Raw genomic sequence first — 144,179 nt, 5'->3', positions numbered from 1 at the left:
CTCCTCCATTGTGCTGGACAAGCCATGCGGTCAAACAGGAAGTTAATTCTTATTTGTGTTGATTGGTCAAGGGAATGTGCGGGTGGAGCTTAATATGGGAGGAGTTATATGCCTATATAAGGAGCCTGCACTATTGTCCGGGGCTCAGACTTTGCTGTATTTTGGTGACGCTAGTCCCTCTGAGTCCCGATCGGTGATCCAATAAAGAATCTCTTCCTTCCTGAAGAAACCTGTGTCCATCTCTCTGTGCTTGGCTTCCGTCAGTTTCTCCGGTATCATTTGGTGCATTGGCCGGGAAGCTCATCGTTCAACGGTAGCTGAGAGGCAGAGGCGTGAGACGGTCTATCTTTGCCCACGTTCTCTACGGCTGCACCCCTGAACTTCTGCGTGGACCTCCCTTCGTCTCGGCGCCACTGGTCTGTTGTCCAGGAGATCATCGGCCTCTACGTGAGAAGTGCTGGGGTGTCCCCGTCGATGAGTGTGAACTCAGGTTCAGGAACGAGGAGGTAAGACAACTGCTGTTTTAGACGGCAGGACCCGCTAGGGGTATACCGATTGTGCGGTAGGCCCAAAGGGGTTTTTGAATCTGTATCTGCCCCCTCTGTCGGAGGGAAGGAGCGAAGGCGCACCGCTCGATCGAACGCTCTTTAGTCAGACCGTTTGATTTGGTTAGTCAGGCGGGGCGCTCTGGTGTAAAATAGCCCTAGCCGGACACCGGTGTCTTGTCTAGACTAGCGTTCTAGGGTGTATATTTTGTTCGCTAGGTCGGAGGGACCGGGAGACTAAGCGGCGTCTGTGTAAATCCGGTTCGCTAGTTCTCATCCTATCTGGGCTAAGTGGGAAGGCGTGTAAATTTGGAACCCACTAGACTTTTGATAGTACGACTAAGAGGCGTCTGTGTAAATTCGGTCCTCTAGCTCGTTGTATAGTGCGACTAAGAGGCGTCTGTGTAAATTCGGTTCTCTAGCTCGCTATATATGTGGTGATTGGGCAGTGTGGCTAACCAAAACGTATGTAGATTGTTTTTAGGTAGTCCATTCAAGGTACTGGCCAATAGTTTAGTTGGGAATTGTAAATGTGTTAGCGATTGTTAGTAAAGTGTATATCTTGTTAGATAGCGCGAGCTCAGCCGTCTAGCGAGAGTGTTGATAGTGTGTTGCTGTATTATAGTGCACGGTACCATAACCCTGTATATTTACTGACATTGTATAATAAGTACTAATCATTGTCGTCCATTGCATGTTTAACACCATAACCACTAATAATTGTATTGTGACCTTAACTTGTGCTTTGACCTATGCTAACCGTACTGTAACCGCTATTTGTAAAAGACGATGTTACTGGGGTGTGTTATAGACGGGTAATTCATATATAGAGAATTATAGCGTGGGTGACTGTACAGTTACGCCAAAGGGCATAATATTGATTATATAGTGACTGGTGTAACAGCTGTGTGTGTATGGGAATTCCCTGAGTGTTTATTGTTATTGTGTACGTTTCACTTGGTAACCGTACCACGTGGTGCTGTTGCCAGAGGAAACGGGTGTGACTGTTGAATAGTACGCGTGTATAGTGATCGTTGTCGACGACGTTCCATTGTTTAATATGGGTGCGTCGCAGTCAACGATTCCGGATCCCTTAGGATGTATGGTTAAGAATTTTAAAAAGGGATTCAAAGTTTGTGATTTTGGGGTAAAGATGTCTCCTGTACGTTTGGTCACTTTGTGCACTAGGGAGTGGCCTACTTTGGTTGCGGCATGGCCGCCACGTGGCAGTTTGGATCCAACTCTGGTACAGCGCTTACACGTGGCTGTATCAGGTAGGCCTGAACTTTACGGCCAGTTTCCTTATATTGACTGTTGGAGACAGGCCGTAAATGACTCGCCAAAATGGCTCCAGACATGCCACGAGGAGCAATGTCGCCTCATGGTAGCTAGGACTTGTTCGTCCACTAGGACTGGTGTTAGGCCCATTTTGGACACGCCCCCTGAGTCCGAGATCCCTTTGCCGCCCCCTTACTTTCCGTTAAGAAGAAGTGACGCAAACGCAGGAAGTCCTGCACCCCTCCCCTCATTACCCTCATCCACTTCCGCTTCCTCCTCCAGTACAGGATCCACCCCCCCTCGTACTAAATCTCCCCTTCCGGAACCAGAACCCACCCCCATTAGAAACGAATATCCTGATTTGGCGCCACTTCAGACTTCCGGTCAAGCTTCATCTAGCTCGGCCCGAAGTGTTTTATTTACGACCTTTTCCCAAAACCAACCTCCCACATCCCCATACCCTATATCTCCCCGACCGGAACCCATGACTGACGCCTCTCTACGTAGCCCCATCCAAACCCGACAGTTGACTGGTGCCCAACAATTAAAGCACTATCAGATGCCTCTTCGCCTAAATCCCGGGTCAGCTTATATCGATGCCGCAGGTCAAATGGCACACGCTGACCCAGTCTTCGTATATGTCCCATTTACCACTACCGACCTTTTAAACTGGAAGACCCATAATTCCTCGTATACTGAGAAACCACAAGCCATGACTGATCTGTTCACCTCAATAGTACAGACGCATAATCCGACATGGGCTGATTGCCAGCAGTTACTAATGACTTTATTTAACAATGAGGAAAGGACAAGAATAAATCAAGCAGCCATTAAAGCATTAGAAGATAGAGCCCGTGCTTTGAACCAAGCTAATCCAGCAGCATGGGCCGCAACACATTATCCCAACACTGATCCCGATTGGAACGTAAATGGTGCTGATATGGTTCAACTCAGAGCCTATAGAGACGCTATAATTGCTGGCATGAAAGCCGGAGGAAAGAAAGCCATTAACATGTCGAAGACAGTTGAGGTGATTCAGAAAAGCGATGAAGCGCCCAGTGTCTTTTATGACCGATTATTGGAGGCGTACCGCTTGTACACCCCTTTTAATCCGGAAGACGCAGACAATTCCCGAATGGTTAACTCCGCCTTTGTCAGCCAAGCATACGGAGATATTAAGCGCAAGCTACAAAAGTTAGAAGGGTTTGCAGGTATGTCCATCACCCAACTAATGGAGGTAGCAAATAAGGTTTACATGAACAGGGATACAGAAAGCAAGAAAGAGGAAGAGCGCAAGATGCGTAAAAAGGCTGATATGCTAGCGGTAGCGATCGCAGGCGTAGATAGACGGGGCCCAGATAGAGGCGATAGTAGATGGAATGAGGAACCTCTAGGTAAAAATCAGTGCGCTTACTGTAGGGAAGAAGGGCATTGGAGAAATGAGTGTCCGCGAAGAGAACAGTCTGAGAGAGACAGACCTAGGTCAGGTTACGGAAACTTTAGAGGCAGAGCGAGAGGTAGAGGAGGCCCCGGAGGGAGTAATGGTTATAGAGGGAGTAATGGGAACAGAGGAAGTGTTAGGGAAGATAGGTATATTCCAGCAGCGCAAAGGTCCCGCGATAGAGAAGGTAGGGACTTCGTAGGATTGGCTGACACGGTCATGGAGGACTATTGATACCGACCGGGCTCCATCCCCCTTGGTCGAGCGGAGCCTATGGTCGATGTATCAATAGGGGGGAAAAGGAGTGCGTTCATGATCGACACTGGTGCTGAACATTCAGTGGTGACTAATCTAGTTGCTCCTCCATCTGGAAGGACTATTACTGTGATAGGAGCAACTGGAAGAAGTGCTGAAAGACCGGTTCTTAAAAGTCGACTCTGTACATTGGGAGGCCACGTAGTAAAACACCAATTCCTTTATATGCCTGAATGTCCAGTCCAATTGCTGGGACGTGATATGCTATCAAAATTACAAGCGCAGATTACGTTCCTACCAAATGGAACAACATCCTTAAAGTTTAATGGACCTTCAGGTATTATGACTTTATCCGTACCAAAGGAAGAAGAGTGGCGACTTTATACAGTGTTGACTAGCCAAAACCCTAGGAGTGATGAGACATTGTTTAACATACCAGGAGTTTGGGCAGAGAACAACCCACCAGGACTGGCCCGCAATATTCCACCAATAAAAATTGAACTGAAACATGGGGTTTATCCAGTGAGCCTAAGACAATATCACATTCCGCAGAAGGCTAAGAAGAACATCCAATCCTATCTGGATAAGTTCATACGGTATGGTATCCTAAAATTCTGTACTTCCCCCTGGAACACCCCATTGCTGCCTGTTCAAAAGCCCGGTACAGATGAGTATCGACCTGTGCAGGACTTAAGAGCAGTCAATGATGCGGTTGTTAGCATACATCCAGTTGTACCCAATCCATATAACCTGCTTGCTTTAATTCCGGGCGGGGCTACTTACTTCACAGTCTTAGATCTCAAAGATGCCTTCTTTTGCCTCCGAATTGCCGCAGAAAGTCAATGTATTTTCGCTTTCCAATGGGAGAACGCTGTAACGGGCTCAAAACGCCAAATGACTTGGACAAGACTGCCCCAAGGGTTTAAAAATTCACCTACCCTATTTGGTTCAGCCCTAAGTCAAGATTTACTGGATTTCGAGTCCATCCCAGGAGAGTGTGTATTGTTACAGTATGTAGATGACTTGTTGATAGCAGCAGTTACAAAAGAAATCTGTCAGCAAGCAACGCACGATCTACTACACATTCTCTGGAAGGCAGGATACAAGGTGTCTAGAAAGAAGGCTCAGTTGTGTTTGCCAACTGTCAAGTATCTGGGATTCCATATCTCTGAAGGTCAAAGGATTATGGGGCCAGAGAGAAAAGAAGCTGTCTGCCAAATACCAATACCCAAGAATAGAAGACAAGTGCGAGAATTCTTGGGGGCAGCAGGCTTCTGTAGGATATGGATTCCCAGCTATGCGATACTGGCAAAACCTCTGTACGCAGCTATCAAAGGTACAGAGCACGACCCCTTCTTATGGACCCAAGAACAGCAAACGACATTTGAAGATGTGAAGAAGGCTTTGATGAGTGCCCCAGCATTAGGTCTACCTGATCACACACGACCATTCTACTTATATGTACACGAGCAAAGAAGAATGGCTGTGGGAGTATTGACACAGTACTTGGGATCATGGCAAAGACCTGTTGCCTACATGTCTAAGCAACTGGATGCAGTGGCCAGCGGACTTCCACCTTGTCTAAGAGCCGTAGCTGCAGCCGCCCTGCTAGTAGCTGAAGCCGATAAACTCACTCTGGGTCAAGAACTTTATGTACGAGTCCCACATGCAGTACAGACGTTGTTGGATTACAAAGGAAATCATTGGTTTAGTAACAGCCGTATGACCAAGTATCAAGCAATGTTGTGTGAAAACCCAAGAGTGCATTTAGAGACTGTAAACACCTTAAATCCAGCTACCCTTTTGCCACAACCTACTGAAAGTCAACATGATTGTTTGGAAGTAATGGATGAAGTATTTTCAAGTAGACCAGATCTTCGTGATTTTCCCATCCAGAACCCCGATGTTCAATATTACACCGACGGCAGTAGTTATGTGAAAGAAGGGATCCGCTATGCAGGATATGCAGTAACAACAATAGACAAGGTGATAGAAGCTCGGCCACTGGCGAAAGGAACATCAGCACAAAAGGCAGAATTAATAGCACTAACACGAGCGTTACAATTGGCTGAAGGTTTAAGAGTGAATATCTATACGGACTCTAAGTATGCGTTTTTAACCACTCATGCCCACGGAGCTTTGTATAAAGAAAGAGGACTACTGAATTCAGAAGGCAAAGAAATCAAATACGCAGCTGAAATCCTACAACTATTGGAAGCAGTGTGGGAGCCGAAAGAAGTCGGTATTATTCATTGTCGAGCGCATCTAAGAGGAGATGGTGATGTAACCAAGGGAAATCGGATGGCAGATAGTGCAGCTAAGCGTGCTGCTGAATCAGGAAGACAGGAGTATGTGGGGCATATAGCTGCTCTTATACCAACTCCACTGTCCCAATGGACTCCAGTTTATACAGCTCAAGAAGAGGAGTGGTTAAAGACTGAACCGGGAAAGTATCTGGAGAACAAGTGGTATCAGCTAGAAGATGGAAGAATAGTCATACCAGCATCACTAGCAGTAGAAATTGTCCAAAATTATCATAACGGGACACATTCTGGGAGAGACAGTACTGAAGAATCTCTTAGGAAACATTTCTACATACCAAGATTGTCCAACTTGACTCAGGCCATTGTACGAAGATGTGTAACGTGTGCTAAAAATTATGCAAGACAAGGACCAGTAAAGCCACCAGGAGTCCAGTTTATGGGGGGACTCCCCATGTCCGATCTACAAATAGACTTTACAGTGATGCCTAAATCGGGTGGACATCGTTACCTGTTGGTAATTGTGTGCACCTATTCAGGCTGGGTAGAAGCATGTCCTACTCGTACAGAGAAAGCAGGAGAAGTTGTAAGATTCCTGCTACGAGAAATAATACCCCGATATGGACTACCCTGTTCTATAGGATCGGACAATGGTCCAGCTTTTGTTCACCAGTGCCTACAACAACTGACTCATATGCTTGGTATAAAGTGGAGGCTTCATACTGCATATAGACCCCAGAGTTCTGGTAAGGTAGAGAGAATGAATAGGACTATAAAGAACCAGTTGGCTAAAATGTGTCAGGAAACCCAACTTAAGTGGAACGTTCTCTTACCCATAGCTCTATTGCGAATCCGCAGTACCCCTACCAGAAGGATGGGCCTCTCTCCTTTTGAAATCATGTATGGGCGACCACCTCCCGTACTTGGTAACTTAAGGGGGGACTTGAGTCAGTTGGGAGAAGGAATTACCCGGCAGCAGGTTGTAGAGTTGGGTAAGACTATGGAGGAGGTACAGAAATGGGTACAAGATAGATTACCTGTGAATATTTATCCCCCTGTTCATAGTTATCATCCAGGAGATCAAGTGTGGATTAAAGAGTGGAATAATGTACCGTTAGGGCCCAAGTGGAGAGGTCCTTATGTTGTTCTTTTGTCTACCCCTACAGCGATAAAAGTAGCAGAAGTGACTCCGTGGATACATCACTCCAGGGTTAAACCAGCAGCAGTCGATTCTTGGCAAGTTACAGCAGATCCAGAGAATCCCTGCAAGATCCGGTTAAAACGCACTACTCAGTCGGAGTAACGAGGAATTATTGTGGATTACAAATTTTATTGTTACAGGTGTGAGTGAGAAGGCCATAATAAAGCCTGTCCGCTTACCATCACATAGTGTATAAGCCAGGAAAGTCTCGAAGGGACACCTGTGAAGACGAGCAGAACTCCATTCCCTGCAGCCCTCACATCCTGGAAGCTGAGGTTCCATCGCACGGACGAAGACTGAGGATGACGGCGAAAGATGTGCTTTTGATTGTGTTTATTTATATGTGTTTTTATATTCAGGAAGGTAGAGGTACCGACACCCCTAGCTGTGAGGTATGCATTAAGACTACGAGAACAGGTAACCATATTTCCCAAACCCTAATTTGGCATTCACAATACGAGTGTAAAGGAGAGGTATCAAGATGTAGATACCTAAATATAGATTATAGTGTGTGCCATTTAGGAGTAGGAGAACCTAAGTGCTTCAGTCCGGAGTATCAGCCTCGTACAATTTGGTTGACTCTCAGGAATGGAGATCCTCAGGGGACCCTAATTAATAAGACGGTGTTAGAATCCGTACATTCTTCGGGTGTCCTACTATTTGATGCGTGTAAAGCGATATCGAGTGGTAGAAAGCCGTGGAATGTATGTGGGGATCTTAGATGGGAGAGGACGTATGGGTCTAATGATAAATATATTTGTCCCAGTAGTAAAAATAAATATGTGAGTCCTAGATGCCCAAATAAAGACTATAACTTTTGTCCATATTGGTCTTGTGTGGGGTGGGCGACTTGGGGACAGACAGTAGATAAAGACATGATAGTGACTAAGTTGCCGACTAGCCCTTATTGTAAGTCTATGGAATGTAACCCAGTCCATATACTTATTAATAACCCCGACAAGTTCTTAGATAAGTATGGAAATTTATTTGGGTTTCAGATATACGGGACGGGTTTAGATCCTGGGACATTATTGTTTATAGGAATAGAGACTGATACGGTCCCAGACTCATCAAGTATACCATTCCTTTTATGAAGAGATGAGTATAGATAATAAGATCCCCCATAACGCTAAAAACCTGTTCATTGATCTAGCTGAAAGTATTGCCGGTAGTCTTAATGTTACCAACTGCTATGTGTGTGGAGGTACTAACATGGGAGACCAATGGCCTTGGGAAGCAAAGGAGGTAATGTCCGGTTCTGAGGCAGTTGACCAACTAATATCTACACAAGCCGATTATCATATGAGTGTTAGAGGTAAATCTGAGTGGAGATTAAAGACCTCCATCATAGGTTATGTTTGCATAGCAAGGAAAGGAATAATGTATAACACTTCTGTAGGAGAGTTAACTTGTCTAGTGCAAAAAGCTTATGATGATGATACAAAGAATACAACTTGGTGGTCGGCTTCAAATGTCTCAGTACCATCAAACCCGTTTGCTAGATACGCCAATTTAAAGGACGTGTGGTTTGATCTATCCATCACATCTACCTGGAGAGCCCCAGCAAATTTGTACTGGATCTGTGGTAAGAAAGCCTATTCGGAGCTGCCACAGGACTGGGAAGGGGCATGTGTGTTGGGTATGCTCAAACCATCCTTCTTCTTGTTACCGATTGAAACAGGTGAGACTTTAGGTGTTAAAGTGTATGATGTGAATCATAGGAAGAAAAGGGGACCCATAGAGATAGGCACCTGGGAAGATAATGAATGGCCTCCCCAGCGTATCATAGACTATTATGGGCCAGCCACGTGGGCTGAGGATGGTACCTTTGGTTATAGAACCCCTATTTATATGCTCAACCGCATTATAAGATTGCAGGCGGTGGTTGAGATTATCACAAATGAAACATCACAGGCGCTCAATCTTCTAGCGAAGCATAACACCAGGATGAGGACAGCAGTATACCAAAATAGATTAGCCTTGGATTACCTTTTGGCAGTAGAGGGAGGTGTATGTGGGAAGTTTAACCTAAGCAATTGCTGTCTTCAAATAGACGACGAAGGGCAAGCAATAGCTGAGCTTACTAGCCATATGGTTAAACTAGCGCATGTGCCTACTCAGGTATGGAAAGGGTATAATCCAAGTAGTTGGTTTGGTAGCTGGTATGAGTGGTTCGGAGGGCTTAAGGCAGTGGTAGGTGGAGTCCTACTGATTTTACTGTTGTGTCTACTCCTACCGTGTCTTATACCCTTAGTAGTTAGGTCTGTGCAAAGCCTGATAGGAAGTATAGCAGAGAGGAAGGCTGCTGCACAAATAATGGCGATATATAAATATAAGGCTCTAGACCAAGGAGAACCAATGCAGGAAGATGAGTGTTAAAAGATTCACATCATAAGATAAGTCTGGTCTGGTTCAAGGTAACTTGCGGTGTAAGCAAACCAAGGTTATGTGATGCCTCAAGTAATTGTAAAATATCAAGAGGCATCAAAGGGGGGAATGTGGTGGAATCTCGGTAAAAATAAATTTAGTAGGCCGAGATTACCACGTGGCATGTGTACGTGCATATGCTGACGTATCGATCAGTTGGTTGCACGAGGCAAGATACGATCAGTAGTGTACGGAGCATGTGCAAGAATACAGGATATAGTATTCCCCTCCTCCATTGTGCTGGACAAGCCATGCGGTCAAACAGGAAGTTAATTCTTATTTGTGTTGATTGGTCAAGGGAATGTGCGGGTGGAGCTTAATATGGGAGGAGTTATATGCCTATATAAGGAGCCTGCACTATTGTCCGGGGCTCAGACTTTGCTGTATTTTGGTGACGCTAGTCCCTCTGAGTCCCGATCGGTGATCCAATAAAGAATCTCTTCCTTCCTGAAGAAACCTGTGTCCATCTCTCTGTGCTTGGCTTCCGTCAGTTTCTCCGGTATCATTCTTACTATGATGTCAGATCCCCCCAAACATCTCTGCTAGATGTAGGTTATGTAAAAGAGTAATAGAATATAATAAAGTGTTGCTTTACTAAAAAAAAAAAAAAAAATCACTATTAATCAGTATAAATATGAATAAATAAAATTATAAAAAGTGACAAATCTCAAAGTCATCATTCAGTCCATGGGGTTGCATTGTATCCAAATTAAAGATCCATTTCATCTCTGTTTGTCCTATGGTCTTAATTAGATCGCCCCCTCTCCAGTTTGTGGAAACCCTTTGAATACCCATGAATTCCATATGACCGTGGTCACAATTGTGTCTCTCTTTAAAGTGCATAGAGACACTATGTTTTTCAAAACAGTTCTTTATGTTTCGTATATGTTCTTGAATTCGTGTATTTAATGTTCTAATGGTCCTTCCTACATAGGTTAGCTTGCATGGGCAAGTGATTTTGTATATAACCCTTGTGGAATGACAGGTGATAAGTTGTTTAATTTTAAACTTTTTTCTGGTGTCCCTGGGATGAGTAAATTCCCTTATTACCCGTCTTGAGCTTCTGGTATCACAGAGCTCCACGGCAATAAAACTCACAGCAGTCAGGCAATATATGGAGTATATATGAGTGTATCACAGAGCTCCACAGCAATAAAACTCACAGCAATGAGGCAATATATGGGGTATATATGAGTGTATCACAGAGCTCCGCGGCAATAAAACTCACAGCAATGAGGCAATATATGGAGCATATATGAGTGTATCACAGAGCTCCGCGGCAATAAAACTCACAGCAATGAGGCAATATATGGAGCATATATGAGTGTATCACAGAGCTCCACCGCAATAAAACTTACAGCAATGAGGCAATGAGTATTTGAGTTAAAGGAACACTGTAGGCACTGTAACAATGTAATCTCATTTAAGTTGTTAGAGTGCCTTAAATATGTTCATCCTCATATTTTTCAAATCATTTTTTTTATTTTTTATGAAGGCCACGCCCCCAAACCAACCAATTCTGAGATCCATGAATGTAACTTCCCTGCTCTCATACCCAATCATACTCTGACGTCAGCATGCATAACTGACGTTAGGTATCGTTTTGCTGCCTAATGCGCGCTCCCGCGAAATAAGAAATTCGTCTATTCATTAATTTGTCAGAAAGACGAATGAATGAATAGAAATTTTACACAAATAAAGAAAAAACGAATGTCAGTGTTCGTTCATTAATTACAAGGAGACTATTGTTCCACCACAGCCCATGGGCGACGGGTGTGGGCTACGTGAAAACCCCCCGCCCCCTACAAGGAGACTAGGGGTCCCCAGGCCCATTGTCACCCCCCCTTTAAATAAATTACTACTTACCCCCCTCACCCAAAAAATAGTGAGGAGGGAAGTTATAAATCTAAATACCTGGTGTATAATCACAGAGCTCCATAATAAAAAAAAAACTCACAATAATATGTGGTGTATAATCACAGAGCTCCATAATAATAAACCTTACAATAACATGTGGTATATAATCACAGAGCTCCATAATGGAAAAAAACTCACAATATTATGTGGTGTATAATCACAGAGCTCCATAATAATAAACCTTACAATAACATGTGGTATATAATCACAGAGCTCCATAATAAAAAAAACTCACAATAATTTGTGGTGTATAATCACAAAGCTCCATAATCATAAAACTCACAATAACATGTGGTATATAATCACAGAGCGCCAGAATAATAGAACTCAGTAATATGTACAGGGAGTGCAGAATTATTAGGCAAGTTGTATTTTTGAGGATTAATTTTATTATTGAACAACAACCATGTTCTCAATGAACCCAAAAAACTCATTAATATCAAAGCTGAATATTTTTGGAAGTAGTTTTTAGTTTGTTTTTAGTTATAGCTATTTTAGGGGGATATCTGTGTGTGCAGGTGACTATTACTGTGCATAATTATTAGGCAACTTAACAAATAGGGAACATTTATTCATACTTACCGTAATTTTCTTTTCCTGGCTATTCTTCATGGCAGCATTTAACATATGGGTTAGCTCCTCCCTCCAGCCAATAGGACAGGAAAAACAATTAAGAATTCAATTATCCCTGAGGTATAAGAGATCCCAGAAGACTAGGTTCCTCAGTCTAGTAGCAAGCAGATCCGACAAAATAAAATGGGTGGGTAACCCAAATGCTGCCATGAAGAATAGCCAGGAAAAGAAAATTACGGTAAGTATGAATACATTTTCCCTATTCCTGGCTAATCATGGCAGCATTTAACATATGGGGAATACCCAAGCAGTAAATACCACAGGGAGGGAATAGATGCTCAGAAATATTTATTTGCTTTGAGAAGCACATGAGTTTAGGACCGAAAGTCCAAATTGCAGGCTAGAATCCGAAGAAACATCCAGTTTATAATGACTAACAAACGTTCCTATAGAAGACCAATTAGCAGCTTTGCAAATGCTCTCTGGTGACACTCCAGACTCTGCAGCCCATGAAGTGGCAATCGACCTGGTAGAGTGTGCCTTTATATTCTGTGGAACAGGAACACCTCGTACCTTATAAGCCCTTGAAATAGTGGAGACAGTCCAGGAATGGAGAGTAGAGACAGAGGCCGCTTCGCCCTTACGTGAGCCCCCAGGGAGAATGAAGAGTTGAGGAGATTTTCTCCATGCCTTAGTCCGTTGAATGTAAATCAAGAGACACCTCTTAAGGTCCAGCATGTGACACTTTTCTTCCATCTCGTTCGACGGATTCTGAAAGTAAACTGGATGAACGATCTCCAGGTTCAGGTGGAAAGGAGAGACTACCTTAGGTAGAAAATCTGGTCTGGGACGGAGAATGACTTTGTCATGATAGAAAGTGGTATAAGGTTCTTCAACCGACAAACCACTTATGTCCGCCATTCTTCTAGCTGAAACCAATGCCAGTAGAAGCAGGGTCTTCTGAGTCAGGGACAACATATGAACTTCCTCCAACGGTTCGAAAGGTTGTTCCATCAAGGCCTGTAGGACCAAAGGTAAATCCCAAGGACATTTGAATGCCCGGATCGGTGGTTTGATTCTAAGAACTGCTTTCATGAAGCGCATTACCATGGGGTTCATAGCCCATCTGACACCTGACATGGCAGAGATAGCGGAACAATGAGCCTTGAGAGTGTTCAGACTTAAACCTCTATCCAACCCAGCTTGTAAGAATCCTAAAACCTGGGTAATAGAAGGTGACTCTAAATCCTTCACGTCAACATGAAGCCAGTCCGCGAATGCCCCCCATATTTTATAGTACGTGGAAGAGGTAGAAATCTTCCTGGAACGTAACAAGGTGGAAACAACATCTTCAGTAAACCCTTGATCGCTTAAGGATTTCCTTTTAAGAGCCATGCATGAAGACGCAGCTTGTGTGGCTCCGGGTGTACTAGAGGTCCTTGAGACAGAAGATTCCAGAAGACCGGAATTTCCCATGGATCGTCTATCAACAGACTCTTCAAGAGTGGAAACCATGGACGACGAGGCCAGAACGGGATGATAGCTATTATCCTGCATCGTTCTTTGGAGACTTTCTTCAGGAGGGCGGGAATGAGCTGGATCGGAGGGAATACATATGCCAGCTGAAACGGCCATGTTGATGAAAGGGCGTCTTGAGCATATGCCAGAGGGTGAAATCTCCTTGTCATGAAGCATGGAAGATGAGCATTCTGAGCGGTAGCCATTAAATCCACCTGTGGGAGTCCCCACTTCCTTATCAGTTGCTGGAAGACGGAGTCGGATAGCTTCCATTCTGTCTCCTTCACTTGATGTCTGCTCAGGAAGTCCGCAATCGTATTCTCCTTCCCAGGGAGGTATAGGGCAGAGAGCCCGGCTAGAGTTTTCTGTGCCCAATTCATGATTGGCGTGATCTCCTTCATCAGTGCATAACTTCTGGTACCTCCCTGATGGTTGATGTATGCAACAGCAGCCCTGTTGTCTATCCTCAGTTTCACCCATCGATTCTGAATGAGAGGCTTGAAGTGTAGAAGAGCCAGGAAGGTTGCTCTCAATTCCCTTATATTGGAAGGAAGATGACGGGTGTGCAGGGGCCATAGAGCCTGGACAAAATGGTCTTTCAGATGTGCACCCCAACCATCCTGACTGGCATCCGTGGTGATTATCATCCAGTCTACCTCCATCAGAGGAAAACCCTTGGATAGGTTTTCCCAAGAAAGCCACCAGTTGAGGGACAATTTTATGCGATCTGGAACGGATATCTTCGTTTCCCATTCCTGTGAGGCTGAATTGAACTCCTGAAGGAAGTATTCTTGTAGAGGGCGGAGGTTCCACTGAGCCCATCTCACTAGGCCAATCGTGGAGGAAAGGGAGCCTATGATTCTCATACAAGTTCTTGCCGTGGTCATTCTTTCGATTTGAAATTCTCGAATGCGAGACAGTATATTCAGCTTTCTGTCGTGGGCCAGAGATACTACTGCTGACATGGTGTCGAATTCTGCTCCTAAAAACACCAGCCTTCTGGCTGGCTGCAGTTGACTCTTCTGGTAGTTGATTAACCAGCCAAAGTGTTCTAGTGTCTGGAGTACCTTCAGACGATGTTGTAGCAAAACCATGCATGTCGGAGCGACTATCAGGATCAGGGGCGTATTAGCCGCGAGGCAAACAAGGCATTTGCCTTGGGCGGCATTTTCCAGGGGGCGGCAAAAAAAGCCACCCCCAAATGCCCAAGGCAAATGTCTTGTTAGCCTTGCGGCTAACAGACATGCTGGGCGGTCGATCTGCTGGGCGGCGCTGGCGGGCGGCAGGCTGGCGAGGGAGCACTTCCTCTGAGCTGTCTGCTCAGCTCCCTCGCGCGCCGCACAGTGAGGCTGGGAGCCGGAATATGACGTCATATTCCGGCTCCGCCTCCCAGCCTCACTGTGCGGCGCGCGAGGGAGCTGAGCAGACAGCTCAGAGGAAGTGCTCCCTCGCCAGCCTGCCGCCCGCCAGCAGCCACTGGACCACCAGGGAGAAAGATGACCGCCCCCCCCCCAGCATTCCCAAAGGTAAGGAGGCTGGGGGGGGGGGGGGGTAAAGTAAAAAAAAAATTTGTTAATGTGAGTGAGTGTGAGTGTCTGTTAGTGTGAGTGTGTCTGTTAGTGTGAGTGTGTCTGTTAGTGTGTGTGTCTGTTAGTGTGTGTGTGAGTGTGTCTGTTAGTGTGAGTGTGTCTGTTAGTGTGAGTGTGTGTGTCTGTTAGTGTGAGTGTGTGTTAGTGTGAGTGTGTGTGTCTGTTAGTGAGTGAGTGTGTCTGTTAGTGAGTGTGTGTGTGTGTGTCTGTTAGTGAGTGTGTGTGTGTCTGTTAGTGAGTGTGAGTGTGTGTCTGTTAGTGAGTGTGTGTGTGTCTGTTAGTGAGTGTGTGTGTGTGTGTGTGTGTCTGTTAGTGAGTGTGTGTGTGTGTCTGTTAGTGAGTGTGTGTGTGTCTGTTAGTGAGTGTGTGTCTGTTAGTGAGTGTGTGTATGTGTGTCTGTTAGTGTGTGTGTGTGTCTGTTAGTGTGTGTGTGTGTGTGTGTGTCTGACTGTGTGTGTCTGTTAGTGTGTGAGTGTGTGTCTGTTAGTGAGTGTGTTTGTCTGTTACTGAGTGTGAGTGTGTCTGTTAGTGTGTGTGTGTTTCTGTAAGGGAGTGTGTGTTTCTGTTAGCTAGTGTATGCGTATCTGTCAGTGAATGTGTGTGTGTGTGTATTTAGAATGCGGGGCGGGGTAAAGGTTGGGTGGGGGTGGCGCGCGCGGGGGAGAGGGAGGGGGGGCGCCTGAGTTTTGTCCTGCCTAGGGCAGCACAAAACCAGGATACACCACTGATCAGGATATCGTCGAGGTAATGGAATACCTTTAATCCCTGCTTTCTGAGTAATGCGATAACCGTCACCAGGATCTTTGAAAAGGTCCTTGGGGCTGTGCTGATTCCAAACGGTAGAGCCCGGAACTGGAAATGAAGATTGTTCACGCAGAATCTGAGGAACCTCTGGTGATGAAGAATTATTGGCACATGGAAGTAAGCGTCTTTCAGATCTACTGAAATTAGCCAATCTCCTTGACTTACCATTGGAATGATAGAGCGAAGAGACTCCATCCTGAATTTTCTCACCCTCAAGTGAATATTTAGTTGATGCAAGTCCAGAATGGGTCTCCACTTTCCTCCAGGTTTCTTCACTAGGAAGAGAGGGGAATAGAAGCCCTGAAACATTTATTTGACCGGAACAGGAACAATCACCTTTTGATGTAGAAGGTCTCAAGTGTACTGAATTAATGCTTCTCTTTTGTGCGAATTCAGGGGCAAACTGGTTCTTATGAATCTTGTTCGGGGAATGTCCATAAACTCTAGAGAATAGCCTTCTGTAATTATGGACTTCACCCATATGTCTGGGATCTCTGCCCAAGCCCTTTGGAAATGCATGAGTCTTCCTCCTACCAAAGGTGCTTGGGCGTAGTAACCTTCAGAATTGCTTGGAAGGACGAAAGGAAGAGGAGTTAGGCTTTCCTCTGGTAGACTTGTTGGTTTGACCACTTCTCCAGGAGTTTGGTCTATAGTATTCACGACCTGGCCTATAAGCCTTGCTGTCTCTATAGGAAGGGTGTTCTCTATATGAACGATGTTCAAGTGGAGGTCTTCTTGGACGCCTATCCTGCGGAAGCAGAACCTGCTTGACATCGAGTGCTCTCTTGATGGCTTCTTCAAGGGGTTTTCCAAACAAAACCTCACCCGAAAAGGGAAGGGAACATAAGTTATGTTTTGAGGCCATATCTGCCCCCCATGATCTGAGCCACAGTGCACGTCTGGCTGCAACTGAAAATGCCATAACCTTCTACATGACTTTAATTATGTCCGTAGAGGCTTCTAAGAGCCATTCACTGGCTAGTCTAATCTCTCTTAAGGAATCTGCAATGTGTTGCCTTCTGACCCCCTTGTCCAAATCTTCTTCAATGTCCAGGATCCATACTCTCATAGCTCTGGACATAGCAGAAATAGAAACCGCAGGGTGACATCCAGTACCTGCTGCTAAAAAACATTTTGAAATGTCAGCGTCTATTCTTTTTTCCATAGGGTCTCTCAGTGAAGCGTTGGAATCTATTGGGAGAATAGAACGTTTAGCCACCTTAATAACTGAGGCATCAACCTTTGGGTTAGAGGTCCAAAGCCTGGAATCCTCCTCACGTATGGGGTATAATTTTGGCAGACGGTTTTGCAGAGAAAATCTCTTTTCAGGAGTCTTCCATTCATTACTGATAAGATCCTTAATGGACCTGTGTACCGGAAATGAAGGTTTCCTTTTACTGAGATCCCCGAAGTGTTTGTCTGCTGCTGAGGTTTCTAGTACCTCGTCAGGTAGTTCCAGTGTTCTTCTCACGAGAGAGATCAAACGCTCTACTGCCTTGGAGTCTAGGGGGCAGGAGTATTCCTCATCACTGGAAGACATCTGATCAAAGTTCAGGGAACCTGTATCCTGCATGAAATCTTCCTCTGAAGAATCTTTGAAGTGATCTTCCTGGGGATGTTCATATCTAGGACGTTTGCCTTTGTGTGAATCAGCAATGCCCTCTGCCACCGCTTGTTTTATCCATGAGGCTATATCCTGGGCAGAGGTGGATGCTTGTGGAGGCTGCTGGAATTCAGATTCTCCTGCAACACGAGCTAAACATCTTTTGCATAGCCTTTTATCCCTTCTCCTGGAATGAGATCTAGGGCCTGTCCGGTCTTGAGGGCTGAAATTACAGAAGTCAAGAGACTGTACCCTCTGTTGCACTCTTTTTATAATGGAAAAAATGAGAAAAATAAAATAAAAAATTAATGCTCACCTATGACCTAGAATCGCTGATTTGGCAGAAGTAGGAGAATGATCCATAATGAGCACACAAATTCAGGCTGAGTAAAAAAAAAAAAAATATATAATGTTCAAAGGATATATAACAGAAAAAAAAAAAAAAAACCTTTGAACCAAAGGTATCTTAAAAATGAAAAAAAGGTTAAATTTAAATACCTGCAGAGAGAGCTAGCTTGGTTCCTTGGTTCCCAACTAAACCACATATTTCCCCTTTAAATAGAAAAGGCGCGCTGTGCCTTTAATTGCGCATGCGCGATATGCCGCGAGCGCCCGGAGCCGCCATTTTTGATACTGGCGAACAAAGGGCTACTCGCGTCCAATTACCATTGCGCATGTGCGGGCGTCCTGATCCGCCGAACCGGAAATCTGCCGCCAGAGTATGAAGATTCACCTGTAGGAACAGGCATTTAGCAGCTCTCAGGAGGATGCCAGAGGAAATACTAACTCCTCTGGCTACCAGGGGTCCCCAGCTACCAAGAGGTGGGTTGCATGTGCCTGGTCTTCCTATAGAGGGAGGCTGACCTCTTAGGGAGTAAGGCTGAAAGACATAGCCAGGTGAGCATAAAAAAAAAATATATCCTTGTAATAAATACAAGCTGTCCTGTCTGGCTAGGAGGACAGGAAAAAAAGACTGAGGAACCTAGTCTTCTGGGATCTCTTATACCTCAGGGATAATTGAATTCTTAATTGTTTTTCCTGTCCTATTGGCTGGAGGGAGGAGTTAACTCATATGTTAAATGCTGCCATGATTAGCCAGGAAAAACAAATATATACCCATTTCAATTATTTATTTTTACCAGTGAAACCAATATAACATCTCAACATTCACAAATATACATTTCTGACATTCAAAAACAAAACAAAAACAAATCAGTGACCAATATAGCCACCTTTCTTTGCAAGGACACTCAAAAGCCTGCCATCCATGGATTCTGTCAGTGTTTTGATCTGTTCACCATCAACATTGCGTGCAGAAGCAACCACAGCCTCCCAGACACTGTTCAGAGAGGTGTACTGTTTTCCCTCCTTGTAAATCTCACATTTGATGATGGACCACAGGTTCTCAATGGGGTTCAGATCAGGTGAACAAGGAGGCCATGTCATTAGATTTTCTTCTTTTATACCCTTTCTTGCCAGCCACGCTGTGGAGTACTTGGACGCGTGTGATGGAGCATTGTCCTGCATGAAAATCATGTTTTTCTTGAAGGATGCAGACTTCTTCCTGTACCACTGCTTGAAGAAGGTGTCTTCCAGAAACTGGCAGTAGGACTGGGAGTTGAGCTTGACTCCATCCTCAACCCGAAAAGGCCCCACAAGCTCATCTTTGATGATAGCAGCCCAAACCAGTACTCCACCTCCACTTGCTGGCGTCTGAGTCGGACTGGAGCTCTCTGCCCTTTACCAATCCAGCCACGGGCCCATCCATCTGGCCCATCAAGACTCACTCTCATTTCATCAGTCCATAAAACCTTAGAAAAATCAGTCTTGAGATATTTCTTGACCCAGTCTTGACGTTTCAGCTTGTGTGTCTTGTTCAGTGGTGGTCGTCTTTCAGCCTTTCTTACCTTGGCCATGTCTCTGAGTATTGCACACCTTGTACTTTTGGGCACTCCAGTGATGTTGCAGCCAGGGCCGGCCTTAGGCCCTAAGGCGCCCTGTGCAAAAAATCTTCACAGCGCCCCCCCCCCCCCCATCATACCCCTTTATCCATGTACTGTGTGTGTCAATAGGTGTGTAGGGTAGTGGTAGCTGGGGGAGCAGGGGCAGTGTAGTGGTAGGTAGGGGATCAGGGGGCACAGTGGTGTTAGGTGGGGGATCAGGGGGCACAATGGTGGTAGGTGGGGGAGCAGAGGTAAAGTAGTGGTGGGTGGGGGAACATGGGGCACAGTGGGGGAGAAGGGGTAGTGTAGTGATAGGTAGGAGAGCAGGGGCACAGTGGGTAACTGGGGAGCAGGGGTAGTGTAGTTGTAGGTTGGAGAGCAGGGTCACAGTGGGTAACTGGGGGAGCAGAGGCACAGTGGGAAGGTGGAGGAGCAGGGGCACAGAGGGTAGCTGGGGGAGAGGGGGCACAGTGGTAGTAGCTGGGGGAGAAAGGGCACAGTGGTAGTAGCTGGGGGAGAGGGGGCACAGTGGTGGTAGCTGGGGGAGCAAGGGGAACTGTAGGTAGCTGGGGGAGCAGGGGCACTGATAGGCTAGGTGGGGGGGCAGGGGGCACAGTTAGGCTAGGTGGGGAGCAGGGGCACTGTGGGTAGCTGGGGAGCAGGGGCACAGTTAGGCTAGGTGGGGAAGCAGGGGCACAGTGGGTAGCTGGGGGAGCAGGGGCACAGTGGGTAGCTGGGGGAGCAGGGGCACAGTTAAGCTAGCTGGAGGTGAGAAGGCACAGCGGTGGCAGCTGGGAGAGTGGGGGCACAGTGGTGGTAGCTGGAGCACAGTGGTGGTAGCTGAGGAGCAAGGGGCACAGCGGGTAGGTGGGGGAGCAAGGGGCACAGTGAGTAGGTGGGCGAGTAAGGGGCACAGTGGGTAGGTGGGGCATAGTGGGTAGGTGGGGAGCATGGGGGCACAGTTAGGCTAGGTGGGCAGCAGGGGCACAGTGGGTAGCTGGGGGAGCAGGAGCACAGTTAGGCTAGGTGGGGAAGCAGGGGGGCACAGTGGGTAGCTGGGGCGCAGTGCACAGATAAGCTTGCTGGGGGCGAGGGGGCACAGCGGTGATAGCTGGGGTAGAGGGGGCACAGTGGTGGTAGCTGGGGGAGAGAGGGCACAATGGTGGTAGCTGGGTAGGTGGGGAAGCAAGGGGCACAGTGGGTAGGTGGGAGAGCAAGGGGCACAGTTATGGTAGCTAGGGCACAGTGGATAGGTGGGGGAGCAATGGGCACAGTTAGGGTAGGTGGGGAAGCAGGGGGCACAGTTAGGGTAGGTGGGGAGCAGGAGGCACAGTTAGGGTAGGTGGTGGGCAGGAGGCACAGTTAGGGTAGGTGGGGAGCAGGACGCACAGTTAGGGTAGGTGGTGGGCAGGGGGCACAGTTAGGGTAGGTGGGGAACCAGGGGGCACAGTTAGGGTAGGGGGGAGCAGGGAGCACAGTTAGGGTAGGGGGGAGCAGGGAGCACAGTTATGGTAGGGGGAGCAGGGGGCACAGTTAGAGTAGGTGGGGAATGGGGATCAGGGGGCACAGTTAGGGTAGGGGGGAGCAGGGAGCACAGTTAGGGTAGGGGGGAGCAGGGGGCACAGTTAGAGTAGGTGGGGAGCAGGGGGCACAGTTAGGGTAGGGGGGAGCAGGGGGCACGGTTAGGGTGGATGGGGGAGCAGTGTGGTGGTAGATGGGGGAACAGGAACTCCTTCCTGCTTCCCCTAACTTACCAGAGGGTTCGCCTGCCTGTAGCTCCGCCCCGCTTCCCATGTAGCTCCGCCTCTGATCGGCATTTAACCCCGCCCCCTTTCTCTCACTGAGATCCGAGTGGGGAGTCTGGGGACTATCAGTGAGGGCAGCATTAAGAGGCAGGGGGGCGGAGCGCGGCCACGCTACACAGCGCAGCCTGTATTAGGGGAGAGCTCTGAGCTCTCCTTCACAGGCTGTCACTAGGAGAAAGTGCGAGCTGTGTCAGCCACAGGGCGCCCCCTGGTCCATGGCGCCCTGTGCGGCCGCACAGCTCGCACACCCCTAAAGCCGGCCCTGGTTGCAGCTCTGAAATATGGCCAAACTGGTGGCAAGTGGCATCTTGGCAGCTGCACGCTTGACTTTTCTCAGTTCATGGGCAGTTATTTTGTGCCTTGGTGTTTCCACACGCTTCTTGCGACCCTGTTGACTATTTTGAATGAAACGCTTGATTGTTCGATGATCACGCTTCAGAAGCTTTGCAATTTTAAGAGTGCTGCATCCCTCTGCAAGATATCTCACTATTTTTGACTTTTCTGAGCCTGTCAAGTCCTTCTTTTGACCCATTTTGCCAAAGGAAAGGAAGTTGCCTAATAATTATGCACACCTGATATAGGGTGTTGATGTCATTAGACCACACCCCTTCTCATTACAGAGATGCACATCACCTAATATGCTTAATTGGTAGTAGGCTTTCGAGCCTATACAGCTTGGAGTAAGACAACATGCATAAAGAGGATGATGTGGTCAAAATACTCATTTGCCTAATAATTCTGCACTCCCTGTATACATAAAAATGTATTACAGAGATTCACCTTGATTAAAGAACTGTCACTTCCCAGGTTTGGTTTGTTTTCGAATTAATTTTTTTGGGTAGCGGTTTTACATTAATATAACACAGAGGCTTATTAAGCATGCTTATTCTCCTACTGCCCAACTAACCTGGTTCCCCCTTCCATTCGCTTTTTTTTTTTTTTTTAATTCTTTATTTTCTGTTGTGCAAGATATAACAATAGGCTTACTCAGCCACGATAGCAGTCGTAAGCGGTAATATACAATAATCAAAAACATGGCATATGAATAGACGGCACAATTTTTAGGTTTTGTTGAGAAAAAACGTAGACAGTAGATTTACATATCAATTTACATGTGAGTTTTACGTCTGACATGTACAATGTTAAGGGGTTATTATAACAAGAGTTAACCGTTGCTAGGGTTACGTTAAGTAGGTACTAGCTAGGGAGGTTACACATGTTGAGCTTTGACATAATATCCAGTAGTATGGTTTGCAGTAGCTTAAAAACCAACAAATAAAATAAAAAAAACACTATGTATGCTGGTTAGTGAGACTAGCAGCAAGTTTACAGAATATAGAGACTTAGTGAGGTGTCATTAATGCTTAGAGCGTAAACATGCAAACAAAATAAAATAAAATTAAATTGTGTTAATCTGCTAAGGTATGCGTGACTAAACGGAACATGCTAATGGCCAAGACAGAAAAGATTGAGTTAACGCTGGTCTGTTTCTGCTGCTATTTATATAAACGGCATAAAAGAGTTTGCTAGGACTATTAAGTTGTTCTACACAGTGGTGTACAGTAACTAACATGTGAATCTTGACATTTAAAGAACAATATTGTTTTGAGCCTGCCGTTATATATAGACATATTAACAAATATTATAGTTGAAACTGAGAACATAAATGCATCAAATACCACAATTAGGGTAGGTAAGGCATTAATTAAAGCATTTCTAGTTTCTAGTTCGTCTTCGAGTTTTCACCCCTGGACCCCTCACCGCTCCACGTGTCCCTGTTTAGCCTATGCCTTCCGTCGGCATAGCGTGTTCCCGCAGCTGTCCGGTCTGTTGGGAGTGCGGTGGTTCCTGCGGGGCTGATTGGGGGTTGCTGCATGACAGCCCAAGATTGGTGTGCGGCTTCTGGCTTGATGGACCGGAGCTCTGGTGGATCTGGAGAGTAGGGTGGCGCCCGTGTAAGTCAGGCGGTCTGTGCCGTTTGGCTTGCGCTGGTCTCCTGTATCTCCCTTTCTCCCGCCTTTTCGGGATCTGCCTCCGAGGTAGGTATTGTGTGGTAGCTTTGTAGTGCCTGTTTAGGACTGGCTGTCGTGGGTGCCTGGTCAGCCTATGCCTTCTCTCCGCGCTGGTTGTTATGACTGCGGGGATATATTTCCCGACCTCTCCGACTTTAGCGCTGGCGCACATGGCCTGCGCCATCTTGAGTGAAGTGCCTGGGTTGCGGATCGGGATGGAGGCATATTTGGGCCGGGTATGGAGTGTTGTGGCTGGGGCCCCAGGGTGAGGACCGGGATCACCCCCACCGGTCCAGAGGGGGGGAACAGGGCCAGTTCCTCTTGGTTCCGAGCACCGTTAGGCAGGATAGTGGAGCAGCGGCCGTCTGCTCCACTCACCGCCGGAGTAGGCCTCACCTGTAGTGGTGTAGATTTCTCCCCCAGGGGACTAAAGCTTATGGAGCCAGCCTCGCCCCGGATCCGGTGCCCTCCGCCCGTTGAGGGCCACCTTTGCTGGTTAGTGTGTGCTTGGGAAAGCATTGCTTGAGGGCTGAAAAGTTTGTTTTTTGCAGGAGCAGATCTTTTGTGCTGCCGTCCAGCTCGGCGGTCCGGCCCCGCCCCCCTCCATTCGCTTTTTTGTAAAGGTGTCCCCTTTTATGCCCCCCAAACCCAGACCACCCCCTGGCTCATTATCTTCAAAAGAAGTTATTAACTCCAGTGATCTTTCTGGGTGGCCGCCATTCTAATGACTGAACACTTGCCTTATGGGATGGCGGCCATTTTGGCTGCCGAACACAGACAGCCGTACTTTGTTGTTGAAGATTGTAAACTGATTTCGACTACTCTAACTCACGAACACTGGTGAACTTGTACCGCCGCCTTTTCCTCTCACAGAGAAGCCATAAGAGTGCTCTTCGGGATAAAGATTTCTTTCCACCAAACGGATCTGAAAACTATATGGACAACTTGGGCGCTAAGATCCGAGCTATACGGGGATATACTACTTGTGGAGCTCCTATGAAAGTTGAATGTGATTTTGGGTATTTTTCTATATTTTAGCTATGGTTCTCTGTTATGGAGAAAAAAATTGAGTTACCTTTGATTCAATTATTTCCCAGACACGGGGACACCTTGGAGGGATTTGTGTTCTTTTCTATGGCGACTCCATGCTGGGGTCTGGGTATCAATTCTGTGGACCCATACTGAATAAACTAGATATACTCCCAGCATTAAGTCTCGACTAATGTATGGGGGAAAAAGCTGTACCACTATTTACTGCTATAATCACTTTAGCCGGTGCTGACAAAGATACTGGAAAGGGGAAAGGACGTATTTGTAGGCGGGACTCGAGTCCCTAACTGAGTGGTTGCCACATGCAGTAATCAAAAAAAATTATTTAACCCCTTAAGGACACATGACATGTGTGGCATGTCATGATTCCCTTTTATTCCAGAAGTTTGGTCCTTAAGGGGTTAAAGAAATAAAGTGTTCTCATAAGCGTAAAGAGAAAATACTATATTGGAAGGTACATTCTACTGAATGTCAGGAAAGCAAGAGTAGTCATCAAGAGCAAAAGTCAGAAAGCAAGAGTAGTCAAAAAATAGAGTCTCATAACGTAAAGTTAAAGGGGGTCAAACTGTTAGCTCTAAGCGTGCCACTTTATTGATACATACTGCAGAACAGAATGATAATTGTATCCAGGAAACCATTGAAGATCTGATATTCCTAGGCAAATTGAGATTACAGAAGTGGCAGTCCACTGGTCTAGGGTATAGTGTTGTTTAGGCAAAGGAAATGTTTTATGCTTGGTTTATATACATAGCACAAAGACATAACAATAACACACGGACTGTAATATACTTTTTGTTAGCTGGCTATTGAGTGATGATAAACTAATAAACATAAAGTGGTATGAATAAAACCTGTTTGGCAACAAAAGAAAAAAACATTTAGCGATTATGTTTGCAATGCTATTACATGGCAAAATAAACCTGTCACTGCCATCAAGTTAACATTCCAAGAAATTGTACAATGGTATCACGCCTATCGGCAATCAATATTTATTTTAGATTTATAATGTCATAAATTGGTAAAAGTAAAACTGTCACGTCCCAGGGCTTTTAATATCATGTTATCAAATAACGTCTATTTATTCTCATTTTTATTGCGTGCCTGTCGCAATTAATGGTAGTAATAGTGAAATATTTCGCAATAATTGGAGGAGACAAATGTTTAGGCAGTAAATGATATGACTTTACCTTTGTCACTCTTGGCATAGATTTGGATACTTGAACCCATACACAATGGCGTTAACTTCATAATAATAACAGAACAATAATGGCAAGTATTCACAATATATTCACGGGCCTGAAAACAGAGTCCGTAATAATATGGCAATGTTTGATTGGATGACTAACAGCATGTCCGTGACTTGTGAGATGAGGTATGACAATGGAGTTGGAACAAGGCACTGGGATAATCCAAGAGAGCGGTCCTGTAGTGTAGTGTTTCGCTGGAAGGAAAAGGAGCACCAGGCATGAAGGGGTGATCCGCGAGATCAGTTAGGAACAAGAGCCGATGTCAGGAGCCAACAATGCAGGACGTGGACAATCCGAGAAAGAAGTCAGTAACATTAACCGAGGTCTAAAGTCAATGATGAAGAGAGCTACTTTGGGACCACAGGGACTGAGGCTGCAAGGCAACAAGGTTACATAAAGGAAAGCCAGGGTGACCCCATAATCGAGCAATGAGGCAAGCCAGGGGCACAGGTTATATAAACCATAGTTAATCAGAAGAGTCAATTAAGCATGGGATCATGACACCACTGAGCAAAGACTGTGTTAACCCTTCCTATCAGCATTCTGAAAGTGCCCAAACTGTGCCTCATGCGAACTGTGCCTTATAGCTTACCTATAAAGCTCTAACCAACTCTACCCTCTTACATTTCTTCACTGATTCCTAGGTATGCCCCCTTCCGGTCTCTCCGATCTACTGGCGACCTTCTCCTGTCTGCTGCTCGCATACTTACTGCAAATTCACGCCTGCAGGACTTCTCATGGGCGGCTCCTTTGCTTTGGAACAGCCTGCCTATCCCTGTCAGACTCTCCCCTAGTCTTCAATCCTTTAAGAAGTCCCTCAAAACCCATCTCTTCAGGAATGCTTATGGCCTCCAGGAGTAACTTCTATCTCTCAAACCTTCCTCTTGCTCTCTCCTGGAGGGCCACACTCCACTCTCAGCACCAGTTCTGCTACTTTCCCACCACGTCTACTTGCTGTCTCTCTCAATACTCTTCCTACTGTGTTTTTATACCCTACCTCCTCTAGACTGTAAGCTCGTTTGAGCAGGGTCCTCAACTACCTTTTGTTCCTGTTACATTTTGTGATTGTTTCATTTGGTAAATTCCCCTCTTATTGTAAAGCGCTGCGGAATAAGCTGGCGCTATATAAATTCTAATAATATTAATAATAATAACTGGAATGCTATGTTATTTGCTAAAGATTGACAGCTCGATTCATTAGTGTAAAAAAAGCAAGACTTTTTTTTTTTTATGTGTATTTCCTTTAGAAAAAAAAAAAATCATTATGCTACTAAGCACCTAACATTCATGAGCCCTTCACACATTGCCAATATGCGATAAATTGGTCTAGGAATTGTGAGGGAACTATATCAGATTCACAATTGAGAGCTGTGCTAAACACTCTAAAAGGGGTTATGCGCTGCGCTTCATACTTGGAGCTACACAAAAAATTTATACTGCGCTGGCACATGCTTCCAGTTCGACTGGCTAGTTTCTGCCCAGGTTGCTCACCCCTATGCTGCAGATGTGGAGAACAGAGAGATACTATGATCCTGGAAATGTGGAGAACAGAGAGATACCATGCCTTGTAACCTCTTTTTAATGATGTGGACTGAGGTCCATGCTTTCATTAGTAAGATAGTGAGAACCAAACTTAACAAACACCCCGTTTATATGTTGCTACTATCCACTCCAGATCACGCATCTTGGGAAAATTAAGTGGTGGTGTCCCACGTCCTCTTGTCCACTTGCATACTAGGGCTACATTGTTCTCTCAGGAGAGAGGGGGGTGTATAGGTTGGTGGAGGACTTTTATGCTAGAAGGGCTTTCCCTTGCTGTTTCCTTCATCTTCTCTTTCCTACATTCCCCCTTCTTGGTCTGTCCTTTCTCTGATCCTTTTCTTCTTTAAATTTTGTTCAGCTAAATGTTATATAACGCATGACATGCGCACAGTCGATTATTCGGCAGGTGCGCTGTTTACCCCAAACCCCCCAATAACTTACAGACACCGTATTTCTGTTGGAATAAAAAAGTCCACAGCTTTATTTATTATTATAAACAAGATAACAAATTGGGGTCATTGCCACAAAAGTAAATATACCTCCACCCCCCACCGTACATAAATTACCCCCGGCAATGACCCCGCCAATAACAATAAATAACATTATAAATAACCAATTAACACATAACATATGGCCTACCAAAGAGGCCCCATATCCATAACTTTTTAAACTGTAGGGGTGTACCGAGACCCCCCTACACCACCTGGTTCGGAGCCACCGATGAGCTCGAACCCACAAACCATTTCACACTCCAGTTTAATCCAGCCTAACCAATTTATACTCCTCCTACCTTCCAATTACCCAAGCCCTATCCCGCCGCTGTGACCAAACGGGAACTCCAAATAAATAGGGAGGGTGGGAGGGACAATTACCAGGTAAGTGTCAGTTTAGTTAAAATGTCCCTTGGACATAAAATGGCCGCTTAATATACTCCTATAGTCCAACCCCCATTTACCAATAACCACACCCCTTTAACTGGTTACTCCCCTGCCTACTCCTGGCTCTGTCAAGGCCCACTCCCCTGACTGCGCTGTTCCATGGGCTACATACACGTCAACAATCATATTACATAACAGGGTGTAGACACTCCGTAATCAGAAGCACAGTCAAGGTTCTGATTATACCTTTTGACATTCTGTGTCCCTAACAAGGAAATTATTGTGTTCACATTATCTGATTTAACCTGATGATCGCAATTCTGTGAATGACATGTCCTCTTGCCGTAATTTTTTAAAAAAATGTCAAATTAAAAAAATATCCATAAGATTTACTAGTCTGACTTGTGGTATTGGAAAGTAGCTTAAATTAACAGCTACAGCGTAAAAACTTTGTTGAAGTCTTAAAAGTAGTGATGATATTAGATATCTCAGACCAGGCCTAATATTTATCAAATGGAAACTGACTATGCAATGTTCCTCTTTCACAAACAGTGAAATTGCACACACATGATCATGGAGTTGTTTTGGAAGCATAGCCAGTGGTGTATTTTGGATCTGTGCTGCCCTAGGCATGACGGAACTCAGGCACCCCCTAATTTACATTTGCCCCACCCCTCCCTGTCAATGCCACACCTCTTCCTGCTAAAGACTAACACACACTTTGACTGACAGACAAACACTCTCAGATACACTAGCATACACACACACACACTGATTTGACACAATCTGACAGACACACATAATCACTGACTCACTCACAGACACACACTGACAGACACACGACACACACACACATTCACTGACAGACACACTCACTCACAGACACATGCAATCACTCAGACGCACACACTCACAGACACACTTACAGACAGACACACATAACACACACAGACACACAGGCTTCCTCACAGACACACACTGACAGACATACTCACTCGCAGACAAAAACAGTCACTCACAGACACACACAATCACTCAGACACTCACACACTGACAGATATACAGACACACTGAAAGACATACACACACACTGACAGCCACACACACACACACACATACTGCCAGCCAGCCTGACACAAACACACACACACTGACAGCCAGACACAGACACAGACACACAGACACACACACACACACACATTTCTATACTTATTCTGAGGGGATCAGAGGGGACCCCCCCATCCTTACAGGTGTGCTGCCTATACATTATAACACTATATTCCTTGTTTATATATCAGTGCTGAGCCTTCTTTGTGATTTTTTCTGTTTCTAAAGATAGCTTTCAAAAGCTGAAGCTGTCTTATTTGTAAACATCACCTTCTTCCCCAGCCCTAACATTCTGTTGCTGTCCAATTACAGACTTCCCAATTCAGCTCACTGAGAAGTCTTTGCAAGGCAGGTGCTCTGGGCAATTGCTGCCTCATGAGTTTATCTCCACTGAGCTAAACAACCAGGCAGCAACAGAACCGGTCAGTGAGTGTGTGTTTGTCAGTGAGTGAGTGAGTGAGTGTGTGTGTGTGTCAGTAAGTGTATCTGTCAGTGTGTGTCAAATCAGTGTGTGTCTGTCAGTGAGTGTGTGTTTATCAGTGAGTGTGTGTGTGTGTCAGTAAGTGTATCTGTCAGTGTGTGTCAAATCAGTGTGTGTCTGTCAGTGAGTGTGTGTTTGTCATTATTTACTACCTTTAATCAGGCTTGTTCTTTAATACTGGATTAACTTAAATGTCAGGGTGTTCATGTCGTATTTGGAATTTAAATCAATCGAAATGACTTTCTTGAGGCTGAGGTACTCAGGGTTTTGTTTTTAGACCTGCGGGGGTACTTCTCCTTGAAGGATGAGAAACACTGCTTTAGGTGTTTGGACAGTTTGGAATGTTCCTTTAAGGATCAATTCTCTGAAGAAATTAAAAAGGTAGAGAGGAATCAAACGCAAAACTCCTAACTTTACATTTCTATTAAATAAATAATTTAGCAGATATTGTTTGCATAGCTCGTATTTCATAGATAAAGTCTTTTATTTAAATGACGTAAGTTGTTTTGCTTTTATTTATATTCCACATTGACGAATTCAAAGTTCAGCTAATATTTGAGAAACAGGGTTTTGGCTGATTAAACTATCTACTTCTCTAGCGTACTATAGCCCAGTACGTGCAAACAATCCCTGGCCTAAAAAAATAACCCCTTCAATACCAGGGTTCAACAAATCGTTTGTGATTATTGATTGTGTGAAGTGTGTATTGTCAGGAATTTAACGTGAATCTCAAATTTTAGACCAAAAATAGCTAAAATGGAAACATTCTCGAAGTGTGCTATTTTGTTCGTTTTGGTAATTGCTCCTAAAATTTCGAACTCACTTCTTTGCAATTCACACTGTAGTGAATAACAGTTTATAAGTTCGATCTTGATATGTTACTAGTCTGGAATTGAATATGATTTTACAATAAACAGCATATTTGTGTAAAGTGAAAGAGAAACTGTTGTAGGTCTTCAATTATCTTATAAATGCTGGCTATTTCATATAAATGACAGCCAAATGATTCCAAGCCTATACTGTAGTGCCATATCAGTGAAAATAAAAATAAAAATGTATGGGGGTGGGACTTGATCGCCATACCGATCAGCCATGGCAGACTTGAGCTCAGGGCAATCTCTGAATTATTAGTGTCCTGAAACTAGCACCAACGCCTGGTACACTCTGGACCTACTTAATGCCGGTTATGCATACCACTCTTGTGGTATTCAGAGCCTCGTACCAACCCCCCTCTGGACCGGTGGGGGTTATCCCGGGCCCCACCACGTTTGACTCTACCTTGCCATCACTCGTGGGTGCACACAGTGAAGGTGGCTTACACGCGGTCCCTCCAAAATGGCTGCAGGCGAACCTGCTGCTAAACTGGAAACTCAGGCATCAGCCCGAAGCTGGGAGATGGAATTGCAGAGGGTATTTGATTCTATTTGTCAGCGGTTTTGGAGAAAACTAATGGACTGGAGGAGGCAACCTACTCTGCCTACTACCTTGCCTGCTCCTATGACACAGTTTCCAGGCAAAGTTTCAGCCAGGAGAATCCCTACAAGGTGAAGAAACAAAACAGTGCATGCAGCCAAAGGCAACGCGCGCACCATGATATAACACCAACGCCCAGGATCCCGGTGCCTTTACCTGATGGTATAATGGGTGGCCAGCGAACACTTGGCTCAGATTCCTGCAGGCACTCTAGGCTGGAGAGATGCCTCTGAGGGCGGCTTCCTGAGAGACATGAACACCCCAAAACCTCTATTTGGACTCTGCCTTACAGCTAGTGGGATAGGTTGAGTGAGTTCAGATAGTCAGGGTACCTTGGATGCCGTCATTACTTTAGATTTAATAATGATGCTGCCATCTCACTGGTGCTTGCTATCCTCCTTCTGTTTTATTACCTTGTCTTCTTATTTTCTTATTTAAGTCTATGCATCAACACCTACTAAAATGCCTGACAATATTGCCATTTGGTATCAAGCTACTCAGCTACCTGGTGGTTTGATTATATCATGTTACTTATCGTGCAGTCAGCCAATTTTCCTTGACTGATATTAAGATCGAATATGCCTATCTCTGATCTGACTCATGCTACCCTGAAAATGTTATATTCCTGACAATCAGTCCAGCACTTATGCTTAGAATACTACACCTATTCTCAGGACACATATAAGAACTTTGTATATATTACTTGTCTTTATATATATATATTGAGAAAATTTGCATCTCATCATGACGTGTCATGTTTATCTCTTGATACTCTATATTGTCTCTAACTACATTCCATGTCACTGCTACTCTGTGTTTTTACCCATGCACTTCAAAAATAAAGAATTATAAAAACATTTTTTTAAATTATGTTTTCGATCATATGTGTAGAAGGTATTTTACATAAATTTGTCGTACTGATAATGAACGGTTAATTATGATTACTGTTGACTGCTTGTACCAATCTGACTTACAGAACTGTAACTCACAAGATGTTTTTTGTTTTCTCTAAATACTCCGTAAACGTGACAGAATGAGACTGCTGTATGTAAAATCCCAGGAGTTCATCAGTTTCTGAAACAGTCCAACCACCATGTGTGGCCCCAGCAATCTTCCACAGTCAAAGATTATTTCCATTTCTGATACTTGGTGTCAACAAGTAAACCCTTTGACATGTCTGCGTGCTTTTATCCATTGAGTTGCTCCTAAATAATTGACTAGATATTTGCATTAACAAGTAGGTGTACCTAATAAAGGGATTATTTCAGATGTGTACCAAATTCAGGGGTGGGGGAAGAGAGGGGTGCACTTGTCCACAGCTCTGTGATACACTCATATATACTCCATATATTGCCTCATTGCTGTGAGTTTTATTGCTGCGGAGCTCTGTGATACACTCATATGCTCCATATATTGCCTTATTCCTGTGAGTTTTATTGCCGTGGAGCTCTGTGATACACTCATATATGCTCCATATATTGCCTCATTCCTGTGAGTTTTATTGCCGTGGAGCTCTGTGATACACTCATATATGCTCCATATATTGCCTCATTGCTGTGAGTTTTATTGCCGTGGAGCTCTGTGATACACTCATATATGCTCCATATATTGCCTCATTGTTGTGAGTTTTATTGCCGTGGAGCTCTGTGAAACACTCATATATGCTCCATATATTGCCTCATTGCTGTGAGTTTTATTGCGGTGGAGCTCTGTGATACACTCATATATGCTCCATATATTGCCTCTTACTGTGAGTTTTATTGCCGTGGAGCTCTGTGATACACCCATATATGCTCCATATATTGCCTCATTGCTGTGAGTTTTATTGCCGTGGAGCTCTGTGATACACTCATATATGCTCCATATATTGCCTCATTGCTGTGAGTTTTATTGCCGCGGAGCTCTGTGATACACCCATATATGCTCCATATATTGCCTCATTGCTGTGAGTTTTATTGCCGTGGAGCTCTGTGATACACTCATATATGCTCCATACATTGCCTCATTGCTGTGAGTTTTATTGCCGTGGAGCTCTGTGATACACTCATATATGCTCCATATATTGCCTCATGGCTGTGAGTTTTATTGCCGCGGAGCTCTGTGATACACCCATATATGCTCCATATATTGTCTCATTGCTGTAAAGCTATATGATAGACCCAAACACACTGCACATTATTATATGTTTGTTGTTAGCAAGGAATGGTCTCTTTAACCTGGATTAGAGAGTTACTGTGTGGAATACCGAGCACTCTCTCATTACACAATGCGATATCATCCTCTCAAACAGGACTGCTGAAACATGTGCGCCCAGTGTAAGAGGCGGTGATACACTCATATATGCTCCATATATTGCCTCATTGCTGTGAGTTTTATGGCTGTGGAGCTCTGTGATACACTCATATGCTCCATATATTGCCTCATTGCTGTGAGTTTTATTGCCGCGGAGCTCTGTGATACACTCATATATGCTCCATATATTGCCTCATTGCTGTGAGTTTTATTGCCGCGGAGCTCTGTGATACACTCATATATGCTCCATATATTGTCTCATTGCTGTGAGTTTTATTGCCGTGGAGCTCTGTGATACACTCATATATGCTCCATATATTGCCTCATTGCTGTGAGTTTTATTGCCGCGGAGCTCTGTGATACACCCATATATGCTCCATATATTGTCTCATTGCTGTAAAGCTATATGATAGACCCAAACACACTGCACATTATTATATGTTTGTTGTTAGCAAGGAATGGTCTCTTTAACCTGGATTAGAGAGTTACTGTGTGGAATACCGAGCACTCTCATTACACAATGCGATATCATCCTCTCAAACAGGACTGCTGAAACATGTGCGCCCAGTGTAAGAGGCGGGGGTGTGATTCCAGGATATTGAGGAGTTGGTTTCTGTATGAAGGACAACTGCTGGGTGTGGAAGGGGAGGGAGGATCAGAGTCCTCAGTTGTGTCTGTTCCCTGGCAGCAACATAGCAGCAGAGAGTGAACCCAGAGCCCAGCAGTCTCCAAACTCATTGGCACAGGTCAGCAGCCGTGCGGCACACAGACAGCGATACCCCACAGACAGTGATCGTGAGACAGACAGAGCACAGACACACAGATCCGGGTCATTACAATCACTCAGAGACCTTTAACCTCCCTACACGGCTGTGAGAGGACCTTTCCAATGACCATGAGAGGCTCCAGTCTGAGGGATGCAGGTTAGGGAGCTGCCATCGAACATCCAGGATCAGATTCATCTTCTGGACACAAACCTCTCTTTATCGGAAGATCACCAACCTCATCATTGGCCACACCGTGTCCTCCTCTCCATAGCCAGCATTCTGTGTCTGATATTTCTGGACTCACATGCTTCCCATAGCTTCATATCCCTTTTCTTCTTTCACTTTTTTTTTTGTTATTGGTTTCATCCTGTCATTTGTTACACCTGTTTCATACCTTCCCTGTTAGTCACTGATTTATCTCATCAAGCAGCAAGTGCAAGCTGGGTTTGTTGTCAGGACACCATTAAGATACTTGACAATCGGTGAGCACGACACACAGCAATGGCACAATATATAATGCATGCAGTTATCCTGACACTTCTCCTAAATACTGGAACCTGCACCTTGGAGAGATTCCACAGCAGTGATGATCATGTCAGTTGCACTGGGGTATGTTTGTATACTTTCATTTTTATCACTATGTATTTTATTAACTAACAACACTAGATTCAATTAACAGTGATCTCTGAACTACCTTAGCAAATTTAGAGGTTTATTCACTAAACACCAAGTTTTAGTAAAGTGTAAACCGAATTAGGAAATGCAGTCTGAAATTGGCTATTTATGTTGAAATGGCTAATCTTTCCGAATCTGTTATTTTGCCTACATTTCTGATTCACTTTTTAGATTCACTGCAATTCTGTTTTTAGTAAATAAACCCCAATGATTCCAAGTCTGCCAGGATTATACACTAAAGTGTTAATTTCTTAAATGCGTTCAAAGCTAACTTACATCTAAAATGTAAAATTAAATCTACAAATCGGTTATGTTTTCAGTTTGGTTTATTCTGAGCTAAAATTTTACATTTTACGTTGGATTCACTTTTTATATTAATAGTCTCATATGCCATTCCACTCTATGAAATCATACATCATCTAATTTAATATTTAATTCCATGATAGCAGCCTCCTGAAATGTTGTGTGCATTGAGTGTGTGTCTATGAATGATTATGTGTCTGTTTAGGAATGAGTGTGTAGCTGGGAATGTTTACCTGCGTTTGTGTGTCTATGAGTGACACAGAGAGTGTATCTGTGTGTGTACAGTATGTCTTTTTTTTAATTTATTTTATTTTTATTTATTTTTTTCAAATTAAACATTACATGTCGTTAACAGATGTTGAGTAATAATACAAACATTATAATATTCATTCGTCATATATATGTTTACGCTTACGTTAGGTTATTGACTCAGTTCAGTAAGACGATGAGAGTGAAAATCTACACCGAGAAAATGTACCATCATATATCACAAACAATTTGGTATTTATTTGAAAACACTGGGTGTTTATGGTTCATTGTGTGTTTGTGATTTTGTCCTGTTCTTTCCTAATTCTATGTGTGAGTGTGAATGCTCGAGCAGACATAGTCCCCATATTCTCAAGTCTTAGTTTGAGTTCGTAAGAAAAGATTTCCATGGGTCCCACAACGATTTAGAGATGTGATTTGCCCAATGTGGACAATCTCAATTCTTCCATTCTATTAAATTCCCCAATTTTCATGTACCATTCCCTCCTTGAGGGTCTTCTATTCGTTTTCCATAGCCCAGCTATTACAGATTTAGCTGCCGTAAGGAGGTATAGGACTAGGTATACTAGGAGGTATAGGACCCCCCCCCCCCCCAATCTACTACATGACCACCAGATGTGTTGGTAAGTGCCCTGCTCTTTCATGCATCTCCAACAAAAAGGTGAGTTATTTAAGTCAAAATTGTTGGCGTCTATAGGGGTAACATACCATTGGAAAATAAATTTAAAGTTAATTTCTTGTAGCGTTGTGCTGGAGTGTGATTTCAGCATTTTATTGAAAATCACTGGCCATTGCTTCTCATCTACTGGGGTACAGTATGTCTAGGTATGTGTATGTGTGTCTGTGTACATATCTGGGAGTGTGTTCCAAGAGGGCCCGCACAATGTTATTTTGAAGGGGTCTCACAAATTATTTTCTAAAATGTAATGCCCATGGTTTTAAAAAACGACAATTCGATCATTATTGTATAACGCTGTGTGCATCACACTTATCTAAATCGTGGAGATTCACTATTAGAGCAACAAGTCATAATGATGACTGTAAAATGTTGGGCGATGATACGATTGTATTTGATAAAAACCCAGCAGCTATTATTATGAGGTTATGAGGTGCATTATCACCTATTCTCATTATAGCAAGAAAAAAATGAAGTAATGCGCAACTGGTATTTAAAGTGCACACCATATTTATTGGAAGGACAAAACATAAGTTGCAAACGTTTTGGGCGATTGAACTTTATCAATGCTAATGTCCTTATTATAAGGAGAACAGTGTAATTGGCTCCTAACTCCACATATTAGAGTACGGAGGTACACTATTGTGTACTCCCTAACCAAGGTCTCTAGTCCTGTACAGAGGAGATATTTAGGTATTTCACAGCCATCATTATTATCCAAGTGAATTATAGGTGTTAACGGTAACCAGAATTTTAAGTCCTGGTTTTCCCCATAAACAGTGTGGATAGTCCTTTTAGCCTATGCTAGGGTTTAGTGGAAGTTCCATCCATATGCATCTTTATTTGTAAAAGTGTCACTCAAAGTATTCTCTTGTGATGGCATTGTAATGACACGGTTAAGAATGTAGCTGTATTACAACAGCACTATTTTGACACTTGTCGTTATATAAAGATGCCTATATAGTGGAATTCCAATATTTATTATCTAGTATAATATAAGATATACGATAACAGAAATTCAGAGGATTTACAAAGTGTATGATCTAGTAGTCAAATAGAACATTTTAAGCTGTTATCTGCATTGAGGACATATTGTATAAACCAAGTAAGTAAATCTGATTGAAGAGTTACTAAACTGTTGCAGCATATTATTCAATATTGGATAATCTTCTCTAGTTATAATAAGGAGATTACTGAAATCCTAAATTATGGCTCTTACTGCTCTTTTGATCGATACTCCAACCTCATCGACTAGAATAAAAGACCTGGCCTTTTTTTTTTCTTTTTTTTTACGCAATTTATTTATTTGTACAAATTTGCAACAATTCACTGAAAGGGTAATGTGCCCAGATAGGTTAATTATTCTGCCACCATCATATGAAGATATTTATAGGAGCCTTTTGGAGGTACGTGCTAAATGTAGAAACAGTTTGATGCAACAAAAATAAAAAAATCCAGATTATACTTTGTACTTTAATTTGTAAAACATTAAAGAAAGTTTAGGGTGTTATTTATTATTTCTGGGCAACATTCCACCCTCCCACGTAAAAACATTCCTACCTGGGCTGGTTTAGTGATTTATTTTATTTTAGTCCACAGTAGCTTGCACCTGCTATGTGATAAAACACCCCTCAAAGCAGAGTGAATTCAACAAACAAATCAAACGCAACACCTGTCTAGAAAACTTTACACTATAATATCAAATAAAGTGGAGTCAGTTGTGTTAGACTTTATTAACACTTTAATGGTAGATACAATATGAAAACTTAGAGCAACAGAAAATTGAAAAAGGGGTAAGAGGTATTAGTGGCCCATAGAGCATGCCAAAACCAATTGGGATTAATGTGATATATATAAAGAGCAGCTATGAACTGGCCAACCCTAATGTAGATCTTCCTTGCTTGAAGTAATATAATCCCGTGGGTTCTGAAAACATCTATAAACCAGTTGACCTTTGGTTTTATGGTTTATGATATCTGTAGAACCGCTCAATGACATAAATGGAAAGCACATATTAACAGTTATATATCCTCTGTATGCCAAGAACTAAAAGTGGAAGGGTCTTCCTTTGCCTTTGGAACATCTCCCGTCCTTCTTGGGAAGAATGCTGCCATATATGTTGTCCACTGTATGTAGGGGTATTCTAATTATCCTGAAGAAGATACGCTTTCTGTTCTATGAAAGAGGTGGAAAACCTTCACCGTACTTCGATTTTCAGAAAATGTCGATATAGATATCTGGCTACTAGGGGGTTCATTGTGTCATGGAAGGTGTTTGATACTATGCTGGTGTTCATGAACGTTTTCTTGTTTGGAGGTATTATCATTGTCACAAACACTACCATTCTAAGGCAGGCACGTGACTCGCTTCATTGGATGAAAGGGTTAAAAAAAATCACTATTTCTCTGCGCGAGATACAAAATAATAAGATATGACTTTTAATACCACCCACATTTATTTCCAGTATAAAAAGCTCCAACCAAGACAACTAAATAAAAATAAGTGTCTTGGTCTACCAAAACCAAATTAAATCATACACCACAAAAACAGAGTTTTGCAAAATATCTTTGAAATCACAGTACTATATTTAAAAAAACAACAACATTTTTTTTTGTTGTGCACAGAAATACAAAAAAGGCCTGCTATGCCCCAACGGCAAATGCAAGTGTCGCACAATACACAACACATTTTTGGAAAATATCACAGTCCGCACAGTTCTATTTTATGTCTCTTCGGTAACGTGATTTTTTGTTACCAGCCAACGGCAACACCTAATAAAGGAACATTTATTTTCAACAAAAAAGAGTCACAAACAAAGTGTGCCCTCCCTTAAAGAGGGCATGTCATTCTAGCACACATGAATGCCAGGATGACAGACGGTCCATAAACTGAGCACTGCACAGGAATCATTTCCAAAACATTATTACTTCTATGGTACGAAGAACATCCTTCGACAAATATTCACATGAGTATGTGCCAAAAATTGAATTGTACCAAATTAAAATCCTAACTGCAAAATGTATGCTAAAATAGTCAAGTTGCTGTCAATGCAGCCAAGGAAGGGGTGGTCACTGGATGCTGGAGATAGCCAAGTTTTTTTTTTTTATAAAGGTAATAAGTTGCTGATCACTTTTTTTCTCAACCTGTAAATGCAATGCCTTTACTGGAGTGAGGTGTGCAGCACTTACCTCTGTACATATTCAGTTTGATTTGATTAACTTTCATAAGAGCAGACAGATCCAATGTGTATTTATTACACTATGGGCACTAAGTCAACTTTCGCTTAATGAAGCAGTTTTGGTGTGTAGAACATGCCCCTGCATTCTCAATGCTAAATTCTCTGCCATTTATGAGTTAAATCCCTTTGTTTATGTGGCTCTAGCCACACCTCCCTGCATGTGACTTGCACATCCTTCCTAAACACTTCCTGTAATGCAAGATTTAATGTTTACACTTCCTTTATTGCACATTCTGTTTAATTTAGAATTTCTACTCCTGCTCTTTTAATTGCCTTCTAAACCCCACACGATCCTCCTTTGTGGCTAGGGACAGAATTAAACGTGATTTCATTTTTAAATGGTGGAAATTGAGCATTGAGACTACAGTGGCATGACCAATACACCAAAACTACTTCATTAAGATAAAGTTTAAAGGGGAACTATAATCTAGTTCAGACAAGGCAAAGACAGGACAAACTCTGGAAAGGAGAAATAGAAACATTGTTTCATATCTCCTCTTCTTCGTATGTTTTTAAGGCTGACTGCCAGGTACAGAGGACAGTGCTTATAACAATGACTAAGCTAAAATGGAGGCAGCCAGGTGCAAGATTAACACTTGTGGATTTGTACATTTTATTTTTCACACATTAGATACTTGATACATAATAATAAGTAAATATAATATAAAGAAATCCTGGGAAGTGACAATACGCCTTTAAACTAAACTATCGGCCTGGTTCGTTGATGTTGCTTTCATAATGCCATGAAATGCACAAAAAAATGTATCCGGGGCGGAGCCAACTGCCGATCAAGCCAGACGCACACTGTGGGAGCTCCGGACTTTGGGCAGTTAGGAGCCCAGGAACCCGAGATATCGGCATGTTCCTGCAGCAGCCGACCAGGCCCGCACCAGCAAAGATGGCAGCCTCCACCTCCGACTCATCTGATGCAGAGAGCTTACCGGAGGAACTATCCACCTTCCCAGAGGTACTTACTACCACCCACCAGCCCCCAAAAGAGGGAGATACTGACCCCTCGACTAAAGCAGACATCAAAGCCCTTTTGCATGAGATAAGGGCCATGTTCCAAGCAGATGTGGCTGGGGTGAGGGAAGAAGTGGCCACCCTCACTGACAGGATTATCAGATTGGAGGATGACATGGACACGACGAAAGTGGCCCAAACAGCCACAGATGGTGCCCTAGGCTCACTGCGGAAGAGCAATGAGGACGTGCTCAACCGCCTGGCCAATATGGAGGACAGGATGAAAGCAAGAAACGTGAGAATTAGGGGAGTCCCTGAAACCATAACTGCTGGTGAACTGCCACATTTCATACGGAGACTCCTTGCTACATTGCTCCCCCCAAAGCATGCGAAACAAGTTGTTATGGATCACTGCTTCTGCCTACCTAAGGCCCCCAGAGCCCCTCCAGAGTCATCACGAGATATTCTTGTAAAGCTGGTCCGGGACTCAGACAGAGGTGCTATTCTAACAGCAACCAATAATACCCCCAGAACTACCTTTGAGGGGCACCAACTGACATTTTATAGGGACATATCCCGCCATACCATCACATGGCGACGGTCACTACGCCAACTCACTCGGCACCTCCAGGAAAACAAAGTACCATATAAATAGGGAATACACAAGCTGACGGTAGAAAGAGGGGGCAAGACACACTCACCCACCCACCTATCTGAATCCCACCGCTTCCTACGGGACTGCCCGTGAGCACCTTTCCCTTGCCGCAACAACCCTCCGGGTCAGTAGACCACATTACTCCGTTTGTCCCAAGAGAGGCCGCAGGGGGATCCCGCGACCCACCACCATGAAGAGGACTAACGCAACAGCTCGTCCATCTCACCACACAAGCTCCTTGCGAGCTCACCTTCTCTCCAGGTGTTAGCATGGACACTGAATATTGTTTGTTGGTTTTATGGTTCTATGGTTGTTACATTTTTATTTTTTATCTATGCTTTTAAGATCTTAATCTAAATTGGCTCAGTTAGTAGTAGCTACATGAGTTCTGCAGAGTTGTATAACCCCCCCCCACTAACCTACCCACCATGCCTAATACGACCAGCAGCTCCCACCAACAGGCAGACGCTGCGTGACACAGGCCGACAGCAACCACTTTTCATATTAGTTCTGATTTTGATTTTAAAACTAGTACAATTCATTACCAATGACGGCAGACTGAGGACGAGAATACAGTTATGACCACGGCAGTATATCATAGGTACCCCAAGCAATCCCCCTCCCCTATTAACCCAGAAGTCTGTAGGTTTTAACACCCTTTGAATACGGCTGTCTACCCTTTCTGTACTGTACAAGTGAGATACACATTATAAAACGTACTGTATAACTGATATGTTCTGATACAATGCAATGACCAATGTTACACTGTTGATGACATGTCTTATGGCAAGTTGTGCACCTTACAAAGCACAACAAAAATAAAGAATTGCAAATAAAAAATACAAAAATGTATCAGGCATAGTTTTCCAGTGAATAACTGGAATAAACAAAAAAAACTCAAAATATATATATATATATATATATATATATATATATATATATATATATATATTTTTTATAACCATAAACGACGACTAATTCTTAGTTATCAATTTTCCCTCTGAAGTGACTTCTCATTTAATAACATAATAAAAAGAGCTGCAGATTGACGAGGGCCATATTTTGCTTTGCAATTTTAAATGCACTTATTGAGAAACACTGCTGCAGAATTAGCAACAAAATAAAAAGAAAATTAAAAAATGTGGTTTAAGAGAATATGTACAGGAAATCTAGAATCATGCAATTTTCTAAATAAATACATAGATAGCAAGAGAGGAATCAGTTTTGCAGCCTATGTGCCTCTTTCATGCTCGGTGAGACGGAGCGTTGGGTACAGTGTGAGGGAAATTGAGAGGCGGGATGAGGACACAGTGTTATGCTGTGTTTCTACCTTCAGAACTCACTGTATCTCAATCGCCTCCATAGCATTGTTTAACCCCTTAAGGACCAAACTTCTGGAATAAAAGGGAATCATGACATGTCACACATGTCATATGTCCTTAAGGGGTTAAAGTAGGCACAGCTAGAACTGCCAGTACAAAGCTTGGTTACTCTACAATTTTGGGAAGACAACCTGGAGAGCCAGAAAAAGCAAAAAATGTGGAAGATACAAGCACACAAGGAGGGGAGGATATAAGAAGCCACATAAAGTGGTGGGATGGGGGAGGGAGGGAGGGGTTGAAAGAAGCCCAACAAAATGGGGACATATAAGGAGCTCTACAAAGTTGAGTGGAAGGAACAACACACAAAGGATTACATTGAAAGGGGATCAAATGTGGTGGGGAGGGCTGAAAGAGACACATAAGATGAAATAGACTGACAGAAGCACACATGGGGGAAGAGAATGATTGGCAAACAAGAAATGGGGTGGTAGAAAAGAGATACATGGATAAAGTGGGAATAGCCAATAGATGAGATTAAGAAACCCAAGGTGTGTATGTGCCTGGGGGAGATAAACACCTATATACAACATGGAAATTCACTCATGAATCAGAAATTTCACATTGTTGGCAAAGGCAAAAAGTACAGTTAAAACAAACACATGTACCATACAACACTATCACAGCCTGCAAATAATACCTGTAACATACTCAATATTGTCAGAACCCTCCAGAGACGCACTGAGAGAAAATGGAGCATGAACACAAACATTACTCAATGCACACATAGAGTTGGGATGGAAAGAGTTAACTCATTCATGCTTGCGCACTCCAACTTTCTGGTATCTATTGCTAATTTGTGTCACTGTGTCAATTTCTGCTGCTATTCTACGTGGTTTATCACACCATATAAAACTAGAGAATAAACGTTGAAAGCGTTTAAGGATCCCCCGATCAATTCTATATGGGATCATTCTAAAAAGATATAGGAGTTTTGGCATCAGATACGATTTTATAATATTAACTCTCCCTATCCAAGATGGTTCTAGCCTCTTCAGATGATGTATTTGAGATTGTAGATCTTTATATAGGTTATCGAAATTCATTGATATTATCCCAGCAATATCAAATGATATATTTATACCTAGATAATCAATTTTATCTTTTATACATTCCATATAGAAATGAGAGGATAAATGGTAACACTTGAGATTTGTTAATATTGATCTTGTATTTGGAAAATTTACTATATATAGAAATGTCTTCTAGTAACGGTGGGATTGACAATAAAGGTTCAGCAAGAGTAAGTAAGACATCGTCAGCAAATAAAGATATCTTAATATATTCCTCTTGAAATTGTATCCCTTTAATCTTGTTATTCTGTCTGATCATTGTAGCCAGAGGTTCGATTGTAAGAATGTATAGAAGCGGGGCTAACGGACAACCCTGTCTAGTTCCATTCTTAATATCGAAGGGATCAGAATCGAAATAAGGGCTGCTGATTTTTGCCGAGGAGTTTTTATATAAGGATAAGGTTTTATTTCTAAATGCTCCTTCCAGTCCGAAATGTCCCATGACAGAGTCCAGGAATCTCCAACTGACTCTGTCAAAGGCCTTCTCGGCATCTAGAGCAATAATAACAGATTCCTTATGTTGTCCGTTTACTCTATTTATTATATTAAAAATCCTCTGTGTATTATCAGAGGTACTTCTTCCTTTCACAAATCCTGACTGATCCCAATTAATCAAATCTCCCATCACTTCTTTTAAACGATTAGCCAAGATGCCCGAAAATATTTTAATATCAATATTAATTAGTGATATTGGTCTATAGTTAGCAATTATTGTATTATCTTTGTCTGGTTTAGGGATCAGTATAATTGTTGCTAACATCATCTCTTTTGGAAATGGGACATCCCCAGATATTAACAAATACATCTCTAGGAGAATAGGAATAATAATTTTCATAAATGTTTTATAGAAAACAGCAGAGAATCCATCAGGGCCTAGTGCCTTATTTGATTTTAGTTTCTCTATCGCTTCTTCAATTTCCAATTCTCTAAAAGGAGCATTTAGATATTCTAATTTCTCTTGACCCAACCTAGGAAGTTTAAGTTTCTTAAGAAATCCATCAATTTCACCATTGCTTACCTTGACCGCTCCTAGATTATATAGCGAGCTATAAAACTCTGCAAAAGCCTCTGCTATATCATTAGGCGAGTTTACAACCCTTCCTCCCTTTGTCATCAGTTTTTTTTATAGATTTATCTTGGTTCTTAATTCTATTGGAGAGGTCCCTATTAATTTTATTATTATTGTGATACCATCTTTGTCTAAGGAAGATTAGATTTTTATTAATCTCCTCATATATTTTTTCCTTGATAGTTAACTTTGTTATTCATTTCTTCTGTTAATTCCCTATTTATTAATATTTTATTTAACCGTTCTTTTTTCGCCAGTTTAATCCTCAGGACTTGTAGATTCACCTTTCTTCCGTTTATATTCAGAACCGTATTTAATTAATAGTCCTCTTATGAAACTTTTTAGGGTACACCATACAATTGGTGTTGCAACTTCTCCATTATAATTAATTGTTAAAAAATTCTCTATTTCTAATTCTATTTTGTCCCTGATGCAATCAACTTTCAAAAGGCTTTCATTAAAGGGAAACTCCAGTGCCAGAAAAACGATCCGTTTTTCTGGCACTGGAGGGTCCCTCTCCCTCCCACCCACCAATCCCCGGTTACTGAAGGGGTGAAAACCCCTTCAGTCACTTACCTGGGACAGCGGCGATGTCCCTCGCCGCTGTCTCCGCCTCCGCAACGCTCCTCCTTGTGATTACGCCGGCCGGTGGGCGAGACTAATCTCGCTCACCGGCCGAGGAGACCTAATGCGCATGCGCGGAAATTCCGCACATGCGCATTACGTCTCCCCATTGGAAAGCATTGAAAAATCATTTCAATGCTTTCCTATGGGGTTTTGAGTGACGCTGGAGGTCCTCACACAGCGTGAGGACGTCCAGCGACGCTCTAGCACAGGAAACCTGTGCTAGAAACAAGGAAGTGACCTCTAGTGGCTGTCTAATAGACAGCCACTAGAGGTGGAGTTAACCCTGCAATGTAAATATTGCAGTTTATGAAAAACTGCAATAATTACACTTGCAGGGCTAAGGGTAGTGGGAGTTGGCACCCAGACCACTCCAATGAGCAGAAGTGGTCTGGGTGCCTGGAGTGTCCCTTTAAGCCTCCATTTAGTCCTTGGGCTATTACCTTCCTTTACCCTAATTCTTAAGAAAACTGGGGCATGATCCGATATTTCTATAAAACCAATTGTAGATTTTATGATATTTTTTAGAAGGCCCTCTTTCACAAAAAACATATCAATACGAGAATAGGTTTGATGTACATGCGACAAAAATGTATAATCTCTTTCCTGAGGATTCATAGTACGCCAGCAATCATACAGGGAATGTTTAGCTAAAAAATCAGATAGACCAGATGTTCCTATATTATATGGGTTACCATTCTCAGAATATTTATAGCTTCTATCTTTAGTTAAGTCAACAACGCTATTGAGATCGCCTCCTATTATAATGCTACCACAGGCAACTTCATCTACAATATCCATAATTTGGTCTAGCAAATCTGATGGATTATAGTTCGGAGCATATATATTTACAAAAGTATAAGTGAAACCGTTAATTTTTATAATTAGAACCTGATATCTACCATTTTTATCAATTACTGAATGAATAATTTCAACATTAAGTCGATTAGAAATAATAATAGCCGTTCCCCTTTTTTTCTTCTTACCCTCTAAGTTTGCTGCATAAACTATAGGGATTTTTTTACATTTCCATAATCTATCAGGAGATTCAATCCAATGAGTCTCTTGAATAAATGCTACATCAATTGAATTTTCGATTAAAAATTTATATACTGCTCCCCTTTTTTTGGGGTGAATTCATGCCCTGGACATTCCAAGTAATTATTTTTAGTGACATCACTATTCCAAAAATCCCTGTCCCGTCCCAGACCGAGTCTCATACATTTAGAAAACAAAATGATAAAAAATAAAATTTTAAAAATTATTGGATTGTGAACCGTGAACCACAACAGGGAGTAAACCCCCCTTCCCCCCTTAATGATCCAAGAGGAGCTCATTCCCATATCCCTCTTGAACTAGCCTGCCCAGATATGCAGGAAGATAAGGCTCCATTTGGGAATAGAAGAAACGCCTTAGTAATACAAGTTTTAGCCATAGGCCAACATTTTATCCACTTCTACAGCCGCTATCGTATTTTTATCCATTAACATCAATTGTATTTACAAATAATGAAGAATGAGATTATTTTATCTCTAAATGTTCTTTATATATATATGTATCTATACAAGATGTTCAAACTTTAGATAATATTAAATTAGGTTATTCATCTTATACATTCCCCATATCATAGAGTGTAAACATTAGTATAAATATATCAATCTAAAACTTATAACATAAAGTTTATATCCTTAATAACATTATAACAAAAAATAAATAAATAATATATAATAATAATAAGAATAAATAACAATTTCCTTCACATTTTCCCCTCCTTTCTTCCCTTCTTTCATCATTTTTAACCATCTAGTTGTGTCCCTTTATAGGGCCTTATATTACTTTTTATCTCATTGGTTATTATTAATAAATTCTTAACATATTATACTGATACAGCGTTAAGTAACTTATTCCAACTACCACCCCATTATTACTAATGGGGGGGGGGGGGGGGGGGGGAGGAGAGAAAATAAATAAATAACCTTCAATACACAATAGGTAAGTTTAACCTTAATTCATCCAGAGTTTTGTAATTAGTGAAAAGTGAATTGTATCATTTTTAAATGCCTTCTTCCATATTAATATTAGTGAATTGGTTTAGAACGGATTTATTCCTTATACATTGTATATTACAGAGTGCTAATAAGACAACCTGATATTTTGTAAAGATCATTATGTGAAACCCCATCAAGTGAAATTAATAAATTAAATTAAATTGTACAAACCATTTGGCTCCTTATATTTAGTGTGTTATAAAGTGTTGATATACATCCTAATATTTTAAGTTTGTAATGTATATCACATTATCTACACCAACTTATTAACCCCTTAACGCCGTTACGGCGTGCTATGCCGTCACGGGTTAAGTGGGCTTTAACGCCGTTATGACGGCATAGCACGCCGTAACGGCTTGCAGCCCCAGGAGGTAAGTTATACCGCTTCGGGAGGACTGCATCACAGCCCAGGCAGCCCTCCCACGGCAAATCAGGCCCCCGGGGGCCATGTGATCGCTCTCAAAGAGCGATCACATGGCCCCCTATAGCTGGCTGTGGATCTGCCAGCAGGGGGACTGTTTGAAATATCAGACAGTCCCCCTGCTGGTGGGAAGTATAAAAAATAAATAAAAGACAAGTGTAAAAATAAATTAAATATATTTTTATATATATATAATATGTATATATATTATATATATAATATATATACATATTATATATATGTAACGTCATACAAAGTGTATTTTAATATTAATATAAGTATATATATTAATATTAAAATACACTTAGAATGACGTTACATATATATAATATGTATATATATTATATATATAATAGATGTACATATATATAAATACGTATAATTAAAATAATAAATAAATAAAATAATAAAATAAATAAATAAAATATTGAAACAAAATTGAATATAAATTATATATGCATATGTAATTTCATTCTAACTGTATTTTGTTATTAATATATATATATATATATATCGGTAACAAAATACACTTAGAATGACATTCTATATATATCTATCTATATATAAAATACAAATAACCGCAAATATATATATATATAGATAAATACATATAATTACATAAAAGATTACATTAGTATACACGTAGAATTTAAATACCTATAAATGCATATATATTAAAATTCTACATGTATATTTAAATAATCTTTTAACGTAATTATGTGATTTGATTAATTAAAATTTGATTGACATGCCTGACAACACAGGGAGAAAGTGCAGAGAATTTAATTCGCAAGCACTATATTTGACCCTGTAACTCTCCAAGACACCATAAAACCTGTACATAGGGGGTACTGTTTTACTCGGGAGACTTCGCTGAACTCAAATATTCGTGTTTCAAACTGGTAAATTGTATTACAACGATGATATTTTAAGTAAAAGTGAAGTTTTTTGCATTTTTTACAAACGAACGGCACTTTTATGGACTATATTATTGTTGTAATATGTTTTACTGTTTTAAAACACTAATATTTGTGTTTAGTGAACTCTCCCGAGAATAACAGTACCCCACATGTACAGGTTTTATGGTGTTTTGGAAAGTTAGAGAGTCACATATAAGGCTTGCATTTCATTTTTTTCACATTGAAATTTGCCAGATTGGTTATGTTGCCTTTGAGAGCGTATGGTAGCCCAGGAATGAGAATTACCCCCATGATGGCATACCATTTGCAAAAGTAGACAACCCGAGGTATTGCAAGTGGGGTATGTCCAGTCTTTCTTAGTAGCCACTTAGTCACAAACACTGGCCAAATATTCGTTTTTTGCTTTTTTCACACAAAAACAAATATGAACGCTAACTTTGGCCAGTGTTTGTGACTAAGTGGCTACTAAAAAAGACTAAAGATACCCCACTTTCAATACCTTGGCTTGTCTACTTTTTCAAATGGTATGCCATTATGGGGGTAATTCTCATTCCTGGCTACCACACCGTCTCAAAGGTAACATTACTAATCTGGCAAATTTCAATTTGAAAATGTAATGTTCTATATTTGACCCTGTAACTTTCCAAAACAACATAAAACCTGTTAATGGGGGGTACTGTTGTACTCGTGAGACATCGCTGATTACAAATATGAGCATTTTTTTGCAGTAAAACCTAACAGTATTATGACATTCACAGTTAAAATGTCAGATGGAAATGCAAATTAAAAAAAAAATCTTATTTTCTCAAATTTTTTGTACTTTTATTCATAATAAATTATGTTCCATATATGAATAGTTAATGATAGATTAAAGCCCTGTTTCTCCTGAACAAAATGATATATAATAAGTGTGGGTGCATATAATTTGAAAGAGGGGAACTACGGGTGAACAGACATATAGCGCAAATTCCAGTTTTTGTTTACGTTTTGTTTTGATCAGAACGTGCACTATTGACTCCGTCCTGAAGGGGTTAATATGTGTTTACTATAAAATATATTTACATAATAAATATTACTCCCTTTTAATATAGGTGTAGCCCTTTAGTGGGGCATTTTCCTTTCTTTTCTCTCTCAATCCCCTCCTCATTTACCAGATAAACCTCTACTAACAGAATAGAGGAGGAGAGAAAAAAAAAAAAAAAAAAGTTCCGCAATTAATATTGTTGATCTATGTTAACTTCCTTGTACATCTTCTAAATTTTTTAGAAAAAATTGTTGATCTTGATAATAAACTTGAGGGCCGTTGGAAAGTTCCATTTGTACTTGATCCCCTGAGATCTTAGGATGGCAGTCTGAGTGGCGAATTGTTTCCTTGTTTGACGAGTCATCATGGATAAATCAGAAAATCATTTTATATCTTTAAATTGAGGGTCATCAAGTCCTTTATTTTGCATAGCTTGCATAATCCGATTCTTCACCTGATTGTTGGAGAAACATACTATTGTATATCTAGGCTCATTAGATTACAAATGCTTTGGTTTAATTAATCTATGAAATCTTTCGAATGGTAAATCTCCTAGAGGCCATTCAGGAGTAAGTCTTTGAAAGAGGGTTTTTAAGAACTGTTCCAATTGGTCAAATTTAATATTTTCAGGAATCCCTCTCACTTTGATGTTATTCCTCCGTGAACGATCCTCTAAGTCGCCCATTTTTGTTTCCAAGGTTTGTATTTTTCCTTCCAGATAGCTGCATTTTCTCATCAGTTCTTCATTATTGATTTGTATTTGCCTGATACTATCCGCTTGAGCTTGCAGATTTATAGATAAATTTGAAATCTCCTCTTTTAATATTTTGGAGTTATCTTCTACATCTTGTTTCAATTTGACATATAGGTTCTCCAAGGCATCATTCAGTATTTGCAATGTTACCTCCTGAGTAGATATCTGAGTTTGTTCTTGGGCTGAGGAAATAGATTTTCTTCGTTCACCATGGGATAATCTACTCGTAATGGTCCTTTCTTGGAGTTTAGGTGAATAAAAAATATTAATTCCCTTAGTTTTATCCGTTGCTGTATTGCTGTTTTTCTCCTTTTCCTTTTCTTTTTTAGGAGGCATTATCTTTTAGAGTAGAGTAGTCAATTCCTTCTGCTAAATATAAATAAATGTAGCTGTTTCTTTAAATATTTTCTATTTGATAAGACCAATGTAGCTGTTTAACTGAGTTTTGCTTATTTCAATTTAAGCTTTAAGCTTAAGCCTATAGTCATAATGTGGGGGTAGAATATAATATTCCAAATAGGATCACAGTCACACTGTTTTAATTGCTGGATCTGTTCAGATGACAAAATTATAAGCAGGTTTGTTATCAAATTTGCTTATGAAAGCATCTCAATGGTATATCAATATCTATTATTTCCCCTTTTCTTCCCCCATAGGCTTCAAGATGTTAAAGATATTTATTTTATGTATTTTAATTCCTGCAGTAATCCACCAAACAGTCTCCAAAATCCATATGAATACACAGGATAGCTGATTGTTAATTTTTTTTTCGCGGCACCAACCTTCCAGCATAAGCTTTATATCCTCGGCCTTAGCAGTCAGCTGTTAGTATCAACAATTTAGTTGAGGCATAGGTTCCGCCGTTGTCTAAGAAGCGGCCGCTGTAGATATATCGGTTATCTGGAAGCGGTCGCAGTTACAATCGCTGTACGTTCGCTGTAACGGCTCTAGCTGCTGCGTCCATGCGGGCGTTTCCTCATTCCTCCCTGAAGCCTCGTGGAGCGCGTACGTGCATGCGTGAATATCACGTCATCACGTCATCCCAAAGCACTGCATATATTCTTAAGCGCTTTGACTCCATCTGGTTTTTAACTCATTCATGCTGACACAGAAACACAGAGAGTCTGTGATGGAACTCCGGCTGTAACATTGCATAGGGGGCAGCTACCGTTTACTCGCCAAACAGGGTGCTCATACTGTTCATTTCGGTGAGCACAATGGGACTGCAAGCACCATAACCACTTCAATGAGATGAAGTTGTTATGGTTCCTAAAGTGTTTCCTTAATATATAACAACAATTATGCCAATGTGTCCTAGGCAGCGTGCCTACAGTCTGCTGTGGGATGGCTCCATTATTATAATTCTTACAATAACATTTATTCTACAGAAGAAGGCTAATTAATTTAATGGAGTAATTATATTTATTATCCAGACTCCAAAAGTAAATTCAGGAGCACCCTTTATATTAAAATACACATGTGGGTGATTGGAGGCACATGTTTATAAGCATGCCAGACATCTGTCTATCTTATTGTTATTATTATTTAAAGGGTAAACCAAATACTTTTATTTCCTTGTGGCTTGCGACAGTAATAAGACATTAAATGACTCATAAAATGGTCCTTGACTCTTGTCCCGTGTGACACACAGAGGGGGTACTCTATTGCCTCAGGTACCATTATAGTAAATAAAATGGCCAATTATTCCTGGTAATTTAATAGTAAGATATATGCAAAGTAGAATTGAGAAAAATATTATTTCGGATTAATATTTATGTATTTGCATCATCCTGGATATTTATGAGGTTAATTTAACAAATAATGCACTACAATTTTTTTTTATTCTGCTTAGTGTATTTTCTAATCCTCGTTCCATGATTTGATACATTTTTTTTTTTTTAATTTTTAACTTAAATTTAAATTTGTTCACTCTGCAGGTAATACAACAAGTGGGCTACCGCCCGATCATTGAAGCAGACAGTTAGTACAGTATTCACATTGGCTTCGGTAAGAAAAAATGCAGAGTGAGGATTTTTGTTTTAGTAACAGTACATTACAACTGATGAAGTACAACAATAACATCCCTCTGGGGCACATCTGTTAAACTCAATACTGGGGTATTCTTATGCTGTTGGGCTGATTGTGCCCCAAGGGGCGCCACCCCCTCCAGGGTTAAACTCTTAGTGTTAATTCTATTGTGGATGCAAGGGGGGAGGGGGGAGGGTAATTGAGCCAGTTTAAGGTGGGACATTCCGGGCGTGTGACCGCATGTTTTTTGTCTCTAGCGCATGTAACATATTAAATTATGGAGAACTATAAGTGGGGGTGTATATCCACCCACTCTGACATAGGTAGGTTCGTCTAGTACAAAAGATATAATAAAATTAACAGAGAAACATAAATTGGTTAAACAAAATAACACTAGAAACGTGTTTGTTTATGCATTAGTTGTGGTGGTGGAAAGTGTGGCAGTCCTCTGGAATGACAGGCGTCTGTTCCAGCTTAGGTCAGTCCTGCAGCCTTATCCAGTAGTTGTTGTCGTCGTTGTGGCCTCGGGATGAACTCTGCTACTGTGGAAGGATCCAGGTGAGACAGGTTGGTCGAGGTCGCTTCCTGTGTGGCTGAGAGGCCCAGCTGGCCCAAAAGAGAGTTTAGTTCTTGCGAGCTCCTTGCCCGGTGTGTAGTCCCTTGATAAGTTATTGTGAGTAGCCTAGATCCCCCCAGCGATAGGGGATATTCTTGGTGCGCAAATGTTGGGGTTGGAGTGATTTGCGCCATGAGAGAGTGTTCTTCGTTAAATCAGGGAACAAGGAGATTTGGGAGTCCTCAAATATTAACGGGGATCTCCCCCGGGCCGCTGCCAGCAGAGTAGCCTTGTCCTGAAGAGACTGGAACTGGACTATAAGGTCCGCGGTGGCCGTGGGTGGTGCTGCTGCGGGTTTCGGCAAACTGAAAAGTCCATCCAGTTTTATATTTTTGGCTGCATTGTAGCAATCAAGCTAAGTATTTGTATATATATTTCACTACAATTACTGTCTATAGTAGTGTTTATATTGCATTGTACCGTTATATTTTTGGCCTGCTTAGGCTGTAGCAGCGTAGCCAGTAGGCGCCTAATGTAGTGTGGGAGGTCAGGTAGTCCGACGGTTTCAGGCACCCCTCTAATCTTAAGATTATGTTTCCTTCTGTAATCCTCCAAGGCTTCCACTTTTTCAGCTGTGCTGATTTGCTGCTTTTGGAGGTCAGAGACCTTTTGTTCCAAAGTGCTTAGTCGGGTGTGTAATTGCTGTGGTCTCGAGAAGGTCAAGCCTCGTGGTTGCGCCCGCAATGGCGTCCTTAAAGCAGGCTGTCCTTAGCTAAGTTCTGCCTAAGTTCGGCGAACATACTCTTTAGGAGGTCTGCAGTGACTGGATCACCCGGCAGAGGCAGTTTGGTCGTTTGCCCCACAGGTCTGTTCAGGGAAGATCCCTCTCCCGTGTCGGTATAACCGTCGTCAGATGAATCCGAGAATCCTTCTTCCCCCAGCGCCATTTTCTCCCATGCGGCTTTCTGAGAGTTCCGCAGGAGTTCGCAATGTCATGGCTTGCAGGAGCTTTGTCCGCCCTGGGTTTTTTGTTTTTCCTGCCCATCTTGATGTCTGCGATGTGCAGTGTAAGTTGTGGGTAGGTAAGTGCCCAATTTCCACCAAAAAGTCAGTTATTTTGCCCGTTATGGCACAGAGCGTTCTGAGGTGCGTCTGCTCTGTTCGGTAGCTGGCTCCGCCCCCCTCAATTTGATACATTTTAGCTATATTCTAATTTGTGGAGCAAAGGGCCAGTGAGAGTGCTTTTTCAGTACACTGTGTGTTTGTTTTTTTGTTTTGTTTTTTGTTATGTGTATATACATGTACCTTTCTGTACTAATTATCCCCTTAACATCCTATTTTAGAACTTTTCTATTCTTGTCACCCTCTTTTTTACAACTCTATATTTTCCTATAAATGTCTAGAGGGCGTTAGTTTGTGTATTTTGTCTGTTTGTTGTATGTTTGGCTTGTTGGAACAGTTTTTTTTTTTTTAATCTAAATTAATTTTATGAGGTGACTTGTAATGTCATCTCATAAAGTTTGCTGTTTATTTCACGCTGTATAAAAAATGGCTGTTCTCTACAAAGTTTTTTTTCAGCATAATTTTACTGTTAATGAGTATTATGTCTCCATGTAACTACACATTTTGACAGCAAAGAGGCTCTGCACCTTTTGGATTGATTAGTATTGAAGGATAAAGTTATCATTCAAATTACAATTCCCCCTTAAAAAAAATTGCACTATAATCATCACCAGTCATTGTGTAACAGTGAATACCTAATTATGCAACAAAAAGATAAGGATTTGTCTTTCAGTTAGACAATATTACTTGCTGAATCAACCATTGTTCCATACTAAAACTAAATGGATGCCCTCTTGAGCAATTAAAAAAGAATACATTAACAGGGTCAGGCTCCGCCCACGCTCTTCCCCCGCTGACGTTCGCTGGCAGGGGAGACCAAATGCGCATGCATGGTAATGGCCGTGCTCGCATTAGGATCTCCCAATAGGAAAGCATTATTCAGTGCTTTCCTATGGGGATTCCGGAGACGCTGGAGGTCCTCATGCATAGCGTGAGGACGTCCAGCGTCAAATAGACGACCAAAAAGCCACTAGAGGAGGACTTAACCCTGCAAGGTGCAAAACTGCAATAATTACACTTGCAGAGTGAAGGGTGATGGGAGTTGGCACCCAGACCACTTCAATGAGCTGAAGTGGTCTGGGTGCCTAGAATGTCCCTTTAAGCAACAGTGTGGTAATGTCAATGCACTCTTATGATCACAGTTACATTGCTTCATCACTAAAAGCTACAATGATATTTAAAACTTGCCATTTCAAATGCAACATTGTACTGACTGACAAGATTTGTAAATAAATTTAAATAATCACATGCAGTTTGCAGTAATGTACAACTGTTATGACTATTACAGTACTCTTTAAGACAGTGTACTCAAGGACAAGGTCACTGCAGTCTGAGAAAAGGAGATGCATCTAATTCACAGAGTCTTAAAGTCACTGTGACCCATATCATCAAGGACAATGATTTAGTAGCAATACAATCATTAATAAACACTGCACAAATATACAATCTAAGTTGGATTTCAACCATCTCCGCTATAATACATTAGTACATTATGGAGATAAGGTTTTAAATAGTAAACAAATAATCAATAAATATAAAAATGTCCCTTCTGAGTATGCATTGTATTCTTAAAGGGACACAATAGTCACCAAAACAACGTTATCTTAATGAAGCAGTTTTGTCTCAGTTCTCTGCCATTTATGAGTTGAATTTAGTGATGTCGCGAACATAAAATTTTCCGTTCGCGAACTTCCGCAAATGTTCGCGAACGGGCGAACCGCCATAGACTTCAATGGGCAGGTGAATTTTAAAACCCACAGGGACTCTTTCTGGCCACAATAGTGATGGAAAAGTTGTTTCAAGAGGACTAACACCTGGACTGTGGCATGCCGGAGCGGGATCCATGGCAAAACTCCCATGGAAAATTACACAGTTGATGCAGAGTCTGGTTTTAATCCATAAAGGGCATAAATCACCTAAATTGTTTGGAATAACGTGCTTTAAAACATCTGGTATGATGTTGTATCGATCAGGTAGTGTAAGGGTTACGCCCGCTTCACAGTGACAGACCAAACTCCCCGTTTAACGCACCGCAAACAACCGCAAACAGTCCATTTGCACAACCGCAAACTCCCCATTTGCACAAGGTTGGATACCAAGCTAGCCATGTCTCGTTCCTTGTCCTCACTGATGTCATTGAAGGTCTCTTCCTCCACCCAGCCACGTACAACACCAAGGGTCTCCGAAAGGTGACAACAAGCCCCTTGGGACGCCTGCTGTGTTTGGTCTTCCACCTCCTCAAAGCCACCTTCCTCCTCTGACTCCTCTTCTTCAGACTCCTCTCTCTGCGTTGCCTCTCTCTGCGTTGCCTCTCTCTGCATTATTATAAGGTGTGTTAAGTAGTACTATTCCTATCAGTTTAATCCCTGTTACGTCCCCTATCAGGGGACGTGTATATGGCATCGATTTTAGGAACCGGGAGATGGAAAAAGATGCTTGGTTGGTCCCCCTACTTCAAATTTGGGGCACTGTGAGTGTAATCTAATGTGCCACCAGATAGGAGTAGTGTGTTAAGTAGTCCCCCTCATCAGGCCTTTTTTAGTCGAATGTATTGCCCACTATCAGTCCCTTCGGGATCCATCCCTCATTCATCTTAATATAGGTGAGGTAATCTAGACTTTTTTTAACCTAGGCGACTTCTCTTCTCAGTGACAACACCTCCTGCTGCACTGAAGGTCCTTTCTGACAGGACACTTGAAGCGGGGCAGGCCAGAAGTTCTATCGCAAATTGGGATAGCTCAGGCTACAGGTCAAGCCTGCACACCCAGTAGTCAAGGGGTTCATCGCTCCTCAGTGTCGATATCTGCAGTTAAGGCGAGGTAGTCTGCTATCTGTCGGTCGAGTCGTTCTCTGAGGGTGGACCCCGAAGGGCTGTGGCGATGCGTAGGACTTAAAAAGCTCCGCATGTCCTCCATCAACAACACATCTGTAAAGCGTCCTGTCCTTGCCGGCGTGGTCATGGGAGGAGGAGGATTACTTTCCCCTTTTCCCCTGTTAGATTCCCGTTGTGCTGTGACATCACCCTTATACGCTGTGTAAAGCATACTTTTTAATTTATTTTGGAACTGCTGCATCCTTTCCGACTTGCGGTAATTCGGTAACATTTCAGGCACTTTCCGCTTATACCGGGGGTCTAGTAGCGTGGACACCCAGTACAGGTCGTTCTCCTTTAGACTTTTTATACGAGGGTCCCTCAACAGGCAGGACAGCATGAAAGACCCCATTTGCACAAGGTTGGATGCCGAGCTACTCATGTCCCGTTCCTCATCCTCAGTGATCTCTCTGAAGGTATGTTCTTCCCCCCCAGCCACGTACAACACGTACTCACAATCCTCTTCCAGCGTTGCCGCAGGTCCAGCAAGCGATGCTGATAAGGCTGTTTCTGGTGGTGATGGTGACCACAACTCTTCCTCTTCACGCTCATCTACGTCCTGATCCAGCACTCTTAGCAGGGCACGCTCCAGGAAGAAAACAAATGGTATGATGTCACTGATGGTGCCTTCGGTGCGACTGACTAGGTTTGTCACCTCCTCAAAAGGACGCATGAGCCTACAGGCATTGCGCATGAGCGTCCAGTAACGTGGCAAAAAAATTCCCAGCTCCGCAGAGGCTATCCTAGCACCCCGGTCATACAAATATTCATTAACGGCTTTTTCTTGTTGGAGCAGGCGGTCGAACATTAGGAGTGTTGAATTCCAACGTGTCGGGCTGTCGCAAATCAAGCGCCTCACTGGCATCTTTTTTCCCCACTGGATATCTGAAAAGTGCGCCATGGCCGTGTAGGAACGCCTGAAATGGGCACACACCTTCCTGGCCTGCTTCAGGACGTCCTGTAAGCCTGGGTACTTATGCACAAAGCATTGTACGATCAGATTACACACATGTGCCGTGCACAGCACATGTGTCAACTTGCCCACAAACCACTTGGCCGATCTCCAGTTGGTGCGGAGTCAGCCACTGATCCACCTGTGCGTTCAGGGCGGACAGGAGTGCTGGTCCGGTGTGACTCTCTGCTTTCAGGCAAGTCAACCCCAAGACGGCGTGACACTGCCGTATCTGGGATGTTGAATAGTACCTGGGGAGCTCGGGGGGTGCCGTTGATGTGGAGCAAGACGCAGCAGCACAAGAGGACTCCGCCGAAGAGGTTATGGAAGAGGATGGAGTAGGAGGAGTAGAGGAGGTGGCAGCAGGCCTGCCTGCAAGTCGTGGCGGTGTCACCAACTCCTCTGCAGAGCCACGCATTCCATGCTTGGCAGCCGTCAGCAGGTTTACCCAATGCGCAGTGTAGGTGATATACTTGCCCTGACCATACTTTGCAGAACAGGTATCAGTGGTCAGATGGACCCTTGCCCCAACACTGTGTGCCAGACATGCCATTACTTTCTTTTGCACAATCGAGTACAGGTTGGGGATTGCCTTTTGTGCAAAGAAATTTCGGCCGGGTACCTTCCACTGCGGTGTCCCAATAGCTACAAATTTTTTTGAACGCCTCAGACTCCACCAGCTTGTATGGTAAAAGCTGGCGGGCTAAGAGTTCAGACAAGCCAGCTGTCAGACGCTGGGCAAGGGGGTGACTTTGTGACATTGGCTTCTTACGCTCAAACATGTCCTTGACAGACACCTGACTGTGGGCAGATGAGCAGGAACTGCTCAAGGCGAGAGACGGAGGGGCGGATGGTTCAGAGGGGGCAAGGAGGACAGCAGTGGTTGACGTGGCTGAAGATGCTGTACCAGGAGGAAGATGGCGGCTTTGAGTTTGTGTGCTGCTTGTACTCATGTGTTGATCCCATAGGCGTTTGTGATGTGCGATCATGTGCCTTCGCAAAGCAGTTGTACCTAGGTGGGTGTTGGACTTCCCACGACTCCGTTTCTTTTGGCACAGGTTGCAAATGGCATCGCTGTTGTCAGAGGCAGACACACAAAAAAAATGCCACACATGGCGACTGCGTGGGCCCCATAGCGAAGAGTGCATACCACCAGCAGTTTGTATGAGCTAAGTCCATGTGAGTAGGTCAGTGTTAGAATGCACGTGTAAATATGCCATTCAGCTTTCCAGGCCGCTGGGTACGGGGTGTTCTGATGCCGAGTCCGGCAGTGAGTCATGGAGTAGTCCATGATCTAAGGGATACTGGACTAACTGTGTCTACTCTGCGAGGTGGAGTACCCGACCTAACAGGGGTGTTGGGTAGAGACAGTTCCTCAGTAACATCGAGAACTCAAGGCATACAACTATATAAAGTACCGTAACTATTAGTATGATCCATGTAACGCACTGGCAGGCTTGCTAATGCCAAGTGGCTAAGAATGAAATTAATGAGGGAGACAGGTGAGGCCCTGCTAGTTGCCATGCGGCATGAGAGGCTCTATCTATGCGTTGACATAGAGGATTTCGTGGTCACCGAACATTGTGGCGGGGTGTTGTCCTCTCGGTGACTATTAAAGCATAAGAATGAGAGTAACAGGTGAGGTCCTCTCTATACAACCATGCGAGATGTATAACTATGCGTTGGACCTATGCCCGTTGTACCTCCTAGTATGAAGGTACTTCCAAGTATGAGGTTACCTCCGAGTGGGAGGATGGGTGTTGGCCTCGTGGGACCACTAGACTATGTGTGACAGTGAGAGGCAGTAAGGGGGAGAGACTAGCCTGGGAGTGACAGTGAGAGACAGTTCCTGAATGTGAGTGGGAGATTGACTAGGCTGACTGTGACGGTGAGAGACAGTTCCTAAATGTGAAAGAGGGAGAGGCTAGGCCTGAGTGTGACAGTGAGAGACAGTTAGTCAGTGACACCCCTAAAATTAAAGTATCCCTCTTTGTCCATTTGAAATGTTGGGGGTATGATCATATAGGTACTTTGCCAATTTATTCTCAGAGCATTTTGATATTCCCTAAATCATAATTAAGAAATTAATATTTAAATAAATATGTTGAAAGATTTAAGATAATTTGAGCTTGCACGTAGGAGACTAATGCTAGATTTATGTTGCCAAAAGGAAGTTTAAATATAGGTTGAGAAGAAATGTGTAGTTGATACAGTAAACACATAAAATTCTGTGAAACCTTGCAGAATTTGCTACATAATGCATATCCAACGATACATGATAGAACATCACATGTGGCCCACAAACCAGATGCCAATCCTGCTGGTCTTTCATTGGCTGAAAGCATTGGTTGAGTGCACTTACCAATGAATGAGTGTCTGTGCAAGGAATATGCACATACTTTGCATTTGCCAGGCCATCAATCTAATTAGGCATTGGTTATTTACACAGCCAGATGTGAAGTTTAACCTACACAAATATATAAATGGAAATCTATTCACAAACAGGACTATACATAGGACACGAGGTCACACATTTAGACTGGAAGAAATGAGATTTAGTCTAAGGCAAATGAAAAGGTTTTTTTTACAGTAAGAACAATAAGGATGTGGAAGTCTCAACCTAAAGAGGTGGTTTTATCAGAATCTATACAGATGTTGAAACAGTAATTGAATAACTACTTGCAAAAACGTAATATTAAAGAATATCATTTTTAAATTGTGGGGTAATAGGTTCTTAATCCAAAGATACATCTGACTGTCCCTCTGGGGTCAAGAAGTAATTTCCCCCCCAATTTGTTGCAGAATTGGAAGTGCTTCATCTGGATTTTTTGCCTTCTTTTGGATCAACAGCAAAAAACAGATGTGAGGAAGGCTGAACTTGATGGACACATGTCTATTTTCAGCATCTTTAGCTATGTAACCTATGGCAGCAACATTAAATATGTATATACAGTGTTTTAGTAGTATTTACTGAATTAAGCCATGATGATGTGGTACGGATCATTTTTAAGACTAGAGGGGCTGCAGAAGGAATTCCCTCTAATCCTATTGTGCATAAATATCAGGACACTTGACTTTCCATCAAGCATGCCTGCTTCGTAGCATGAGAGATTGCAGATGAGGCATTTCAAGCATAAATGAATAGCGTATAAAATGAGTATGCATCATATGGTTTTTAAGCTTGGAGATTCCTTTTAATTATAAACTGATACCACTGTTTGTTCTCCTCTCCTGCCTGAAATAAAAGTAATACTTTGTATGGATTTTGTTTGCATTATATGATAGCTGATCCCAGAGAGTCAAAACCATAAAACACGTCTTTTCTTGGAAACTAAGCAGTTTTGTTATCAGGTTACTGTGAACCATAAATAGTAATAACAGCCTGGGCGCAGCACTGACGCTGATAATCTCCTAAAACCGTGAAATAGCTCGTAATTAATTTCCATTTATCTGTCTCTGCAACTGACCAAATTTGACAAATGGACATTGTGTGCTTAACATATATGAAGAAAATAAACTTTTATTACATTGATAAGGTTCATCACTCATAGCTCTACTTAGTAAGGGTGCAAAACAACATCATATAGTGATGGCATGTTATCTGTGTTTTTACTGGCCTGTCCACCAATCTGTTCTGCTGATCTCCTTTATCTTGGTTGCGCTGCCCTCTGCCCAACATCTGCATGTAACACTGTTATTATCTCATCCAGCCATTTTTCATTTTATGGGGAAAGAAGCTGACAGGAGACCCAACGTGTCTTCCTTTAAAATGGTTAGTCCCTGTGTTTTTGGCCAAGTCGCCCTGGCCCTCTTTTTCTACCCTAACGTCTACCCCTGGTCCTTGACGTTCGATATTCAGTTGTGTTTGAGTGTAAAACAGCTGTGCAACAATAAAACTCAAAATAATCTATCTTTAAAGGACCACTATAGTGCCAGGAAAACATACTCGTTTTCCTGGCACTATAGTGCCCTGAGGGTGCCCCCACTCTCAGGGACCCCCTCCCGCCGGGCTCTGGGGGGAGGAAGGGGTTAAACTTACCTCTTTCTTCAGCGTCGGGCGGGGAGCTCTCCTCCTCCTCTCCTCCCTCTTCTTCCATCACTGGCTGAATGCGCATGCGCGGAAAGAGCCGCGTGCATTCAGCCAGTCCAAAGGAAAGCATTCTCAATGCTTTCCTATGGACACTGGCGTCGGTGAGAAGCGCGGAAGCCCTCTAGCGGCTGTCAATGAGACCGCCACTAGAGGCTGGATTAACCCATAGGTAAACATAGCAGTTTCTCTGAAATTGCTATGTTTATAAAAAAAAGGGTTAAACCTTGCTGGACCAGGCACCCAGACTACTTCATTAAGCTGAAGTGGTCTGTGTGCCTATAGTGGTCCTTTAAACTACAAAAAAAAGATTAGAAATGCATCTGTTTAAATAAGATACCTCAATCTTGTAGTAAAGATATCTGCAGTTACATAAATGGTTATAACCACTGGCCAAATCTACAACCACAACCCCAAGAAAGCTCCCCTCACTGTCCTGTTGCAAGATAACAGACATGTCTATAGATTAAGTGGATTGCATTACAGTACACGTGTGGCTGAGCAGTATTGGTAACAATTTATGTATATATTCCCTGAAAAGTGGGAACCTCAAAGCACCATAATTCCTGCAGCAGAGAGACCCAGACTAGTTGCCAACTCAGCTTAAATGGAGGGCTCCAGTGTCCTCCTGGAACCATAAACACTACAGTGGGCTGCCGTAACTATGGTGCTAGGAGTGTACCTTTAATATGGGTCTGTCGCTTGCCCTTTTCCACTCTCCTGGTATCTGGCTTTGAACCACTGTTTGATTTCAGATGTTTTCTGATATGTGCTTATCTAAGATGTAACTAGAAATTGTGAAGATAATGCAACTTTAAGGTCATTTAGGTCATGCAGTTTCCCTGTCAATGCTCTAAAATTCCTGGTTTATTAAATAACCCTGTTAATATGTATGAGGAATAAAGTTTATTGTGGTGGAATCTTTATTAGTATCATTCCATGTTAGAATGACGTTTAGCATTGGAGGTGCTCTGCACACCCACAATATTATAAGACTGCCAGGAAAATGGTAGCATACTAGTCCTCAATTAAATCCATTGTTTTGAAGCAAAGGAAAATATACCTTAAATTAATTGCTTAAATATATATTAAACTGGATTAATTAGAGAGACTAATGTGCCCATGGATACTATGTGCCATTTTAATGTTACATTAGGTTTATAATGGTTGTATTTGCCTGTGTACATTCTTTTCTGTAGACGTGCCCACCATTTTCAGTTGTATTGTGTGCCGTTCAACGTTCAATTATGTGGTTAGGCCGGTTTTTCAAGCTGACTTGTGCCTGTGACTGTGTGGGTTGTTTATCTTGATTATAGAGATACGTAACGTGCATGGGTCATCTCAAAAGGAAACTGATCTGAGTTTTGGTAATGCTTGCAAATATGAACCAAAGGTATCTATGGCTTGGTTTCGGCATATCGAGTTATACAGGATTTTTTGTTTTAAGTCCTAACCTATAGAATATGAACTTATTCACAGCCTCTCAGGAAACCCTTTATGGAGTCCTGGGATATGTCCAAGCTTTTTAGTGATTATAAAGCTAATTATAAAGCTTTATAATTATAAATATAGCGATTAAGCTTTATAGCTAAATATAATATTCATAATTATTAATAGGCAGTGAGGTAGTCATATTAAATGTGTTCCACTAAATTCCATGCTATCCTGAACTCTGTAGTGACTATTTAATGTCTCTCGATTGATAAGCAGTAATGTAGGGTTTCATAGTTTACTATTTAAAGGGACACACTGAGCACCATAACAACTAAAGATTATTATACTAGTTATGATGGAGTTATGGAGTCTTTCAGTGCAGTCCCTCTGGTACACACAAAGCCTGGACCCTCTGTTGCTGCCAATATAATTATTCATTTAATAAGCATTTGGGGGAAAAGGATGTCTGATGTGCGATGCCCAACTTTGAAAATTAAGGTGTATAAGCATGCCCAACACATTTCATTTGATTACATATACGCAAGGGATTTTATTATTTTCTAAAAAGGTGATCGTTTGATATTCCTTCTTCCTTCATTTGATATTCCTTCATTTGATATTCCTTCATTTGATATCCTGTCTGTGGTCTTCTGTGTCTTTGTGTCTCCCCTTCTCCGATCCTTCTTATTGAACTTGCATCCAACAAATGGCTCATACCGATTTCTTCTACCCTATAAGATGTGTGTAAGGGGGGATATATAGCTTCAGAGGGTGCTGTGTAATATACAGCCAGAGGATGCCCACTTCCTCTGACCCTGATACCAGTACTTAAGAGAGCCAGAGGATACCCAGCGCCCTGGCTCATTAATCTATTGCTAATTGGGCCAGAGGATACCCAGTCCCTCTAACTTTAGCTATTAAAGAGGGTTCAGTCAAGTGGCGCCAATATATATAGGACTACTTAACTGCTAATGCACTAGTCCATAAAGGGACACTAAAGGCATCAAAACAACTTTAGCTTAATTAAGCAGTTTGGGTGTATAGATCATGCCCCTGCAGTCTCACTGCTCAATTCACTGCCATTCAGAAATTACATCACTTTTGTTTCTGTTTATGCAGCCCTAGTCTAACCCCCCCCCCCCCCCTCGCTGTGACTGACACTGCCTGCATGAAAACCAATGGTTTCATTTTCATTTAGATGTTAACTGACTTCAGAAGTTTTTATCTCCTGCTCTGTAAATTTAACTTTAATCACACATAGGAGTCACCTGCAGTGCCTAGTAGGCTATTAACAGAACAGAAGATAAGACATTCTAACTTAAAAAGAATGTGCAATAAAATAAGTTTAAACATTAGATGACTGTTTACAGGAAGAGTGACATGTAGGAGCATGATATATACATCAAAACGGCTTCATTAAGCTAAATTTGTTTTGGTGATGATGGTGTCTCTTTAATGTGTTATCCCAGTGTTCCTAGGGTTCACAAAGCCCCGTACTACCTCCTATATCACACCACCATTGCAGATTTGAATAGACTAGTCTTTTTTTTAATGAAAATAATTCAGAAAGGTTTGTATTTGAATCCACAACCAAGCAGCAGACAGAGACACAACAGCCAGCCAGGTTTGTATTTGCCTTCATGTCCTTTTCTTCTAATGTGGGCTACTTTGCTTACAGCAGTTCAACTCACTCTCATACAGAGAATATTGCAGACATGCATGTTAATGTAATTATGGTGGCAATGATGGAAGGGGATATGACTGTATGCCAAGCTGACCAGCAGCCACACTGACCAGCCTCCCTCTTGAAGCATTCTTGCCTAGGTTCAGTGTCCTGAATTTACTTTTTTGTTACACAAACACATTTGCTGATGGCTGCACTCCGGATGTGACCATTTCTGGGACTGTTGTGAGATGTGCATATAAGCAATGTGATGTATTGTATACATATATGTATGTAATAATTTAATGCCAGCAGATTCCTCTTTGTTGGCCAGTAATGGCCGGTTATGCCAAGCTATTCATTCAATTATTCACAAACCCACTTAATAATACACCTGTACAGTGCCATCCGATGACCTCATCTAGGCCGAAATCGTCAAACGTGAACTATAGCTGACTTGGAGAGAATGCTTCCGGTTTGACTATATGAACCTAAAATGTTTAATTCTCGACAGTCCACATTTCAGTAAATAGGCCTTTAAGTGTCACAAAAGGTATGGCACGCTGTGGTGGGAAGACTATAATTAAATAGTTGTTTTGGCCAGGTTACCACACTCCTAGTAGAACACTCTACTTGGGGTATATTTTTCATACAGATGAATGTGACTGCTTTGGTACTCTTTACTCTTATTCCAGTACTGCTTGCTAAGTGATCCTTATTTAGTAACAACTATATTGCACGTTTGCGGTTTTATTGGTGGGAGAATGTTCTAAATTTGGAGATTTGTGAGGAACAAAATGGTTGATGCAATGTTGATTAAATAAAATGATGATTATATGAAATGATGATTATATGAAATGCTTATTTGTATATATGTATTTTTTCTTTCAGAACCTGTCATGCACAGTCATTAGTAAGTAGTGCATTACATTTTACTTTGTTTCTAAAGCTTGTTTTACTGCCTTTTCTTCATTTTTGAAACGCTATGATTAATACCCGTTTTAAATTCCATTCCGTCTGTCTCATCATTTCAGACACAAAGGCAAAGAATGTTAGTTTAGAAATCATGTTAATCTGTCAACAAATCTGTCAACAAATGTCCCAATATTAATCATCCTATGAGCCCTAAGGGTAATTTTCAGAAGGTATTCTAGATCAAATTGTAACATATGTTTATTTCTTTAAAAATGTTTTTTAAAAAATTAGCTATGTTTTTGTATCTTTAAGGTTTATTGAAAATTTAAATGTTACTTTTTAAAAAAAAAAAAAAAGATTATCTTCAAGATTTCTATTGTGCTTTATTGAAGCACAAGTAAATGATATGTAAATATAGTTATATGGAGGTTATAAATGCTTTGTGATACATCTTCAACAGAGTCACTATAGCAATTTGGTTTTATGGTTATGCAAATCTATTAAAAAAGGTTATAGCTTATACAGACTCTAACGACTTACATTGTAGAAGGTCAGTCACCAAGCAGCACTGGCGTTTATTTCTGCTAAAGTTAATGAGTTATGTCAAAAGGCTATTTGCTAGTTGACGTCAAAAGCCTATATACTAGCTGACGTCAAAAGGCTATATACCAGCTGACATCAAAAGGCTATTTAGTAGCTGTTGTATTTATGCAGTTTCACCAGAAAAATGTGGGTGGTGGAGCAAAAACACTAATTAAGAAGCATGGACTTCCACACTGAGTGGACGTGTTCCGGGCGAGCCCCCGAGCTCAGCACGAGTTTTGGAGCAATAAATTCAGTCAGCCATCTAATCTTACCGCAGGAGAATACTCCCCTAACAGAGGGCAATACAACATTTCCCACTTTTCTTGCCCGGATTAACCGTATCAAGATTCTTACAGGCGGTGCTGGTGCGGGAGAGGCGGCTGCTACCCTGATGCCATACCAACTGATCAAACATAGTGTAGTTGCTCCCCCCGCCCCTTTGGAGGTCGTTATCCATGTCACAGGAATCCAATAAACACCTCAAGATGCTTACTGATCCGACAGGCCCACATGACTCCCACTATGTCGGAGGCAGAAACCAGAGACCTGTGAGCGATGTCTATTACAACAATATTGTCCAGGCATGGCCACATCTTTGCGGAATTCCTGCCTCGTATAGTAGCTAGGAAGCGAGGAGCACAGTCTGTCCCCCAGTCTACCTGTGAAGCAGAGAAGAAACCTACCTATGTGATAGGTGATGACACTATGATGTAGACTGTTGCAAAACCAACTAATTAGCTGAAATATCTCCAAAAGGTGGAGATGCAGGCGAACTTCACTTTAATACACATTTCAGTTTTGAATCTGTGTCAGGCTGAGCCTTTGGGGGTTTGGAGTTGGGCCCGGAGACGCCTTTTACTTTGTTTCTCAAGCTTGTGGCTGGTACTTTTGGGAGATGTCGTGGAATCTAGATGCAGTGCCGGAACAGGCCACATCAAGCTATGAATTAGCGTGGGACTACCTGGCAATCGGGTGAGACAGTATCCCGTGCTAGCACCATGTGCAGTATGGATCTTTTGTTTCATTTTGATATATTTTTCCAAAGTGAACTGCATTCTATCTTCTTTGTTTATTCACTTGCATTGCTACCCGACTCAGTATTCAATCTGTCACATTAGAAACATTTTCCGTTTTTGCTAAATGCATATTATGACCTTTATGTTGCACATTTGAATGTGATGCATTACTGTTTTCTTTATGTTTATTTAAAAAATATCTCACAATTGCAATTCTCATGCATGCATATTTGTCCCCTATAATGTCACTGAAAAAGTGTTGCGTTATATGTCTTAACACCATTGTGATGTGAGAAATATTTTTTTTTTCAAAAATGAAGCATGGAAACTGCAATGCCATTAGCAATTCACTAGTTGGCATAAATTGGGGTACATGTTATTCCTACTGAAAATAGCATTAATCAAAAAGGGCCTGATGAGTGCCCCCACCTTTGCCTCAGCCCCAGAAAGCAGTGAGGTCCCAAAGCCTGATAGCCGGTAAAATACCCAACTTAACCATTCATGTCTAGAAAATGCCATTCCTGTGGTCAAAAATACTCCACTAAATGAGCTTCCTTTTGCTTAGGCAGACGAATGAACCCTTTATGGTGCCCTTCACCCCGTGATGCCCCCATGTTGCTCTACCTTTTGCAGGACTGCAATGCCCTGCCATCTACTGGCATACTATGGCACTCTCCCTTAACCTCAGTGATGCCCCCAACAGCTAACATCATGACTGCCATAGTCAAACTGCCAAGCAAAATATACTTACTTTTAATATACAGTTAGAAAAAAAAAAGGAATTAAAATATAAATAAGAAAATATACTTGGAAGCAAGGTTTGTAGGACAAAAAGTTTATCCTATAACCTCTGGCTGACTTCTCTTTTGCACCTCCTTTGCTGCGCCAGAGCCAGGGATGTAGCCTTACAGCTGCAGCACGTTTTACAAATTACTGCAATTCTAAGACAGTTTCAGCAGGGAGAGGGGGTACAGTGCACTCTCTGCATTTTAACCTTTGTACTATAACCTCATACTTCCTTTGCAACGACATAGAGTTGTTTCGGTGCCTAGAGCCTCTTAATGCATATCAGCCCGGAGTATGTGTTCTTGGGGAGTCTGTACCTCTGGGTTATTGAGACTTGAAGCCTGGAGGAGAATACTTCTGAAGCAGTTGTGTGAGTGACTCTCAAAAATATTGCCAAACATGGGGGAAAATAGACCCTCATGAAGTCCGTTTTCACAACAAAGATATAAATTGAGGATAAAGGAAAGCCTCTAGGAATCAGGTGAGTTTTAAATGTTGTGATCCTCTGAAATGTTTGCGATATGTTTCTGACACCTTGAGGTCCTAAAACCCTTTCTTTGTTTTCCATTGTGACTGCCTAGAGAAAAAAGAAGGACCATGCTTTCAATATATTCTTCTGGCCAAAATGTTTTGTTTTTGTACAATCACGCATGACTCCAGGAATTAAAGTCCACAACTCCCTTATACGACCATTGAGATATCTGTTATAATTGTATCATCACATTATGGGTCTGTGAATAAAAAAATACGAAATAAAGTGCATGAGTGTTTGGTAGATGATTTTCACCTTTTTGTGTCCCTTATAGATGTTTTGTTCATGCCTGGAGACAAGGAAAAAGCAAATCAACCAGTAATGATAATCGGCAATATGTCATCGCAGACCGTGCTGCGCTGCATTTACGATAGATGCATGCCATGTGTTAAAGTAGAGATAGACATATACGTTGACTTTTCAGCAGGTATTGTAAATTGACTGATATTGTGTGATGATAGTCTGTTGACTGCTCTACGATTGAAATAGTTGTGGGGAATATTGAGATATAGAAAGAAGGTAGAAGGGTCATTGAGCTGCCCAATATGGTTTAAGGGACTTACCATAAAGAGATAAGCACGTTGTTGCAATGTGATGTCAATTAAATCATGATTATGGCTGAATACACCAAGGGGCTTATCGAACTTGTAAAATAAATAATTTTGCTGTATACCCGATAATTCACAACCTTCCAACTTGGGTTTGACTTCACCAGCTTTCAAAATGAATCCATGCAGTTTGAGACACAAACTTTTTTCCAGTTTATACAGGGGTAAGAGTGAATTTGAAAAGTTTTCATGTGTCACATAAGATTTAGGGACAGATTAACATAGAGGCTATTGGAGCTGAAGCTCCAGGCCTATCTTTCAAACTTTGACCTGAAGCATCAAAAAAAGAGGCAAAGCTTTTAACAGTGATTAAAATGGAAACAAGATGGCGGCAATCAGTTCCAGGGCATACAGTGTGAATTTCTACATTTCAGTTTAATTTGCAGACTTCACAAACACATATTTTTTTAAATGTAGGCTGCAAGTAAATATAATATTAAAAACCCTCAGGGAGTGACAGTTCTTCTTTAATGTAGAGCTATACGATTAAGGTGGCCAAAATATAAGAAATTGCCAAAAAAAGGGTCTGGTTATGGGTAATATTTGCTGCCATTTTTAGATTATTATATCACATTATGTTTAAGAACTTAATCTCAAATAGGAAATATGGGACATGTAAGATTATTTATATGAAAATGTCTATTCTTTTCCATTAGCAGCCTTGCCATTAAAGTGAAAATGCATTCATAAAAAAAAAATATATATGAAAAAGCTTACTATAAAAGACAAACAAACAGCACAAACAACAGATATGTTTGTTTGCTGAACAGATTAGAATTAGAGAGTTTAAATCACCGTTTCGTATGAGTTGGATTCTGTTGGCTTTTGTTTGTCATCAGATCAGTTGAAATGGCAGCAATGCTTAAATAGTGAACCGCAGTGATTACTTCGTCTTCTTGTAAAATGTTATATTATGGTTTTACAGTATGGTTTGTATATATAATTGTAGGAAATGTGATAGAGGATTGCGATGATTACGAGTGTTATGATGATATTGATGGTTCCTCAACTTGTAATTATCTGGACGAAATCTCTGAGGAGGACAGCAACAATAAGTCTAATGAAGTCTCGGATGAAACACCAGGTAAAATAGTGTCAGATGGCAAGTATATCTTTTTAACCAAAGGAATTATAACATTATATGTATTTGTAAATGCGTGTGTTCTACTTGGTTTTTACATTTGAAAAAATTCATGTCAAATGGATTGTTTAATATAATTCTCTAGGATGATGTCATTCTTGTGAATAAAGAGAAAAACAGAGCAAATTTGAGAATGTATATTTAGCCAGGGATATTATTCAATCAGGAGTTGTGCATCGACGTTGACCACAAGCATGTTGTGTCTTTTCGACCCTTTGTCGTCTTATCATTTAGACCACATAGAAAATATTTATTTCAAATTTAAAAGAAAAATAACTCTGGTTGTAAATCTAATTCAGTTGTTTGTATATTTATTTACAGAACTTTCCCTCTGTGCCCACGTGAATATAGATTCTATACAACATTTTGTTTGGGTGAAGGTCTCTATACCCTTCTCTTCAATACCTTTCAAACCGGAAGAGAACATCGTGAAACTGGTATGTAACCAATTCCTTCTAGCGCAGTGATGGCCATTATGATCTGAAGAAAATATGTGCTTATCAAACTATTTCACTTGGTATTATATTCTATAATGTATACATTTGATAATATTATTATTATGCAACTACGGAGGGAACCCCCCACCCCTTTAATATTTTTATTTTTACCCTCACCCTTTCCTGTTTTCCATTTTCTTTTTTATTGGTTTTACCTATATTCTTACGTGTCATATTGTTATGTTTCTATTTTGTATTGTTTGAAATATATTTTTGACAAATTGTTCAATGAAAACCATTAGAAAAAAAAAAGTCTGCAGGGCATTAAAGATAATATCCATCTAATTTTACATTTCAATTGACCTTTTTTTGACATTTTTGTGTAGTACAAAGTAAAGACATGGACCTCGATTTAATACGCTTTCCAAATGACTCCATGATAATGTTAGAAAAAGTTTCCAAATGGTTTATCAACAGACTTTACCATTATAGTATATGGGAATTTTTGGAGATAAATTATTGGAACATTTTTATAACCGTATCGAATCATTTGCAATGCCTAGGCCTTAATTTAATATTGTAGTAAAAGCTTTCCAAATGATTTAATATTTTTGGATACACTTTTAAAATCCATTAATATAATGAAAAAAATTGTTTAATTTTGTAATAATTCGATTTTTAATATTTATATCAAGATATTTATTTTATATATGATATATTTTTGATATTTTTAATATGTTGAACATTTAAAAAAAAAAAAACTTTATCCAACAGTGCAAAATCATTTAGAAAGCTTATCCAATAATATTAAATCAATATATACTCAAGTCAAAAATCTTCCTTACATTCTCCACAGATATCAAATATTAAAGCACCACAACCATTTTAGCTTGAGCAGACTGCCAACTGCGACTGCTACTCTGCAGACAGCTGCCCATTTTCTAGTTTGCTGAACACTGAACTAAGTTATGGGAAAACTGGATGGCTGATATCAGGTTACATAGTTACATAGGTTGAAAGGAGACACATGTCCATCAAGTTCAGCCTTCCTCACATTTTTTTTTTTTTTGCTGTTGATCCCAAAGAAGGCAAAAGAAAAACCCCAAACTAGGAAACAAATTCCTTCTTGACCCCAGAATGGCAGTCAGATTTATCCTTGGATCAAGCGGTTATTACCCTACATTGAAAGATTATATCCTTGAATATTCTGTTTTTGCAAGTATGCATCTAGTTGCTGTTTAAACATCTAATCAAACGCTGATAAAACCACTTCTTCAGGCAGAGAATTCAACATCCTTATTATTCTTACAGTAACAAAAACCTTTCCTTTGCATTAGACTAAATCTTTTTTCTTCCAGTCTAAACGAATGACCTCATGTCCTATGTATAGTAAAATGTTAAAGAGCAGTTCCACTAATCTTAAGTGATAATTTCCCTTTCTGCAGATAAAATACTTATCTCAAAAGCCTCTGTTGTGCAGATGTATTTGGGATCGCAGTCTTTGCTGAGGAAGGGGGTCTTACTTCAACTGAAGGCTAGCCCATTAAATAGTGCATCAGGGTAATTTTAAAGGTAATAATGCATTAAACAAAAATGGGGATCAATTATACCTCATTGTTTCCCTTTAAGAACAAGCTTATAAGGGCATTGGAGGGAGTTTGAAGGAAGCCTGTCCCGTGCAAGACATGTAAATAAATAGATTGTAATTCCTCTTAGACATATTACAAAAGATAGGGTGTGTTGATGCAAATATTTAGTGTTTTTTCTAAGAGATTCTTCTTTAACCGGGTTGGTATGTTAAGCATCAAGGAAGTTAAATGTAGGTATAGTGTAATAATAACACGATTAAAGGTCTAGAGCTCTGATTAACTGTTTTTTTTTTTTTTTTTTAAATCACATTAATGTTATGCATTTGAAGAGGAATATTACTGCATTGGGTGCAGAATACATTATTCACTGGCTTAGAATAGATTCCATTATGACCAAGTTCCAGCAAGGATCCAGCTTTAAGAAATCTGAGCAAGCTGTCAATCAAATCTTTTTGGATTCTACTATGCAAAAAAATAGCCTGCAAGTCCCAGTTCAGGGAATAACCATGTTAGTTTTTGTGATAAATCCTCCTCATATGTGCATGAAATACATGGAAGAAATTGAAGTTGCAATTTTGATGGATTTTGCAAGACAGAAAAAGTTGGCTATACCTTTTTTAAATGAGGCTGATGATCTTTTATATGCTAGTTGTCCTTTATTTTATCTGAATGAATATATGGAATACCATTGGAAGGTATGTCACACAGCTTGTAGTGACGTAAAAGTCTCCATTTTATGATGGCAAATACAGTAGGCAAGTATCAATACTAGTCAATATAGTGAACACGTAAAAAAAATAACAAATATATATTTGTGAAAAGAAATTAATTTCTTTTCTGCAGGGAACTCTTCTGTTCAGATGCTTCAATGCATCTCCTGAAAGTGATGTGAACCTTACAGCTTACACTTTGCCAAGATATCAGGATCCGTTAATAAGCATGCATCCCGTGACAGGTAAGTGTGGGTTTAATGATGGTGTCTTCTTCTTCTTTGCTAACCTTTGTCTTCCGTATGTCACAACTCCCAGAAGATTCAAAAACTAACAAAATCTATGCATTTAGGACTCGAAGGGTTTTGTTTTTGATACAGCCTTACCAAATACAAGAGGAGATGACAGGTACACTCCTCCAGCTTTCACCTGCCTCTCTTTCATACTATTTTGATATTTGGGAAAAGGTGATCAGTAACTGGAGTCTATACTCCAAGTATGGTCTCAGAAGACACATATCTGTGCTAGTGGAAGTGGAGCAAACCCAAGTGTCCTGATTTAGGAGGTAAAGTCCCTATTTTAGAGCTAAATCCCTCATTCCCCCTCTTCCTCTTTTCTAGAAGCTCCATACTGTTGGTGCATCTGATTGTAAAACAGCTCCACAGCAATAATACTCCCAATAATGTGTTTTTAAACTATAAAGAAAGTCGTTCGAGATCAGTCTGCGTAAATAAGATACATTGTTTTGCTCTAAATTACATATTAGCTGTATAATTTGTTATTAGTAAGTCTCCTAGAATTTCTCAGAACAGCCATGCCCCTGGCCACACACCCCAAAATTAATGTCCCTTTGTGAATTGGTCATGTTGGGAGGTATGCTTAAAATGCTCTTTCACCTGTACACTAATATGTACCAACACCTCGATTTAATTGACACAAAGAATAAAGGAGCATGCTTATGACAATTAAAGAGTTTGGGTCCTCAAGCAACCTTGGGTCCCGAGTATTAACTGTTTAGTGAATAAGCCTTCAGTTGTTATGAAGTAGATATTGGAGAATTGTCAAGGCATTGAACATTTTAGGCCTGAAATAGCTAAACTGGAAAATAGTAGTGCAGAGTTGTAGACTACTCCATTTAATATTTGTTATATATATGGCTCCCTAGCCAGCCCATGACAGTACTGCTATGCTTGATTGTCATGAGTCCATGGCCAAAGTGCCGAGGGCCTAGTCCGCCCCTGGCTGGTGATTTCCTTTGTCCTTCTGTGGATTCACTTCAATTAAAGTGTAGATTTGTGTACATTTTGTTGAAACTTAACACACTTTTATTTTTAAACCTCTTGGATTTTTAAGTAACACATACATACAGAACACACAGTATTGTATGACAATATTTTACGATGCAGGTTATTTATTTATTGCACCTTTGATATTATTATTATTATTTTATTATTTATATAGCGCTATCAGATTCCGTAGTGCTGTACAATGGGTATTGATATTGATATTGTGTATATTATCCCAACAGGGTGCAAGGAGCTGCGTTTTATAGAGGAAGTGAAGGAATGTGGAGGTAATATTAGCAATATACAAGACATTATGGAATGTGACATTTAATGTTAACTAGAAAACTGATGTACGTGAAACCATAATTACAGTAGTGCATCTTGGAATCAGACATCTAAATTCTCTCTTCCTTCATCTTTTTTTGTTGTTGTTGCAGTGCCTAGTATGTATGTTTCCACCGATGGGAATTTCTCAGTAGGCATAATGAATGGATCAAGCAGCCGTTCCTATGAATTAATGGTTTCTCACAATACTACAACTATAAGAAAAAGATTGGTGAGGTTTTTTTTCTTTTTTTCCAGCTCTAACGAATGAGGCTTTTGTACCATTACACGTAATTACAAATAAATATATACATAATACATGCATAAAACACTGATTTTTTTTCCCCCCAGTTCAGTTTCAAATGGATCTTTCCAGTGATTAGTCATATTACATAGAGGAGTAATCAACAGACAGCTCATTTGTAGAATAACTAGTTGTTATCCCAGATTGAATATCTGTAGTCTGTCATCCAGTTTATCCCGGATTGAATATCTGCAGTCTGTCACCCAGTTTATCCCATATTGAATATCTGTAGTCTGTCACCCAGTTTATCCCAGATTGAATATCTGTCATCCAGTTTATCCCAGATTGAATATCTGTAGTCTGTCATCCAGTTTATCCCAGATTGAATATCTGTAGTCTGTCACCCAGTTTATCCCAGATTGAATATCTGTAGTATGTCACCCAGTTTATCCCGGATTGATTATCTGTAGTCTGTCATCCAGTTTATCCCAGATTGAATATCTGTAATCCAGTTTATCCCAGATTGATTATCTGTAGTCTGTCATCCAGTTTATCCCAGATTGAATATCTGTCATCCAGTTTATCCCAGATTGAATATCTGTCATCCAGTTTATCCCAGATTGAATATCTGTAGTCTGTCATCCAGTTTATCCCAGATTGAATATCTGTCATCCAGTTTATCCCAGATTGAATATCTGTCATCCAGTTTATCCCAGATTGAATATCTGTCATCCAGTTTATCCCAGATTGAATATCTGTAGTCTGTCATCCAGTTTATCCCAGATTGAATATCTGTAGTCTGTCACCCAGTTTATCCCAGATTGAATATCTGTAGTCTGTCACCCAGTTTATCCCAGATTGAATATCTGTAGTCTGTCATCCAGTTTATCCCAGATTGAATATCTGTAGTCTGTCACCCAGTTTATGCCAGATTGAATATCTGTAGTCTGTCACCCAGTTTATCCCAGATTGAATATCATTGAGAAAACAAATATGGAAAACTTGTTCTCCTATATTTTATGTCCAGTTTCTAAACAGTACCAAAGAGGCAGACACAGTGTGTCTTCAATGGCAGATACCTGTACTGCTGTACATCTCCTTTGTACTTAGCAGTTTCTAATAAATAAGGCATCTTTTACAAACTTATCAGTACAAAGCTGCCATAAGCTGTTGCCATAACAACGGCGGCAAGCTCGGACAAATTACCACCATGTTTACAACCTTATTGCTAAACTTTATAGCCTATTGTTAATAACAGCTGTTGCTACAGACAGTAATCACTTGCATATTAACGGCTTGCCGGTAAAGCACAGAAACACACACCTGTGCATGGAGACTTCATACTGTTGCTAGTAGCCACAGAGTTATAACAAGACTTTTTGTTTCAATAGTATATCTAGGGATTTAACTGTTGTTAACCTCTTCACAGTAGGCCAGAGGTTGGTCGCTAAAATTGGTGACAGGAATGATAACGAATAGTGACTGGTTTCCCGGGATTAACTCTGTGGCACGCAGGACTTTAACCCCTTAAGGACCAAACTTCTGGAATAAAAGGGAATCATGACATTTCACACATCTTATGTCCTTAAGGGGTTAAAGGTTTTTTTTTTTTTTTACTTTAATTCTCAAAGAATGAGAACCAGGCAAGCAATGGTTATTATATTTAAGGTTGGTTCAAGTGACAGAACGCAAACATATCTCATTACGGAAACCAGCCAATATTACTTGTTGTCATAGGATGTTGACATTAGAAATAAACTCTGAGGTTACTGATTGCACAAATCGATTTTAGGAGATAGTTTCAAAGTTGTTATTAATAATGCTTTAACAATATAAAAAAAATTGCAAGTACAAGAAAAAAAGAGTAGAAAGGTAAAAATAGAATTAAGTGACAATCGAATGAACTAGAAGGCTATTTTATGAATAATGATCAAAATTAAGTTCTTCACGTCTTAATTGTACCAATTCTCATTCTTACTCTTAGAAAGGAGATGAGCGCTACATTATACCTAAAGAGCATTTGGTACCGTGCCTGTGTATTGTGGTAAGTCCTAGTAAGATTTGTATTTACGTATTTATTTTTAAATGTTTTATTTTTTTTTGCAGTGCATATTAGGATAACATACAGCCATGTGGTACCCCAAAGGCATTCCACTTGCGTAGTTCAAAACATAGGTAACAATGGGGTATATAGGAACAGTACACAATTTTTTATTTTTAAATACAAGAGGATCAAGTTTGGAGCATGCTAGGTAGGTATGTATAGAAGTCACGAGTTTATATATAGTGAACATGCTAGTCAAACTAAGAACAACTGGCTATGCTATAAAGCGATGTGGAACAGTGGGGAGGCAGTGTCAGCACCGCTTAAAATGGAAAATAAATGGATGATGGTTGCTTATTACAGGCTGAGTCTTAGGTTGTATTATGCGATGTACTGGCTCTATGTGTTGTGAGTAACGGTTTCCCTGCAGGTTATGGGTAGAAATTAGAGATATCCGCGTAAAACATGGGCTTAAGCTTAACGCAAAAATGATAATTACGGACATCTAGGTGTAGCAGAGCATGCTGGCCTCAATCTGCAGTGCAGGCTATATTAGATTATTCAGGCAGTTTATGTCAATTGGAAAAAATAAAAATAACTAGGTAGGCTTGTCTTAATTCACAAGAACATTACATTTCTAACCAAGGTAAATACTAATACTTAGTCAAGCAGGCTAAAGCATGTCTTAATGCGTTGTTTGTGTTGCGTGATCATAATAAGCTTAGCAGTAGGTCATTAAGGACAACAATTGAAAGTATAACGTGTCATGGATTAAAAATTAAGAAATAAAAGAAAACGAGAGGAGCAAGTTAAGGAGAGCTGCGTGTCTGCTTTCAGTCCCTTTCAGCCCATGCCGGTTCGTGGCAATTTGTCTTCAGGGGTGGGAAGGCAGAAGGTTTCGGTGCAGCAATTGGGGGGCGAGGACCCCCTCCAGCCCCAGGCTCTTGCGGAGGGTGGCATCTTCAGACCACTGACTCAAGGGCTCTGAGAGTTCGAGGCATTCCCATGTCGGGTGCAGGTGGAGCCGGTGTTCCTTCGCCGCCTGCGGCGGGCAGTCCCCCTGCAGGGTGGTTGATGCTGCGGAGGCAATTTCCTCACGGCCCTCGGCCTGGGCGGGCTGTGTGTTGATGTGGCTAGCTTGGGGACAATTGCTTTGCCCAGAATGGGGCACCTCTTCCCCCCCGTTCCCAGCTCCTTTCTTGTTGTTCCGTCTGCTCTTGCTGTGGTACCTTTCTCTTTTCCCCGTGGGTACAGTTCAGCTTGCTCGTACCTGTCGGGGTGTGCGAGTTTGCCTGCGGTGCTTGCAGCCAGTTGTTTAGTCTGTGCCAGAATCGGGCAAAAGCTGCTTCTAGACGCAGCTGTACATCGCTGTGGATCTCTGTCTCAGGTATGCAGTTTGGCTCGCATGTCGTGCTTGTCGCCGCCATTTTGGGTACGCCATGTGTTCGGCTGCCCTTGTGCTGCGGTTTGTCGAGTTGTGGGTGCAGCTTGTGACCGCCCCTCCTGTCGCTTGGTGTGGACCGTGATGACCCCAATCGGTCCGGAGGGGGGGGGTAGATGGTGGTAACCCTGAGGGATCTGTGCCCAGGTCAGTCAGCGCTGGGAGCGGCCGTCTCCCCGCTGCTCGATCTCCGGTAGGCCTCAGGGTATGTTGTCGGGTCCCCGGGGGGTTACAGGCTTGTTTTCGGTATCGGGAAATTCCCCCGGGTGTCCCAGTCATGGTAGCTTCACTCCAGTGCGCGGCTGTGCCGATTTTTAGGCGATTTTCCCCTGGAAAGTGCATAATAGAGCGGGAGCTGAAGTTCAGCACAACCGTTCAGCCTGGATGCTAGGCTCCGCCCCATTTTAAAATTTTTAGAACCATAAAAAGGCATGTAAAAAAAACTAAAATATTTTGTTAGCACTCTTGTTATGTTAAGATGATGTAAGGAATATATAAGTTGTGTCTGCTTTTGCATGATTTTTGTGCTAGCGAAAAAAGGCATTAAAAAAACCCAGGGGGGCGGGGCCTGACAGGGGGGCGGGGCCTGACTGCCATGCTGGGCAGACGTTTCACATGAGCTCCAGGCTACCTTGTCCAAAATGAGGATTTCTGCCCAAAAACGCGATGACAAACCATACCAAGTCGTCAGACTACCCTCTGTGGCGGTACCAGAGCCTGATACAAGAGACAATAGCGACCTGCAAATGGTCACAAAACCGGAGAGCAGGATGACCGACCTGCGGTCTGGCGAACCCTGGAGAAACAGCTGATCTCATATTCGGGAGCGCCTGGAACGCGGAGGTAGTCACCACACAGAGCCCCATGACCCCCCCCCCCTTGGACCGGTCCGGGAGGCAACCTTGCGAAGACAAGCGCAACCACTTTGCAGCCTCCCAAAGCGGGAAACACAGCGTCATATCCAATATGGCGGACGCCATGTGCACAGCACAACCAAGACCCCAGAACTCGCTCGACATAATCTTTGAGGAATTCTGGGCAAAACTACACCGAGCATTGCAAGAGCCCTCCTTGTCAACGCCGGGCTCTAACGCACCACATGAAAGGCCTCTGAGCACTCAGCCCACTCCAACGGCTAGGGCTCCAAGCCGGCGACACCTCCATAAACAACCCCATACCGGGAAACATAAGACAGAGCCGGCGAGACCACCAACATTCAAGCGGAGGGGAGGGCAGACAAAGACACAGGGCCATCGACTACCTCCAGCCCAAGCACATGCTAACACAACCACGAGGCGAGCAGCTACCCGACACCGACCTGAGGCACGGGCCACTGCAACGAGACTCCCCCAGCACGCGGAGGCCACGGTCCTACAGGAAAATCCAAGGAGACCGGTCTCAAAACTCCTGCAGAGGAATGGAAGCGGCAATACAACGCCCACAAGCTGACCCACAGCACGAAAGCACTCCGCAGACGCTGCACTTACACCTCTGGCAGATACCCCAGACCTCCAGCCCAAGACAGGTAAACCCAGCCCGGCACACAGATCGGGAGGCACTATACTCACCAGTCAACACCCCCCCACATGGCTCAGGGGCTCTAAGCTTCCTCGCACCGGGGAGACTGCACAAGCTGAAACTACCATCACTGGGGGCATCCATCTAGCCACAACAAGGCAAATGCCCATTCAATGTTTCAATGTTTGACTTTGTTTTCTGGACTGCTCGCACGGGGGATCACAGGGGGTATTATCAGTAGTCCATCGATTGAATGCTGAGTATACCTATGCTTAGACTAGCCCAGTTTTAAGCGAATATTATACTTTTATGTTATTTTCTTTATTTTAGTGCAATCTTACTAATATGCTGTTTAGCAGTTAGGTTCCACGAGTTATGTTTAATCTTTGCCCCACAAACACTGATAGAGGCATAGAGCACCTGCTATATTAATGCCATGCACTTTGAAACCCTTATTTTCTCTCACGCCTGACCATGTTTAATATGTATCTAAATATAAAACTGTGCACATATACACATAGCGCACCCAGTAACCACAGTGCATTGGAGTCTCCCCTGCTGTCAGCTAGGCGGGTAACTCGGGAGTCTGGCTAATCTCTAAAATGTTGTCTTTGTTTAACCTTAAAAATGTGCAATGCAGCCTGTTTATAATTTTTACGTTTATATTGCCTTCATCGTTGTTGTGGTCGTGACTTAAATATGAATATTAATCTCTTAATACATAATAATTAAGCAATATGGAACAACATTAATATTTTTATAGTTCATGGTATTATGGTCGAATATGTGGATAGAAAATACACAAAACGTTGTAATATTAAATGTATATTTAATATAACTATAATAAATAAACAGATGCTAGCAGAATGTCAATTTACCACAATAATTATACAATACAAATATAACTATAATAAATAAACAGATGCTAGCAGAATGTCAATTTACCACAATAATTATACAATACAAAACTACATAAAAAGGTTACTAAATGTTTTACAAAAGGCTATTACAATTGCTAAATGTTACAATGGATTTATATTACTTACAAGGCCCCAGCCCTTTGGCTGGGGTAAGTCAGAGCTGGTACTACATCTTAGGTCCAGTCAGGTACAGGTAAAAAGAGACAGAGTTTCTCCTACATCTGGTTTTTATTCAGTCTAAGTAGGCTGGCCTGTGATGTCACTGCCAGAAGCACATGTCTTCCTACACACTGCCCCTAGTGGTGCCTCCAAAGCATTACACTAAATATGCTTTATTTATGATGTAAAGTCATTAATTAATCGATACCATTACAAACCACCCTTTGACTTATGTCATAAAACAAGCATTTATAAAACCAGTACATTTTGAATCTTCCCCATTTTAACACTACCTGCCCTACAACAAAACCCACCTTTTGAAGAACGATACCCATTTACCCATTAATTATTACCCATTCACATTGTATTTCTTATATAAATGTTCACCATTGAGCACATGCATTACCAGTTGAGAAACCTTGGCCTAAAGTAGGCACATACCCACCCTTATAATAATGAACAACTCAAACCATGTTTTATTAGATTAACCAATGATATTGTGTTCATGTGAGGATGTGTTTTGGAGCTTAATATAGTATTAGACACCACAAACTCATAACACCTATGAATCATGGCACCGACCGACTCGATTTCTGTAGCCTCTGGCTGGTCTGTGTGCCTGGAATTTTCACAAACATTAGTCCTGGAAACTGGATACTCTATTCTTCGACAGTCTCATAGAACATACGCATAGAGACAGGGATGAATGAAATAATTTGAGCAAACAAGGACGTAGGATTTTTGTATTTACAGTTCATGTGTGCAGGGACTTCTGTGTGTTTGTGGTCAATTGTCACAGTATCCTGCTCTGGCTGTATTATTTTTCCTACTCCCATCACTCGCAGCTTCAGTATTTCTTCTAATAACAGTTCATGTGATCAAGGACTTTTGTGTGTTTGTGGTCACATTGTTTTGTTTTTTCTTTCTTTAACCACCTTGACGTAACAGTTTCCTGCTCCTGATGCATTTTGTTCCGACTCTCACCACTCTTAGCTGCAAATTTTTTTTATCTCCTTACAGCAACAGTTGAGCACAGTGTCCAGTGCTTCTTCTTAAAATATCCTTGCTTGAAAGTTCTTGAATGAAAACACAGGCAATGACGAACACAAACATAAATGGCAAATAACTGTGCCAATCATCACAAGTACCATTTGATTGTGGTGTCTTAACCATATTTTTCCCTATGGCGTTTGGATAAATACCTACACACCTCTCTTCACATCCAGCACACTCCTGATTCAGAGATAAACACAATATCACTGCTGTATCTACCAATTTAACCCAAACACTCGTTATTACTGCTGCATTTACCAATTTAATCTAAACACTCGTTATCACTGCTGTATTTACCAATTTAATCTAAACACTCGTTATCACTGCTGTATTTAACCAATTTATTCTAAACATTAACCAAAACAATTACATTCCTATTTACCACCCTTCTATTTAAACATGTATAGATAACCCAAAATGCCTACTTTCTCTTATCCCTCTTATCACTCTTCCGTTTTTTGTTTGTTTGTTTTTTTAACTGCAACCACTCATGCACTTTACACAGACACAAATCAAGCACCTACTGGACAATGGGGTTCCCTCGTTAGAGCCCTCCCACCCCAGTTTGGTTTACACAAAAATACCCCCTGGTCCCTATGGGTCAATTCCCCCCTTTCCCAGGCAAGCATACATACATACAACAATAATACATAAGGGTTTCAATTGCAATACAATCACTAGAAATAAGAGAATAGTATGCACAAAATCATAGCATAGACATGTTAAATAGACAATAAAATAAAACATTCAATAGCTCATCAAAGGTCAACATTTAGACACTGGTCTCCATCTGATATTCTATCTGTGTTCCAATGTCCACCTCTGGTTTCTGCTACATCTGAAAAGGTTAGAAAACAGATCAGGATTACTTTCCTAGTCACTTATAGCGTATACTGCAAATATTTTACTTAGAATATGTATATATATATACACACACAGACATGTAAACACATTCCTTCAGCTTTTCATTTTAAAGACAATTTTTTCAACAAGATTACTTTCTTAATTTTTTTTTTTTTTTTTTTTACAAGGCTCTTAAAAAACAATAAGCTAATAGCTGCTTTCTGCATCTTCTCTGCAATTCAGGAAACACATTTCTAGCCAACCTAAACATGTTTAATAACTCTCCACCCTTTGGTTAAATTATAGAGGAGTGAACCACAACACCTCTTCCGCCTCTGAAAGGATATAGGTCAATATGTCTCAAAGTTCAACACTTCTGACAGCTATGAGTGACTCCCTATTAATTTCTAGCCTTTCCACGGACATGCTTGCACCTCGCGGCTAAGGGCCTGCACAACTAACCATCCTGTGATGGCAGTGGCTTTCCGCATGGGGGTGACCGCCCCCGCAAAATTATAGAGGAGCAAACATACAGCAGCCTCTTTTCCGGCTCGATTAAAGGTTCTGGGCCAATATGTCTGCAATTTAACCAGTACACTCACGTATCACTTATTGTATATTTCCTGGTCTCTCAGGAATTTCTATTAAATAGCGTATCCCCTTCCCAGGGCAATATACAACAAAAACTAGTCACCAAGGGTCTCTATGGTCATGATAGGCCACCCTACCACTAGTGTAATACGCCCTTTTTAAAATATATTTCCTGGTCTCTCAGAGATTTTGCCTATCCCTTTCCCAGAGCAATATATATAAACAATTACAAATAAGTTACAAAACGCTACTTATAAGTAATACAGGGTTTCAAATAATATAATAATACAGGATAGAACTGCACAACAACTATTGGGTATGCTCCCCCTTATCCGGACACGTTTAAATACCCCCTAGCTCAGGTTCCCCACCCGCTACTGTAACTAAAATCACAGCCCACGTTATGGAGGTTCACCCGCTAGGCAGATACACCCTAATTCAAAGCATGGAAATATTAAAATCAGTTATAGATGGCTTCTAAAATAATATAAATCTTAATCTGAGCCCATACACTTACTTTGTTAAAAATGCTAACTTGTTAAAATATTCAGACTAAATAGGACAAAGGAATTATTTTACCATTTTTTCAGTTCATTTGTTACCAGTTCCTGAAATTCCATCATATGTCCAGTAATTCCTTAGTCCTGGATAATAAAGCTGAAAAACACTCCACAAATTGATTAGTTTAGGGAATTACATTTACAAAATAATGCATCCTTTACTATGCAGTTTATTTTCTCATACAGGTAAGACCACCCGCCCCCAACAAGGACAAATTCTCCCCCAGCTGTAACTGAAAAGGATGGTCTCTTACCTCACCAACCATCCCCCAAACATGTGCTTCACTGTTTTGACTAGGATATACACTACATGTTCACACAACTGTTAAATTAAAAAGGTGGTCTTTCCTTCATGAGTCATAATCATATATATATATATATATATATATATATATATATATCCATACTAATATTCTATGTATACGCTCACATAAATCTAATATTCGCTCAATCTGCTTTACTAAACTTATCTTTTCTTAACTACTAATTTAATTAGTTTAGTCCAAATATCTTTTCAACTAAACAAATCCTTGAATGCCAAACAAATGTAAATGTGTACACAAACAAACAGGGTCCAGTAACCAGCAATAAAAACCTGATGAACAGGTTTAGTGAAAAGTATTTTTCTATGCAAATGGTATTCACACCATGTGGTCAATGGTGGATTGAAACCCACATGGTCAGACAAAAAGTAAAATAGTTTTATTTGTATTTATTTTTTCTATATAAAAATGACCAAAGATTGGTAAAACGTAACAAGCAACACAATAATTCATCACTATGTTCTACAACAAGAGATACCTTAAAAACAAATATCTAATCCCTATCTACTATCTGCATTCATTCAATTAAAACCAAATCATCATTCATTCATCATTACGTATACAGACAGACAATTTACTGTATGATTTAAGCAAAATGCATAACATTTATATTTTCCCCAATATTCAAGCATAATCCTGTTCACAGCGCCATATGTTGTGGTCGTGACTTAAATATGAATATTAATCTCTTAATACATAATAATTAAGCAATATGGAACAACATTAATATTTTTATAGTTCATGGTATTATGGTCGAATATGTGGATAGAAAATACACAAAACGTTGTAATATTAAATGTATATTTAATATAACTATAATAAATAAACAGATGCTAGCAGAATGTCAATTTACCACAATAATTATACAATACAAATATAACTATAATAAATAAACAGATGCTAGCAGAATGTCAATTTACCACAATAATTATACAATACAAAACTACATAAAAAGGTTACTAAATGTTTTACAAAAGGCTATTACAATTGCTAAATGTTACAATGGATTTATATTACTTACAAGGCCCCAGCCCTTTGGCTGGGGTAAGTCAGAGCTGGTACTACATCTTAGGTCCAGTCAGGTACAGGTAAAAAGAGACAGAGTTTCTCCTACATCTGGTTTTTATTCAGTCTAAGTAGGCTGGCCTGTGATGTCACTGCCAGAAGCACATGTCTTCCTACACACTGCCCCTAGTGGTGCCTCCAAAGCATTACACTAAATATGCTTTATTTATGATGTAAAGTCATTAATTAATCGATACCATTACAATCGTTAACAAAATGGTCCGATGCCTAAATATCATGCCGACAGATTACTGACATGATGGACGCCGTATCTACTTAAGCTGCAGTGACGTTAACAATTGTCTTAAACCAGTTAGGCAGTGTTTAATAACCTTTAATCACTAGGATACACGTTAGAACCATGGTATGTGTACTGTAATTCGCTTAAAGACCCCATCGTGACTCCACACAGTAGACATGCTAAGCTAGCCTGCACTAAGCTTATTCAACGTTTGATGAACGACTTGTTGCAACATGTGGCAGAAAAAAACACAATACAATAAAAGTAATTAATGTTAGCCCATGCTAATGCTATGGAATCTCAGTAAGATTGCTTCTCATACTTCTCTCACCACCAGTGTATTTTAGATAAAGGGGGGTTATTTTTTTATTCCTGTTTCTGCCCTATTAGGCTTGTGAGAATTTTGGTAAACTATTATTGTTTATGATCTATGCTTTGTGCCTGTTTTTGTGTCACTTTATGTATTACTGTTATTTTTTGCTTGAACCTAGTATTGGTTTATTAAACCAGGTTAGTTATTACTTGTGATTTCTGGTGTACATTCTCTTTCTTATTTTTTTGATAATAAACATTTATTGAATCTTATATGAAGTCTAAAAATATATTTAAAATACGACAAAAAAAAAGGGAGCAGACTCTTGTCCACAAAATAACCCTTGGGGCTAGACGAACTATTGCCACAGCTTGGCTCTCTCCTGCAGGGCCGGAGATTTCGGGAGTGATATCTAGGATTCGAGACTGCCGACTGATGGATGATCTGACAGCACGAGTGAAGGGGACGACGGAGAAATTCATAAAACTTTGGGAGCCCTGGGATAATAGTTTAGCAGGATCTACGTAGACGGACCATATACATCAGTATGATGGGGTTTGGGGGGCCCTGGGGTTTTTTCCGTCCCGCGCTGGCCCAGGCTGGTCGTCCCGCTCTTGCCGCGTCCCGGTTCCGCCGCCTCGCCCCTTTTCTCTCTTCTCTCTATCTGGACTTTTTCCTTTTCTCCTTCTTCTTCGACCACCCTTATTTCTCGGTTCTCGAGCGATGGGGGTGGGTCTCTCTTTATAACATAGGTCTAATTCTATCTTATTCCTTATTTTGCCTGCCTTACCAACATCTCCTCAGGTGCGATCGGTGTGATAAGGGAAGGTGGAGACCTGGTATTATCCGGTTCCCTTTCCTACTAAGCCCCTTAGGGGACGACTTAGAATTGCCTGAGACTTATAAACAACCTTCATTGAGAGCCAGTTGACTTAGATGACCTAAACGGGGAAGCCAGGGGTGGTTTTGCATTTGCTATCAGTTCGCTTCTCGAATCACCACCGTTAGCTACTACCCACTTGACACGTAGCTTTATGTGCTTGTGCCTCCTGTCGAATCGAACACCGGGGACTTAAACCAAAACATATTAGAATGATACCGAATCCCCGATGGGAGGCGGGTGGAATGGAATTTAGGGATAGGCGTGTCTTGTAGACAGATATCGATTAAGATGGCTTCTGGTTAAGAATGCTCTTTTACGCTCAGGCTTCTGCGCAGGCCACACGGTCATATTGTTCCTGTTTTGACAATTACGGGCAAGAGTAGGGAATTTAAATACTGATGCCATATAAAAAACACAAAATCCTCGATGGGGGGCAAGTTGTATAGCATTTACAAGGGGGCTTGTAATATGGGCCTATTTTCATTATTACGTTCACAAAACTGTTCTTTTGTACTTTGGCTTCTGCGCAAGCCTTCGAATTGTCTAATTCTTGCCTTACCTATCGTGTGCAAAAATAAAGAATTAAAAAAAATAAAAAATACGACAAAAAAAAACTTGTACAATAATACAATTGCATACTACTAAGTAATATAGCAAAAAAAGAGACTGTGTCAATTAATGAAATATAAGGTAAAATAGAAATATACCAAAGAAATAGAATTAAAAAGCTGAAAAAAAAAAAAAAAAAAACGAGAGTGGAATGGCAGAAAAAAACAGAGTACTGAAAAAAAAAAAAAAAAAAAGGTTCCCCCTATTCCACTCTAATTTTTATTTTTCCAGATTTTTTTATTCTATTTTTATAGTATATTTCTATTTTACCTTATATTTCATCAGTCTCTTTTTTTGCTATATTACTTAGTAGTGTGCACACTCAGTATAGCAATAATTATTATTGTACAAGGTTTTTTTTGTAATTGTATTTTACATATATTTTTAGACTTCATATAAGATTCAATAAATGTTTATATGTTTATTATCAACATGTGATTAGACTGTATTTTTTGCGCTACCTTAACCATTTTCAGTGTTACCTTGTCTTGTACTAGAAAGTGTAGGGATACTTTCTTCTAAAGGAGCAGCATTAAAAGGCACCTCTTTCACATTGTTCACAGACACACCCTATATTAAGTGTATACATATATTTTTTTCCTATGCAATTCTATTTCTTTGGATCATTCATTACAACATTGGGAGTATACTTGCTTTGAACAGTTTACACGTAGACCAGAGAAGTTCACACTCTCTTGGTTCTTATCATATTTTTAAAAAAGCTCTGCCTATTGCTGGTGGTTGGGGCCGTGAAGGGGAAGTGGGCGGGTGGGGGGGGGAGGGAACACAATATGTTCCCCTGTTTATTTTAAAATGGCCAAAAGCAGTTGATAATTATCGTGCTTAATGTTATTTAATATACAAATTTTTTAATAAAAAATGTAAAACCAGCAGAGCCGTACGCAGTTATGCTAAAAATCATATAAATAATTTTAACGCTCTACTAACGAATGCAATTTTTTTTTTTTTTGTGTTACCTTTACGTCATGCTTTTTACCAGTCTACCTTGTGTAACCAAAGAGATTAACAGGCAGTTCTTCTTAATGAATGACTAATAATTATGTGTTTTTTATATGGGCACGGTAATTATTAATTGGTAAAATAAGCTTGCCTTTGTTTTAAACTGATGAGCAATTAGTTTATCATTTTTAAATAAATATCTAGCTCAACTTGCTCAATATTAACTTTATTATCATGTAATAAAAAAGTGTGTACAGATCTATGATAAGGAAAAATAGGTCTGCTTATTGCAACACATATCTGTATCTGTATGACAATAAAGACAATTAATGTGCTAAACAAAGTGTTTATTTTTTGCTGAACACAAAAAAGATAAAGTTACATAATCCTTATACACACATTGATGCACAGCTACAGGAGAAGTATTACTTCTAAGGCAGCATAGGGGGCTCCTTAGGGCCTCAGTACAGACAGGGGCCTGGCGTTCGGGCATAAGACTAAATAATACAAATTGCATCCATAACCCTGAAATCAAGATTACATAGCAGCATAGGACTAGTTAAATAGGAACGCCCTGCACTTATGATTCTTACAGGTTTATTTTCTGAAGTGAGAATTGCTTGGATATTTAAATTTAATTCAATGTGAATTTTAAAATGTAGGCCAAAATAGCCAAATGTCCTTAAATTTGAAATTCACATTCAAATTCTCACTTTTGTGAATAGCCCTGTAAAACTCCCATAATCCTCTGCACGCTGTAGGTAACCTCTTCACTACCAAGCGGTTTGAGAAATAACCACCACCGGAATCAAAGTATTTTGGTTGTCATGGAAAGTAATTTTTTATTTCAATAGGTACATATAGCAAATTAATTCATAGAAACATAAATGGAGTATAATAAATATACTGATAAGAGTGATCTAGGTAATATATAGATACAGCCCCATGTCTATTGTATATGTTGCCACATTACAATGACATTGCCCATAACATTACATCTATGTTGCCTCTGGACGCACACAAATACACACGCATACACACACATACAGTCACTTATGCATCTATGCATATATACTGATACTCACACACATATACACACTCTGATACATATACACAAACACACTGATGCCCAGAGATGCACAGACACACACATATTGACAGACACACACACCTGTGGGTATGTCTTGCGTTGTGTACCTGTGTATGTGCCTAAGAGTGTGTGTCTGATAGTGAGTATCCTTTTGTGTCTGTGATTGTAAATATATGGGAAGGCACTGTAACTGTGTTTGGAATGCATATCTGGTGTCTATGTGTGTTTGTATATCAATGTGTCTGTGAGCAGTGCATTTCAGTGTCCGCGAATATATGTGCAGGGCTGCTTGCTATGTGTTGTGTATATGAGGGGGCTGCCATGTGTCTGTTGTGCTTATGGTGAGGTTCTGGTGTATGTTTCTAAAGGATTAATTGTGTGTAGGAGGTTTACTGTGGCAGGGGGACTGTGTGTGTGCTGAGTGTCAGAGGGGTGAGTGTGGCAGGGTAACTGTGTGGGAGTTATTGTAGGCGGGGTGAATAAGACAGGATGACATTGTGGGTGTGTGTGAATGAGACACGGTTACTGTGTGGGGTCATTGTGGGAGGAAGTAAATGAGACAGGGTGAATGTGTGTAGGGTAGATGTTTCTCTGTCCAGCCTCCCCAAACAGTGCAGTATTTTTTTTCTAATGTTACTGTGGCCCTTGTCCTGCTTACTTTTTGAACCTAGGTTTTTAGATTGCCCAGTGGTTTCCCTGGTGGGCTGTCAGGCTGATCTGTACCTCCGGCTCGGTGCAGACCCCTGTGAATGCACCTTCCCAGTTTTTGACCAGGAACAGGGCCGGATTAACATAGGGGCTGATGGAGCTGCAGCTCCAGGCCCAGGCCCATGGAATAGGCCCATTTAAAAAAAAAAAAAAAAATTTTTTTTTTTTTTTTACACACTACTCTTAGGTTTGCCACCTGACTGGTGATAAATGGAGATTACTCTGCAATACCAGCACCGGCCAGTAGGGTTCACTGTGTGTGGAGAAAGGCAGGGATAGGAAGTAACAGCATATCCCTCTCTGCCTATCTCTACTCACTGATCCGTGGGGGAGCAGCTACACAGCACAGAGAGTCCAGACAGCAGCTCCCAGCCTGCAGACACAGACTACAGCTCAGGGAAGTGAGGGAGGATTGGAAAGGCAGAAGGGAGACATGGGGACACTGAGACACTAGAGGACACATGGGGACACTGAGACACTAGGGGACACATGTGGACCCTGAGACACTAGGGGACACTGAGACACTAGGGGACATATAGGGGGACACTGAGGCACTAGGGGACACAGACACTAGGGGACACTGAGACACTAGGACACATGGGCAGAGTAAGTGATGAGAACCGCACTCAGTCCCAACGGCCAAGGGTGCTCCAGAGCAGGACCAGCAATCCCAGTACAATAATCCAAGAAGAAAAAACTCACAGGCACTCCAACTTCAAGCCGCAGGCAGATTTATTATGACAGAATGCAACGCAACGTTTCGACTGGAAAGGTCTTTTTCAAGCTGGCTTGAAAAAGACCTTTCCGGTCGAAACGTTGCGTTGCATTCTGTCATAATAAATCTTCCTGCGGCTTGAAGTTGGAGTGCCTGTGAGTTTTTTCTACTAGGACACATGGGGACACAGACACTCAGAGACCGGGAAACACTGAGACACTTGGGGACACTGGAAAACATGGGGACACTGAGACACTAGGGGACACTGGGACACATTTGGATGCTGAGACACATGGGGACGCTGTGAGACATGGGGACATTGGGAGACACCGAGACATTGGGACATGGAGACACTATGTCCCAATTTCTCCCAGTATCCCCATGTCCCTCATCCAGTGTCGCTAGTGTCTCAGTGTCCCCAAGTCTCCCAGTGTCTGTGTCCACTGTCTCTCAGTGTGCCTAGTGTCCCCATGTGTCCCAGTGTCCCTATATGTCCCAGTGTCCCCATGTCTATGTCCACAACTGACCCCATGTCTCCCAGTGTCCCCAAGTGTCTGTCTCCCAGCCAGTGTCCCCTAGTCTCCCAGTTTCCCCTAGTCTCCCAGTGTCCCCTAGTCTCCCAGTCTCTGTGTCCCTAGTGTCTTAGTGTCCCCAAATGTTTCAGTGTCCCCATGTCTCCCAGTGTCTGTGTTCCTAGTGTCACAGTGTGCCTAGTGTCCCCATGTCTCCCAGTGTCCCTATATGTCCCAGTGTCCCCATGTCTATGTCCACAACTGTTCCCATGTCTCCCAGTGTCCCCAAGTGTCTGTCTCCCAGCCAGTGTCCCCTAGTCTCCCAGTGTCCCCTAGTCTCCCAGTGTCTGTGTTCCCATGTCTCTGTGTCCCTAGTGTCTTAGTGTCCCCAAATGTTTCAGTGTGCCCATTTCTCCCAGTTTCCCTAAATGTCTCAGTGTCCCCATGTCTCCCAGTGTCCCCATGTCTCTCAGTATCCCCATGTCTCTCAGTGTCCCCGGGTCTCTCAGTGTCCCCATGTCTCACTGTGTCCCCAGTATCCTAGTGACATGGGGACACACTGAGACATTGGAACACTGGGAGAAATGGGGACACTGAGACACTGGGAGACTAGGGGACTGGGCAACATGGGGACACTGACACTGTGATACATAGGGACACTGAGACACTGGGTGACTTGCGAGACTGAGACACTGTGAGCAATCCATCTATACAGCAGAATCAAACTGTGAGTAGTTTGTTGGTGATTTTACAGAATTTTCTCTGATGTCACTCCTTGTGATTATACAAATGATTAAGGCTGGTATTTTTTTTCCAAGAAAGGTGGCAACCCTAACTACTCTTCACATACTCTTGCTTAAAGGAGCACTATTGGGTCAGGAACACAATCATGTATTTCTGACCCTATTATGTTAAAACCACCACCCTGGCCCCTTCTTGCCTCCCTAAGTATAGTAAATATAACTTGTATTCAAGTCTGCAGCTGCTGGCTCTGCCTCTGAACTGACTGTCTGCTGACATCATCAGAAGTGGTGGTCTGAGCAAATTACAATACTTCCCCATAGGATTGGCTGATACTGTCAACTAGGCAGATCAGGGGCAGAGCCAGCACAAGTGCAACATAGCCCTGGCCAATCAGCATCTCCTCATAAAGATATATTGAATCAATGCATCTCTATGAGGAAAGTTCAGTGTCTGCATGCAGAGGGTGGAGACACTGAATGGCAGTGCTGCACACTAGGCAGTACTGCCCCAGGAAGCACCTCTAGCAGCCATCTAAGGAGTGGCCAGTTGAGTTATTTTCTCTGAAAAGTCAGTGTTTACTGCAAAGGGCCTGAATGGAATGATTCTACTTACCAGAACAAATACAATAAGCTTTAGTTTTTCTGGTGACTATAGTGTCCCTTTAAGTTTGGAAGCTTAAGAGGGATGTATGGGAAAAAACTTGTGTGGACTGGCTGACAATAAAATTAGTTTAGGTAATGCAGACGTTGGTCTCTCTAACACTGTGGCATGTCCCCTTTCTTTTACACTTACTACATACATATTTTCTCTTTCTCAGACTATATACCAGGAACTTCTGCCTGCTAGTAAGAAGGTAAGGAGACAAGTGGACCAGCGAGTGCTAGGGGACAGTCCTTAGAAAGCATGGAGTGAGCGCATCATTAGACGCATTTATGTCAAGCTCAGGGTGCTACCTGCATAGTATACCCTTAGTTGGACAGACTGCAGGATTGGCGGGCAGCCTGACATGCATTCATGCCAGGCTGTCCTTCAAATTCTTTGGACAGACATGCCTCCCCGTTTGGCAGGTCTGGTCACGTGTTCTCCCCTTTTAGCAGGCTTGGTCATGTTCTCCCCTTTTGGCAGGTCTGGTAGCACCAGTGGCCCACCCTTTTACCCCACCCATTGACTTGCTGCTTCACTGGACACGGCTGTTAGGGGTTATGGATTTACTTGAAAAATGAAAGCATAAATTAGAGAGAGATTAGCATAGAGTATGTGTTTTCTCATAGCTGCATCCTATGAGTTTCCCTCCAGCACCATCTCCATTAGATACATGACGCTTGGGAGGTATGACTGTATTAGTGTTTTTGGTCGATAAGATTCCGTAATTAGGCCCATCATAATTGTCAGCACCAGGCCCAGTGTGCTCTTAATCCGGCCCTGACCAGGAAGGAGCATCAACGGCAATCTGCACTTAGCCAGAGGTCCCATGTAACTGGAGGAGGCTCAGCAGAACAGGCGCTTTATTGCTGGTTGTGCTGTCAGAACAGTAATTGCAAATTATATTAATCTGCAATAAATTAATTTAATTTGCAATTGTTAAAAATGTGTTTGCATGATTCTGGGGTGTCGGAACATACAATGGTTATCACAAAGGTGAATATAATTCACTATCATTGTGCTCTTTTTCCGACAGGTTTGGTGGAGTAATCAGAGTGATGCTGTTCGAGAAAGATATTATCCATTTTTGAATCGCACCGGTATGTCTAATATCATTTAATTTCTCACTCGTAATAGTAATGCTTTCTAATTTCTAGTATAGTAATGCTTGCTCGACATATCAGAGGGTTTTATGAACGAGGTTAATGACCCCGAGAGTTTTAAATATTGTAAGAATTGTAAGGCAAAACACCAAACTTGTATGTAAATGATCTATTTACCAAATACAGTTATTGAGTCAGTATAAAGATTTAGCTATCTTGAAACAGATTTACAATTAAAAAAGCTGCTCAATCTGCCTCTAGCGGCATCACGCACACGCTACTAAACGTCCCATTCAATGCTCCTCATTTGGGATGAAATGTGCTCTGCTCCTATTGGACGTTACCAGTGAAAACTGAGTTTGACTCTGTTCTCATAGAGGATGTGCCTCTAGTGCAGGGCTTCCCAACATGTCGACCCCCAGATGTTGTAGAACCACAACTCCCATGATGCTTTGTCATTCTAAATGCATTCTAAAGGCATGCAAAGCATCATGGGAGCTGAAGTTCCACAACATCTGGGGATCTACCTGTTGGGCAGCCCTGCGTCTAGTGGCTGTCAAGTAGACAACCATTAGGTGTATTTAATCTTGCAATGTAAGCATTGCTGTGTCTTTTAGACAACAATGCAGGGTTCAAAATAAGGACATTGCAGGGTTAACACTAAAGAACCCACAGCATCTCGACCTCTTAATTGACATGAAGCGCTCTGACATTAGTGATATATAACAGTTTTTTATGTTGACACCAATGTGTGTCTCACTACCAGTGTAAGAGTTGTTGAGTCACGTTTGCCGCAGCTGAAGTTATATAGGAATTAGGCTTATCTTTCAATTAAAAAGTACAAAACTAGGAAATTATTTGATTATTTTTATAAACCATTGAAAACCTCCTGTAATTCATGTTAAAGGGTATCACAATGTCCAATAATGGATATTGTAAAATGCATATAATTAAAGGAAAACTGCAAGTACCATACCATCTACAGATTGCTGTACTGGTTATGGTGCCTGACTGCCCTGGCTCCAGCCAACAGCCAGTTTTAGCTCAGTTTGATAACTTTCCCTGGTCCTACCACCATGATTGTGAATCTGCATTTGTTTTGCTTTGCTCTAATGAAACACCCCGTTTCTCATGCGGGAGAAGGCTGGATGTGAAGGATGTAAAGAATGTGGAGAATGTGGAGTGGGTACCCTGCAGAACCCAGGTAAGTTGTTAAACTGTGCTAAAATTATTTGACATATTACTGTAGGATAACATCAGGGCATCCCTGGAGCCATACCCAGGGACATTTTAGCCGCGAGGCAAACAAGGCATTTGGTGAGGCGAGGGAGCACTTTCCCCTGAGCTCTCTGCTCAGCTCCCTCGCGCACCATCTGCAGAGTGAGGCTGGGAGACGGAATATAATGTCATATTCCGGCTCCCGGTGTTCTTTTAAATTACCCTACCCTCGTCACTTCCAGTGAGGGGAATCAGCTGGATCCTGTGCTGCACATGCGTGCTAGCACTCCTGCTACTCCTCCAAAGCAAGGTCCTGGAAGGTAAGTAAAACTAGTTTTACACTTTCATTATAGTTAGTGCATTCACTAAGCTTAGGACATGGGACATTTTAAAGGAACACTATAGTCACCTAAATTACTTTAGCTAAATAAAGCAGTTTTAGTGTATAGATCATTCCCCTGCAATTTCACTGCTCAATTCACTGTCATTTAGGAGTTAAATCACTTTGTTTCTGTTTATGCAGCGCTAGCCACACCTCCCCTGGCTATGATTGACAGAGCCTGCATGAAAAAAAAACTGGTTTCACTTTCAAACAGATGTAATTAACCTTAAATAATTGTATCTCAATATCTAAATTGAACTTTAATCACATACAGGAGGCTCTTGCAGGGTCTAGCAAGCTATTAACATAGCAGGGGATAAGGAAATCTTAATTAAACAGAACTTGCAATTAAGAAAGCCTAAATAGGGCTCTCTTTACAGGAAGTGTTTATGGAAGGCTGTGCAAGTCACATGCAGGGAGGTGTGACTAGGGTTCATAAACAAAGGGATTTAACTCCTAAATGGCAGAGGATTGAGCAGTGAGGCTGCAGGGGCATGTTCTATACACCAAAACTGCTTCATTAAGCTAAAGTTGTTCAGGTGACTATAGTGTCCCTTTAATGTTAGGGTTCAAATTAGGGTTAGGATTAGGGACTTGTTCATATTTAGTGATATTTCACATTCGGGGAATATCACTAAATAGTGATTTCTCACACTTTATTTTAACCCTTACCCCAAGGGTTAGGATAAGAATAGAGTGTGAGAGAGGTTAAAATCTAGGGCAGCACAAAACCAGGATACACCACTGGCCATACCCACTAAAGCAGGCTTGAGAGATTAAGGGTCTCAGAGTGTTAATTTAACCCCTTCAGGACGGAGTCAATAGTGCACGTTCTGATCAAAACAAAATGTAAACAAAAACTGGAATTTGCGCTATATGTCTGTTCAACCGTAGTTCCCCTCTTTCAAATTATATGCACCCACACTTATTATATATCATTTTGTTCAGGAGAAACAGGGCTTTAATCTATCATTAACTATTCATATATGGAACATAATTTATTATGAATAAAATAAAAAAAAAAGGTGAGAAAATAAGATTTTTTTTTTAATTTGTATTTCCGTCTGCCATTTTAGCTGTGAATGTCATAATACTGTTAGGTTTTACTGCAAAAAAATGTGCATATTTGTAATCAGCGATGTCTCACGAGTACAACAGTACCCCCCATTAACAGGTTTTATGGTGTTTTGGAAAGTTACCGGGTCAAATATAGAACGTTCCATTTTCAAATTGAAATTTGCCAGATTAGTAATGTTACCTTTGAGACAGTGTGGTAGCCCAGGAAAGAGAATTACCCCCATAATGGCATACCATTTGAAAAATTAGACAAGCCAAGGTATTGAAAGTGGGGTATGTTTAGTCTTTTTTAGTAGCCACTTAGTCACAAACACTGGCCAAAATTAGCGTTCATATTTGTTTTTGTGTGAAAAAAGCAAAAAACTAATATTTGGCCAGTGTTTGTGACTAAGTGGCTACTAAGAAAGACTGGACATACCCCGCTTGCAATACCTCGGGTTGTCTACTTTTGCAAATGGTATGCCATCATGGGGGTAATTCTCATTCCTGGGCTACCATACGCTCTCAAAGGCAACATAACCAATCTGGCAAATTTCAATGTGAAAAAAATGAAATGCAAGCCTTATATGTGACTCTCTAACTTTCCAAAACACCATAAAACCTGTACATGGGGGGTACTGTTATTCTCGGGAGACTTCACTAAACACAAATATTAGTGTTTTAAAACCGTAAAACATATTACAACAATAATATAGACCATAAAAGTGCCGTTCGCTTGTAAAAAATGCAAAAAACTTCACTTTTACTTAAAATATCATTGTTGTAATACAATTTACCAGTTTGAAACACTAATATTTGAGTTCAGTGAAGTCTCCCGAGTAAAACAGTACCCCCTATGTACAGGTTTTATGGTGTCTTGGAGAGTTACAGGGTCAAATATAGTGCTTGCGAATTAAATTCTCTGCACTTTCTCCCTGTGTTGTCAGGCATGTCAATCAAATTTTAATTAATCAAATCACATAATTACGTTAAAAGATTATTTAAATATACACGTAGAATTTTAATATATATGCATTTATAGGTATTTAAATTCTACGTGTATACTAATGTAATATTTTCTGTAATTATATGTATTTATCTATATATATATTTGCGGTTATTTGTATTTTATACAACGATAGATATATATAGAATGTCATTCTAAGTGTATTTTGTTACCGATATATATATATTAATAACAAAATACAGTTAGAATGAAATTACATAAGTATATATAATTTATATTAAATTTTGTTTCAATATTTTATTTATTTATTTTATTATTTTATTTATTTATTATTTTAATTATACGTATTTATATATAATATATATATGTACATCTATTATATATATAATATATATACATATTATATATATGTAACGTCATTCTAAGTGTATTTTAATATTAATTTATATACTTATATTAATATTAAAATACACGTTGCATGACGTTACATATATATAATATGTATATATATTATATATATAATATATATACATATTATATATATATTAAAATATATTTAATTTATTTTTAAACATGTTTATTTTATTTTTTTTACACCTCCTACCAGCAGGGGGACTGTCTGATATTTCAAACAGTCCCCCTGCTGGCATATCCATAGCCAGCTATAGGGGGCCATGTGATCGCTCTTTGAGAGCGATCACATGGCCCCCGGGGGCCTCATTTGCCGGAGGGGGGCTGCCTGGGCTCTCAGGCAGCCCCCCAGAAGAGGATCGCGGCGGAGGTGAGTAGTTGCTGGCTCCTGGGGGCTTAAACCGTTACGGCGTTCCATGCCGCCGCAACGGCTTTAAAGCCCATTTAAAGCGCGACGGCATGGAACGCCGTAACGGCGTTAAGGGGTTAAGCAGTGCAACAAAATTATTCATGTACTAGAATTTTCACAGATATTTCTAAAGCATTGAAAACTGGCCCTTTACAGCTGAGGAAGATCCACCCACTTTTTGTCCAGCACTTACTTCCTTGTTAGTGCGGGGCAGTGTACAAATGCTTCCACATACATTTGAAGACAAATCTGCATTTAAAGCTACTCATAAGGCGTATTTGCTGGTATTTTGTAAAAAATTGTTATTTGATCATTTGTAACATTAGAAATGCAACATAAGCATAACAGACAATTGCAATCTGAGTTTCCTTTGTTTCCTTTGATTATGCTTCATGCACCTTTACGGAACCAACTAATTTATTTCTGCTTTTCTTTAGATAATTATCTAGAAGAAAATATATGGAGACTGAGTACATTCTCAATGGCTGTAAAGGATAATTTGCTGCTCTACAACTTTAGTGCCCCATGCAATGTATCCGCTGAGATTTCTCTGTGTTGGAAATACAGCCACAATTCTCACTGTCAGGAGCTGCCCATCCGAAAAAAGATCTGGTCATTTGTAAGACATTCACCTTGCACTAGATTACTTTAAAAAAAAAACATATGTATTACTAGTGAAGAAAATGCATAGCATTGCTTTTAAGAAATATTCACAATACATTTAAAACAAAAATATGAAAATCATTTTTATTTAAGTCCCTCTTTTTTCTAGAAAAATATAGACTCTAAAATCACAAACTGAGGATTTTGAATGTCTAGGTAACACTGTTTTTGTACGATTAAGGAAAACATTCCAAGATGTATCCCAAGGATTTTATTGCTGTCATTATGGCACAATGACGGGTGGCAAACTCACCAGTGTTGCACCACATGACCTCTAAAACAGCATCAAATAAAAGACATGGATCCTTCTGCATGTAGTGGAACAAATAAAACAACAATGTACCCCTCCATTGTACCAATGTACCCCTGTTTTGCATTGCCACAATAAAGGGGTCATGGTCTATGCACCAAACCACTTCAAAAATTAAAATTAAGTGCTTTTGCTGCATTGATTGTCTCTTTAAGTTTTAACTGATGCACAGGGTATTTTTACAAATATTTTCATTGGACACAAAATAAAAGCATATATTATTATTTTATTTTGCTCACATTTGTTTGCTTTCCCATTTTTCTGTAGTTTTTCTTTTTGCATATACAATTTAGTCACCTCTTTTGCCCTTGGGATTATGCATGGTTTAGACTAAATCAGAGGTAGGCATCTTTCGGCACTTCAGATGTTGTGGATGAAATCTTCCATGATGCTCGCACTGCCATAATTCTGACAAAGCATCATGGGAGATGTAATCCACAACATCTGGAGTGTGAATGTTGCCTACCCCACATCTAAGGGGTTGAATTCAGCTTTATTTGATCAATTACTCTGATATATATACACCATATCCTAGATGTTTGAACTTGCTTGGTCAAATCATTGTATATCCCAGCTGTGAATAAGTAGAAAATGGTTGGCAAAATATCAGTCCAAAAGGACAGATCAGGTGGTAACCCTAATGGAATTAATCGCAAAGCAAAAAAAGAGGAGGGTCTGTCCTTGAAAGTATAAATTAATATACGTACTAGTAGAAAAAGAACAGTTAACAAGGGTATACTTTATTGGGTAGAAGAAAAAAACTTAAACCATACATAAAGGTAAAAGGAAGTGAGATAAGACACACATAAGTGAAAAAAATATATATATAATGAGTAAAACAAGTAAAGAAGTGCTGACTAAAGGGTACCTCAGTAGCAGCACACAATACAATATTAGAGAACACCTAGAAAGGTGAGTACTTTACACAGACAGTACGGATGCAACAGAGTATCAAGAATAAGTCTAGGTCTCTAAAATGTAGCTATTTATTTGCTACACAAGATATCAAATAGTGATTAGCAACAGTATATCAGAAGTGCATCAAGGAAATGCAACAATGTGATTAATACGTCAGATTGGATCGGTGTACCTCAAGATAAACTGCCACACACTGAAGTAGGAGAATATTATGCTAGTAATAAGCTAGCTTCAATAATTGTCAATACTAAACCTCGAAGTAAGAGCTAGCAGAGCTTCCTAAACGTAATCAAATTAATACTGAATAGGAGATCGTTAGGCTACAAGTTCGCTCAGACCAGTAATAGTGTGCACAAGACAGATGATAATGTGTATGTACACTATGTAGCACTGAAGTCAGAACATGCGATCACAACTACTGCTAAGAACCACGCTCACAATTGCGGGCAAGACGATCTGGCTAATAATGTGGGAGAAGTTGCGCAAAGAATCAGTAACAAATCAAATAATCTGATTCGGTACGATACCGGGAACTACACATTCCAATCACCATAGCCCATATATAGAGTAAGTAACACCAACACTATTAGAGGCTAAAGACATAGAATAGAATAGGTGGAATGGTGCCTTCATGGGCGCCAGGTATAGTAAAGAGATGTCAGAGAAAGATCAATATGAGGTATCCCAGCTGTGATCAGATTGGATGTCCCCAAGGAGGAGGAATTAGGACATGTTACGGATTCAGAGAGAATCAGTGACATTTATTATGGCGTGCATTTCTACCATTGAAGGATATCTTGTCCTCAAAGAACTCACTAGGGTGACATTCATCATCTGCCACTTTTGAAATTATTAAAAGTGTTTATTTTTTTACACAGGATCCTCAGGTGTTCGATGGTGTGAAATTCCATCCCTCCATCTGTATCCAGGTAGGAAATTAATTTGTGAATTGACTTAGAATTAGAAGATACGATAAATAATTCTTACTCATCGACATTTTGGCCTTAAGTTAATATTGCTAGACAGGCATTTCAAATTATTTACTATTTTTGGATAAACATTTGTTTTTTTTTTTTTTTAAATTCTTTATTTTTGGTGCATTTTGCGTATAACATAGCATGATATACATAGTTGCCATTGCTTTGTAGTCAGAGTGTAACAGTTATACATCAGGTATGGCATTCAATATGTTTGCACATTTTGTGAGATGGTGGACTGTGTGGTTATAACGAGGTGACCTAGTTGTTTGTATAGTACCGCCATGTCCTGTGTGGTTCTATTTGGAGCTCGGATAAGCTAGTCTATAGTCGCTAGGTATAGTAATGTTGTGTATGTCATGGAGGTGTTGCTCCAATATGTTACAGCGGTGTAAGCTACGAGTCCGTGGAGCAAGTAATAAGTCGTGCTGCTTGGCTATGATAGCGTGGGGATGTTGGTTACCATGTGGGGCTTGTCTAGTGCTACAGTGGTCTAATGTCACATGGTGTCCCTCCGACATCCTTCTAGTGTCTACCCCTTTTCCCTGGGGGGGGGGGGGGGTGTGTTGCTGTGTGAGCAATCTGTGGGTTCGTTTTATGCCTGACGTGTATATCAAAGGCCTAGGGCCTTAAAGATTTCGTCACCTCTCTCGTGTGTTTGCGTGAGTATGGTGAACCAGCAAGTGAGTTGCTTCGCTATTAGTTTGCCACAAAAAGTAAAAATAATAAGAAATAAATCATACATATCAACTTTAACAAATAACGGCTTTGGAGGGGCCATTAGTTCCAGCAACAGCTGAATGGTGTCCCTTCTTTCCCTCTTGGGGGATATATGACTGTGAATGTCCCATTCAAGTGGTGGGGTTCGTGTTCCGTCTCAGTTCCTGCGTAGATGTTTCAGATCGGGAGCCTAGTGTTCCGAGTGTGCGGGTTCCGTTGGTGGATAGGCCCAACGTAGTTAGCAGTGCAGGAGCATCCGTCGGGGCTGTGGCCTTATAGGATTGCCCGTCCTTCGTGACCCACAGGGTGTTTGGGGTAGCCCATCTATAGGTTACGTTTTCCGCCTGTAATGTCCTCGTGAGAGGTTGCATGCTCCTACGCCACTGCAGGGTGGCCCTGCTTAAATCTTGAAAAAAGGATATGTGGCCGTTTTCAAAATTGTACGGGGCTTTTCCCTGTAACGCTGCTGTTAGCCCTAGTTTATCGGCTACCGTTTGGCATCTGAGGATTATGTCCCTGGGTGCTGCAGTTGGGGCCCTGGGGGATTTGGCTATTCTATATACCCCATCAAACGTAAAGTACTTAGCTCGTTTTGCAGGCATGAGATTTTCCACCAGCCTCCTCACATATTGCGGCAGGTCCTCCAAGGGGATGGTTTCTGGGACTCCCCTTATCTTTATGTTCTTCCTCCTGCCTCTGTCATCTAGGGTGCTCACTTGTCTGTTGGTGTCAAGTTGGACCTTTTGCAACTGGTGTACCTTGTCGCTCAGTGTCTGGAAGTCCTGTTTCAGGGCTGCAACATCTGTTTCAGTGGCTTGGGTGCGCGCTGTAACAGCTTGTACCTCTGTGGTCAGTTTTGCCAGATCAGCTTCCCACATTTTCTTGAGGTTTGATTGGAGGCTTAAGAGCATCTCCTGTATATCCTGTTTTGTGGCAGTGGACAAGTGTCTAGGTGTGCTGGCTGTGTCCTGGGTGGCCTGGTGTGGGCTCTGGGGTGAGTACTCACTTTCAGACTGTTGTGGTGTGGGGTCTCTCGTGGGAGAGGGTTCCTGTGAGTCTCTTGATGGTGTTGAGGCTGACCACATCTGGCCTATGTCGCGCTGTGTTTTTGCTGTGGTCGCGGGCGTTTTTTGGGATTTTCTCCCCATTTCTCCGTCTGCCTGGTATAGTGGTAGCAGGTCTGACAGGTCCGGGTCTCCCCAGAGAAAGTGTTCCCCAGCCGTTGCGTGCGTCCGGCCGGCCGCGCGGTAGGCCCCAAAGCCTCGTTTGCGGTTTTTCTTGCCCGGCGTCGAAAAGAAAGGCATCGGCCGCTTCCGGACGGTGCCCTGAATGCAGCACCGGTGTCTAGAGGTTTGTGGCTCGCGGGATGCTGGCGATATTCCGCGTTATCGGCTGGTGCACACAGGAGCTGTAGGAAATGGCGACCGCTCCTGTGCGCTGCTTGGCTCCCCACCATAAACATTTGTTTTTAAACATTTAAAATATTTCGATTTATATAATATTTTAATATTTTAGTATTTTTTATGTATTTGTATATTTTTACACTTGTTAGATATTTTTTAATATTTAAAAAAAAATATTTTTTAAAGTTTATTCAAAAATATTAAATCATTTTAGAAAAGTAGCCAACAATATTAAAAGTGAGGCTTATATAAGAAATGCCTAAGCAAGAAAGACAAATATATATATATATATATATATTAATATAACAACTGATGTGTCAATGAATCCTAAAAACAGTGTTACTTGAGTTACTTCCTGGGCACATTAAGCCACGGGTAGAATGGTATCAGTTTTGGACCAAACACAGGACACATTCCATTGGGTTCTCGGATTCGGAAATGTAGTACCTTGCTATAGCTTGTGATAGGCTCCAACCACCCCATGTTTACTCAAACCACGGTTGGGTAGAACGAGTGTTAACATCTGAATTAATTGCAACACTTTACTCTTGTGCAGGTGAAGTATAAGGATGAACACCAGCTTGTTAAGTGCTTGCCTGCCAATGGTAAGTTACGCTACAAAGTGTGATGAAATTCGTTGTGAATTGTTTTGATGAAATATCCATGCAAATATTCGAAAAAGGGATACAAAGTAACCACTAACTATTAAAAAAATTAATTGCATTTTTAATGAACATCATATTTAGCTGTACAGGTAGTTCCCGACTTTACAAACTAATTGGTTCTGAAGCCTATCTATTTGAAAAAAGGAAAAATGTGTTGTATGTCAAAAGTCCATGGTAGAGTTGATATTAAAAATGTTAACACAGTGTAGAGGTCTAAGTAGGGCTTGCTATGTTTATGCTTAGATAAATAGCCAGATTAGCTAGGATGGACGGACAGACAGATGGATAGATAGACATGTCAGCAAACCCTTGTTTGCCAACTTGGATATTGTAGACGGACAGGGTTATTTACTAATGTGAGAATTTAAGGTGAATTTAAAGTGGATTTCAACTTTCAGGTCAAAATAGCTGAAGTGGAAACATTCTCCTAGTCAGGTATACTTTCAGGCAGTGGCAGACTAAGGGAGGGTAAGGGGAAGAGGGGGGCGGTCTGCCCGCAGTGCCACCAAGTAGTAGGGTGACACCAGGACTGGCCAGGCTTAGGGGTGTGTGAGCTGTGTGGCTGCAAAGGGTGCCAGTGCAGCAGGGGCACAGGGCAGCCGACACAGCTCACACATGCAGAGGCCGACTGGGAATACAGCAGAAGTACTGCACGGAGAGTTGGGGGCGGAGCCAGATTGGCAGTGGGGGCGGAGCCAAATTGGATGCGGGGGCAGAGCTAACGGCAGCCTCTTACTGCTGCTCATTGAGGGGAAGCAGGAAGGAGCCCCTGCTTCCCCCAACAACTACACACCAGGAATTGCAATGAAAAAACTCCTCCTCCAGCCCATACTGTCAGTAAGTGAGAGTGGCTGTGTGAGTGTGTAACTGTGATTGTGTCTGTCTGCCTGTGACCGTATGTGTGTCTGTCTGCCTGTGACCGTATGTGTGTCTGTCTGCCTGTGACTGTGTGTATGTGTGTGTGTGTGTGTGTGTGACTGTCTGCCTGTGACTGTGTGTGTGACTGTCTGTCTGTGACTGTGTGTGTGCCTGTCTGCCTGTCTGTGTGACTGTCTGTCTGTGACTGTGTGTGACTGTCTGTCTGTGACTGTGTGTGTGTGTGTGTGTGTGTGTCTGTCTGTGACTGTGTGTGACTGTCTGTCTGTGACTGTGTGTGTGTGTGTGACTGTCTGTCTGTGACTGTGTGTGTGCCTGTCTGCCTGTCTGTGTGACTGTCTGTCTGTGACTGTGTGTGACTGTCTGTCTGTGACTGTGTGTGTGTGTGTGTGTGTGTGACTGTCTACTTGTGACTGTGTGTGTGACTGCCTGTGACTGTCTGCATGTCACTGAGTGTGTGTGACTGTCTGCCTGTGACTGTGTGATGCTGCCTGTAACTCTGTTACAGTCTGCCTGTAGTTGTTTGTATGACTGCCTGTAACTGTGTGTGTGTGTGTGTGTGACTGTATGCCTGTAGCTGTGTGTGTGCCTCTCTGTCTGTAACTGTGTGTTTGACTGTGTGTTTGACTGTGTGTGAGTGAATATGTGTCTGGGACTGTGTGCACGTGGCTGTATTTGACAGTATATGTGTATAACTGTGTGCATCTGACTGTGTCTGACTGTCTTCGCACAGCAGTAAGCCGGCATATAACGTCATCCCGGCATCGGCGTCTGTGGCGGACCGCCTGGCACCCCGACTGGATGCCTCTGCCAATCGCTGCTTCCTAGTGCTCACAATTACTCCAAGCACTCCACCAGACACCATAACAGTGGCGGATCCAGGGAGGGGGGGCAACGGGGCAATTGCGCCCCCCGAGATTCTCCCCTGCCGGCTAATGCAGGGCTGGCATTCCCCAAGTGCCAGCCCTGCAATGTGCCTGCGGAGCGGGGAGGGAGATCTCTGATCCCCCTCCCCGGTCCGCAGGCACTGTGCTGACAGCCGGTGTTCTATCAGATTACTATAGGGGAGGGAGAGAGGACCCGGGAGCTCTTACCTGCAGCTCCTCCGGGTCCTCCTCTCGCGAGATATGGAGCGTTGCCGCGGTAACCACGGCAACGCTCCAAATCTCGCAAGAGTGAACTCTAGCCCTGTAGCGCGGGCTAGAGTTCACCTCACCACCACCGGACCACCAGGGAATCCCACTGGACCACCAGGGAACGAAATATGTCCCCCCTCCTCATCAATAAAGGTAAGAAGGGAGGGGGGACATAAATATATTAATTTTAATTAAATTAAAAAAAAAAAAAAACTCCTTACCCCTCATACACACACTACACACACTGCCCCCCATACACACACTGTCCCCCATACACACACTACACACACTGCCCCCCATACACACTACACACACTGCCCCCCATACACACTACACACACTGCCCCCATACACACACTACACACACTGCCCCACAAACACTGCACCCCATACACACACTACAAACACTGCCCCCCATACACACAGTACACACACTGCCCCACAAGCACTGCCCCCATGCACACACTGCCCCCATACACACACTACAAACACTACCCACACTGCCCCCCATACACACTCTACACACATTCCCCCATGCACACTACACACACTGCTCCCATACACACACTACACACACTGCCCCCCATACACACACTACACACACTGCCCCCATACACACACTACACACACTGCCCCATACACACACTACACACACTGCCCCCATACACACACTACACACACTGCCCCACAAACACTGCCCCCATGCACACACTGCCCCCATACACACACTACACACACTGCCCCCATACACACACTACACACATTGTCCCACAAACACTGCCCCATACAAACACTGCCCCATACACGCACTACACACACTGCCCCCCAGACACACACTACACACATTCCCCCATGCACACTACACACACTGCCCCCATACACACACTACACACACTGCCCCCACAAACACTGCTCCATACACACACACTACACACACTGCCCCACAAACACTGCCCCCATACACACACTACACACACTGCCCCACAAACACTGGCCCCCATACACGCACTACACACACTGCCCCCCATACACACACTACACACATTCCCCCATGCACACTACACACACTGCCCCCATACACACACCACACACTGCCCCACAAACACTGCCCCCATACACACACTACACACACTGCCCCACAAACACTGCCCCCATACACACACTACACACACTGCCCCACAAACACTGGCCCCCATACACACACACCACACACTGCCCCACAAACACTGCCCCCATACACACACTACACACACTGCCCCCATACACACACCACACACTGCCCCACAAACACTGCCCCCATACACACACTACACACACTGCCCCCAGGGACTGAGGATCCACTCCAGTCATCCCAGAGCAAGGTATGTGTGTGTGTGTGTGTGTGTATATCTAATTTTGTGTGTCTGTAATTGTATGTGTGTGGGTTTGTGATTGATTGTGTTTGTGTATATCTGTCTGTGATTATGTGTGTGTATCTCTTTAGTTAAGTGTGTGTATTGTGATTATGTGTGTTTATGTGTTTAGGCCTGTTATTGCATGTGTGGGTCTGTGATAGTGTGTGTGTGTTTCTGTGGTTATGTGGGTGGGTGTGCGTGTGTATATATAAATGTGTATGTGTTTGGTAGATAGCTCCCTTATTTGGTGTCCTTAAAGCGGCACTGTCATGCCGAACTTACCTTTCCTCAATCTCTTCCTCTTCTCCCCCTCTCTCAGGATCTGTTCTTCTTTTCTTCCTGTCTTCTTTAGTTTTCTTTAAAATCATAAGACAAAGTAGGGACTCTTTGCCTTATGGAGGATTCCTCCGCTTGACCAGCTCTGACCAGCGGAGGAGCAAAGTGTGCTTCATTTCCGCTGGTCAGAGCAATTTTCCCATGATCCGTAGCTTTCCTCCCTGTTCCCTCAATGCTTCCTGTCAGTATTGCCGAACGTCCTGTCACTTAGACAGAACGCCGGCAAAACTGCCGAATTGCATCCTAACAGAATGAGAAGAGTTTCTCCATTGGTGTTAGGATGCAATTCGGTACTTTGTTCGTATCGGAATTTCATTCTAATGAATGAAACTCCGATACTATTCATTGCCGCGGCTGCATCTTGCAGCCGCTTAGTAGATAACTCCCTAATTCCCACGGTATCAGGGAGCTATCTACTAAAAGGCTGAAAGACCTAAACTGGTCTTTCAGCCAACTTTACTAATACTAAGTAAAGATTACTTAGTATTAGTAAATAATATGCCCCTACTCGCTATACCGCGAGTAGGGGCATGTCTAGTAAGCAGTGAGCAGCCTGTGGCTGCTCACTGTAAAAAAACAAAAAACTAACAAACACCCTCCCTGCGCTGGGGTTAAAGATGGGGGGGGACCTACTGTCCTCCCCCCCGGCCCCCACCCCTGTGCGGTGGGTGGGGGCCCTAATAAAACAATTAGGGGGGGGGACCTACTGTCCTCCCCCACTGGCCCCCACCCCTGCGCGGTGGGTGGGGGCCCTAATAAAACAATAAGGGGGACCTATTGTCCTCCCCCCCGGCCCCCACCCCTGCGCGGTGGGTGGGGGCCCTAATAAAACAATAAGGGGGGGGGGGACCTACTGTCCTCCCCCCCTGGCCCCCACCCCTGCGCGGTGGGTGGGGGCCCTAAATGAACCCCCCCCCATCAAGGTGACTAGGGGTCCCAAGCCCCTAGTCACCCCCCCACCCTAAACATTCTATCCCCTGCCTACCCCCCTCACCCTAAAAATAGTGAGGGGGGAATAAAATAACTAACCTGTAAAAAAAAAAAAAATTACACTTACCATTTGACGTCTTCTTTTTTCTAAATTCTTCTTTCTTCAGCCCCCCAAAAGGCCAAATAAAAATCCATCATAGCCGTCGCACTTTAAAAAAAAAAAACGAGCGCAAACAAAAATTAATCCATTTTGGTTGGTTTAAGCCAATCAGAGTGCTCTGTGTCATTTTACACAGCGTGGGTAAATTCAAAAGAACTTTCCCACGCTGTGTAAAATGACAGATCACTGTGATTGGATGGTTTAGGTAGGTAGGGGATAGAATGTTTTGGGTGGGGGGGGGTGACTAGGGGCTTGGGACCCCTAGTCACCTTGATGGGGGGGGGGGTTCATTTAGGGCATTTGGGGGCCAGGGGGGGAGGACAGTAGGTCCCCCCCCTTATTGTTTTATTAGGGCCCCACCCACCGCACAGGGGTGGGGGCCGGGGGGAGGACAATAGGTCCCCCCCTTATTGTTTTATTAGGGCCCCCACCCACCGCGCAGGGGTGGGGGCCGGGGGGGAGGACAATAGGTCCCCCCCCTTATTGTTGTATTAGGGCCCCCACCCACCGCGCGGGGGAGGACAATAGGCCCCCACCCACCGCGCGGGGGAGGACAATAGGCCCCCACCCACCGCGCAGGGGTGGGGGCCGGGGGGGAGGACAATAGGTCCCCCCCCTTATTGTTTTATTAGGGCCCCCACCCACCGCTCAGGGGTGGGGGCCGGGGGGGAGGGACAGTAGGTCCCCCCCCCTTATTGTTTTATTAGGGCCCCCACCCACCGCGCAGGGGTGGGGGCCAGGGGGGCACCATTTTTTTTTTTTTTTACAGTGAGCAGGCACAGGCTGCTCACTGTTTAGTGGACATGCCCCTACTCGCGGTATAGCGAGTAGGGGCATTGGGGAGATTTTAATCTCCCTTGTGCTATTATGGGGGTCATATTGACCCCCATAGAGTGAGGGGAGGACCTGGGGGGCTTATGAAGTGGTGGGGAGCTCTGCTCCCTGCCGCTTCTATAGTTACATATTACAAGGAGGGAGCTGCGTGCCGGTAGCTCCCTCCTTGTAATAAACTGAACGAACAAACTAACACTGATACTCAGTGTTAGTTTGTTCATTTGATTTTTTCTATTCATTCATTCGTCTGTCTGATGAATGAATGAATTGGTGAAATTCCCGTTCGCATGTCCAGATGTTTCACTGGGCATGTGCGGGAATCTCACAGTCTGTGTAGTGTGGGTAGATGACGTGTCCCACAGGGACTTCACCTACCCACACAAAGATGGCGGCGCCCTGAATAAAGATCAGGGCAGAAGATAAAGATTAAAAAATAGGTAATGTGGGGGGCTTAGGGGCATTTGGGGGTGACTAGGGGGTCGATTGAATGTAGTGGAGGCGGGAGGGGGGTTAAAAAAAAAAACGGGATTCGGCATGACAGTGCCGCTTTAAATATAGCAATCCCACATAAGGATAACAAATAAGGGAGCTATTTACTAAACAACCGAAAGATTCAAATTAAGAAAAGGGCTTTTTAAATGTTGATCCTTTAGCTGTTTAGTATATGATGACCTTATGTGAGATTTTCATATTTAACCCCTTAAGGACCGGCCTGTTTTTGCGATGTTTGTACGTTAAGGACCAGAGCAGTTTTAACACTTTTGTGGTGTTTGTGTTTAGCTGTAATTTTACGCTCTCTCATTTACGGTTCCCATACAAGTTATATATTGTTTTTTTCACGACGAGAAGGGCTTTCTTTACATACCATTATTTCTATTATGTCATATATTGTATTAAAAAATAAAAATAAAAAAAATGGTGAAAAATTAGAAAAACAAAACATGTTTTTGGACTTTTACTTGAAAAATCTTTTACTTATCTACAAAAGCTAATGAAAAAAACTGCTAAATAGATTCAAAATGTTGTCCCGAGTTTAAAAACACCCAGTGTTTACATACTTTATTGATTTTTTTTTTTGCAAGTTATAGGCCTATAAATACAAGTAGGAAATTGCTGTTTCAATATATATATATTTTAAATGTATCAATAGTGACATTGTAACACCGTTATCTGTCATAAATCCCCGAAACACACCTAACATGTACATATTTTTTTAAAGTAGACAACCCAGGGTATTCAAAATGGGGTATGTCCAGTCTTTTTTAGTAGCCACCTAGTCACAGACACTGGCCAAAGTTAGCATTTATATTTGTTTGTGTGTTAAAAATGCAAAAACCGCTAACTTTGGCCAGTGTTTGTGACTAGGTGGCTACTAAAAAAGGCTGAACATACCCCATTTGCAATACCTTGGGATGTCTTCTTTTGCAAATGGTATGCCATCATGGGGCTAATTCTCATTCCTTGGCTACCATACGCTCTCAAAGGCAACCTAACCAATCTGACAAATTTCAATAAAAAAAAAAGTAAAATCAAGCCTTATATTTGACCCTGTAACTTTCACAAACACTATAAAACCTCTACATGTAGGGTACTGTTATACTCAGGAGACTTCGCTGAACACAAATATGAGTGTATCAGAACAGTAAAATATATCACAGCAATAATATCCTCAGTGAAAGAGCTGTTTGTGTGTGAAAAATGCAAAAAACTTCACTTTCACTGACAATATCATCGCTGTGATATGTTTTACTGTTTTGAAACACTAATATTTGTGTTCAGCGAAGTCTCCCGAGTAAAACCGTACCTCCATGTACAGGATTTAGGGTGTCATAGAAAGTTACAGGGTTAAACACAGTGCTAGCAAATTAAATTATCTGGGCTTTCGGCCTGGGTTGGCAGGCAGGTCCCTCAAATTGCAACCATTAAAATTACTTAATTAGGTAAAAATATTACATAAATACGCACGTATAATTTTAATATATATACATATTTATATATTTGACGTCTACGTGTATATTTATGAAATTATTTATGTAATTATGTATGTGGACATATGTATATTTCGTATTATTTTTATTTATTTATACATAGATATATATATCATTACATTCTAAGTGTATTTTGATATAAATATATATATATATATATCAATATCAAAATACTGTTAGAATAAAATTGCATATATATATAATTTTTTTAAATTATTAATTATTTTTATTTTTTGTTATTTATTTTTATTAACATATTATTTGTATTTTATAATAATATATATATATACCATATATATATATAGTTATTATATATATTGTATATATTCGTGTGTAATTTAAATATAAGTGTATTTTTATATTAATATACGTATATATATATAAATATAAAAATACACTTAGTATGACATTATATATGATATATATACCTATATTATATATAGGTATATATAGATATAATACATGTGTATATATATCATATATATATATATATATATATATATATATATATATATATATACATACATATTATATTTATTTTTACACGGATTGTTTTTTTTTTTTGTAACTTTATTTTTGATTTTCTACTTGCAGGGAGACTGCCTGTCAGCACAGACAGTCCCCCTGCAGGCAGACACATGGACCCCTATTGCGGTCATGTGATCGAGTGATCACATGGCCGTGGGGTCCTGATCTGCCGAGGGGGGACTGCCCGGGCAGACAGGCAACCACCCTGGACCGGGAGGAGAGCTGATCGCCGCCGTGGGACCGACGGCGATCAGGTAAGTAGCCCCAGACCGTTATGACGGTTCAGGACCGTCAGCGGTCCAAACGCACGTTTTACCGCTGACGGTCCTGAACCGTCATTGGTCCTGAAGGGGTTAAAGATACCAAATTAGGGTGCTGTATAGCAGATAGCTCCCTTATATGGTGTCCTTCAATATCCCACATAAGGATAGCAAATAGGGGAGCTAACTGATAAAAAAAGATCAAAGTTAAGAGGTGTCAGCCAGCCTACAACAAGAAATATGGGTGGCCAATATGAATTATATGCAAATTTGTTGACTGATGCCAACGTACACTGCATGATGGCATCAGACAGCCAATGGCAGCACATTACCCCATCCCCTAGTAAAATGTTTTAGTGCCCCCCCAGTTTTGACTGTGGTATCTTATATGCCCCTCCCCCATATATTGTTCCTAGAGTCACCACTGTGTCTGCATGTGTGTCAGTGTATCTGTATGTGACTGTGTCTATGTATATAGGTATGTATATGTGCATACATCTCAGAATGTCGCCAACACTACACACAAATACACCCATGCATTTCAACATCAACACTAGATACAAACCCCACCATTATATATAACCACACCACTGCATTAAAAAACACACTACATAAAATGCATACCTGCATTCAAACGCCAACACCACATACAAACACAACCCCTACATTCACTTATACATACTCCATACAAAAACATGCTTACATTCAAAAACATAAACACATCTTAGTGCAAAATACATTTTAAAAAATGGTGGTGTTTTTTTTTATTTATTTTAAAGTTGGGGGGAGGGCGGGGTGCCAAAAATGGGACCCGCCCTGGGTACCAAAGCTCTAGGTACACCCCTGCTTTTGGGTCAACTACTCTAGCCTTACATTTGAAATTCACTTGCAATTCTCACTTTGGCGAATAATCCCGTGACTAATTTTGCCTTCTGAGTTTAGTTTCTCACAATTTAAATAAATTCCTCGCTAACATGTTCTTAACTCTACAGATTTCCACAATGACATTGTATTTCAAGAGGAAGTTATTCTGCACAAAAATGCCGCCTCCCTCTGCCTCATGGAAAAACATGGCTGCACGCCACTAAATTACACAACACATGAAGTAAGGGAATTTCTATACACTGAAATCATATTTTTCTTTTATGATATTTTCATGCTCTCCTGACCCCCAACTCTTCCCACCTCTTGCCCTTCATTACTGAAGCTGCTTTCAATCTCAGCTACCCTGCTCTGCACCCCCATTCATCTCAGACCAACTCCTATCATTCTCAGTCACCCTGTTTTGACTCTATTACTCCTTCAAATTATACTGCAATCCAAGCACTGTTGCTATTATGGTTCTTATATGGGTTATGGTGCAATTAGCTTCCCTGTGCCTGGATCCCTCTATTCTATTAGTCATAGATGCATCATCAGAAATAAATTATACAGCCATGTGTCCACCCTCATGTTTCCCATTGCCATACAAGATTTACATACGGCATATATAGAACAGCAAAGGAACATGTTCTTACGTACCTATTCATGAAATAGTCTAAACATGAATGAAACTACCGGTACTTAATGAGTAAAAATAAGCAGCAAGGCATCTGGTATCAGCTTGCCAAGTACCTTACTGCTGACAGCCGCTGTACTGTGTATCCAATAAATCCCTTTTGCATTTGAAAATTAAAGGTAGTTTTGTTTTTATTAACCCCTTTATGATTAGAGGTTTGTCATATTCCATTGTGTTATGACAGTTCTGGCATATCACCTCTAAAAGGTTAAACTATGAATTGAAGGGAATGTAAAAAAAACTACGGTAATTAGCCTTATTAATGGCAACATGTGAACTGTGTAGGCCAGATATTTGGAAAATCACTTTTGTAACATTGAAAAGAACAATTTTAAAATCCATGCCTAACTCTGTAAGGATGTATACTAATGTCCCATACACTGATAAGCGTTTTGCCTTCACAATGTCCTTCCAGATGCTGAGTACCAATGACCACTTCAGGCAGCATATAGTGAAGGCCTACTTGTCGAACCGCTGTTTTAAGGTGAGCAAAAGGGTGTGATGTGAAGTCTCTGGTCTTACGTTGGCAGAGAGTTATGGGATTTGCTCAGCCCACAGAATGAAGATAATGGGAGTGCCAATACTGGCTAAATGATTTTGAACTGCTTCCTGTGCAGAATTCACTGTAGCAGATGCAAATAATTATAGATCTATATATTTTCATTTAAAGGAACTCTTGGAGCCAAATACCAACTCCAGACAGTTGAGAGCATTATGGTGCCAAGAGTTTCCTGTTGTCCTCTTAGTGGTCAAACAGGTTGAGAAAGGTTTGACAACTTACTTAGGTTCCACTGGGCGCAGGTCCCCTACTCTTGTGCCTCAGGAAGCTTTCGGCTGTGAGCTAAGACCAGCAGGGAAGGGCTTAGCTCATTGGATGAGAGCGCTCAGCTGACACTCTCAGCCAATGGGCCTGTTGTCCATGGCCCCAGGTACGTTGTCCCACATTTCTCACTGTTTGATTACTTACCCTGTAAGTGCTCCAGGGCATGTCTGGCACCTTAATCACTACAGTGGTCTTATGGAGTGTTAAAAAAGCAGAAGCACTGCAGTTGTAGGTATCTAGTACCATAAACAGTACAAAACATAAGCTGCCAAGCTGTGTCTTGGAGTACGATGCATTGGCAATATGCTGATGCCCTCATTATTATTATTTATAAAGTGGAAACAAATTCCGTAGCGCTGTACAATAGGTGGACTAACAGACTCGTACTTGTAACCAGATGAGTTGGACACACAAGAACAGAGGGGTTGAGGGCCCTGCTCAATGAGCTTACATACTAGAGGGAGTGGGGTAAAGTGACACAAAGGGTAAGGGTAGAAAAGTAGATCGTTGTTATTAATATTCAATGAGGGCTTAGTGTTTTGTTTTGATGACTATTGAAGGATAGGAATCAGGGTGCGGGGAGAGAAAGCTGTTTACCGTAATCAGAAGCTACGCCCCTGGTCCTAGCATTGTGCTAGGATTTATATCTTACAAAAGGAGTGTCCAAAAGGTAGATCTCAGGTGTTGTAGAACTACAACACCCATTATGCATTGCATGCCTTAATTATGACAAAGCATTGTGGAAGCTGTAGTTTTAAAACATCTGGTGAACCTACCTTTTGGGCACCACTGTCATATACAAACTCTACAAGGTCAAATGTAGCATACCTGTGTTTTAATCTCCCCAAAAAATAAGGAAGCTGCTTAATGGAAAAAAATAATACAGGTCCTTGCTTTCACTAACGTGTTTACTTATGTGTAAGTACGTGTCACCGTGATATTTCTTTCAAATGGTTCTTTGAAACGATTATTGAGGTTAATTGCTTTCATTTTACAGCAACTCCTTCCTTTCCTCCTCCAGGACAGTTTTTACTGTGTGATTGATTCATCTAAGTGTCAGGAATGTTTTTGGAAATTCATTAGAGGGGAATTTTGTTATGCCACCAAAAAGGAAAGGGTAATTGCATTAGGTAACAGTGAATTAAAAGAGAAATCGCTGGGGGTCTTTTTGTTGCACATACCTGAAAATTATTATTTTTTTAATATAATTGACATATCAGTACATTATCGTGGCAATAAGCCATACAGCAAAAATGTTAGCACAGCAAGGGGTTTATTCCCTAAGCAATGGGTTTTGAGAGATTGCAGCTGAGTTGCAGATTTAAGACCAAAAATGGCTCAGACATTTTAAGTTACTGAACTCTATTGCTAAAGGGACACTGTAGGCACCCAGATCACCTCACTAGAGGCACGTCCGCCGAAAAAGCAGATTAAAATTCTGCTATTGCAATCATATGGACTCAAAGAGACAATCTGATTGGTGCAGTGCATCGTTTTGCTGCAAATGCGTATTAGCATTTATGCTCCTATGGGAAAGCATTGGATTGGCTGAGATCATCGAAGATCTCAGTAATCAGTCAATGAAGATGTACCTTTTTTTACTCCCTACATGTGAGGCTAAAAGGGCACTATAGAGTTAGGAATACAAATTTGTATTCCTAACGCTATAGTGTTCCTTTAAAAGAACACTATAGTGTCAGGAATCCAAACGTGTATTCCTCACACTAAAATGTTAAAAACACATTTTGAGTGGCTGCCACTTGCCTCCGTTACAAATGGAAAAACGTACCTTTATTCCCAGTACTATGAGGTACATTCAGAGTCATATGATTTTATGTGTATCTTATAGTGCTGCGATTTGTGTCCTGATTACTATTTACTGTTGGGGTTTTATTTACATATAAATAATTCCACTATGTAGTGCATGTGCTCTCCCTTCTGGTGAGTGTTTCCTTTGGACATGTTTTGCTTAGTATTTGGTGATTTTGTATCCCTTTCTCTGGCTTGGATACTTTTATTGAAGTGTTACATCTTGATTTGTAGTGGTTTTCCTAACGGCATTACAAGTATTGGTGCTCACTCAGGATATGTGCAATACCCCTACAGTTTTATTGATTCCTTAAGCATTTTGTTTTTCTCTAGTCTGTGGATTTAATTTATTTAAGTTTATGTATTGATTACTACATTATTATTATCATTTTATTCTATTTTTAACATGAGCACTCACACTATATTTCCTATTGTTTCTATACGTTTATCTCAAGTTGCTCTCTTTAGTGTGATACAGCCCTTACTAATACGCACAAATATTTATTTTTGGTATTTAATAACATTTTACGCAGCTTAAAGGACCATTATAGTGCCAGGAAAACAAACTTGTTTTCCTGGCACTATAGTATTAATAGGTCCCCCCCACCCTCATGACCCCTCTCTCGCCGGTCTGCAGTGGGAGGAAGGGGTTAATCCTTTACCTTTCTCCAGCGCCGGGCTCCCTCGGCGCTTAGGGACTCTCCTTATCCTTCGGACGTCATCGGCTGAATGTGCATGCGCGGCAAGAGCCGCGTGCGCTTTCAACCAGTCTCATAGGAAAGCATTCCCAAATGCTTTCCTATGGACGGCAGCATCTTCTCACTGTGAAAATCACAGTGAGAAGCGCGGAAGGCTGGATTAACCCATAGGTAAACATAGCAGTTTCTCTGAAACTGCTATGTTTACAGCAGGCAGGGTTAATCCTATGTTTACAGCAGGCAGGGTTAATCCTATGTTTACAGCAGGCAGGGTTAATCCTATGTTTACAGCAGGCAGGGTTAATCCTATGTTTACAGCAGGCAGGGTTAATCCTATGTTTACAGCAGGCAGGGTTAATCCTATGTTTACAGCAGGCAGGGTTAATCCTATGTTTACAGCAGGCAGGGTTAATCCTATGTTTACAGCAGGCAGGGTTAATCCTATGTTTACAGCAGGCAGGGTTAATCCTATGTTTACAGCAGGCAGGGTTAATCCTATGTTTACAGCAGGCAGGGTTAATCCTATGTTTACAGCAGGCAGGGTTAATCCTATGTTTACAGCAGGCAGGGTTAATCCTATGTTTACAGCAGGCAGGGTTAATCCTAGATGGACCTGGCACCCAGACCACTTCATTGAGCTGAAGTGATCTGGGTGCCTATAGTGGTCCTTTAAATATAATTTAGAACAAGAACAAGATATCTGATTTACACAGACTGATTTCTAAACACATTTATTATAGTTTAAAGACACATTACTTTGAGTTTTACTGCTGTAGAGCTCTGGTATACACTCAGACACACCAACAATATGGAAAAAAAGAGGTACTTTAGGACAGAAACGTGGGACAGGGGGATTTGGGCCCAAAAATAGGGATACTTGGGAGGTATGGGGCAGTGGATTTCCTCATTATCTGTTTAATGGCAAAGTTAAGCTAAAATGGTTTATTATTCAATAGACATATAATTGGGGGGGGGGGGGGGGGGGGGGAAGAAATGCTGTATTTATAAAAATAAATTAAAAAAACAAGTAATAATGACACATCTCCTTTCTTCCTAGATATGGAATGATAATGAAAATAATGAGGTGGTTGTCTGCTCTGTGGGTGAGTGCACCAAATTAAAATGTACTTTAGGTAAATACAGGTTACTTATGTATGAAATATCCTGTAACTACTGGGACCTGGTGGGTTCAACCATAAATAACAAATACATTAATCTTTGCAAAACTACCTGAAAAAGGAGACTAGCAAAATAACAGCGAGAACATTTTTTTAAACATTTTTGACATTCTTTATTTTTCATATTGGAACATGTAGTACAATCTAAGCGAAAACAATTCAGTAGAATAATGACTCATACTTGCGTTAAATGTGAGCGCATTTTTATGACACAACTGAACTAACTCTAACTTAAAGGGAAGCTAGGTTCCCAAAAATAACCGTTGCTATTGCTGGACTAAAGGTTCCATTCTGTCCAACTCTTTGCTGATAAAAAAAAAAGCCCCTAAATGTAAGTTTAATAATGATTACAGCGCTGGAACTCCTCCGCTGCAGCCTCCAGTTTCTCCTTCCGTGTTGTCGGCATCCAAGTTCTAATCCATTGCTTCTAACAGAGAAGTATCAGCAGCATGTGATACCCATATACAAGGTTTACTTGGTCTGGAGGAGGAAGCGTCTCTAGTGGTTGTCAGGAATAAAGGCACTAGAGCTGAATTTAAGCGTGCAATGTAAACATTGCACTTTCTATAAAACTTTGCTGTTTTACGTTGCAGAGTCAAACGTACCACTGCACCCAGACTGCTTCATTGAGAGGAAGTGGCCTGGGGACTACAATGTTCCTTTAATCTGCTCCGTCTTACGAATGTACAGATCAGTGGACGTTTTAGAAATACACACCGCAGGCACATAACTCGATCAGAGATGGCACAATGGTACCCACAGGAGGTTTACATTTATGCATGTGGCACAGTAACCTCTTTTATTTGCCCCAAAATCTAAATATTGTAGGACAGACTATAGGAAGTGACAGGATAGAGTGCAACATCTCTGCAGCCAATTCAGCATTCAGATATGGGTTATCCTATTTATTATTCAAATGACTACTAAGTTATACAACTACTGATACATTATGACAGAAGCCATGCACAACTTGTGTCCTCACATTACCACAAAAAGCATATCATTTATAAATACGGAGCTTACATGTCGCAGCATGTTAAAGTCACATTAACTCTTTCTTTAAATCCCCAAATGTAACTATAAGTAGGCTTCAAATTGTCCCGGGTGCATTCCCTTTAATTATATTTACCTGTTCCTGCCTAAAGGTCATTAGGGAAATCCCCAAGTTGTTTCACCATCTCCCCGGCTACATCACCCTTCACCCAATGTCAATATGTGTTCTGTGCATGAGCCAAGAAAAATGCTTTGCCAAGGGCTTCAATTCAACTGAATGTCATTGCAAGTGGGCAACAGAAAATTAAATAAATAACAATGTCTTAATAAAGAACTTGGAACAATAGGAACATATTGTGCCTTGCATAAATAAACACCAGCCCTTGGACTTTTTCACCTTTCATAGTGCTCAACGTAGAAACTAAATTGTATTTCATTGTGATTTTTGGAATAACTAACAACTTTGAAGAATGCTAAATAAATAACAACCAGAGCTGTTTTTGATTTATTTTTGTTTAATACCTTTTTTTGTGTCACAGTAAAAAAAAAAAAATACTTTGTACTTTTAATTGTATGCTGTGAATCTAATGATAACATTCCAAAAAAAACATTTTAAAATCTAGTTTGTAACACGTTTTTATGCTATAGGTGTAGCATTGTTATATTCTAATTAATGCTTAATTATAATAATAATAATTTTATACAGGCTCCGGAGATCCAATACACTGCCTCCATTTGCTAGTATTTTCTTGGAATTTCCAATTGGCCATTGAATCATTTTGAACATCCCTGTACAAAATCATCATCTTTTTTCTATTAAGATCCTCTAAGCAAATGTTAGGACACATACATCATTTTCCATTGCATTAAAGTCATAACTAAAATTAGAAATTCATAATTTGCTATAACATTGCCTGTAAGGTATTTCATAAAAGCACGTTCCAATCATTGGCCTTGATTTAATATTTTTGGATAAGCTTTTCAAATTATTATTTTATTTTTTTTAAATGAACTTTTTATTTTTAAAAAAAAATATTAAAATATATTATATATAAAAAAAATCAATAGCCCAAAATATTAAAATATCTTTCAAAATTTTAACCAAAAAAATACTAAATCAATAGCGTTGATGATTCAGCATCAACATTACCAGGTACAACAAGTAATAATAATAAAATTAATAATAATAACAAAGTATTTAACCAGGAAAGGTATATTCAGATTACTCTGTAATGAGTTCACTGTATACAGCAGGAATGTAACCTCACACATAAGAGTTTAAAAATCATGGCACAAAAACCATCACATCCAAATAGGATATGAAAGAATTGCCTCCATATTGTGAAACCCTCACAATATACCTATTCACTCAATACCTTAAAAATCTGTTAAATTACTTGTGAATTCTGACAATTCACTATGAGAATAAAGCACGCCATTAGCTATTAAGAGAGTCTGCATATAGATTTTTTTATCCTTAACATCTACTGGGATAAACATACATCTTGAGAATTGACCTGTAAATCTGTAACTTGTAAAACACTTTTTTTTCTGTTTGTACAGTGAAACGGCAGAGATGGCTTGTGTTTGGATTAGTAGCAATGTTTTGTGTGCTGATCCTTGCAATTGCATCAACGAAGACACTCACAAGTAAGGGATTACCTTTGTTTCCGCTGTTAACTTTGCTTAATTCTATATTTTATGTCGAGAAACCTCCTTTGAGCGTATGTCACTCAGTGAGATCTCTGTGTTGCATGTTTCCTGTAGTCGCTACAGAAACAAAATATTGAACTTCAAAAATATACCAGACCAGTGTAATTTCTCATCTCTCTCTGTACATATCTGTTTCTCATAGCTGAGCCTGTTGCACGCTCTCTATGCAGTTGAAGGGGGAAAATAAAAAGAGGAAGTAGCTTAGTTTATTAAAGATTGCAAGCTCTTGTAGTAATTTTTTTTTTTTTTTAAATTCTTTATTTTTGCACACGATGGGTAAGGCAAGATTCATACAGCTTGGAGGCTTGCGCAGAAGCCAAAATATACACAAACAGTTTCGTAAATGCGACAATGCAACAACAGCATGTAGCACAAGCCACCTTGATAATTCTATTCAACCTGCCCCCCATCGGGGGTTTTTAATTGTGTATATAGCATAAGTATCAAAATTCCTCACTTTTGCCCGAGGGTGTCATAACAAGAACGGTACTATTGTGTGTCCTGCTTATAAGCCTCAGTGGAAGAGATCGGTCTGTGGAAAACAGTCTTAACGACAGCTGTCCCCCAGACACGCTTATCCCTAGTTTCCGTGGCGCCGGATCCCCATCGGGGATTTGGATTTATGCCGTACTTTTTGGCTGTTGTCTTCCATCATCTATTCGAATAAAGGGCCAGGAATATAATGTAACGTGTCCGGTTAGCGTGAAACCACATTAGTGAAACAAGAGGCAAGCTCTTGTAGTCATATGCAGGGCCGGTGCAAGGATTTTTTTGGGTACACGGGCGAAGATGATTTTGGCCCTCCCCCAAAAAAAAGCATCTTCACTTGTGTGCCTCTTAACCCGCCTTTTGTCTCTTATCTCCTTTTTTACATTTTTAAAAATAATTTTTCCAGCTCCTTTGTCTGTTACTCTTTCACCACCAGCCCGTCTATCTCCCCCCAGCCAATCTGTGTCTCTTTTTCTTCCTCTCCAGCCCCTCTGTGTCTCTTTCACCCCATCCCCTTTGTATTTCCACCCACAGGCCTTTCTGTGTGCCACATTCATCCCCAGCCCCTCTGTGCATCTTCCTCACCCCCAGGCCCATCTGTGTGTCTTTCTCCCCCCTCATGTCCCTCTATGTGTGTCTTTCTCTCCCTTCCATGTCACATAGTGTTCCTCTCTCCTCCCCTCCATGTCCATTAGTGGTCATCTCCCCTACCCTTCCTATCCATTAGTAGTCCTCTTCCCTATGTCTCTTATTGTTCCTCTCCCCTCCCTTCCCTGTCCCTTAGTGTTCCTCTCCCCTCCCTCCCCTGTCCCTTAGTGTTCCTTTCCCCTCCCTCTCTTGTCCCTTAGTGTTCCTCTTCCCCTTCTTACCTGTCTCTTAGTGCCCACCATTCCCCTCCCCTCCATGTCCCTTATTGTTCCTCTCCCCTCCCTCCCCTGTCCCTTAGTGTTCATTTTCCCTCCCTCTCTTGTCCCTTAGTGTTCCTCTTCCCCTCCTTACCTGTCTCTTGGTGCCCACCATTCCCCTTAATGTTCCCCTTTCTCCCCCCTCTCCCCTCCCTCTCTTTTAGTGGTTGTCCCCCCCCCCCCCCATACCATAGCGTTCTTTTCCCCCCTCCCCTGTCCCATAGTGTTCTTTTCCCCCCTCCCCTGTCCCATAGCGTTCTTTCCCCTCCCCCCATTAGTGTTTCTCCCCCTTCCCTCCCACCTTTCTTGTAGCGTGGTCAAGCCAAGCAGACTGACAGGAAGTGCTCTCTCAGTGATCTGCTCTGCTCGACCACGCTACACTGAGCGACTGGCAGGAGAGCGCGCTGTGTGTCCACCTCCTGCCAGTCACTCTAATTTAGCGCCCCACGGGCTGGTGCGCCCTAAGGCGACAGCTTGTGTCGCCTTTGGACACGCCGGCCCTGGTCACATGTCTAATGTTGTTTAGAACAAATGTGAGGTGAAGCAGTTGTTAGGAGCTGTCTGAGCGAGGGAAGATTTGCGGGAGTGATTGCAAAAAAAAAAAAGGGTAACAGTACACATGTGGAGAAAAAAGAAGACCAGATGGTACGTCAAAATTATACATGGAATGAAGGAAAAAATAAATTCTCCTCCCATCATTTTTTGTTGCAGACATTAAGAAGATTATTGCAGTTTAGGGGAAACGTCTTTCGTGAGATGGTCAAGTTGATAGAGTTGACAAATGTAAAGCATGCTTTTGAGTATAAACTAGAGCTGGGGTGCCCAAAGATAAATCCCCAGATGTTTTAAAATGACAACGTCTGTGATGAAACATAGAAACATAGAATGTGATGGCAGATAAGAACCATTCGGCCCATCTAGTCTGCCCAATGTTCTAAATACTTTCAGTAGTCCCTGGCCTTATCTTATAGTTAGGATTGCCTTATGCCTATCCCACGCATGCTTAAACTCCTTTACTGTGTTAACCCCTACCACTTCAGCTGGAAGGCTATCCATGCATCCACTACCCTCTCAGTAAAGTAATGCTTTCTGATATTATTTTTAAACCTTTGCCCCTCTAACTTAAGACTATGTCCTCTTGTGGTAGTTTTTCTTCTTTTAAATATAGTCTCCTCCTTTACTGTGTTGGTTCCCTTTATGTATTTAAATGTTTCTATCATATCCCCCCTGTCTCGTCTTTCCTCCAAGCTATACATGTTTAAGATTCTTTAACCTTTCCTGGTAAGTTTTTTTTTTTTTTTTTTTTTTAATTCTTTATTTTCGTCGTGCAGTGGTTTAACAAGCAGAGTTATCGGTACGTCATTATGCATTATAGGGTACAAGTGTTTCACATGAGATATCTTAGTAGCATATAGAAAAATAAAACTGCACTTTTTTTTTTTTTTTTTGAAAAGGTAGCATACAAGTAGGAACATATTATGTCAGACATTGAGAGGGAAACATGTACATTAGAAATCAAGCATATAGGCTGACAATAATTACAACGTGGGAAAAACTGTTTGTCACATGCTAAGGGGTTATATTAATGTTGCTTCTGAAACTTAAGTATAGATTTAAGCATACGATGCTAAGGATACAATAGTGCTTAGTTTTTGTCATCCAGTGAGACACAAAATCCGGTTGGTTAAATAAGTAAGTATAGCTCGTGGAGCCTAACTGCTAAGTTGCATGTTAGTAGGGTCACATCAAAGTAAGGAAAATTAAAATGAGGAAAAAATGTCGGCCTTTGCTGCTCAAGTATATTCCTCAGTGCTAGGAAGCGTAGAGCTCCGGAGCCTTGTGGGGGGGTGTTGAGTGCCTCCCAATCCGTGCGTCTGGCAGGGTTATCCTGTCCTGGGCTGGGTACCTGGGGTGTCTGCCAGGCACTTTGTTGGTGCAGGGTTGAGTGAGTTACTGAGTTGGAGGCTGGTCGGGAGCACCGGCGGATAATCTTCGGATCATTGAGGCCATGAGTGCCATTATGCGAGGGTCCCGGCGCCGGTTCCCGTCCTGTTGAGTGTCGGCTTAGTCTCCGACGCGGGCTCGCTCGGAAAGTGCGGGGTGGGGTTCCCCGCAGTTGGCGTCGGGTAGCCGGGCGGATCTACGCCATCGCCTCCTTCAACGCTAGCATGTAGCTCCTTCGTCGGGCTTTATGCATCGCCCAGAGGTAAGTGCTTATCCGTTCTACAAACTCCCACATGTGTTTGGGTGGCTGAGAGGACAGTCGCGTGGACCTGGGCTGCGGCTGAGCCGCCATTTTGGTTAGGCCCTGGTCGTCTCGTTTGGCTGAGGGTTTTGATGATCGGTCAGGCGTTGCTATGGGGGTAATTGTCCCCAGCGAGGACCGGGATGTCCCCCGCCGGTCCAGAGGGGGGGGGTAGCAGGTCTGCAGCACGCTCTTGATTGTGAGCTCTTCCCGAGCCGAGAGATCGGCCGCCTCCCCCGGGTTTCAAGCGTTGCTCCGGTATAGGCCGCATGGCTGGTACCGGTATGTCGGCGGTGCTCCGGGGCCGGATTGGTATCAGTCGGTTTGTCATAGTGCCAAGCATCCGTTCCCGGTCCCCCTGTGCCGCTAGTACGGGTATAACCTTCGATTTATCCTGTCGTTGCAGGAGCTCTCAGCTTCCTGGTAAGTTTTATCCTGCAATCCATGAACCAGTTTAGTAGCCCTTCTCTGAACTCTCTCTAAGGTATCAATATCCTTCTGAAGATATGGTCTCCAGTACTGCATACAATACTCCAAGTGAGGTCTCACTAGTGTTCTGTATAATGGCATGAGCACTTCCCTCTTTCTACTGCTAATACCTCTCCCCATACAACCAAGCATTCTGCTAGCATTTCCTGCTGCTCTATTACATTGTCTGCCTACCTTTAAGTCATCATAAATAATCACCCCTAAATCCCTTTCCTCAGATGTTGAGGTTAGGACTCTATCAAATATTCTGTACTCTGCCCTTGGGTTTTTACGTCCAAGATGCATTATCTTGCACTTATCCACATTAAATGTCAGTTGCCACAACTCTGACCATTTTTCTAGTTTACCTAATTCATTAGCCATTTGGCTTATCCCTCCTGGGACATCAACCCTGTTACATATATTGGTATCATCAGCAAAAATACATACCTTACCATCAAGACCTTCTGCAATATCACTAATAAAAATATTAAAGAGAATGGGTCCAAGTACAGGTCCCTGAGGTACCCCACTGGTGACAAGCCCGAACTTCGAATATACTCCATTGACTACAACCCTCTGTTGCCTGTCACTCAGCCACTGCCTTACCCATTCAACAATATTGGAATCCAAACTCAAAGATTGCAGTTTATTGATAAGCCTTCTATGTGCAACAGTGTCAAAAGCCTTACTGAAATCTAGGTAAGCAATGTCTACTGCACCACCCTGATCTATAAGTTTAGTTACCCAATCAAAAAAATTAATAAGATTAGTTTGGCATGATCTCCCTGAAGTAAACCCATGTTGTCTCTGATCTTGAAATCAATGTGTTTTTAGATGTTCAACAATCCTATCCTTTAACATGGTTTCCATCCCTTTCCCCACTACTGAAGTAATGCTTACTGGCCTATAGTTGCCCGACTCCTCCCTATTACCTTTCTTGTGAATGGGCACAACATTCGCCAACTTCCAATCTTCTGGGACTACTACTGTTATCAATGATTGGTTAAATAAATCTGTTAATGGTTTTGCTAGTACACCACTAAGCTCTTTTAATAGCTTTGGGTGTATTCCATCAGGTCCCATTGACTTATATGTCTTTACTTTTGACAGTTGAAATAGAACCTCTTCCTCTGTAAACTCTAAAGGCATGCAAAATGTCATGGGGGTTGTAGCCCTACAACATCTGGGAATCTACCTTTTGAGCGCTCCTGAACTAGAGGGAGCTTGCCATGTGAGGGCAGTAGAATTATTAAATGGGTTTGGGAATAATTCACTTGAAACATCTTCATAAAGAACTCCTGATTGGAAAAACTTTGATATGAGATCAGACAGGCCATCATGCCCTAATGATTCTCCAACTAACCAAAGACATATTCAAGGAGATGAGTGATAATTTCAATTTTTATCTAGATCAATATTATTAGCTTAAGCACAGGATTACTCAAATGTGTTACTTAAAACAATTAGCTAGGAAATTAAAAGACTGTTTGCATAAACATTTTCAAACTCTATTTTCTTTTTATAATAATATTATCCTACAAGTGTTAACACAATACCTTATTTTGTTTTGCTGTTCAAACAGAATGGGTGAAATCAATGACTTCATATGCACCATTGGGTAAGTACCATTGTACGATTTATTCTACATTTAAATTATTTGCAGACTGTTGGGAAAAAAAAATCTAATTTCAAGCCAGTCATCATTGATGCCATCAAGTGTTACCGCAAAACTGTGGATAAAAGATCACCACAAACGCATCAAACACAACAATAGGGGTGCATAATTAAAGTATATGAACTCCTAGATCACAGATAACTGAGCAGTTGGACTGCAGGGGCATGATGTATACACCAAAACCACTCCATTAAGTTGTTTTTTTTTGGTGCTTATAGTGTCCCTTTAAGAGTTCTCATTTATCTTATATAACATCATGAGGAGATTCTGTAAAATAAAATAATTTTTTTTCTTATAGAAGGAGAATTGTTGAGAAATGTTGATTTGTTGCAAACTCTATGAATCAGCCTGCTTAACAATTAAAGTTTCGGGGGGGCGGGGCCTGGCCGCCATGCTGACCGGTCGCATGCGGGAGAGGCTCCTACACAATCTGGCCCTTTAGAACGCAAAACATGGCACATCGCACCTGAAAGCAGCCAGAAATGCAGCACAGTGAACAGGCAGCTGTGGGAGCTACTGCTGGCCCCAAGATCGGGAGTCTTAAGGCCCCTGAAGGCTGCGAGAAACTTTGGGGCCTGCGGCCTACGTGGGCGGGAAGCAGGATGGCCGTCCGCCGTCCTGTCTCCAACTCTAGCAACCATGTAGCAGCACTGAAACACTCCTCACGGGTCCCTCCCCCCCCCCCATAGGCTGGCGGGGGTTATCCCGGTCCCCACTAGAGGGATCCGACACCACCACTCACCGACCCTGCTGCGCCTCCCAGGATATCGGAACCCAGAGTTTTACTACAAAATGGCCGCCTCACGGTCAGCCCTGGGCACAGACCGACCGTCAATGTGAGGAACCGCCAGACACACCAATCCCAGGGCTTCCTCGCTACACCAGCGCCTGATGGAGCACATGGAGTCCCAAGCCTTGGCACCCAGAGACCGGACCCCGCGGCCGCCTGCGGGGTTGTCCCTCACACCGCAGCCCAACGAACACACAGACTGTTACTGACCACCAGAAACGACAGAGAAGCGGACACAGGCTAAAGGCTCACGCGAAGCCTAGTACAAGCGGAATGACACTCACCGGACGCCCCCAGCTGCAGGAACCCTGCTGACAGGCTGCGGTCGCTTCCCACAATGGAGCCAGCGGGGATAGTGAAACCTGTTAATTGGCGGGACTAACAAGCATGCACATAACAATTAAAGTTTCAGTAAGTCGTAAAACTGTTTTTGAACAGTTTGACGCTCATCTAACCCTGGGTGCCTCCGGTCTCTGATATATATGGTGCCTCATCTATATATACAGCAGTCCTCCATGTGTAATAGATGTATCAGTTCTGTCCAAAATAAGTGCAAGTCAAGTCACAGAGGTGTCTGGGATAACCAGGTAAGTGTACTTTGTAAAAAAAATAAATGGTATAACTACACATTATAGGATAACACTAGGACATCCTGGCACAACACCCACTAGAGTATGCTACAGTAATTATGGTGCTTAGGTCATTCCTTTAAGAGATATGTGTTTCATTTTTATGGAATCTCTCAAGAAATTTCAATAACTTGAAAAATATAATGACAAATAATCTGATGAGTTGAATGAATTCTTGAGATGTTGACTGGTAAAAGCCATCGTTCTGTATGGAGCCCATTTGTTATTAAAAGCTTTATCTTGTTACTGCAGGTGATATCTTCAAAGACCGGAGAGTGTGGATTATATACTCACCAGATGACCAATATTACAACAAACTTGTGCGTGTTTTTGCTGCTTCTTTAATGGATCTTCACCTAAATGTGGTTTTGGATCAGTGGCACCGCAGGGAAATGTCCTCCATTGACCCAATGCCTTGGTACCATCATCAAAAACAAAGAATTTTTAGGGAAAATGGAATCATCATTGTATTGTTTGATGAAGGAGCACTGCAGAGTTTCAAAAGGTGGACTTCAACGTCTCAGCTAGTCAACCTGGATCCATACACTTCTTTTGGGGCTGCCCTTAACTGTATCCATGCAGACTTTGTTGATGGTAGTGCTCAAGGCCATTATGTGGTTGCCTCCTTTGGCCAAACTAGCATACCCCATATCTTCAACAACTACCCCAAATTCAGATTACCTTCCGACGTTAAGAAATTGCTTCAAGAACTGGCTGGAATCAACCGACGCAAACTTAGAAAGAATCAACTTGATCATCTCTCTACTAGAGTCAAAAAGAAACTAAAAGAACCAATTTCGAAATACAAGAAAATCAGCACCAGTTTAAACAAAAGTGAGACTCCTTCTATGAATTCTGGAGGAACAAACGCAGTGGAAATGCTTCCATTAATATAAAATGATAGCATTTCTAGAGTTACTATTAATACCTCAAAAAAGTTGTGTCCTTTGTTATTTTATTTCTGCGGGCTCTATCGTCAATTCACAACTGATTTTGAAACTTACGACTGCAGGACATCATAGGATGGAGGTAGGAGACATGGGAGACATCCGTCCACACCAGCCTCAGAAATATTTCCACATGTGCTGATATTCAGCACTTTTATTTTCTCCAGCTTTGTCAATTTAGTTTCTGTGAAATGAATGCTGAGAATTACTGGACTATTGCAAAGATATTTTTTTAAAATGTGTTGATCAAACATTTTATTGCTTCACTAACTTCTGTCCCAAGACTTTATTAAACAGGCACAATGTAAGTTAAATGTCCATCTCCTAAAGCCTGCCTTTCTCAGGGCAATCGAAGTGTAAAAGGCACTTTTCAGTTAAAGAAACTGCCTTACTTTTTCAGACTATGGGAAATGGATCTGGGACAAGCCTAAGAGTCTTAGGAGTGGATTAAATGACTTACACTAATAATGGAATGATTGAAGGCAGTTACATTCCAAAATCAAGCATTTAAATATTTGTCATGATGTTACAGGACCCAAGTTGGAATGAACAGATTTGCCCCAAGTTAGTGATAAATGGAGGTGTACATCCCATAATGGGGGCATTGTACATACTTTTAGGAATTGTCCTATTATTGTCCCTTTCTCCAAATTTTTCACCAGACTTTAATCCGGAAGTCCGGAACCAATTTAAATTTTTCAATCAATAAATTTAAATATTCTATAATAATTAGACTCACCAACTTGGCTAAAACCCTAATAGCTAGTTTATGGAAAAAACTTAACTGCCCATCAATAGAGAATTGGATTAGTAAAGTGAATGGATTGCCTTGTCACTCCTGTGGTAGAGCAAAAAAGGGGATGTTTGGGAGACATTGGATGCACTATTTACATTTCTTAATTAAGTTAATGGAGAGTATGATATGATATCTCTGTTCGATTGGATCATACTCCTAACTCTTTTGATTGGACCGGGGGGGTGGAAAGGGGAATGGGAGTTGAGTTAGCCGGGCAGTAGAACGATTGAAATTTTATTTGTACTTTAAAAATTCTTCATAAGTTTTGTTTTTTTCCTTTTTTATTTCCCTCAGGGTTGGGATTTGTGTATATCTGTAATATTGTGTATATTGTTTTAAATTATATATATAATATATTATGTTTTCACAAGTAAATGAAGTTTAAATAAAAATAAATCCAAGCTAGAATAAATTGCGTTCACGTCCGAAAATATCTACATGCATAGACTGGTAAGAGACAAAGCAAATTGAGCTTTGTATCTATGAATATCAAAAGGCTTAAAAATCATTTTATTTTTTGTTATTGTAATAATAATAATAAAAAAAAAGAAAAAACAATTTGGGACAAATTGAATGACGTAGTGAACTGTATAATGTCAACTGTAAATAGACCATTTTGTAACAAAGTTTTGCCTCTGCATTGTGTCTCACTGACTCTACCCTTCAACTCCAATGGCACCTTCATCCAATGGTTGTCCACCTGTCCACTAACTCTCGTCTTTCCTTTCTCAAGCTTCCACCCTTGATGAGAGTACTTATAACCCACTGGAAGAATAGTGTGTGCATTTCTTTTTCTTTTTTTTGTCTTTTACCTGCCTTGATTAGACCTGTGTATTTGCTGTCCTGGTTTTAACCCCTGTATCACAACGAAGGTTTGAATGCCATATGTCATTTTGTTTAGAAATGCTTTAGACCTTGTCAAGGGGAGTTCAACTGAAACCTGTCTGTCTCTCTGTCTGTCTGTCAATCTATCTTTATGTCTATCCATTTTTATGTCTATCTATATCAGGGAAAGGTTATGGTCGCTATCGCTATGGTGGTGTGAACTATTAGGCAGAGTATGGAAGAAGAAAGAGTAGGCAGGACGATTCTGTAGTGGTTATGGTGCCAGGTGTCCTTCGACTTCTCAGGAGGCTTGTGACAACATAACCATTACAGTAGGCAGTTTTGATTATAATGCCTAGATCTACTCTTTTAAAGGACCACTATAGACACCCAGACCACTTCAGCTTAATGAAGTGGTCTGGGTGCCAGGTCCATCTAGGGTTAACCCTGCAGCTGTAAACATAGCTGTTTCAGAGAAACTGCTATGTTTACATTAGGGTTAAACCAGCCTCTACTGGTTGTCTCATTGACAGCCGCTAGAGGCGCTTCCGTGCTTCTCACTGTGATTTTCACAGTGAAAAGACGCCAACGTCCATAGAAAAGCATTGAGAATGGACTGGCTGAATGTGCGCACGGCTCTTGCCGCGCATGCGCATTCAGCCGATGATGGGAAAGGAGGCGGAGAGTCCCCACTGCTGAGGGAGACCGGCGGTGGAGAAACGTTATGTGTTTAACCCCTTCCTCACCCTAGAGCCCGGCGGGAGAGGGACCCTAAGGGTGGGGACCTAGAAGAGACCCTATAGTGCCAGGAAAACTTGTATGTTTTCCTGGCACTATAGTGGTCCTTTAAGTGAAGAACCCTATACATTTCAATGTATACCATCAACAGAACAGTTACGTTTTTTTATCAGAATATTCAATGTGTAGTGGAGTCTAGTAGCACTGAACATATAAAACAGTGAAGACTAGCTTGACCTCAGGGCTCCAAAAACCCAATGCAGAGTAATTCTACACTGATGGATATATTTGAAATGGCTATGTTTGTCAAACTCTGCTTTATAGCATACTAATTGCTAGTAAAATTGAGATGAAGCGTGTTCTATGTCTGGAATTCTATACTGTTAGGAGGTAAGAGGCTTCCGTAATCTATCTGAGGACGCTCACAGATAACTCGTATGGTGTGACAATGTGAACTTTAAACTCTGTCAGGAGCATTTTTATGACAAGGTTTTGCTATCCTGTGGCCCTTGCATGATTCGCTCAGTTAATTCTGTAGAACATTAACCATGTGGTTACATAATTAAACATTCTCAAATTCCTTCCCATTGCATTTAAAGTCTTCTTTGTATATGTCAGTGTAGCAAACAGCATCAGCACGCAATCACCCATTCAGTAAGGTCAATCAATTCAAAAAGGTCTAGTAGTTAAAATAGTAGAGAATATGTATGTGGAAGCTTTACTAAAATACACAAATCTATATGTATACAGTTATACAAAATATGAGTGTCGGATAAATCACCAACTAGTAAAGGTCCGACCCCAAGATTCATATGCAAGTAATGGTTCTCCAACCACCTAGATTGCTTTACTTAAAAGAAATGTACTATTACAACTGCATCTTTTTATTTTTATTTTTTTTGTTTTTACTTTGTGGTGAAATTCATAGTAAGATTATGACACCTTTGGTATGTGTGCAGATTTCCTCGGATAAAAAAAAAAAAAAAAGACTTTTATAATATATTTTATCTACATATTTGTTAGGAATCGTAGCTTTTCAAAGTTCTCCAAGGCAGATGCACTATAAAAGGGAAGAATCAGTGCTTTGGGATCCAAATTTCCTTGAGCCTGTTTTTTCCACAAACTCTATTCCAGGAAGTAGAGTGTATGAGTGCATCACAGAGCTCCACAGAGTTATAGCTCACAGAAATGTGCATCACAGAGCTCCACAGAGGTGTAGCTCACAGAAATGTGCATCACAGAGCTCCACAGAGGGGTAGCTCGCAGACATGTGCATCACAGAGCTCCACAGAGGTGTAGCTCACAGAAATGTGCATCACAGAGCTCCACAGAGGTGTAGCTCACAGAAATGTGCATCACAGAGCTCCACAGAGGGGTAGCTCGCAGACATGCGCATCACAGAGCTCCACAGAGGTGTAGCTCACAGAAATGTGCATCACAGAGCTCCACAGAGGTGTAGCTCACAGAAATGTGCATCACAGAGCTCCACAGAGGTATAACTCACAGAAATGTGCATAGCAGAGCTCCACAGAGGGGTAGCTCGCAGACATGCCCATCACAGAGCTCCACGGAGGTGTAGCTCACAGAAATGTGCATCACAGAGCTCCGCAGCAATAAAACTCACACATTGTTTCCACTAAAGTGTGAATTATTAAAAATACAAAGTAAATTTAAAATGTTAGGTCAAAATAGCCAGATTGGAAATATCCTCAAAGTCAGTTTTTTTTCAGTTTGACTGTTTTTGCTTTCTATTCACTGGGAATTCACTGTTAATATTCAACAATGAGTGACAGAGTTACACTGCAATAAAACCATCAGTAATCAGTGTTTAAATTGCAGTGAAATATTTTAATTGCTCATGAAGTTATATAATTATCACTTGTGAATCATACAGGTAATGCTCCACCCTGTTCCCAGGTACTAATACAAATAGTACTTGTTTGTGTTCCAATTGAGAAAGTTTTTCCTTTAGGCAACAAAATTGCAAAGACCACACTGGCAAGACTGATGTCATAAGTGAAAAGATCGTGCACTCAAATAACATTATTCTGTGGCCTTAAAGGGAAATTATAGTGCCAGGAAGATAACCTTGTTTTCCTGGCACTATAGCTTCCCTGTCTGGGAAAGGGTTCAGTCACTTACCTGTGTCCAGCACAGATGTCCCTCACTCCTCCGCCCACACTCCTCCCCCACCTAATGCGCAATGGCTGCGCTCCCATTACGATTTCCTCATGGTTTCCCATGACGCCGGAAGTCCTCATGCAGAGTGTCCATTTCAATTCAGGAAGTCCCTCTAGTGGCTGTCTGGTAGACAAACACTAGAGGAGGAGTTAACCCTGCAAGGTAATTATTGCAGTTTATAAACCACTGCAGGGTTAAGAGTGATGGGAGTTTGCACCCAGATGACTTCAATGAGCTGAAGTGGTCTGGGTGCCTACAGTGTCCCTTTAATGCTTAATATTCACTAAAATGAGAGGTCAAAATAGTAAAAGTTCTGTAAGTTACTGCTTTGGACTTGCATCTCAAATTCACTTTGAATTCTCACTTTAGTTAATAGCCATGTTAATCTCATAGATTGCAAACTCGGCTCTTAGATTGTATGCTTATTTGAACAGGGCTTTCTTCTCCTCTTGTATCTGTTATATTCTATATATAAACTACTTCTTAAATATCCCCATTCCATAATTGCAAAGCAGTGCGGTATATGTTGGCGCTGTATAAAAACTGATAATAAGAATAATGTAAAGTCTTCCTGTTTGCTGCTGTAGCAAGTAAACTACAGAATTTGGTGCTAGTGGTATAACGGCGCCATCCAGTGGCAAAGCATGTTAGAAGCACATCTGATGGGTAAAATATAGATTGAAAATGGTTTGATAGTAAAGGGAAAAAAATTACCGTTAGTGCTACTGTATTATTTATTTTTGCATATCATTAATAAGCTATTTGTATGCTATGTACTCTTTCTTTTTTTTTTTTTTTTTAAATTCTTTATTTTCAATTTTTCAACTGTTAATGTGGGGTACAGAATGAAAAGAGGGGAGGGGTACAAGTACAATTCACATATTTGAGTGAGTAAGGATTTGGCTTGTCTGAGCCGGAGAGAAAAAGGCCGGGATAGCCATGGCTCGTGAATAAGATGTCCTTTAACGATGGTCTCTTTAGCTGACGTTGTCTGATGGTCTTGAGGGTGTCATGGGGGTGAGCTGTCGCTCAGTGATTGTGTCTTTAGGTTAGTACCCCATGTGTCTGGGGGGGTAACAGTGGTGGGTAGGGTAGTTGGGAGATGGGGGGGTTGCGTGTCCGCTCGTGTATCTCTGTGGTCTCCATGAGACCGGCCTTTCGCGGTCTGGTGCGGGGTTGGTCGCTGTGGTTGGGCCATGAGCTGTCAGAGTCAGTGATCTCTGGTGGCCGTTTCGGGACAAGAGCCCTTCCAGGGCGGTGGGGGCCTTGTGGTGAAAGTTATGGGGAGAGGGGCGTGGGGGTGTTGGCCCTTTGAAGGTTTCGGGTAGTGAGGGGTCGGTGTCTTGGGGGGGGCGTGGTACCCTCGTTTCCATTGGAGAATCTTCAGTTGTGTGAGGCAGGGGTTGAAGTGTCAGTTTAGGTTGGGAATAACATTGGTGGGTCGATTGTCAGTGGTCTGGCGAAGTTGCGTGGGGGGTGAGGGGGTTAGGGGAGGTCGAAGAAGTGGTATCTTGGAGGGGTCGTAGTGGAGTAGGACGGCTGATGTCTGTAGGAGTTGGGAAAGTTTAGGGGTGGGTCAGCCTATATATGATCCAGGGGTCCCATATTTTGTTGTTGTGGTGGGTTGTGTCGTGAAGTAGGGCCGAGAGATTGTCCATTTCCCTGGCTTCCTCTATTTTCTTAATAGCTGTGTCCATGGTGGGAATGTTTTTGTTGCCCCATTGTTCGGCAATTGTACGCCGCGCGGCCAAGGCGATTTTAGCGAGTAGTTTGTTTTGTGCCCTAAATAGGGGGGGATGGGGTTTGGATAGTAACCAGACCCACGGATCAAGAGGGATCTCAGTATGAAGGAGAGCTGATGCTAGGTCTGCGATTTTCGTCCAGAGTTGTGCGATGTGTGGGCAGTGCCACCAGGCATGAATGTAGGTGCCCTGTGACCCACAGCCCTTCCAGCAATCGTCCGTGGTCAAGCATTTCATTTGCTTCATCCGTAGGGGCGTCAGGTACCATCGGAGGAGCGTTTTGTAGGCCTGTTCTCTATGGTTAACGCATATGGTTAGGGATGCAGTTGCTTCCCATATTGCCGACCAGTCTGACGGGTCATTGGGGGGGCCGATGTCCCTTTCCCACGCTTTGGTGTATGCGAGTGCTTCTGACGGGGAGGAGGAGTTTAGTTGGAGGTAGATGAAGGAGATTTGGCCTTTGCGTATCGGGGTGTGTAAGCAGTCTCTTTCGAATTGGGTCAGGGTAGTGGTGGCCGTGGCGGAGTGAAGGGGGTGTTGTAGGAAGCTGCGGATCTGGAGGTATCTAAAGTGGTCAAAGGTGTTCAGTGGTGTGTGCCTGGGCAGATCTGGGAATTGGAGCAGCTGGTTGGATCGAAAGAAGTGGTAGAAGCGGTAGAGTTTGTTGTCTTCGAAATGTGCGAAGTCTCTGGGATTCATGCCGGGAGGGAATTGTTTGTTCCGGAGGATTGGGGTTAGGGGTGAGGGGGAGTTGACAAGTCGGGTATGTGGTACGGTCTTGTCCCATATCTGGAAAGAGGTGTTAAGGGCTGGGGGCGTTTGTGGAGTGGCGGGTCTGGAATGTTTGGGAACCCAGAGGAGCAGTGAGGGGTGGTCCCCACCCAACAGATCGTGTTCGAGGTCCACCCATAATTTAAGTCCTGGGGGGGCGTGTAGGTGTTGTATTTGTGTCAAGTGGGCCGCCTGGAAATAGTGTAGGAAGTTGGGGAGCCCCAGTCCGCCTGTTTTCGTGGTTTTGTACATCGTGGATCTTTTTATTCTGGGTTTTTTGTTAGACCAAATGAAATTGTCGATTTTCGTCTGAAGTGCTTTGAAGTCCTTTCGGGAGATAGGGACGGGTAGGGTCTGAAATAGGTACAGGAATCTGGGGAGTAGATTCATTTTAACGGAGGCTATCCTCCCCAACCATGAGATAGGCATGGTGTTCCAGGTCTGGAGGTCCGTATAGGCTTGTTGGATTAAGGGGGGGTAGTTTAAATCGTATGTGGAGTCGGGGTTAGCCGGTAGGAGTATGCCGAGGTACCGAATGCTGGTGTCGTGATACCTAAAAGGGTGTGAGCGTCGTAGGTCATTCAGGTCATGTTCTGGGATTCCGATTGGGAGAGATTCCGTTTTGTCTAGGTTTAATTTGTACCCCGAGACTGCAGCGTACTCGTCCAGTAGTGCCAGCAGGGGAGGTATGGATTGTAGAGGGTTTGTGAGTGTGAGGAGGATATCGTCGGCATAGGCCGATATTTTGTACTCCTTTTGTCTCACAATGAGACCGGTGATTAATGGGGAATCACGAATTTTTTGCAGGAGGGGTTCAAGGGAGAGGGCGAAGAGGAGCGGGGAGAGAGGGCAGCCCTGCCTGGTACCATTTTTAATCGTAATTGATGTTGGGATGGAGTTGGGTATAAGGAGGGTGGCCCTTGGGTTGTTATAGAGAGAAGACAGGGCCTCTATCAGGGGTTCGGGGAATCCAAATTTCCTGAGGGTGGTAAATAGGAAAGGCCAAAGGAGGCGATCAAATGCCTTTTCGGCATCCATGGACAATAGAAGGGTCGGGATCTTCCGGTGTGTTGCTACCCAAATGAGATCTAAAGTGCGTCTGGTATTATCATTGGCCTGTCTCGAGGGGATAAATCCCACCTGGTCGGGGTGGATTAATTTGGGTAGGGAGTGTTGGATGCGGTTCGCCAGAAGTTTCGTGAAGATTTTGATGTCTACGTTGAGGAGGGATATCTGTCTATAGTGGCCTGGGTCGGTGAGTGTCTTGTTTGGTTTCGGGATGAGGCTGATGTTTGACCGCAGCATATCGTCAGGTAGGGCCTCACCTTGGAGTAGCGAGTTGTAGAGCGAGGCGAGGTGTGGAAGGAGGGCAGCCGAAAATGATTTGTAGTATTGGCCCGTGAAGCCATCCGGACCTGGGCATTTATGAGGTTTGATTGATTTAATTATGAGGGCAATTTCTTCCGTTGTGGTGGGTGAAGTGAGGTATTGTTTGGTTTCATCTGGCAGTGCAGGGAGGGGGATGCCTCGGAGGTACGAATCGATGGCTTGGGGGTCAAGCGAGTGGGATTGATCGTGCCTAGGGTGTGTTTTATGGTCATAGAGTTCAGTGAAGTACTTGGCAAAGGTGGCGGCAATTCGGTCTGGGGTAGTGTGTGTGGTGCCGCCGGGGGAGTTGATCTTATCGATATTTTTGGCTTGCACTTTGTGGCGTAGTTTGCGGGCTAAGAGCGAGTCCGCTTTATTGGACTTATCATAATAGAGTTGTTTAGTCCACAAGAGCGCCTTTTGGGAGTCCTTGGCCATGAAGGATTTGATAGCCTGTTGGTGGATCTTTATTTGGGCCAGCTTGTCTGAGGAGGGGTCTAGTTTGTGTAGGGCCGAGGCGGTTCTCAAGGAGGATATGTGGTGTTCCAGTTCTCTGAGCTTCTTTTTTTTGAGCCTGGTGGCCTGTTCAATCAGTGTGCCCCTAACCACTGCCTTGTGTGCTGCCCACAGGGAGCTGGTTGAGGTGACCGAGTGTGAGTTTTCGGTAAAGTAGTTTTCTATGGTTGCGCGTGTGTCCCTCGTGATGTCAGGGTTTTGCAGTAGAGTGGGGTTTAGTCTCCAATTCCAGGGCCTGGACGCTATGGGAATGTCCATTTCAAGGGAGATTTCTGCATGGTCGGACCATGCAATGGTGCCTATTGTTGAGTTTGTGACCTGGGGTAGCAGGGAGGGGGAGATTAGGAACATGTCAATTCTAGAGTATGAGGTGTGGGGATGCGAGTAAAATGAGAAGTCTAGGGTGTTGGGGTGTTGTAGTCTCCATACGTCCTGGAGGTTTGTGTGGAGTGCGAAGTTTGAGAGCAATTTGTCCAGTCTCGTTGGGTGGGGGGTGGACCTTTTCGTGTGGAGCGTGGGGCGTTTGCGGTCAAATTCAGGGGCCATAGTCGCATTAAAGTCCCCCCCTACAACCAGGTGGTGGGAGCTAAATAGTTTTAAGTGTGCCCTGAGGGTCGACCAGAAGGATGGGTCAGGGGTATTGGGAGCGTAAATGGAAGTGATTGCGTATTTTTGGGTCCCCAGATGTCCCGCTATTGTGAGGTATCTGCCTTGGGGGTCCGGGATAGAGCGCGTGAAGTGAATCGGACAGGATTTGTGGATCAGGATGGCCACTCCGTTGTTTTTCCCGTGATGGGAATTAGCTAGGTGGCATGTGGTGTAGTGTTTGTTGCGTAAAGGAAAGGGTCTAGAGTCAACGTAATGTGTTTCTTGGAGGAGGATTAGTTCCGCTCGCGAGCGGGTTGCCCATCTCAAAAGTTGGTGTCTTTTAGCTGGGTTGTTGAGGCCTTTGCAGTTAAGTGATACACACGAGAGTGTCCTAGGCATTTCAGGTGTTATAGGTGTGGTGGGGGTACGGTGGGACGGGGTGGTCCCCGAGAGAAGTGGTAGCTTAGTTGCGAGGGAGGGCTGTGAGGCAAGGGAAGGGTGGGGGTGTAACGTCTTGGGCTGGAGGGTAAGGGTGTAGGGAATCGGGTCTGTAGAGTCCCTGGTCTTATAGAGTACTAGCCAGGTGGTGTTGTTTGGGGGGGTGTTGGTGTTGCCTGAGGGGTGAGGGGTCGTATGTGCTTCGTGCCCTGTCGTGGGCGTTTGTGTAAGTCTGGGGGGAGAGGAGGAAGGTTTTCACATTCCCTCTGTCCTCCCCCCCAGCACGCAGTGGTATGGTACACTCACGGTTGTAGGTTTCTCAAGATAGTTGTCCTAGGTAGTGCCGGGAGTGGTTTCTCTGTGGAGTCACAAGTGGGAGATAGAAGTCAGTTGGCGTCCGGGATGGGTGTCTCGATGTGGGGTTGATGGTCTGTGAGGTGCGTCATTGAAGTGGGGTCAGTCCCATGTCGAGTCCATTGTTTTCAGCTTCTGGGGGTGAAGTGCTATTCCGGACTGGAACAAACATAAAAATAAAAGCATTTGAAGGCATAACTGAACAGTAATTAACAACATTGAACAAGTAGGGATTATAGGTTGCATTTACCCGCAGTTGTGTGCATAGACAATAGATATCAAGGTGTAGGGGCGCCAAGTCAGGAGTTACGGCTCCCAGCATTAGTGACTTCTTGTTTGCCCAGTACCTATGTTTGGGCTTAGTCAGTAGGACATGGAGTGTTAGAGCAGGTTAGGAGGGTTATGAGAGCAGACCCCTCTCTAGGGTTGGTTTAAAGTATAATTTCTAAGGTCCTAAGGTGTATCTTAGTGTCTGCTCCCCCCTTCCCAAGAGCTGTTCCCTATTCTGGGGCCTGTCCCGAATGTCTCAAGGTCATCTCCCTGTATCCAGGTAAGACATGAGTTAGGTAGGGATCCGTCAGGAGTGAGGGTGTCCATAGGGAGCTGCCGTGTACCCCAGTGGTCTCACTCCCCCAGATAGAGGCATACCTGGGGATGTAGATTTCACCCTTCCTTTCCCTTATCCGTATAACGTATATGCTCCCCTGTGTAACCTCCTGTTATTGGTTTCTATGGTATTATAAATGTTCGTTTTTTTTTTTTTGTTGTTTTTTTTTTTCCGTTGTTTTTTTTTAATGTCTTTATTATATATTTTTTTTTTTTGTTATTTGCTTATTTATTTATTGATTGATTTTCCCCCTTCATTGTCTCCCCCCCACCCTATTTCTTGTTTATTTTTTATAATTTTTTTTTTTTTTTTCCCCCCTTTTATAATTTATTATTATTTATTTATTTATTTTTTGTTAGATTTTTGTATTATATGTAAATATTGTGTCCCTTCTATTTTATAGTGCTATGATAGAGGTATGTTGCTAATGGGGGGGTTAGGGTCCGGTCTTGTTACCCAGCCGTCTATAGTGGTCTTGGGCATTGAGAGCTGTGGGGGGTGATCCTCCTATCTTGGCTAGTGGCAGTACGCTCCGGTCCCTTAATAGGCCTACTTTGGGTGCGTGGAGAGACTATGGGGCAAGAAGTGACAGGGGGTCGGGTCGGGGTACCTGTCGGGGGAGTAATCCAATGGTCCTGACAGGAAAGCGTAAGTATGCCCCCCAGGTGGCTAAGGGATTGTGCCATAATTTCAGGGATCTCGACCCACATACATAACCCCGTGGACCCCCCACCCCAAGTCCCTCCGGTCCCACCCCAAGGTCCCCTGGTATACTTGCTATATCGTGGCATAGTCTGGTGGTAGAGTCCCTTTTCCTGGGCTCGGCAGGTGAGTCATATGGGCCCGGGATGGTGTCTTTGGTTTAGTTGTGGTGGAGAGTTCGGGGGAGCGCTTCCCAGGCCTGACCAGAAGATCAATGATCGGGGCAGGTGGAAGTTTGAGGTCTCGTTCAGCAGAGGGGGAGTTCATCGGGTAGCAGGGCGTCTGGTGTGTCATGCAGGATTGTGGTGAGTGTCATCTTGGTGCAGGTAATGCTGGGGTCAGGGAAGTGTTGCGGTTACCAATCTTGCGAAGCGTTGCCGGTCTCCGGTTCTCGTGGCTGTGGTCTTTTCTTTTTAGGGGGACGTGGAGAGCGGGGCCTGGTGTCTTGGCGGGCGTCGGTCTCTCGTCGGAAGGCGGAGGTGTTTTGCAACAGTTGGACTCCCAGCGAGTCCGCAAAGGGCCCCATCTCTGCTGGATGCAGGAGTATGTGGGTTTGTTCGTCCTTTCTGACAATCAACTTGAAGGGATGGCCCCACATGTATTTCAGCCCTTGTTGGTGGAGGGCCATAGTGAGGGGTTTGAGGTCTCTCCGCTTCTTCAACGTTAGCGGTGAGAGGTCCTGAAAAAAGGTGAGCATGGTGTCTTTGTATTTGGGCTGTTCGTGTCTTGCCGCCTGGATCAATTTTTCCTTTGCCGTGAAATGGTGGAGGCGGGTGATGACGTCCCTCGGGATAGTTTGGTTAAGGTTGGGCGGTTTCAAGGCCCGGTGAGCCCTGTCTATTTCCAGGTCGATGGGAGTGAGGTCCGGGGCCATCCTTTGAAATATGGCTTTAAGCGTGGGTAGTAGTTGCTCGTGGGAGACCGCCTCGGGTAGGCCGCGGATGCGGATATTATTTCTCCGCGACCTATTATTAAGGTCCTCCATGCCGTCCTCTAGGGCTGAAATTTTGCCATGGAAATATGCGATGTCTTGGGCATGTTCCTGTGTGGTAGACGCTAGTTTAGATATGCGGGTCTCCGCCTGGTCTGTCCTGGAAGCTAGGGTAGTCACTTCAGCTTTGAGGCCCTCAAGCTGTTTGGTGATTTCCGCGGCCACGTGGGTTTTGATGTCGGCGGTGGCCTCGCGGAGCATGCCACGGAGTACCCCGATGGTAAGTGGGGCTGTTGTGTCCGATGAGGGGACGGTATCCTCGGGTTCAGAGTCATCCTCTTCTGTTAGTTGGGAGTTAGTAGGCCTCTGTGAGGTGGTCGGCGTACGGAAGAGTGTTGCTACCGACGGGGTTTGATCCCGTTTTTTCTTCCCACCGCCCATGGTGTCGGAGGTTGGGTAGGATGAGTGGCACCGTTCAATGTTGTTTGTAGATGGTTGTGACTAACAGGGGTGGCGATGTTAGTGGATTAGCGTGCTGTGGGGAGAGAGAGCTCGGGAATCAGGCGTCCATCTTCCTCTGAGGTCAGGCTCCGCCCGTACTCTTTCTTTTTATATATATATATATACCGTATTTTTCGCTCCATAAGACGCACCTCACCATAAGACGCACCTAGTTTTTAGAGGAAGAAAAAAACCCAGAAAAAAGAAACCCAGAAAGAAAATATTCTGAACAAACTGTCCCATAGTGTTTCTTACTATGGGACAGTTTGTACAGAATATTTTATTTCTCCCCTGTCCCATAGTGTCCCCCCCTCCCATAGTCTTCTCCTCTCTCCCATAGTCTTCACTCACCCCACCCCATAGACTTCATACCCCCCCTCCCCCCCATAGACTTCATCCCCCCCTCCCCCCATAGACTTCATCCCCCCCTCCCCCTCCCCCCATCTCCCCCTCCCCCCATAGACTTCATCCCCCCCCTCCCCTCCCCCCCATAGACTTCATCCCCCCTCCCCTCCGCCCATCCCTCCCCCCTCCCCCCCTCCCCTCCCCTCCCCCCTCCCCTCCCCTCTCCCCCATGGACTTCATCCCCCCCCTCCCCCCCATAGACTTCATCCCCCCCTCCCCCTCCCCCCATAGACTTCATCCCCCCCTCCCCCCCATAGACTTCATCCCCCTCCCCCCTCCCCATATTCTTCTCTCCCATACTGTCCCCCTCCCCTTGTCCCATAATTACTTACCTGTCTTGCAGCGTTGGCCGGCAGCACCGGGCGCACCGCGGTAGTGGAACTTGAATTTCATGTTCCGGTTTCCGGCGGGACTGAAAGGAAGTGCGCACTCAGCTTGTGCACACTTCCTTTCAGTCCCGCCGGAAACCGGAACATGAAATTCAAGTTCCACTACCGCGGTGCGCCCTGTGCTGCCGGCCAACGCTGCAAGACAGGTAAGTAAAGCTTCATATTCGCTCCATAAGACGCACAGACATTTCCCCTCACTTTTGAGGGGAAAAAAAGTGCGTCTTATGGAGCGAAAAATACGGTATATAGAGGTAAAGATAATTGTAGTTGTATTATTTCATGTGTATTTTCTAAAATCATTCCTTTTTCAGTTTAAGGCGAGTTTTGCCTTAACTTTGCATTAATTTTGCATTAACTTTCTTTACTAACTCCATAGCAGCAAAGAAAAAAAACATTTGAAATAAAGAATCAGAGTACAGACAGAGTCTATATAAGCAGGAGTACATCCATATCACTTCCTCTTGATGAAACAACATCACAAGTCCATAATGAACAAAATAACTTGTAAGAACCAATTTTAGTAACTGGAAATAAAACATAATCCATCCGTGTAGGTGACTTGTTACGCTGAAGGAAAAGGAAACTAGTATCAGTGCTACGGAATCGACCGTATGAACATATAACACCATTATAGACATAATTTAATTAAACACTCATTCTAGTCATAAAAGTCAAAACCATATTTGTCTTTAACAACATGCAATCTGTATCATTACTAATATCATTGACAATATATATTTAATCATAATTTTAAGGTTCTTAGAATCTCATCACTTACCGCAGTCCGGGTAGGGAATATCAAGATATAACAAGGGGCGGAAAATACTCGCCTCCTGTCATTA

The 144,179-nt window shown here is 42.1% G+C and overlaps 1 protein-coding gene across 1 annotated transcript; it reads left to right on the top strand.

The window, feature by feature from the left end:
- The first annotated feature begins 33,874 nt into the window (after nucleotides 1-33,874).
- Nucleotides 33,875-130,049, top strand: IL17RC (interleukin 17 receptor C). The gene is made up of 19 exons (XM_063426735.1): nucleotides 33,875-34,618; nucleotides 65,704-65,725; nucleotides 68,921-69,073; nucleotides 70,204-70,338; nucleotides 70,717-70,832; nucleotides 73,265-73,376; nucleotides 74,660-74,704; nucleotides 74,855-74,973; nucleotides 76,970-77,029; nucleotides 93,956-94,019; nucleotides 98,903-99,084; nucleotides 101,235-101,285; nucleotides 104,013-104,061; nucleotides 113,555-113,667; nucleotides 114,536-114,604; nucleotides 118,508-118,553; nucleotides 121,185-121,271; nucleotides 127,027-127,062; nucleotides 128,791-130,049. The coding sequence occupies exons 1-19, from the start codon at nucleotides 34,511-34,513 to the stop codon at nucleotides 129,432-129,434; spliced, it is 2,211 nt and encodes a 736-aa protein (XP_063282805.1). The 5' UTR covers nucleotides 33,875-34,510; the 3' UTR covers nucleotides 129,435-130,049.
- The last annotated feature ends 14,130 nt before the right edge of the window (nucleotides 130,050-144,179 follow it).

This window comes from Pelobates fuscus, chromosome 7 (assembly GCF_036172605.1).
Source record: "Pelobates fuscus isolate aPelFus1 chromosome 7, aPelFus1.pri, whole genome shotgun sequence".
Classification (NCBI taxonomy): domain Eukaryota; kingdom Metazoa; phylum Chordata; class Amphibia; order Anura; family Pelobatidae; genus Pelobates; species Pelobates fuscus.
Note: the sequence above shows the minus strand (reverse complement) of the source record. Positions and strands in the feature narration are given on the sequence as shown.

Excerpts from the sequence above, each read along its gene's own strand:
- IL17RC (XM_063426735.1), top strand. The coding sequence starts at position 34,511 with ATGGCACAATATATAATGCATGCAGTTATCCTGACACTTCTCCTAAAT. Across the intron at positions 74,974-76,969 it reads CAACTATAAGAAAAAGATTG|AAAGGAGATGAGCGCTACAT; the intron begins GTGAGGTTTTTT and ends TCTTACTCTTAG. Across the intron at positions 77,030-93,955 it reads TACCGTGCCTGTGTATTGTG|GTTTGGTGGAGTAATCAGAG; the intron begins GTAAGTCCTAGT and ends TTTTTCCGACAG.